General features: G+C 44.8%; 3 protein-coding genes across 3 annotated transcripts; all 3 read left to right on the forward strand.

The window, feature by feature from the left end:
• The first annotated feature begins 2,086 nt into the window (after positions 1-2,086).
• HSD17B12 (hydroxysteroid 17-beta dehydrogenase 12) lies at positions 2,087-97,243 on the forward strand. The gene is given in 13 exon segments (XM_042790983.1): positions 2,087-2,122; positions 2,124-2,195; positions 2,198-2,504; positions 34,896-34,942; positions 39,795-39,870; positions 58,021-58,131; positions 63,794-63,858; positions 64,934-64,978; positions 76,385-76,419; positions 81,876-81,957; positions 86,829-86,894; positions 95,193-95,342; positions 95,568-97,243. Coding segments are annotated over 13 exon segments (1,197 nt in total). The 3' UTR covers positions 95,673-97,243.
• Positions 97,244-98,403: 1,160 nt separating this feature from the next.
• Positions 98,404-121,613, forward strand: ALKBH3 (alkB homolog 3, alpha-ketoglutarate dependent dioxygenase). The gene is given in 10 exon segments (XM_042790859.1): positions 98,404-98,473; positions 100,014-100,126; positions 101,243-101,277; positions 102,227-102,274; positions 103,851-103,954; positions 105,159-105,247; positions 108,390-108,527; positions 108,529-108,600; positions 116,924-117,022; positions 117,572-121,613. Coding segments are annotated over 10 exon segments (861 nt in total). The 3' UTR covers positions 117,665-121,613.
• A 9,942-nt stretch (positions 121,614-131,555) lies between these two features.
• On the forward strand, positions 131,556-132,516 carry CUNH11orf96 (chromosome unknown C11orf96 homolog). The gene is made up of 2 exons (XM_042790860.1): positions 131,556-132,026; positions 132,157-132,516. Exon 1 carries the CDS (start codon positions 131,657-131,659, stop codon positions 132,020-132,022), a length of 366 nt encoding a protein of 121 aa, XP_042646794.1. The 5' UTR covers positions 131,556-131,656; the 3' UTR covers positions 132,023-132,026; positions 132,157-132,516.
• The last annotated feature ends 10,191 nt before the right edge of the window (positions 132,517-142,707 follow it).

Below are 142,707 nucleotides of genomic sequence, written 5' to 3' on the forward strand. Positions count from 1 at the left end.
CGCTGTTGAATAACCAGTATTATTTTTTTAACACACAAATCTTCAGGACTGCCTTGCTGTATCTGTATTTCTCTGTCAAGGGATTTCTCGGTTCCCTGAGAGAAAAGCTGGGCAGGTTCTGTCCTGGCCGGCACTGAGAAGGTTTTTCAGAGAGGAGCTCTCAGGAGCAGCACAACTGCAGCACTGTGGGCAGTAGCTGTTGTCACAAAAAACAGGTAGGCTCTGACAACGGCCAAGGAATCTTTCCTGTCACCCACGTGCTTCCTTCCCTATTTCTGCCCCCCGTGCACCTGGCAGCAGCCCCATGGCAACCGCAGCATGGCTCGTCCTGGCGGCCAGTTGGAAGTTGCCAGCTCCCTTCAGCAGGTTGCCCGACACCCGTCTCCTTGCCCCCGGCCCCTGTGTGCGCTGGGCAGCCCCCCCAGCCCGCCTCTGTTCCCGACCCTTGGTGACTCTGGTGACCGTGCCGGTACCTGCCGTTCCTCGCTTCAGATCTTCGTCTGTCTTTGACTTGTAGCCGGTCTCCTACTCGAGCCAAACCGGTTCCTTTTTTCTTTTCCAGATAACTTTCGCTGTATCCCGTCTCTCTGTTGCCCGGTCCTCTGGAAGGCGAAAGAGCGGGAAGCAGCGGTGTGTCCTTACCCTGCAAACAGTTTGGGAACCGCTTTGAGAGCCGATAGAAGAAAACGTGCTGTGGCCACAGCAAGTGCGCTCTCTTTCTAACAATTTACATTTGCACCGTGATCCCAGTGAGGAGTGGTGCCCGAACCTCCTTTTGATTACCCCCGTTCTCTTCTCTCAGTGTAACAGTGTTGTTTCTTTGCACGTGGTCATGTGAAAATGCCAAGACTCTCCATGCAGATTAAAGTAGGTTTACAAATTAAGGAAAGGCTGGTGTGGAACAAAAGGAAAATTCAATTGTCCTAAGCAATTTTGCGCTTCCTTTTCATCAAGTTCTGTCTGTGGCAGGTGGTGGGTAGGATAGGCACTTGTTGAGGCCTAGGAGAGTTTTCCTTGTGGAAAGACTGCAGGAGGCAACCCTAGCAGATCACACCCCTCTAGAAACGGTGGCCAGTAAGCGCCAGGTGGGCTCTTTTGGGAAAAAAGCAGGAAGAAAACTTGGTGGGAGCTTGATCCTCTACAGTGTCACCTTTCACAATTGAGTGACTGACAAGCAAAAAAAAAAAAAAAAGTTGAGCTAAATCACCGTGAGGATGAATGCCTCCTGCTGCGGAATAGAATGAAACCCGATGACGTGCTCCCTCCCATTTCATCTGATAAAACTGCAGTATGAGAAAAGTTAATTCCTAAAAACCAACCGTAAACCTGTAGGTCAGGCAGTGAGAGAGTGACACGGCAAATTCTTCGTTGCAAAGTGTGTGATAGTTTCATGTGTTTGGTCTGCATCACTGCAGAGAGTGGGTTGTTGAATCTGGTGAAGTTTGAATCCCACTATGAATTGGTTTTCCACGAGTAGATTATGAACAGAAACCTTTGATTCCTATTGATCACGTGTCTTTGAGTGAAAAGCTATTGTGTGTGGATGTATATATATATATATATATATATATATATAATAACAGGAAATGTAGCAAACATTTATTTTCATTGAATGAATAAACCAGATAAACCTATCAAAGCGTGTTTTCATTTAATGTCAGGGAGGGAGAGGAGGGCTGGAGGCGGCTGGTAGGTCCACTCGGTTTGCAGTAGGCTGCCCGCAGGAGCGGAAGCCCGGGGGCGGGGGGGGGGGGGGGGGGGGGGTGTGAACTGGGGCTTCGTGCCCTTCCCCGCCGCCACGGGGGTGGATTTCGGAGGTGTCCCCCGCGCTCCGCCCACGGCCGTCGGTCACGCGTGGGGCGGTGGGGAGCCGCGAGTGGGGTGCTGGGTGTGTGTGGGGGGGAACACGGGCCACCCGCGGGACGTTGGAAGCTGCGAGGCGGAGCCTCAGCGTTTTATGAATGGGCTCATCTGACGTCGGCGGGGGCGGGAAGAGAGGCCCCGTCTCCCACCAATCCGGCGAGAGCCCCGGGCGGCGGGGCCAATCGGAGCGCGGTCGCCGGCTGACGGCCACCCTCGGCGGCCAATGGCGGCGAGGGAGCGCTGCCGACCACGTGGGGCGGCGGGCCGCAAGTAGTACGGGGGCGTGTGGCCGCCGGCTGCCCTACCCCCCCCCCCCCGCCTCCAACCACCACCAGGGGGCGGGCGGGACCGCCCGCGTTGCCGGGTTACGCGTTGACTGAGCGTCCCCTCAGCCAATGGCGGCGGGGCGGAGGCGGGGGCCGCGGCGGCGGTGGCCGGGAGGGCTCAGTCGGGCCGCGGCCGCCTCCGCAGCATGGCGGCTCCCGCCACGCTCCCGGCCGCTGGCCTCCTCGCCTGGCTGGGCGCGCTGGGCCTCCTCTACGCGGCCGCGCTGGCCGCCTACCGCCTCCTGGCCGGCCTCCGCGTCTGGGTGCTGGGCAGCGGCGCCGCCGCCGTGGGGCCGGCGCTGGGCGCCTGGGCAGGTGAGTGACGGTGGGTGGGTGGGTGTGTGGGTGTGAGGGGGGGGTAGTTTAAAAGCCTGCAAAACGTGCGCCCCGCCCCGAAGGGGAGCAGGAGGGGGCTCCGCAGCGGCTTCTAGGAGGCAGCCCCGCAACACATCGGCGGGCTGCAGGGCTGGTACAAGCACAGGATGGTTCGGGTTGGAAGGGACCTTAAAGATCATCCAGTCCCACCCCCCCTGCCCCGGGCAGGGCCCCCTTCCCCCAGCCCAGGGGGCTCCCAGCCCCGTCCAACCTGGCCTTGAGCCCTTCCAGGGAGGGGGCAGCCACAGCTGCTCTGGGCACCCCGGGCCAGCGCCTCACCCCCCGCACAGGGAATAACTTAATTCTTCACGAATGTGGTTCCCCGTAACCTCCGCGGCAGCCGACCCAGCTCCCCCGCCAGCGTGTGGTTGGGTCACGGAGCGCGCGCTGGCGCGAGGCGCCGGCGGGCCGGCAGCGCTGCTGGCGGCGCGCGGGATGCCAGGGCGCGTCACGGGTCCCGCGTGCACGGGCTTGAAACGCAGCTGCAGCGCTTTGGGCAAGTTGTAGCCTTACACACAAGTGATTAAGGCCCGTGTCTTCCTTCCAGCTAGAGAAGTGGCGTGCCTGTCAAAGATATGGCTGGCACAGAAGACCCAAATGTCTCTGAGGTTGGTTTGGAATATATTACTGCATCATCAGTTGCCTGCTGGCCTGTGGTGCATCACCGAAATCTTGGTGGCCACTTTAGCTTGTTCTGCGTTTCCAGACGTGGACGTTTGTGGTGCTTGAGCCAAACACCAGCTTATCTGCTGGAGCCATGATCTGTAGACAACCAATCTTCCCTCAGTCCCATCCTTGAACGACCCATGAACAGCAAGCTGTGATGTGAATGTCCCCTGCCACTGTTTTGTACAAGCGCAGGCAGCGGCAGGCCATTGTATGTGGCCAGTGGCTGGGCACAATAATTTTTCTTTTCTCTTTGCCCTGATCCTGATCTTCAAGGCATGGAGAAAGCGGAGGGTTGTCAGTACAGCCAAATTCCCCGTGTTTATTACTCCTGCTCCGAGGTGGGAGCACTGCTGCGACGTCAGGGAGGTGGGAGCAGTGGGAAGATGGGGCCTGCCGACTTGGGCCTGAGCCGTCGCTGTGGGAAGACGTGTGGCCATCGTCACCCAGCTGGTGTCCGTCCTCTGCGCGCTGCTTTACTGGGGTAGTCGCCGTCGTCTCCAGCTGAAACAAGGAGAGATTTTCTCAGTCTGAACAAGCACTGGGCTGGTTTGCTCTGAAGTGCGCTGTGGCAATAGGCTGGGGAGGCTCTGTCCTCTCCTCCTGGAAGGGAGGGTGAAGGCACAGCCACTGCAGCTATGTTGGGTCACCTTGAGAATTAGCGAATTCCTAAGTCATACTGTAGGAAGAAATGCATTTCCTCTTCTCCTGGTCTTTTAAAAAACAATGGGTTTGATGCTAATTAGTTGCTGTGATTACTGTGACAATGCATTCTTTCTATTGCGCAACTAGAAAGCAACTTTACAAAAACTAGAAAGCCCTCACAAGCCCTTTTGTAAGGGCTCCTTACCCACCCTTTAACTCCTCTGCACAAATTGAGTTGCAAATTCTTTTCTTGTTTTCTTAGTGGGTTTTTAGTTGCACATATGCAATTGTTGCTGTCTGTGCTCCAATTTGCTGGCTGTGAGGAGGTGAAACTAACGGAACCGGTGATGTACTCTGAGAAAATTAGGTTTGCACTACTTTAAATAGCAGCTGTTTTGACAAAAAGTTAAATTTTTCTATGGTCACCCTTATGTGTGAGGGTCTGTATACAGCTTTTCTGATTTTTCTCTTCCCATAACTCACATCTGGCTTGGTTTTGGCTACTGTTCAGTGAGGGAGGTTGGGTGGATCTTGTTTCGCTGTGGGATTTCTGGGTGCATCTTGAGAGAGAATATAGTGAAAACTCCTGGGTCCAGTGCTCTGTACCTTTAATGTGCCTCATAAACTGGTACCAGAAGAGGAGAATAACAGCTCCCTTGCTTGGAAAACAGTTTAGCTAAATAAACCACCGACTCAACAGGAGCAGAGTGCCAAGGAGTCATTCTGAAATCACCAAGAATACAGCAAAGATGTAGACAGGCAGATTTGTTGGCAGCACGGGTAGTTGTGATCCATGCTGGTATTTCCTTAGGTCGGATGAGTGTCCCCTATTCTTCTCCCGTCGATGGTGGTGGCAGGCAGCCACCTCGCTTCTCTGCCATTGACAGTTGGGTGTATTCTGGAGTACAGAGTGTCTGGAGCAGGGAACCGTCCGCTGCTGTCATAGCTCCCGCTTGGAGGGCTGCCGTAGCTCTTATTTTAGGAAGCCGCCTCTTCTTCTGAAAAACATGAAATCTTTTTTTTTTTTTTTTTTTTGGTTTTTTCCCTGCCTCTTCCCTTCAGTAACTTGGTGAAGCGAAGTCAAAATCCTATGGTAATGCAGACTGGGCGGGATCTCGGGAGGCCTCTGGTCCAACCTCCTGCTCAGAGCAGGGTCAGCTGTGAGATCAGACTGGCTCCGTATATGCAAGTCATCAACTCTGTGTTTTCAAAATGCACTGGCGCTACAAGTCAGAGCGATCTCGTGCTCTAAAACTTCTAGCATCTTGGTCACGTCAGATACTTGAACTGTTCTTCCTTTTTTCCTGGCTGAAAGTCGCAAATATTTTAATGAGAATTTCCCCCTCCCCCCAATTTGCTGTAACCGAAGTGATGCGTTAACTGAAACCAAAGTTTATTTTAACTGTGTAGTTGGCCATATGACACTGAAAGCCCTGGCTTCTTTTAAACCTCACTGTGGCTTAGAAAAGCACCAGCTTCTTCCCCCAGTGCCTTTGGTAGAGGCATGGTTGAGTAATTGTACATTTAGTGATTGCAAAATGTCTGATAGTGATGATACTTTCTCATGTGGTGAATACAGCTGTACAGTTGTATCGGGGCCAACAAATGTTTGTGAAGATAAGTTTGCCTTAATTAAGCTTCTTGGAGTTTATTCACTAACATGCAAAAATAACTAAATGTGGGCAATTTGCTCTAGATTGCTTAAAAAAGAATCCGTAAGAGGTCATTAATCAGGATGGGGCTCTCAACTGCCTCTAACTTTCTGTAATTTGGTTTTAGACAAAACCCCCTTATTCAGTCTTAAACCTTTCTTTCCTGTGTAGATGTTTAACAATAAGTTCTTTCAACCGCAGCAGAACTGGGTGAAGCTCACTGCCTGTTCTTGTTGGCTTCTTTTACTTCACATGGGCTACATTTGACTATGCATGGTCCAGCATCTAAAAATAGTGTTTTCTATGCAAGGGCCACTAAAGGAGACACAGAAAAATGTATGTAACTGGGTACAGGAGCAGTGGAGTAGATACTTATTTGTGTCTTTATGGTCAGGTCTTTTAAGAATATGTGGGGTGATTCCCAAACCTTTATTGACTGGGAAGTTGGGGTAATAGCAAGCTCTAAATCAGACCTTAACAAGAATCTTATTAGATTAATAAGAAGTGATGCTTATGTGAAGAGGAAGTGACGAGCTGGATTTTGTGCTTCTTTGAGTTAGATTCTATTGATAGAGTTACGCTTCCTGTGGCCCCTGGAAACAGCATCTTATAAAACAGACCCTGATCATTATGAAGTTCTTGGGACAACGAAATAATAAGTTGGATGAGAAATTATTTTAATAACAATTTAAGAACTCCATACAAAGGACATTCACTTTAGTGCTGACCAGGTGGTAACTTGTTGATAAGGTTGAGCAGCTTTTCCAAGCAACGTCATTTTTTTTCAAGCTCTTTAGCATCAGGTGAAATACTTGTGTCACCTGAAGGCTTTTTTTGCTTTCTGCAGGTAGGTTTCAATCTGTGTTGCATAAATGAGTGCAATCTTGCTTTGCAGGTGTTTGGCAATGTGCAATGATAGTTGATAGACAATGTCACAAATCACTGTTGCCAATTAAAACAACTAGCCTAGTACGGTGTGTGGTGAGGGTGCAGTTGGGAAACAAAGGGAGTTTCAACCTCTCCTGGTGCTGCTCTTTCTGTGGGATGTGAGAGGAGAAGCTCTGCGTAACTCCGTTTTCCCGGCACCCGAGTGCTTGGCTGGGGTGTGCGGAGCTTTGGGGCGAGCTTTTGGTTCCCTCTTGTTCTTTAGCAGAATCACTTATTTAGGGATTTATCATCTTCAACACTTCAGATCTGTGGTGAGGGTTTTCTAGTCTTGTTCTCAATTCTGGGCGCTACTAAAACACTTCTACCTTTGTATGAACTAAAGCATGGCACTCCTCAGCCCAAAAAGTAGCGTTAAGAACCTGTGAAAACGTGCCAGCTTGCTTATAACTCTTGATCATGACAGCTCAAATCAAACTTGCAACCTGAAGTTGGCGCTTGTGTTGTTTTTTTTGCATGGCTCTTTGAAAAGTGCTTCTGAAGGGTTACTGCACTGAAATGTGGCTCTGGGAGCAATCTGGTGCAAGTGTCCCAGTCCTGTCTGAACTTCCCAGAAGTGCTGGGCTCCAGTGTGTGTGGCTTTTGCTTTTCCCGTTTCCCAGTACCCATCTTAAATTTTCTCTGGTAAAAAAAAAAAAAAAAAAAAATAGCTGTCTTCCTTCAGTCATCAGTCCTACTGATAGGTGGTAATTTAGAAGACTTCTGTCAGTGTCTCCCTCCAGGTTGCTCGTTGTTGCACTCAGCAAGCGCTGCTCTTCCAGAGCAACCCGGGAGAGGTGGGATCTCTGTCCCTGTTGCTCTAGGCTCAGCAGCTTGCACTGCGTGGTGGTACTTCAGTGGGCTGCCACTCCTTTTGGGACCTTGCAGCTCTTAGTGGGGCAGGGAAGTTCTCTAGTAGTTTTCATGTAGGCTACTGTTACTAACATATCCTAAAATCAGTTTTGCTTCCTGGACTATATAAAGGCATGAACCATGCTCTGCTCTAGTTTCTACAATTTTGCTGCCTTTCTGCTTCTTGGGTGCTTCTTTTAGTTTTCCTTTGCACATGACCTTACTGACTGTTTAAAACATCAGCTCAGCGGGATTGCTCAACACTTGGTGGTGAAGTGCTCCTTAGACTCGCTGGTCAGAAGAGGAGAGGGAGAGCAAATGCTTAGAGCCCAGAAGTCCAGAGTCCCATCTCAGGTTCTGCTGTGTCCCTGCTGAGGGGCTTCAGCGCTTTGCTTCTGGCTTGTGCCAGCACCACCAGCATCAGCCAGGCTCATAATCTCCAGCTCTAGAGTTGGATTTGGTTTGAACGCTTCCATTCTCCGGTTTTGTTGAGAGATGCTTTTCATTTTTCAAGTGAAATTCTGGGTGGAAGCCTTCAGTAACGCAGAGCTAATGTCACCGGGGAATTTGAATGAGAATATGAACAGGCTTTGCCAGGTTTAGCTGTAGGAACAGAGATGCATGTGAAGGAGAGTTAAATGCTGTAGTATGGTGTCTCTGCCTCTTAAAAAAAAAAAAGCTAATGGCGAGTGGAGAACAGATGCTGTTTACATTAAGGTGAAAGGAATACCCATCTCTGATAAACATCCTGAGAGGGAAATGCTTGAAAATTTATTAGCCTGGGGGATGAATAGCTGTGTTATTTTAAGCTAGCTCATTCTCTCAACCTTCTGTGTATTTTAAAATAGGAATACTTGTTACGGAAACTGGTTACTTAAAACTAGGGAATTTATGCAAGGATGTAATCTAGAGTAGTTTCTTGCTCCGGTTTCTCTATATTGCTTTTTTGGCCAGTGCACTTCCCTCCCCTTTGGGAAGGCTGCCTGTAGAGTGCCCAGGTGAAAGCAAGGAGAGGCCTTGCATAGGAGTGAGGAGTGCAGAAGTGTCTCCAGCAAAAAATTCCAGCTGGAACTGTGCCGGGTGTTAGAGCCAGTTGGCTAAGTGAGCTCACAGGAGGTCCCGAGGGTCTGAGGGCAGAACCGAGAGTGGGGTTTGGGGAAAACTGCAGTAGTTTACCACCTGGGAATTATTTTTTGATAGGTGGGTGAAGCACGTTATTGTTCTTGGTCTTATGAATATTTTCATTCTTAAACCATAGGGTTGGGACAACCATCTCTGCCGCAGGAGGGATGACAGAAGAATGAGGAAAGATATTTTCTTACCAATAGAAATGCCAAGTGTGATTCTTTAGGCTTGTATATGAACACAAATGTGGCATAAGCAGCATCGCTAGTGGATAAAGCATCTCGTGTTGTGTTGGGCTTGCATAGTTGAATCTCTTGCTGATTAGATTTAGGGTTGCTGCTTGTAACTTTAGATGACTTCTGTAGCTCACGTATTGATAGACTTTAGGAAACCTAGGTTCCTTTAGTAAAGCAAAATGCTTTTCAGATTGAGTATGTTAATATCTGAAAATGCTAGAATTACAGCTGTTTGACTTTCTTCCCCTGTACTAAATCTGCTGGTTTTTGACACCTGATTATTTAACCTTAATCTAGTAATTTTTTTTTCCAAATCTGTGCAATTTATCAGACTGTTGGAGTTGAAGTCTACAGCAGTACACCATCACCCACTGGGTGAGTCATTAGCAAAGATGAAATCCTGGTCCATGACATAAGCTTCTCCAGCTAACACTGGAAAAGAGATGCAAGATTTCCTACTGAGCTTTTAATTTACTCCCCTGTCCTCAACAACAGATGGTGACACCTAAAATCCTGGGGTTTGATTGTATGTTTTGAAAGTAAACTTCTTGGGTAGCAGATCTTAAAGCTGGAGATGAGACGTCCAGAAGCTGAGCCTCAGGGAGAACAGTGCCCGTCCCTGTTGTTCTTCTTTTTTCCATTTTTATGTCGCCCTCCCTGCTTCTTTCTCTCCTATGGGTTCTCTCTTGTGTTTCTCTCATGACTCGTTTGCTTGTCCCAAATTGGGTGGGAGACAGCTGTGTGGCTCGGGTTGAGGCATAGTCTGTGTGCGTGCAGCACTTACTGTCTAGCTGGCAACAGGATTTGGTTTTGGTTGCTTGGGGTTTTTTTCTTCTTCTCTTTTTTTTTTTTTTTTTTTTTTCCTCTACCTCCTTCCTATTTTCTCTTCGTAAGTAATGATGAGCCACGGTGTCCCAGGAGGGTGTATTCCATCGGTCGTGCCCGTGGCCGAGGTCCAGCTTCACTTCCATTTCTTGAGGAGCTCTGTACTTCCTGGACAAGGAGGAGCAGGAGTGTGGAGCTCCGCTCTAGGATGTTAATCACAAAGATTTTCCAGAGGATTTTCATGTATGTCAGAAGCCTACTGCTGAAGCAGAAGGGGAGAAAAACTGTAATGAGAAAAGGGGAGTGGGAGGTGTGGGGTAAGCTCAATGAGGCAAAGGCTTTTGTTGTTCAGGGGAAGAAACTCTCGTGTAGAGACTAAGGAGTCTGGTCTCCTTCCAAAGTCACTAGTCTCTGCTTTTAGATGCAGAGGCTTGCAGAAGTGTGCAAGGGTGTGCGTAGGTATGGAAAGCAGAAGGTGGAGAGCTATCTGCAGTGTGACTGCTGCTACCCAACCAACACTTGCTGATGCTGGCATGCATCTTCTCCATACTCTACTTCACCACTGGACCCTTGTTCCAAAAAGTTCCCGTTTCATGTTCCTTGCCTGTGTCCAGCCAATCTGTTCCTCCAAACCTCTTCCCTTGTAGCTCTTCTGAAGCCTCTGGCTGACCTGTTTCTCAGGGGCTTCAGCCTCTCTACTTCCTTCCCCAGGATTTCTATCCTGCCAGCAAAGGCATTTGATCTATAAACTTGTTGTTCATGAACAGTTTTCACAAATTTTTTTTTTTTTTTTCCCTGAAGAGGTGTATGTATATGCCCTGGTGTCTGAGTCCCATCTGCCGCAGGAACTTACCATCTCCAGAGTGTGACTGAGTAGAGGTGATTCAGCACAGCTCACGAGTCAGATCTCTTAACGTGAGGGAGAAGCAGCAACCAGCCAGGAGAAGGATACAGGGCACTAAAGGATCGCTGCGCTGCTGGAAGAAGCTGCTACCCTGTCAGTAGTTGAACAAGGGATTAGAGTTGGGGTTTCTTGGTGTTTGTTACTGCCCTCAGATGTCCTGCATGTCCAACCCAGTGTTTGTTGGGTGTGGCAGAAAGGGTTGTGTGTTCTGATCAATTTACAGTTGTGCTTAAAGGAAAGTTACCTGTCCTAATACAGACTCTGTACCTCAGGCTCCTTGTCCCAGTAGTCCCAGTTCTGTCTTCAGATCTATGTCAAAACTTCTGGTGCTCTGCAGCTCTGTGTTGGTTCCTAGGTTCTCATCGAAGATCCTCCATTTTCTGGACTGGTTCTTCACCTTTGCTATTTTTTGCCAAATCTAGTTGTGGTCTGGGTGTTCAGTCCAACCTTCAGGGCCTCACACTGGAATCAGTTCAATGCCTTTTCCAAGTGGTGTCAGTTGTCCTGGTTTTGGACTCTTTATCACTTAAACCATGACATCAGTTTATAAATGAGATATCACCAACAACAAGAAGACTGAGTGTGTGGTTTTACATCGCGGCTTTCTGATCTAGTTGTTTGGTGTGAGGAGAGAAGGTGATAGATGGAGAGCTCTTTTGCTTGTGCTCGCACTAGTGTTTGTCTTGTTCTGCGGTGATCTGGTGAAGGAGTCTGCCAAGTGGAAGGTTGATCACTTTTGGGTATTCGTACTCCTGAGTTGTGGGTCAAATGAGGTAAAGTGCTGGTGCAACAGAAGGGAAACTCGGCAGTATTGTGAAACTGTATGTGGAGGATACAGTTAAGCCCAGTGGTCAGCTTGAGTTGCTCTAAGTCCAAATTGCTGCTGGAAGAATTGCTTCTCCTCTAGTCGCTGGCTGGGAGCTCTTGCTGCTTCCCTGATGTGTGGTGGTGGGTGAGGTCTGCTCGCTAGTGTGGCTGACAGCTAACTCTGAGAAAGACTAGCTGCGGGGCTGGCTGGACCAGCTTGCTGATCTCCCTGAAAAGCAATTGGGGAACAGATGCTGGGGAAGCAGGTAGGAATGGATGGTTGGATGACATCCTGGAGTTCTGCATCAAGCTCGGGGGCCCCCAACAGCAGAAGGACACGGAGCTGCTCGAGCGGGGCCAGAGGAGGCCACGGAGATGCTGGGGGGGCTGGAGCAGCTCCCCTGGGGGGCCGGGCTGAGAGAGTTGGGGGGGTTCAGCCTGGAGAAGAGAAGGCTCCGGGGAGCCCTTCGAGCGGCCTCCCAGGGCTTAAAGGGGGGACAGGGAAGGTGGGGGGGAGACTCTGGATCAGGCGGTTTGGGGGATAGGATGAGGGGTAACGGTTTTAAACTGAAAGAGGGGAGATTTAGATGAGATGTAAGGCAGAAATTGTTCCCTGTGGGAGGGGTGAGGGGCTGGCCCAGGGTGCCCAGAGCAGCTGTGGCTGCCCCCTCCCTGGAAGGGTTCAAGGCCAGGTTGGACTGGGCTGGGAGCCCCCTGGGCTGGGGGAAGGGGGCCCTGCCCGGGGCAGGGGGGTGGGACTGGATTGTCTTTAAGGTCCCTTCCAACCCAAACCATTCTGTGATTGATCTTGGAGCTGTGCTGGCTTAAACTGAGCCTAAAACTATAGGAGAAGCCTGTTCTCACTTCTGTTGCTCGGCCCAACCTTGACAGGCTTTTCCAAAATCTTGTTTTGCTCAGTCTGTGTGGGTCAAGGTGGGTGGCATGTATGCAGTCTTCTTGTGGGTATGTTGGGAGGCTTGTTTGAGTTGCAGAGCACAGTTTTGGATGTCCTTGCTAACAAATTTTAACAAGCTTCTTTCCTTTCCAAAGACTAGGATAATTGTCTTGTATTGGTTTTCTAGTTAGAGAAGTAATTTTAAGGAATACAACTTTTCTCCATTCCTGACGCAGGAGTTTTAGTACTCGGACAGAAGTTTCTGCGGCCTTATCCTTGGGGACAGACCAGTTGTATTTGGCTATATTTAAAACTCTAATTCTGGTAACTAAAATCTTGATGTTTTACAATGTTTGAAAAAAGGGGGAGGGAAAGAGGGGCCAGAAATCTGTTAATCCGAAAGTAGTAATTTTTGACTAAAATTTCTTGGCTTACAAAGAAAGAGGTGGATTTTCAGGCTGCCAGCTATGCAGAATTTTGGTAGGATCTCATCCCAGCTGGATTTGTCACTTCTGTGCTGTCGCTGGTTGTGGTTAAAATCAAAGTGTAGAAGTTCTGATATGAAACATTGCCTTGCCAACATATGAAAATAATGCATTTGTTCAGAGAAATGTTAGCGTGACGTACCAGTACAGACTAGCTTGTTTCAGTTACTGTTAGTAAGCTTTGGATGGAAACCATCTCTCTTACGAACTAACCTAGAATTTGTCTCCTTGCAGCTTTGCTTTTTTAATTTTTCTTCTCAAACTTACTTTCAGCACAAATTCTTTACAAATAGAGAAAGTAAATTGAGTAAGAATATATCTTATTTTATAAATGTGTGTTGTTTTAAAATAGCCTTTACTGTAGAAGTTGGTTTATATTTTAATTTTTAAAGCCATATTTTTGTGGGAATCAGTAGTATGACTTGCATCTAAGCAAGAGATGCTGATCATAACTTTTAATGCTCAGTGCAGTCCTGCATATAGTCTTATTAGCTGTGGATTTTCTGCAGTCTGAACTTTTGCTCTTATTCCTAAATCGTGGAGCAGTGATCATGTTCTTAAAACAACTTTATTTATTTATTTTCCTTCCTTAAGGTGTCTTAGTTCCTTTGATGCAAGCTACTTCCTCAATCCATAGTGTTTTTTTTTTCAGCGTGAATTTTGTTCCTAAATTCAGTAGTGTGTTAGTTTGCTGGTGGGGTGGCCCCAGCCGCCCTGAATTCCGAGCGCTCGTGAGACAGCGGTGTTTTGGTGAGGTGGCACACTGGCTGGCTGACTGTGTGGAAGGAGAGGTTTACGGGACCCGAAGGAGAGCAGCGGAGTTGCTGGAATGGTCCCCGCTGGCAGGGGGGAGGAACTTTGTGCTGTTTTGAGGGGGACTCTTGAGGGGAGAGGCTGGAAGGACCTGGGGATAATAAAGCCGTTTTGGCCCGCTGGTTCTGCTGGGTGGGCTGGAGGTGCTGAGATCAGTCAATGCAGAGGTGGCAAGAACAACCTCCTTTGCTCTTCCTAGTGTCTGACTAATAACAGAGGGTGTTCTCGTGGACCGGAGCGAAGAATAGCACGTCCCCACTGCCCCTTGGGAGGTGTGGGGGGAGCACTACTGGAAACCTTTTTTTTTTTTTTTTTTTTCTTCTTCTGTAGTGGAAGCTGTAAACCCCTCTAAATGAAAAAAGCTCTGGAGGTTGGGATAGAGTTGCAAGGGTGGGGTGTCAGAAAGGGAGGAAAGAAGCAAATAGAAGAGAGATGGGGCAGGAGGTTCATGAAGTCAAACAGGGAGCCAGAGGGGTGCAACCTGTTGTGGGTGCCGCTTTCCAGAGCGCCCAGGCAGGTGAGTGCTGTCCCCCCCCCCCCCCCGGTACAGCATGACATTGATGGGCAGAGGGGGTTGCTGGAAATTCCTCTGAGCTGCATTTTTTTTTTTTTTTTTTTTCCCCCCTGAGCCATTGCCTGCCAGCTTGCTTGGGACGAGCTGAGGAGTCCTGTCACCACTTGTATGAGCGGAGGACTTTCCAAATGGAAAGAGCCTTGGGGAGATTGCGAGGAAGACCTTGGAAGGAGGGTTGGGGGGGGTGGATGGGGGGGGGGGGGGCGGAGGGCAGGGCTGGATTTTTGGTGTAAGTATCCGCAGAGCTTCTCCACCGTGCCGGGGAGGAGGTGGTGGGGTTGGGGTGGGTACGTGTTGAGGACACGGTGTGAGTAGTGCTGGATCAGTGCCAAGGGCTCGGTGGGACCCGAAATTCAGGTGGGGCGAGGGCGGGTCGGGGACGGGGAGCACGTTGGGGCTGTTGGCATCGAGTTAGGGGTTGGGGGGACACACACACGCGCACACACACACGCACGCTCGTAGGGCAGGCCGGTGGCGAGGGGTGCAGGCGGGGCTCTGGGCTCCCACGCCGAGATGCTGCTTCCACGCCCCCCCCCCCCCCAACCTCCCGTTCCCGCCCCGTCCCCGCCGCGGCGCCGCAGCGCCCCCTGCCGGTCACAGCCGGTGCCGCCTTCCCCCCCTCCCCCGGCTCCGGTGGGCGGTGTTTGTTTTTGGGGAAAGGGGGGGGGGGGGGGGGGGGGGGGTGGGGAAACCCGCCCCTCTCCCGGGGGATCCGCTCCCCGCGGGTAAAGGCCGCTCCCGCCCCCGCGAAGGGTTAACGCCGGCCTCACCTCAGCCGCCCCGGGAGGGGTGAGGAGGAGGAGGAGGAGGAGGAGGAGTGGTGCCGTCACTGCGGCGGCTCCCGCGCCCGTTACCTAACCGGTGACATAACGCGCTCCCTCCGCTCCGCTTACGAAACGCCCGGGGCAGGTTGACAGGGCCCTTTCCGAGCCCCGCCGTTGCCTTCCTCGCCCCCCCCCCCCCCCCCCCCGGGCTCGCCCTTTCCCCCCCAGCCCGTGGGCCGGCCGTGGGGAGGAGCTCCCCTCCCCGCGTGTCGTTAGGAGTGTCACAGCTCAGCCGTGCGGGTTGTGTGAATGGACGGGGATGAATGGGACGGGGGCACCCGGCAGCCCGAGCCCGGGGGGGGGGGGGTCTGTGTCTCTGTGTGTGTGTGTTGTGTGTGTCCGCAGCCGCCACGCGTGACAGGGACACTGGCTGCTCCACGGGGGGCCGTGCCAGCCCATGCAGTGCCCACGGGGCGCCTGCTCTGCCCCCCTGCTCAGCCAGGGAGAAGAAAGTGCATCGAATCGATTGTAGCTGCAATACCGAGGGAGGCTCGATGCGAGCCTGCTTCCCGTCGGGGAAATCTGGGGAGTTTTCCACCCGGGGCGGGAAATACTGCAAGTTTTGAAGGGTTTGCAGTGAAATATGGGAGGCATCAGCGGCTGTTTCTTTATTTAGAAATGGGAAGGGAACGGCGGTGTTGCCTGAGCTTTTCCTTCAGTCCTTACCTAGTGCAAAACAGTGCCGGTACGAATAAAACAGTCAAGGATTTCTCAGATCGCTCCAACGTAAGAGTCTCCCTGATGCTCGATGGTAATTTATCGAGGGCATTTCTCTTGAGACAGCTGTAACCTTCCAGATTGATTAACTTGGGTGTGTTAACATCATTCATCCCACCCCCCCCGACGGACAGAAATACTCAATTAAAGCAAATGTAATTAAGAGCATGGGATGAAAGGGACCTCTGTGGAACAATAATTACCAAATATTCTCACTTTAGGTAAAACATATGTATTTTAGGGCCGAAAAATACAGAATACCCTTCAGATTCGATCAGTTTCTATCACTGCATCCGTCGTCTTTCGGCTCTAAGCAATCCCCTTTTTATGAATGGTAGGTTTTGCTCAATTGAGAAGACTAGTCTGTTCTCTGTTCCTTCTTAAAGTCTGTGGGTAGAGGGTGCTGCTGAGCACTTGAGTAATCTTCCTGACAATGCAGAGAAGAAAGACTTTTGTGAAAGGTGTGGTTTGAGCTTGTTTAAGCATCTGTTCGAGAACTGCAGTGCACAAAAGCAAGGTAATCAGGTGACTTCTAATTTAAACAAAATTGCGCTTGTGTATCTGTTTCCAGTGCTTAGGCTAGAATGTAAAATGCAGACTTTAAACCGAGTATTGCAGGGTACCTCACACTTGTTGTAGGCAGGGTATCTTTTGAAGAGAAGTTTAATGGCTTTTCAACAACTTTAGACTTTGTCTTTTTCTCTATGAAACGTCTATTTGAATAGATTGCTCATTATCATAATTAGGTAACTTCCAAAGACTCTAGAAATCTAAGTTCTTCTTGTGCTACTTCTCTATGGTTTTGAGTTGCCCTTATAACATCTCAGCAGCTGAATAAAGACTTGCCAGCTACATCAGCTTTTATCTGTGCTCGTCTTTGCATCTTTTTAACAGCACATTATCTACTAAATATACTCCTGAAGCCCCCTTTGTCTCTGACGGCACATGAGAAGCTATTTCCAGTACGACTGAGAGGGCTCCGCTTTTAACAGAAATAACGGTCTTATTTAGAGTGAGAGGTTATAAAAGGTTTAGAGCCATTCCGAGCATAGCGTAAACGTGCCCACCAGCTTCTCGTGGGTCTTGGAGTGCGCGCAATCATGCTTGAACCAGCGAGAGGGGACACCCTGAGGGGTGTTTCCTTCTCTCCCCAGAAGTGCTACTTTAGCAGTTGGTTCCAGCAAGATTGCACAGATACTTCATTTCAAACTAGCGAGGGGGAATGAGGAAGAGTCATATTTGATGTTGTTTTGTGGCTTGGGTAGCAACAGGTAGCTTAAAGCTTCTTTTGTACTTGGGAATGGAAGATTTGGGTGACCTGAAATTTTGGATCTTTCCATTCGGTGGGAGCAGAAGCGTAACCTTTTACTGAAGGATACTATAATATCTCTAAACAAGAAGATATTGTTTCTCACTTAATGTATGCTGCTTTAAGAAGCCTTCTAGTATAATTAGTGTTCTAAACCCTTCAATTTTATGACCTAATTTAAGTGCTGGCTACTTTCACCTGCAGTGGTCACGGTAGTTTCAGTCCTCACTTACCCTGGAGAAGCTGCACACAGATGTAATAAGGGTGTGACATATTGACCTGCTCACCTAAAATTGTGACTGTCCTGCAGCCTCGTGGGAGGAGCGCTGGGCTGGATGGGTGGGAGCAGCTCTTTTGGGCTCTCATGACACTGGTAAATGTTCCTCACACGACGCATCTTACGTCGGTGCCGGGCTCTTCCTTCGCCTTGGCAGCAGCTGTGGGGATGGCCCGGTCCCCTGGCTTGTCGTGGCTCCCGTGGCGTGGGAGTGAAGCAGGCGTACACTGGCACTCTTGCTTCCTGCTGTATATACTTTAAAGGGCCTGAGCTTGCTTTCTGCTGTTGCTGTCATCCTGCCACCTTCACGAGGCCTTGTAAAATTCCCTGTGTGACGCTTCCCGTACCGCTGTTTTGGGGCTTCAGGTATGGAAGTCTCTGTGCTTCAACTTCCCTGCTTTTGGGCAGGTTACAGGGTTTGGGCATGAGTCTTGCTGCCACTTCAGCTGTTCTGCGGAATCCTTATTTTCATACCTCTTTGTCCCTAGAGCAAATGCTAACTTCTACAGCTTGTTTTAATGTTGCTTCTAGCCAAAATGAATAAAATATCACTGGGTGTCTTCCTGCCTCAATTTCTGTTCTACTTCTGAGCAGCTAGGATCTCCAAGAGAGTTTAATTCCCTGTTCTGTATATAGCTTCTGAATGAAATCTCTCCAAGTCTCGCTGCTTTGCAGCCAGATTCCTTTTTCCCCAGATAGCCTGCGGACGTTACAATTCTACTTACATTGGCTTCCCCATGCTTGTGTTGGAGGGGGTGGAAGTAAATATATTGTGTGGGTGGTGGGGAGGCAGAACTCAACTGCTCCAAACAGGTAGTAAAGAGCTGCCAAGCTTTTCTACTTCTCTTTCTTGCATGGTACATGACATAATGAGAACTCATGAAGAGGGGAAGATCTTGGAAATCTCCTAAAGCAGAGCAAATGCTTTTGATGTGCTCAGATCCATCTTTACACCTGCTCTCTCCCGATCTGTTACCCGCTGTAGGAGCTGAGGTGTAAAACTTGAAATAAGTGTTAATGCTACTCATGCTAACTGCAGGCCGTGCAAAATGGCCTGTGAAGTATGATGCAGATTAACTTGTGTTCAAGTTGGGTTTTGGTTTATGGCTGCTTAAAAAAAAAAAAAAAAAAAAAAAAGTAAATCTCAGCCTGCAACATAATCAGGATGTTAATGTAGAGTTTAAATAGATCATGAGAGCAAAGGTTTGGAAATACGGAAACAACAAAGCCCAAGCCAAATGTGAGTTGTTATACATACATGATACACGCAGGGGAATTCCTCCTGAGCCCTAAATGCTGGCCATGACAGATAAATGGATGGTCTGAAATAGCAGGCAAGAGCTGCTATATATACCCTGCAAGTGTTAAGCAAAGGAATCAAACTGCGTGGTGGCATATTGGGCTCATGGACTTAATATAGTGTGTCCGTGGTCACATACTCAAAATAGTTGTGTGGTTTGTGGTTTTTTTTTTTTTTTTTTTTTTTTTTTTTTTTATGGCCCTTGCAAGTCTTCCTTCCCTCATAGGCCCCTGGAGATCAGCGGTCAAATAAAAGTAGTTTCTTGGGTAGTTCTGACTTTGGGAATGCCTGTGTTATTTTGGGGGAGAGGGCAGGTGGAATTTGAATTTATAAGGGGTCAGTGGAAAACTTACCAGTATGCTTGAATCTGTTACATGGAGGTCCACGCGGCTATTGCAAAATCTAAACGATTCACAGATCCAAAGGGCTGAAAAAAATCCCTAGTCTATTTTTAAAATAATTTTTAAAAGCCCTAGCATTTCTGGAACTCTTCTCATTTTTAGAATTTATAGGTGTTGAAACAGTCACATAGCAGAAATGTGTCTTAACGGTTGTCAGTTAGACACAAGAACTTTTTTAAAAGATCTGTAAGAATGGAAATAGCTTTGGGAAGGATTAGATGTTGTATTAGCTCTGTGGGCTTTTCAAAGTCTTCACAAAAATTCAGCAAGGAAACGAAGCTGCTTCCCATCCCAGTAGAATATCAAGAGGTCAGAAAATACCTATACAGTGTTGTGTAACTTCCTTGTCATATAGAGTGCAGGGCAGGTGCAGTTGCTGATGGATGTATATACACACTTTTTCTCTTCACGTGTAAAATCTGTCTCTTTCTTGGAAGGTCCAACTTTTAAAAAGGGTGACTTGCGTAAGTAATAAGCTGGTGCAGAGAACGGGAAGGTGACAGTGTAGGGTTATTAGGTGTCTTGTAACACTGTTTTAATATGGCTTGGGCTCTTAAGTGAAAGATTCTGGGAGAGCCCTTGCAGCTATTGCATCACTTGCCAAAAATAGCATCTTTACTGCATAAGGCAGCCTGTCTGCAGTGTGGATAGGCTTGAGAAACTAGTGCTTCTTGTGAATGATGTTCAGTCATCCTTCCTTCTCAGCTAAGCAGGTTTTTAGTCTAAATTTTGAGGCAGAATGAAGTAAAAGGTTTTATTTTCTGTCTCTGGGGGTGGGGTGAGTTTGAAAATAGCAGTGTCCACATTTCTGGCTGCAGCATGATTCTAAAAATACATTTTTAAGCTTACTGAAATTACAGTTTAAAGACACTGATAAATATGTTCTTATATTGTAATTGTCTGGGGAAGGGAAGAAAAAAAAATGCTTTGTGCAGAATGAGGTAGTCTGCTTTCTCATCAATCACTTAAATTTTAAGAGTTGTTTTTTTGGTGTTTTTTTTTTTTTTTTAAATTGCAATTATACAATGCAAGTGAAGTATAATGCTAATCCAAATTCTTATTAAAAAGCCCACAAAACCTAAATCCTTTCCCTTGAAAACAGAAGGCACGTTCTACAGTGGTTTTTTTTCTCTTCTCTTATTCTGAAATCTTAGTCAAGATGTAGCAGCAAGGGAGTGTGTTTGTATTCCAGTGGTGTTGCTGAACCAGACAGGTCCGCAGCACAGCATTTTATTTTTAGACTCTAGGTTGCCATTTTTATCCTGTAAAAAATATTCATCAGCGTCTGGGTGACGGGCCATCAGTTTTTATAAATGTGTCAGACCACGTTTTTTCCACCTCTCTCTCTAGTTCTCCTTTTATGTCCTGCTCTATTCCTTTATTTTTTGGGGGGAAAGGGAGAGGGGGGAACGAGGGTGCGGGTTTTAATTCATGCATTAGATTTTTTTTCAATTCACAGATCTTTAGCGTCACACGGTTCATTCAACTTCTGTGCTCGGCTGCTTACGCAGCTTTGCTTATTGTCTGCAATGGGTGAGCTGTTCTGGTGCACGGAGCTGGAGGCATGGGCAGGGGTGGGACGGGTTTGCTGCTGGACCCCTTGCCTCGGCTGCCCCCTCGCTCTGCTCCCCCTCCCCGGCCCCCCCAAAATGCCCCGATGTGGCCGTGCCAGCTTCACGTAGGGCTTCAGGGTACTTGTCAGGTATCAAACGACTTCCTGGAGAAGCTATCGAAGATCTCTTTGCAATAAATTTATGTAGGTCAGCTGGCCTCTGAAACTAGAAGTGGGGAGATCTCTCCTGTTCTGGGGTGCCGAGGAGCGGCGGGTGCGCGGCGGTGGAGAGGCAGCGACTCTCCCGAAGCGTGAAGCTGCACAGCGCGAATTTCACGGCCAGGGTGCCACCCGTCGCAGTTGCTTCCGAAGGGGCGTTGGATTTCTGAACCTGCCTAGTACAGCTGCCCTGTACGTGTGTGGAAAGCCTGAGCTGAGTCGCCCCTTGAGTCCTCGAGGAGCCGCCGAGGTTGGCAGGGAACGCGGCGTGGGTTGCTGTTGGTGCTGCTGCTGGCCCCCTCCTCTTCCCTCTCGACCCAAACGGGGGGGGGTCTGGCCGTGGCAGCGATAGGAGCTTGCTTTGGAGTGGCTCTTAGGGCCCGAGGGGGCCCTGCCTCGGAGGGCGAGGGCTCCCGGAGTGGTCTCTCTGCCTACTTAGGTTTCACCCGAACGATGGCAGGCGGGGGACTGAGAGAAACAAGTGAAAATGGTGCGGATGCTCTATCAGTAGTTGAAGGTCTGAGTCAACTCTGCCCTGATTAGTTTTATTTATAATTTTAAAAGCTTTTGATGTCTTGGGAGCACGAGTACCCAAGACAACCTGTTGGGCCAGGGCCAAACTTGTGTGTTATGGTAAGGAATGGCAGGTATTCACAACTGTAAGAGCAATGAAGTGATCAGGATGTTTGGTTACTGATGCGTTTTGGGTTAGAAGTGGAGATTCAGTATGCTTAGATTGTATATACACATATACACATGTGTTAAGCCTTCTTTAAGGAGGAAAAATGGATTGGATTTTGATCTTATTTGAAGAGGCACTGTAGGTTGAGACCTTCCTCAGGAGGGTTCTCAGGTACAGTCGTGCACCTTTTGTGTATGGGAATATAATATACTGAGCATGTGGTGTGACTTAACTAGTAACCTCCTCAACTGTGTGTAATTAAAAAGTAGCTTATCAAAGATATGCTGTATCGATCTTATTTCTGCTGCATAAGATAATGTAACACTCTGCCTTTCTTGGGGTTAAAACTTGTTTTTCCTTCTGCATGGAGAGGTAGCTGTCCTGATTTATAACATTCCTTTCTGAAAACGGAACTTTTTCATTTTTACATATTAGGGTTTGTAAACCCTAGGAAAGTGGCCTTGTGGAAGAAAGTACAGTGGTAGGCGGTATTCTTATTATATATAATAAGAAATTAAGTAACCTATGCATTTCTTTTTTTTTTTAATCTGTTTTGACTATGATGAGTTTGAAACCACGTTGTAAATGAGAGGTCATGGGTTGGAGGCTGGACCTAAGATGGTTTACTGTCGTGAAGGGTAGCAGTATCCAGGTTGGATTAATGCTGCAGGAGAAAGCAGGTAAGGCAGAAACGTGCTAGTTTCCCAACTAGTCTCCTATTCAGGCCTGGCGTGGCTGGTCTGAGCCAGAGCGAAGAGGCTTGGGCTGCTCCTGTGCGGCAGGAGGGTGTAACAGTGGCCAGGTTCATCCATGCGGACCTGGCTTAGCTGGTAAGCCCTGTTCTGTCCAAAAAAATGCCGAGGAGCGCAGGGTGGGTACGTGGTTCCAACACAGCCAGCCTGTGCCTGGATGGGGTACGGGTACCGACTGGGCAGCCAGTTGGGTGACCCCAGCCTGGCTCCCACCTGGGACTGGGCTGGCCCTCGCTGTCCCTCCCGGGGGAGTGCTGCGGGGCGGCTCGTCGCTCGGGTATGGTGCCGGGCCACGGTGGTCCTCAGCGCTCTGTGGTGCTGAAAGGCACCCAGGGATTCTGTAGGAGACGACTTGGGTCGGGATGGGCTCATCGGCTGAAGGCTGGCAGGGTGTTAGGTGAGAATATACATGTGTTCTGTGCGCTCACAGCCCAGAAATCCACCCGTGCCCCGGGCTGCAGCCAGAGCAGGGGGGGCAGCAGGGCCAGGGAGGGGATTCTCCCCCTCTGCTCCGCTCTGGGGAGACCCCCCTGCAGTGCTGGGGCCAGCTCGGGGGCCCCCAACAGCAGAAGGACACGGAGCTGCTCGAGCGGGGCCAGAGGAGGCCACGGAGATGCTGGGGGGGCTGGAGCAGCTCCCCTGGGGGGCCGGGCTGAGAGAGTTGGGGGGGTTCAGCCTGGAGAAGAGAAGGCTCCGGGGAGCCCTTCGAGCGGCCTCCCAGGGCTTAAAGGGGGGGCAGGGAAGGTGGGGGGGGACTCTGGATCAGGGGGGTGGCGGTAGGACGAGGGGTAACAGGTTTTAAACTGAAAGAGGGTGGATTTAGCTGAGATGTAAGGCAGAAATTGTTCCCTGTGCGGGGGGTGAGACACTGGCCCAGGGTGCCCAGAGCAGCTGTGGCTGCCCCCTCCCTGGAAGGGTTCAAGGCCAGGTTGGACGGGGCTGGGAGCCCCCTGGGCTGGGGGAAGGGGGCTCTGCCCCGGGGCAGGGGGTGGCACTGGATTGTCTTTAAGATCTTTCAGGTCCCTTCCAACCCAAACCAGTCTGTGATTGATTCTGTGATCCACCCGAGACTGTCTGTAGCTCTTTCTTCTCAGAGACCATCTACCTGTCTTTTTCCCAGAGAATGTTTTATCTTGGGCACAGTGATCCTTGTTGCAGACTTAGATGCTGAAAATGTTTATTATCTTTGGCACAAGGCAGGGTGCTGATGAGGGTGGTGAAGAAATGTCCGAGCAGTTCTGCAGCTTGGGGTTCATTTGGTTCATTGAAGAAAAATCAATTTCTACAGTGTCAGTTTTCCTAGTCTTTCTGTGCTTCCCAGCTTTCCTATTTTTGGTGTATTGTTGACGCACTGAAATTCTACTCTAACTTACATTCAAAATGAAGATTTTAATTCAGGAGATAGAGGAAGGATCGTGATTTTTTGAATAGATGGAATATATTTAGATCATTTTGGTATTTTAAATGTACTTAATTTTTTAATTCACTTGTTATCTGCAAACCTGTAGTCCAAAGAGATTCTTATAGAGGCTCCCATCAAAGGGCTGCCTAAATGTCTAATCTTATAAATTTTGTTATATCCATTAGATTTACATGTTTAATAAATATATAAAATAATTCAATAATCCTCAACATAATTTTAAAGGACAGAGGTAAAGTTAAGCAATGTGATCAGCGTCGTTGCTTACATGATCAGGAGATGGTGGAGAAAACACCAAATCCCAAACACCAAATCCCAAACCAGCAATTCAGTTTCAAAGAGAACAGGAGGAGATGATACTGGTCCATGCAGGATGTAGCTCAGCTGTGCATCTTCCTGTTACAGTCTGTATTAGATGCTAAAGTTTTACCTGGATTACAAAAAAAAAACAAACAAAACAAAACAAAAAACCACCAACCTGTAAAAGATCTTGATAGTTTTTTCTTTTATGAATTTGTCCAAAATCACCAGCTGTTGTCCACCGAGTAGCAGAGCTGCAAGCTGGGGACAGGAGGAGTATCCTGGAGAGTATCTCGATGTGCTTGGCTGCTTGGTACCTATTGCTGACCACTGCCAGAGACCAAATCTTGGGTTATCTGGGTCTCTGTTCTGAGCTGGAAGGTCTATTCTTGTGATAAAACTGTTATACTATGAGAGAGCTTGTCTACATTGTGTTTTTTTCCCCTCTTTTCCAATATGGATAGTTGGATATGTGCAAATGGAGGGAACAAGTGAATGGTGACGGGGTGTTTTTATTAAATTACATGGGGTTTCTTCTAATGACCTGATGCATCAGGATGTGCCATGCCCATACTGAATGGTGCATTATGCTTGAAATGTACCCAAACCTTCATTTAGAGATTTCTTCAAGACTTTGTGTTTTGTATAATTATAAATAGTTCAGGTCCTAGTCATGAAGCTGTGAAAGGTCAACCGGTGTTTCAAAGGTGTAGAGAAAAGGTTGTATTTAGCACTGCATTCTGGGGTGTCTTGACATTTACAACAAAAAATTACAGAATTTCATGCCCACATAGTCTGATCTTAAAAAGTCTTTACAAGGTGCTGTTGCTTCTTTTCATGTCCCAAACATTTTTGGAGACTGGTGTCCTCACTGTGAATATGGAGTGAATATTCTTGAGTAAGATGATTTGAGTTATTGCCCGCACAGTAAAGGTTTCCAGAAGGAGATCTTTCCCCGTTCAGATCCTCTTCAGGAAACCAAAGTCTCTGTTCTCTTAGGACCCCTGCACATTTGTCTCTGCTATCATTTATCTCATACCTCTAGCTTCAACTAGCCTCTCTTTCATGAAGAGATGAGCAGTGACACTCTGGAACTCAATTTGTGTGTTGAGATGGGGAGGAGAAAAAAGGAGAATTTCTCTGATGCCCTCTGACAACCTGAGGAAGCCTGGAAGCGTGCAATTAATAGAATGTATCAAAAACAATCAACTAATTAGTCAGGCTTATTTTGTTTCCCATTTTCCTTCTGATCCCTTAAATGGATAGTAATGAACAGATTCTTGTAACAAGTTTGTAGTTCTATTTCCAGAGTTACGTCTGTCTTGTCCTGCACTGCTGTCTTGCATCTCAGAGCTCCTCCAGCAGGTCAGGTTCCTTACCTTCACTGTGCTTTTCAGTCAGAAACATTGGGTTTTCTCCTCCTTTGAGATACTCAAATTTCCAGTCTTAATTGTGACCAACTTGTATTTTCTTCCCAGTGTTAACCTACGCTTTTCCTTTTCTGGTGGCCACACTACAGGACCTTATGAAGAGCAAACAAAACCCTTTTAAATTCACCTCCTAGAACAGGTAACCCTTAATTATTTTCGCAGCCCTTTTTTTTGCAGCTGTTCCCATTTAAATTACCTAATGTATTTTTGCTTTCTATTGCTATGGGAAACACCTCGGTGGGTGCAATCAGGTTATGTAAGCTGTCTTTATAGCTGCATCAGAATGGCAGTTTATAGTCCATTTGATATTCAGCCACTGCACCCCCGGTACCTCTCTTCCATTGCTTACAACAGTCACCCGAACTCTAAGCAAAGTTAGTCTCAAGCTCCTGTCTTGACATCTGGTACCACCACGTCACCATGTAATTAATATCTGGCAATATTATGCTTTTATTGCTGTTGTTTATAAAACCATCTAATTCTTTGCGGTGTGATGCTGTGATCCTTTTCCAGTAGATAAGTTGTCCGTGAAGTTCACAGAGCGTTCCCTTGTGCGGTGGTCACTAGTAACAGTGCAGAAGAGGATTTGTGCTGAGCGTGGACCCTGAGGAGAGTAACTCGTAATTTGATTTTATCCTGATAAAGTTCCTTTTTTGGGGGGTCTGAGCCATTGTAGGCACCTCCCCAGATAGCTCCTGACGATACTCTAAGATTCTTCTTCTAGGTCTCAGACACCTTCACAGTCATAGTTTCTTATGGTCATCGTATAAAATGATTTGCTTTTGCCTTGTAGGTCTGGAGCACTATTCTTGTCTAAACTGATTATACTTTTAAAAAGTTTGGCACAGTTTGCCTTTTGATTAAAAATGGATTTAGCGCACTGCATTTTATCCCAATCTCCACCTTTTTTCTACACTTGTGATTATTCTGACACCTTGCATCGCTTTGACTTGAAATGAATATGCCCACAGCTTGCCAAGATCACTTGTTATCCTCTTCTATTTGCAGGTGTTGGTTTTTTGTTGCCATGTCACTGACTCGAATTTATTTTTCTGCCTGTTACAAATATGTAGTGAAAGAGGGGAAAAAAAAAAAAAAAGCTCAAATTTCTTCTAGTGACTTCTTATGTAGAGCCTCCTTTCAGCTGTACAGGCTCCAAACCCAGAGGCCCTTCTACCAGCTGCTTAGTTCCTTCTCAGAAAAGCAACTTACTGATGCCTCTTTCCAGTGGCAAACACACCGAAAGCCTTCAGCTGGTGCCGGTCCCAAGCTATCTGATCTTCAAAGTTTTCCTGTTGTATTCTCCCTCTCCTAGAGGCAGGAAGAACCAGAAACGGTAATTTGAGCATCGTCCGTGCGTGTGCTTTCTTGGCCTGGTCATGCTTGCATTGACAGTCAGCACCCATCACGTATTTCATAATGACGAACAAACGAGAGCTTGTTTTTGCCAAATATATTAATACTGTGCAGTAACCTATGATCGTGCCTCACTGAGCACAAGGCAGCTATAGCTTTTGCATATGCCTAACTTAAACAGACTCGAGCAGACGATTTGAACAACTTCCTCGCTGCTGCAGAAGCTCGACTCGGGGCACTCTTGGGTTCGCCTGGCATTTTCTGGATCAAAACCCTTGCAAGCAGCAAAGTTCCTAAATTTGTTACAGGATGGGGTGGGGGGTTCTGAGCGCAGGAGGCGGGATGAGAGTTCCCTCTCTCCTCCCAGACGCCCGTGTCCATAACACAGCAGCCCGTGGCGAAGGGGAGAAAAAGACCTTATGGCAAAGACTTGCCACCCTGGAACTGGGGGAGCTCACGTAGGGGCAATTGGAGCCGATCCTGCGTCAACGTTGCCTGTGACTTTCATGAACTCTTCTGTATTATTTTCTTGTTGGGATTTCTAGACTTCTTCTAGCTCTCAAGTCTAAAGGCATCTTGAGAGTGCACTGCCCCAAACCCTTTCTTGCTGTAGTTCTGGATGAAATGGGAACTTGTCAGTGCTGTGATATTTATAGAATATTTTTCTACCCACAATCCTAGCTCCTAGACACAAGCTGTTACCAAGTAAGTGTTTGGTTCTGGGAATTGAACCTTTTTCTGTAGCCTGTCTTTTCAAAGTCTGACCATTAGGTGTTAGCTCATTTGTGCAGAAAAAACCCTTTATATGGAAAAAAAAAACCCAAACCACTACCCAGATTTTCTAGGATTTCAGCTTGGGTACAGATGATCTTTCTGATGAAGCTTCCTATTTCAGCAAGTTAAATTGAGGATAGGAGTGAAGTTTGTCTTATTTTTGCACCGAGTTTTCTGGTTTTATTTAATAAAAATGCAGGGAGTTACTGCTGTCTTATTAACTTGCAGCCAGCATGCTTATCTTCTTTGTTCTTTGTTAAATATGAGCTGGCATGTGTTAGACTGCGTTAGCGTTCACTCTTTGGGACTTCAGTGGTTTCTAAATTTGGCATTGCTAAGCCGGTGCCCTGTTTGCTTGAATCAATTGGGGCTGCTATTTTTAGCAACAAAAGGGAATTGAAATAGCAATTTTCTTTCCATGTAATAGATCCCCAAGAGGAATACTGATGCAAGCTCTCTGTCATCCCATATTCTCCCCCTCCCCAAAAGCACTCAGACGAAAGGCAGCTGTCATGGTTTGCGGCTGTATTAATCTTTAATCAATCGAGTGTTTTCTGCATTCAGGTGTTCAGGGAAAAAGAGGGTCACGACAAGGATCTGCCTAGAATAACTAAGCACTCGTGCATGGTTTGTGCAGTCAGAATTTGTGGGTAACGGCAGGGATAGACAGAGCAGCTAAAATTAGTATTTGCTTCCAGTGTTTCTCCAGTCTATTTTTGATGCTTGATTTTGATAAGGTTGATTGGGCTCTTACTAAAAATAGCCATTCCTAGCAAGCTGAGGACAAAAAGTAGAATATTTTTAACCAGCACAGACTAAAGTACTTTTGTTGGCTGGAGATAATCTAGAAGCTTGGTATTGGTCAAATGCCAATGATTTATATAAATCTGTAATAAATGAAGCACTACTTGATGCCAAGCAGGGATAGTCTTTTCTCCCCTTGACAGCTTTTGTTTTCCCCAGGAGCTGTCATCTTAATATAGCCTCCGTGTTTCGTAGCAGAAGGATCTCGAGTCTTCAGTTATTTATGTGTTGTACTTTAAACCTGTGCTAAGGTTAGCTGTGCTGTGAAGTTTCTCTCAATTGCATGGCTTTAACAAGGCACACTAGACGCCTAGTTTATTCTTTCTGTTGGTGCCTGCTGCAGCTGGGTACCCTGCTGTGGCAGACCCTCGCTGGCATCTGGATTTGGTCTTGCAGGACAGGGATGGCTCTTCTGTGCGAATGGAGGATGTAGCTGAGAGACTGGCTCTGCAGTGGCCATTTTGACAACAAATCTGAATACCTCTCCGAGCATCGGGAATGTAGCTGAGCTGCCCTCCTTGAGATCTGCTTGTTAGCTTAATTTTTTGGCAGGAGCAACGTAGATGTTCCCAAATTGCTGGGCCCACATCTTTCTAGGGGGAATAACACTGTTAGTGGCTTGAGTTCTCCTTCCTAAGTAATGATGTACGTGAGTGCATCTGCAATACTTTGAAAGATTGCCTGAAAACTCACGCTTTTCTTAATGAAAACAGGAAAATGGCTGAACTGAAATGAATCTGTAGTTTGAAGAGGCTAGTAGAGAACATGCATGATGGTTGTTAGCTTCAGGGTGCAGGTAGTCAAAGCAGCATAAGGAGTATGCCTGGTGCTGTTTGCTAGCAGCAACGTGGATAAAAGTGTTCCATGCTTTATCACTATTAGGAGATATTTTGCTGTGGAAAACATGTGTTTGTATCTGAAGGCAGGCTTGATCTCTTTAAGCTTTGTCTTCAGTGTAGTCTAACCTTGAATTGGAGAGTCACGAATCTATAATCTTGTTTCAGCATGATTGCTCTGCAGAACTGCAGTAGAATTTTCTATGCTTGCTGTTGCTCCCTCTCCCTGTGTCAACACCGGTCCTTGCTCCCGTCATGAGACGAGATGATTTCTACATGCCTGCCTCATGCTTTACTGCACCATTCTTTGTTTTTGTTTTAAGATGTCCTGGATGCATAAGGAGAAGATAAAAATGTTCTTTCTGGGCCTCGAATATTCATTTTTTTCACAAAACAGCCTGCCACGGTCTGCTGGGTGCTGCTTTTGCCTGGCTATAGAGTGGTAGTCCCTTTTTAACAGCAGGGAATGTTGATCCAGTATAGGATCCTCTTAGGAGGTGGTGGATGTTTTCTCACTGACCTCTTATTTGGAAAGTCAGTGGCTGTTACTTCTTACAAGCAGGAAGACCATGTGAGCACCCTTCACCATTGGTGGTACCTTACCCTGTGCATGTTTAGCCACGGGCTGTGGGATTTCTGAAGGGTAACAGCACCTATAGCAAGGTACTGTAGGAAGCATTTGCATGTTCACCCCTCTGTAAGCTTTCTGGAGAAGAGTCTACATTTTTAGTCCCTAAAGTCATGTACCACTGGGTGTATTAATCATCTGAAGTCACTGGCTGGTTACACAGTGTGTTTCATAGGCTTGGTCTATGGCTTTTTTAATAACAGGAAAGCTGTTCCCTTTTAGTGCAAGACCACGCATCTCACGGACTGCTGAGTTCATTTAGCTTTGCCTGTGTTTGTCAGGGGTTGCTTTGAGTTTGGTACTGGACAAGAAATTATGCCAATGCTTATGAACGGCATCATATCTGTTGTACGTGTGACAAAAGCTGTGAAACACACTGTGAAAAGTTAGGAGGTGAAGTGGCTAGGTGGTGTTAGGGAATTAGTGAGTTCTGTCTGTCGATAACTGGTCTAGTAGTAGAGGTGATGGTAGATTCCATTGCAGCTGTATCGTAAATTGAAGAGGTCAACAACATACAAGTAAACTCAAAGCAGGAGTTGAGAAGGTTTGGGTTGTTTTTTTTAAGTTTTGTTTAAGTTGGTTGGTTGGCTGTTTTTTTTTTTTTTTTCCTTCTCTCCCCACACCATTTAGGAAACAAATTTCTGGCACGGTCTTTAGGGCAAAGATGCTATACTGTCCTAAGTGGAGATGTGGTTTATGGAAATGCTTGCATGATGTGTTAAGGATAATGCTGTAATTAAAAATTTAACTGCTGATCGGAATTCTTGTGCGAATGACTTGTACGTATGCAATGGCAGTTGAAAGATCTACAGCCTGCATATGGCATAACCTCCTCCAGCGGTACGAGCAGATGATGCCCCATACTGCTTTATTTATTCAGAGACCTTGATGCTACATTGGAAGTTTCTCTTTGCACACTTACACTTGAGTAAGGCCGTATCCAAAGCATTGGTGGGTTCAGTCACACCTCAGTGGCTAGCGTGAATGGTGATTTGTAGGTGTTTTACCAGCTTTCCCACTTCTTGTCTACCATTTTCAACTGTATAGGGACAGTTGGAATACAAGACTGTTTATGCACAACTGAAATGAAAGCTGGGACTAGGGGATAAAACCCTTGCGTGCATCTGTATGTAACCCATTATAACAATGATTACGCCAGTCTTACCCAGGCAAGAAATTGTCATTACAGAGAAGAGCAAGAGATGTTCCTTTCAGTGTGCTGGACTCACAACGGCCAGGCTGTGTGGCCTCTGACTCAGGACAGGAGCCTTTGGGCAGGTTTTTCAGAACTGAGAGAAGATGTTGTAGTCTTGCACGTGTCAGCTCTGTACTTATACATATCCCAGTTTCAAAAAAGCATGTCTTGAGGTGGGAATCTGTTCTGGATGCAGCCTAATTTATGTTGTGAAATACCTTGTGTCCAGCGCTGCTGAACTCTGGCTAGTGGTAACTTACTGGGGTAGAACATCTCCAGCCCAATATGAGTGCACACATTGATTTATTAAGAGTGAGCTGTTTTCATAGGATGTCGTGTTACTGGATACCTTTCCTTATTTTTCTTCCCCTTTTCTGCTACAGCCCCAAAAGTCAGGGGAAGATGGATGTTGACTTCTTTGTCTAAAATCAGCCAGTGCTTCAATGCAAACTTCCATTCAGGCAAACTTTTATTTGGTGGGCTCACACACGAGCTGCCTGGGCACTCTTCTCGCTTCTCTTCTGGAGACGGCAGATGGCTGAAGTGGGAAGCTACTACAGTTAGTCTGACTACTGAGTAAATGTGTATAATCACACTTACAAGCTGGTGCAGCTTTCTTGCACAGACAATAACTTATTCCTACCCTACTTGCTTTGCCTTCTTTAAGCTCTGCCAACTGCAGTCAATTTGTAACTTTTGTTGGAAGGCAGTCTGCAGAAGAAACAGAATTTAAAAGCTTGATCCACACTTGGAGTTAAACTAGCTTGGGCACATCAAGTTGATAGTAAAAATTTAGTTAACCACTTCAAAGCTGTGCCAATTTAAAACTGCAACACTTGGCTCCAGAGTGGAAACTAGAGATGAACGTCATCAATACAAAAATTAAGTGCCTTGCTAATGCACAAGGCTTACCAAAGCCTCTGTTTCATGGCTCTCCCCTTCCCCATACCGTATACACTTCAGGTAATCCAAAACGTGGAGGGAAATAAGGGCTGAATCTTGACTTGTGTGGCGTTGGTCCCATCAGCTGCCTTTACCTCACCTCTTTTCCTTGCTTTTACAAGATAGGGTCTAAGTATTGCTCTCAGCTCTGGCAGGTATCTGTCTGGGCAGCCTTTCTGCCCCCCCAAACTGCTCACTAGGATCCCATAAGTAGGCAGTAACTGCAGCTCCCTGGCTGAACTGGGTGCTGCTGGTCAGCAGGAGGACAGGTCTGCATTAGCACGTTTCCCATCCCAGTCCTCTGGTGCTGGCCTCTGCACCAGTGCAGCCACTGATGGGAAATCCGTTTGCTTAGAATGGGTGAGAGCTGAGGCAGGCAGCTTCTCTTGAAGGGCCTCAGGAAGAGAAGTGTGGCCTGAAGAAAAGGTGTTTTAGGTTATACACTGGAAGGAGCAGAAGCAAAACAAGAGTGTGTATCATCTGGGTGCCTGTTTATATAGCTGATGGCTCAAGCACTTTTCTTTTCCTGGAGGGACTCTGTAATGTTTTTCATCATTTATGTATATCAGATTTTTTTAAATGTCTCAAGTTCTGTTCTGGAGGGTACTTTAACCTCTGGACTACAGGTTATTTTAATTTGAAGTGGGGCTTAAAAATGGAAGAACTGTTCTGTTACTTGTAGTTCAATTAGAAATCCCTGATCTTCAGCTTCTTAAGTCTCATGCTCTAGCTGATTCTATTACAAGTTACCTAAGCAATGGATTCAATAAATGAGGTAAATATCCTTGACTGAAATTGTACTTGCACTTTACTAAGCCTTTAAAGTGCTACAGATACTTTTTGGAGTCCCTGCCTTATGGAGCATACACTCTCATCTGTAGTTGCTAGAAGCTGAACAACTCACGGTGTCAGAAAGCAGTATTTTAAAATGCTGAGCTTCTTATCTGGGAATAAAACCATTAAGTCCATGACTTTTGAGTTGGAAGGAGGAGAAACAATCTGTAAGTGTTATAGGGAATGGCTGTTCTTTAGGTACCTCACTAACTATACTGAAGGAAACAACCCCTTTCACCAAGTCACTGAAGTTGAATGTTTTCCAGATTGGGTCAGCTTAGAAAGTGTCCAGCTGCTGTTGTGAGAGTGGTACCGGTAGAGGTTTTCACTGTGCTCCTTATAATTTTGCTGAAGCAATAATATGAATAATTGTGTGATAAAGCATGAAGTGAAACCCAAGACCAGCAAGGCTGAAGCTTGTTAGTCCTTGAACTGAAGGGATAAGGGATGGTGCCATCCTGCAGGACTAATGCTGGCTGCCTAAATGAATAACAATATTGGTACAGGTTTGGTTGCAGATAAGTGGGCTCCTGGGAATGTATTCTTGATTTCTTCCCCAAGGTCTGCTTTTTTTTTTTTTTTTTTAAATCATTTGGACCCCTACTCAACCTTTCTATATGTGGATTTGTTTCTCTAACAAAACTGTTACTCACGCTTCCCTAATCGTGGCTGGATAGGAAGTAGTAAAATGGTGTGACACAGACACTTGGTCTTCTCAATAAAATTCCCTGGGCCTGACAGCACAGCAGCTAGAACTCCATTTACTAGCTGGAGCATCCTGTGTGTTCAGTATGTGTTAGTATGCTAACAGTATAGTCCTGCATCTCCTTATCACACTGGAGCTATGGCACCTTGCAAATAAACCTTGAAACCAGGAAAGGGATAAATGTATGTGTATGTACCTTCATCTGTGGTCATCTGTAAATCTAGCTGGAGTCAGGGACATGACTGGATCTTTTTTCTTAGCCTGTTACTGTACTGTTGGCTGGCCATTCAAACTTCCTTTGCTGGTGGCTTCATCACTGGTTATTATGTCCACTTATTTATAGCTAGCAGGCACAGAAACTGAAACGCTTACAGCATTTCCTAGCTGTTATTACTCAAACAGAAATATTCTGGCTGCTGTTTGCATGACAACTGTTATGGGTGATCTGCAAGCAGTGACTAATCAAATCATCTGCGAACACATCTCCTTGTGCTGCCCTGAAGGGAAGTTTTTGCAGAATCCCGGTGCCGGACAACACCTCTGTCTGCTGTGAGTTTCACTCAGGTAGAGATTGACCTGAGAGTTGAACCGGTGCTCTCCGTTCAGTTTTCTGAAGCGTTAAACAAGCCCAGTTATTTGGGCGTTCCTACCATACGTTCAGGGTTAAACAGTGGAAGCACAAACCAAACTGTTCTGGTCTGACAGGAGGACAAACAGAAAAACCTGGTATATCTGTAGCCTCTTGGAGAATGAGAGCAGACACAGATGAGTGGAGAACTAAATGGATAAGGGTGTTGGGTTGTAGGCATTGGGTTTGATGAGAAGGAAGAGCTGAGAGGAAAAGGAAGTGGTGCTGAATATGCTTGCTTAAAAAGCAGTTGGAAAAGCAAAGTCTGGATGGAGGAATTGCTATTTAGTGAGCAAACTGAGATGATCAGCTACTGGTGTGGTGAGAGCCCTGGAATAATCTGTCAAACTAATGGCGTGTTGAGTCACTCGGAGCTTCTCAGCATGTGGAAAAGAATCCTAGAAAGACTTGAGGCTTGACACAGATCCCAGTCACCCACGAGTGAAAAAATTTAAGCTCTAGAAGCCCAGCTTGCAAGGGATGGCTGCATCAGTCGCTCATGCTTGCTGCTAGTAAGCAGAATGGTCACAGGGATCTGAAATCTGTTGGAGAGTCACTAACAGAGACCTGTTGCCTGCGTCCTGAAATGTTTGTTTTATTGACTGCTTACAGGTTTTAAGACACTTTTTATTTTGCTCTGTACTTAAAACTAAGTTGAGACCTGATTTAGTAAGACATAAATGAGTTTTGGTTTGTTTGGTGGTTTTTTTTTTTTTTTTTTTCAGTTAAATGACTTTGAAATCTCTCATAGTCTACAAAGCTTCTGAAGAAACGCGGTGGACCAGAGGACTGGCCTGAGAAAGGGTGCTGAACCTGATGCTTGAAACAACTGTTAGGCTCCTGACTCCATCTATTCCTCTCCTTTCTTACATATGGAAAGGTTTTAGTGCAAGTTTTCCAAGACATTTAATAATAGTTGTACACCTATTCCGGAGACTTTGATGTGTCTCTTGGCTGGAATGAGTACTTTAACAGCCTACGAATGAACACCCATTGCAGTTATTTCTGTGAAGCAACTAATGTATATCTGTCTTTTTTCCAGTGGTCACAGGAGCTACTGATGGGATTGGAAAAGCCTACGCAGAAGAGGTAAGAATTCTTATCACTTGGAAGTGTATCTCGATCCTTGGGAAGATGTCATGCTGTCTCAACTCTGTCAAGCAGCGGGTCATATCTCCTCACCTTATCTTAACATAGACATCTGTGGAGAGGGCTCCTGCTGTGCTTCCCTCTGGTGACCAGCCAAAAGTTGTATCTCTTTTTGTTAGTTTCATTTATTTGTGAATTCTATTTTCAGCCCTTTCCTTGTCCTTCAGTTTTTATTTTTAACTTTTTTTATGGTTGTTACAATTATTTTAACTTTCTCTACCCTTGGTATTTTCCTTTTGGTATTTCCAGGCACTGACTAAATGGCATTTCTACCTGCCTGCAGTATGTTCCAATTATTCCCTGTAGTTCATGAAGTCTCTGAAGCTGGGTTTTACCTCTATCTCTTTTACTGTGCTTTTGTTCTTGATGGATATGTGGGCTCCAAAGATGGTACTGAATATATTGCGTAAGACAGAAAGTGCCTGTTAGTATGGGGCAATTTAGCCTATAAGCCCAGAGAACATCATGACAAATAGTGCTGACTACAACAATTTATAGCAAAAATGACTTTCAACTCCAGCATCAGTATCAAAGTGAGCCTGTCTGTACTCATTTTTGTGTTCTCTGGAACACCAGCATGACTTTGTCTGAGGACATCAGCTGTGTGAGATTACCTTTTTCTTGAATTTTTTGTTCTGCAGAGCCCACAGGGAAAGTAGCATTCCTCCTCATGGGTAGTCCTCATCCTTCAGATTTCCCTTCAGCCCTTTGTGCCCTGCCACCTGCACCCCCAGCCCCCAAATTCCTTTCTACTTTGTGGCAAGTAGCACCTCATCCTACTGGGTCAGGAGAGGGGAGCTGCCTGCAAAAGCCTGGTGCCAACAGCACCTGATTATGGCATAGAGCTGACAGCTCATCCTGGCCAAATATCCCAGTTACGTGGCAGAGAAGCAAATGATGCAACACTTAAATTTAAGTGCCTAGAGCAAGTGGAAGGAGGTCACTGTGCCCAGGGCGTAGCACTACCAGGAGGAAGTCTTCTGGTGTGGGTCACACGCCTTGAACATCACGGGAGAGATGAGTTTCAGGATCTGTACGTTAGGTTATGGAGTGAATGAAACTACAGCTTGCTCTGTGTTCCGCTGGTGTGTCTAAGAGCCAGGCTGCCTTTGGACACAAACGTGTGCTGCTAGCAGAACCCTGCATTCGAACCCCCGTGAGGAAAGCTGATTACAAGTATGAGATCCTGCTGGGAAACAAGGGCTGTTTCAGCTTCTCTGCTATAGTTGCTGCAGGGACAGAGCAACCCAAAAGCACCCCAAAGGGTACAAGTGTTCATTCTTGGGCTATAGAAGAAAACGTATTTATCATGAGTTGTATTTCTTATTGTTATTTATTTATTTACAATAAAACACAAATCTACCCTTTGACAGTTTAGGTGGATGAAGAATACTTTTTGAAGTCAAGTGTGAATGCAGGGTGAAACGTGGAATACCTGGAAAGACTTCTCAGTCTTTCAATTAACTCTAGAGATGTCTTCATAAGGCTGCCAGCAGGGTCTTGACTTGCTGCTAGAAATTCCCTTTGGGTTATTATAAAATGCCACGGGCACACAGCTGCTTGGGCACTGATGGCTGTGATTATAATCATGTAGATTACTTCCTTCCCTTTGGAGGAGTTTGAGAAACATAACGGTGTGTTGAGAATCTCCTCTTCAGAAGTCTGATGTGGTCACCAGTAAATGATGGAAGAATGTTATGAATTTGTGGATTCTCTGGTTATGCTCTGCTATGTTGGTTACTTTCCTTATTTTCCAAGCAAAGAGCAGTTTCACTTTTCACTCTTGCGGTATTATTCTTTGCTCAGCACTGATATCCTTTTTGTCACTAGACCATCTCTTTGTGAAAGGTAGTGCCACAGTAAATGCAAATTTTCTTCTCTGTCCAAGTCCTGCTTATTCAGTCTTTGATTCCAAAGCAGCACACCTTTTTTGCCTTTTTTTTTTTTTTTTAAAGGATTTCATCAGGAGTCGCTATTTGTTGCCCATCTCTTGCTGTTTGCTTTTTCAAATCATGAGTTTAAATTTAATCTTAGATGTATTTGTATGCTAGTGGTAAACTAGAGGTGATGATCCCATCATGTACCTTGCAGTACTATGCTACGTACATCTGCTCAGTACTGCTTTTTTAGATCCTCTTGCTATACCTACTCCAACAAGAGCTTTAATTCTGCTTTGGTGGGCTGTTAATGACATTCCTTTCCATCCTGGAGAGAAAGCTTTAACAGCAGCTGTGCTTTCCTACCAAAGTGGGAAATGTGGTAGTTACTAACGTGGCACTTAGGGAAATCAGACACCTACATCCACCAACTCGCTTAGAATGATGACTCTTGCTTGCATCAATCCTTAGGCTACAAGAGCATCTTCCCAATGTTTGTTACTCTGGGTGAGTTTTTGTGATTAGTTTTAAGGTCTTCTCATTCAGCCTTTTCAGGACCCTAGGGACCTTGGCCAAAGACCCAAGTATAATGTTAAGTCATTGACAAAGCAAGTGGGTGTTCCTTTTTTCTTACATAAAATATAGTTAGTGGGATCTCAGAGGATCATTATTGCTCTTCAGACTGTTGCGGTTCCTTCCAACCCACTAGGCCTTTACCAGTGAAGTCACAGTGCTCAGCAGAAACTGTGGCCCTTTTAGTGTGAATATAGCAGCAGTTTTTTTTTTTCAATCTTGCTCTTGTGGTAGAAGTTCTCTAAATGAGCTGAGGTTCCACTAACTGGGTGCACTGACAGAGCTTTACTTCCTCAACTTTTGAGACAAGGACATCTGGATACTTTCCATAAAGCTGAGGTACCTGCTTAAGCAATCTGAGAGCCCAAAGGTCATGACTGCTGAAAGAAAGCAAACTGCATGTCAACAGTCTGGAGCTTAAACCCATGAGGAGCATCCCTGGGGCTTTTTTGTCCCATGGGACCAGAGCTATTTCGGACTGTCCTGGTGTCAGAGGCTGAGATACTTAGAATCGCAAAATCATCACTGACATGCTGGAGAGGTGGGCCTGTGCAAACCTCCTGGAGTTCAGCAAGCCCAAGTGCAAGGTCCTGCCCGTGGGTTGGGGCAATCCCAAGCACAAACGTGGCTGGAGAGCAGCCCTGCGGGGAAGGACTTGGGGGTGTTGGTGGATGGAGAACTGCCTGTGAGCCAGCACCGTGTGCTGGCAGCCCAGAACCCACCTGTGCCCGGGGCTGCAGCCAGAGCAGGGGGGGCAGCAGGGCCAGGGGGGGATTCTCCCCCTCTGCTCCGCTCTGGGGAGACCCCCCTGCAGTGCTGGGGCCAGCTCGGGGGCCCCCAACAGCAGAAGGACACGGAGCTGCTCGAGCGGGGCCAGAGGAGGCCACGGAGATGCTGGGGGGGCTGGAGCAGCTCCCCTGGGGGGCCGGGCTGAGAGAGTTGGGGGGGTTCAGCCTGGAGAAGAGAAGGCTCCGGGGAGCCCTTTGAGCGGCCTCCCAGGGCTTAAAGGGGGGGCAGGAGAGGGGGGGGAGGGACTCTGGATCAGGGGGTGGTGGTGGGACGTGGGGTAGCAGGTTTTAAACAGAAAGAGGGGAGATTTAGATGAGATGTAAGGCAGAAATTGTTCCCTGTGGGGGGGGTGAGGCGCTGGCCCAGGGTGCCCAGAGCAGCTGTGGCTGCCCCCTCCCTGGAAGGGTTCAAGGCCAGGTTGGACGGGGCTGGGAGCCCCCTGGGCTGGGGGAAGGGGCCCTGCCCGGGGCAGGGGGGTGGAACTGGATGATCTTTCAGGTCCCTTCCAACCCAAACCATTCTGTGATTTTATGATACAGGTTCAGTACAGAGTTCACTGAGGTGCTTTGTCATACTTCTCTCTGAAAGATTCTTCTTGGCTTGCATACTTCTGGTAGAAAGGCACATGAGATTAAGTCACTTCAGGTTGTTGCTATACTTCACTGTCATGTGGTGGTGTGATTTGTTCGGGTTTTTTGTTTGTTTGTTTTGTTTTTTTGTCTAAGATTTCCTTCAACACCTATTCTTACCTGCTTCCTAAGGCAGTGAAGAAGTTTTACTGGAGCAATGAGAACTTAGCTGTTTTTTATATGTAGATGTTAAGTGTCTGAAAGACAGTGTCACTGTGATCTGCGGATATGTTGTTTTTACTTTTTGCTGGAAGAGGGACCTACAGTAGTCACAAACATTATTTGTTTTCATTGCAGAGTAATTCCGATATGTAGCTATCTTTCTTGAGATGATTTTAAATTGAGCTGCTAGATCACATTTCGAACTTGCAGCAGTAGGTCTGATTTGATGACCAGGATATGCTCTGGCCACAGCTTAAGTTACACAGATAGCTTCCCTAAAAGAACTGCATGGGTAAATTAACCTTTATACCTATGATTAGTACAAAGTAGGAGTGGAGCCTGGCTAAAGGAAGGAAGCATTGGGTGCTGGAGTAATTTTGAGTGCTCAAGCGGCCATGGATATCTTAACTTGGCTTGGTATTACCTGTAGTTAAGATTAACTCTTTGCTCTGACTTGCAGAGTTGTTGTGAAAGTTCTGTAAAATATCTGCTGTTGGTTTTCTGTTTTATAAATGTTCCTATACACCTGTATTGCATGACTGAGAAGATAATGAATTTGGCGTGAAGGGAATCAAGTATAAGAAGTAGCATGGAAATATTTGTCTTGGTTTTCCTTGTCTCTATTTAAAAGTGTAATTTTTTCAAACTTTCTGGTAATTTACTGTTGTGATGTTTGACCAATTATGCAATTCCTTTAAGTAGGATATGAACTTGGAAGGGATTTATGACTGTTCTTACGTCTCCTGTTTTGTTTTGTTGCAGTTAGCAAGACGTGGAATGAAGGTGGTTCTAATCAGCAGGTCGAAAGAAAGACTGGACCTGGTTGCTAGTGAAATAAGTGAGTTGAAAACTTCTTTCCTAAACTTCATGGGCATGCTTATAAATAAATGCAGTTGCACTTGAATTTCATACATGCTGACATAGAGCTCTAATTTTGAAAAAGGTTTGCTCTTGTGCACAGTGCAAATGTTACAGATCTAAGTGGTAAAGGCCTCACAGGTTAATTTTACAGGTGGTTAACTTCTGAGAACAATAGCGCTTAATTCTGGAATAAGTGCTTCTAAAACTGTTAGTCTTCTATAAGAACAGCTTACCAGGTCAGACCAAAATACCACCTACAGCCATACTACCTGTCTAAAATCATAGCAAGACAAAAAAACACGTAGCCATTATTCATCTCAATATTCCCTCGGTTTAAAGCAAGTTTGATTTCCTGGGCTGCAGCCGTAAGAGTGGTTTCTTTGTAACTCATGAAAACAGGGTCTGTATGTTGTTTGTTGTATTACTAAGTATACAAATTTATGGTGGGTAGCTTCCCCCTCCTCACTGCCCCCCTCTTTTTTTTTTTTTTGTTTGGATAAGCTACTCAAAGATCAGATGGGCTGTAATCTCTTTTGGGGTGACAAGTGTGCATAGTCATAGGAATATAGGGAATGAGTTAATGTCTTTAAGAACCTGTTTTAGGGATTGTTTCTTTAGTAAGTGTGCAGTAAATGACTGTAATGCAAAATAAGGGAGCAACTTGAGTATTCCAATCACGAACGTAAAATGGGTATTTGTACAGGATCAGTTAGGAGAAAGCTTCCTCAAGTCTCATGCTGACAAATGATTTTGCCATCGGAGCAAAGTATAACTGTAATACACAAGAATTCCTCTTGTAATCTATCTCTCTTTTAATAAGGCAAATTTCGTGCAAGGTTATTAGTTTATGCAGAGTATGTCAAGATAAAGTGAGAAATGTAGCCTTGTGTGTAGAGGTTTTTGATAAGCAGGACTGGGAACTGTGTACTATAAAGCAGGTTTCTCAGCATAATGATGTTGGGTAAAGAAACCTCTAAGATTATGTTTCTGTGTTACCTCTGTTTTGCTTTGACTTTCCTAAAATGGTTTATGTACATGATGCAGATAACTGTAACAGCTGCTCTTTCAGAGGTCATAAATGTATTATTTTGATTTGAGTTTGTTAAAACTTGTAATACATTTGTTAGTGGCACTGCTTTACTGTAAAGCATGATCTGTAAATTAAACTGTATGCCAAGTTGTCAGGGGCTGCTTAGTGAACGTAAGGATGACTAAAAGACTTTAAGGACTTCAACTTGCTTAATGATAACTGTTTTACTAGTTTACTGAAAGATTGAGGACATACAGTTCTGTAGAGATAAACGCTGGTTTCTGGGTTTTAGTGTCCAATGTAAGATGAAACTGTTTTCTAGCCAGAAAAGTTCCTTTCTCTGCGTATGCTTAGGTGGTAGAGAGCATTCCTCTTTAGAGCGAAGATGGCATCAAGACCCATCTTCTGCTGGTTTGGAAGTAATTGTCATCGTTCATTAGCATCCCGTGTTTAAGGATGTCACTGCAGTGCCATGCCTGCGATGCTCTAGTTGATCCTGTGGCAGTGTAAACGCAACAGTATGGGTGTCACTGCTGGGGTGACCTGCGCGAGGGCTGAAGTTTAACTGCAAATACAGCAAGAAGTTGCAGCAAAAGGCGGTGGTCTCGGTGGTTCACCGCAGTAGCTGGGTGGTGGTTTGCTGCTTAGGTGAGCGTAGGCAGTCCTGCTGCTTACCGTGCTGGATGGGGTTGTCTTGCTAAGTAAAAGTGTAACTGATAGAAGTACCTACAGATATCTCGTTTGATTCCAGAACGCTTCAGCACGAAGCGACAAGCTTCCTGAAAGTGGTCACAGCCCTTTCTGTAACAGTCTGGAAATCTCTTCCTCCTTGGGAATTAAGCATGATGCTGACAAGACAGATAAATCTACTGCTTTGAGCTCTCGGCACTTCCATGGTAGCTGCTGGGGGAACTTCTCAGATTAAAGAACTAGGTACCTGTGCCTATGTAGAGCAGCCTGTAATACATAATTACAGTTAGGCCTCACCCAAACATTTTTCTGCTTTCTTTCCTAAACCATTCTGAAATGAGATGACTCATGCTGGGTTTTTAGAACATTTCTTGTGACAACACTGAGCTACTGAAATGTATACCTTGTTCATTGTGGTATATGCTGAAGGATTAGGATAGTCTGCATAATTAAGCAAGCCTGAGTCGCACTTTCCGATCCTGCTCGGTTTTAGCCAGACAGAATTTTCTTGTATCCAGGCTCATGTGGTCTCTGCTGTCTGTTCAGATGTTGTCATATATTAGGTGGGTGACTTTTTTTAGAGCTAAGGCTGTAACTACTCGGGTGTTGCCCTTGCGGGCTCGCTCCTAAGGTACCTTTAAACTTCTTTATGGTGGTCTTGCAATTGTTCTTCAAATTGATGTGAGCTTGCTCCTCTCGAGTGATGACCTTTAATCACTTTAAGGAAGAATAGGTGTTTAGCTAATTCCAGTTCTTGGAATTGTGTGAGCTGGGCATGTTTTCTGTTCCTTGTTTTCACTAATCATAGTCCTGCTCATCCTCGTGAATGGATAGATGCCCTCTGCCACAAATAGCAAGAGGGCTTTTGAGGTTCAGGTGTGTTCATTCTATTTCAGAAGAATCCTTTCTTGCGCTCTTAAGATATAATTATATTAAGAGTGATATCTATGTATAAACTGCAGGTTGCATAACCACCATCATAAAGGAAGTAGTGATAGGTCTTTCTGAATGTTAAATGCCAGCTGACCCGGATCTGATATTTTTGTGTGTGTGTGCACACATTAAACTGGCTGTACCGATGTTACAGGAAGGCCAGATGTTCTGAACTTGCGGTTCAGTTTGAGCAATGCAAATTAGTGGATTAATTACAAGTAGTTAAAGACTTTGGAAGACTTTTCAATGTGTTTTCAAGCATGTTGTAAAGCTGTTTGTTTTGGTTTGTGTTTTTTTTTTTTTTTTTTGAGGGGGGGTGGGGGAGGGTGTCTTTTTTTTTCTTTTTTTTTTTTTGCAGAATATTTAGCTGCTGTAGGATTTCCTGCAAAAGGGAAATTCTGCTTTGTGTTCCCTAAGAAATAGAGCATAGGCCACAGACTGAAGAACAAAAAATTTGTAATTTCCCCTTCAGTGGTCATGGACTACCTTTGCATGGAATTACCTAGGTTTTATGGAAACATGTTTGATCTTTTAATCAAGTTTTCACACACAGACACAAACTACTAGGGTCACTATACAAAATGCTTGGTCTAGTTTAGTTCATGCTACATCACTGTTCCAGCACCTTTTTGAAGCGTCTGTTGTACAACATTGTTAAACACATTTTAAAGGTTGGGGAGGGGCAGGAAGAAAGCTCCTCTGTGCCCGGAGATGATTATGTGAATGCCATGTTACAAGGCTGTTCCCTGATTTGCTGTATTTAGTCATGAGGATGGCCCAAGACATCTCAGGTGCTTTGTGCCAGCGGTTGGTTCCAGAGCCGTGGGTTTGCAAGCAGGAAAGCTTCGGTTACTGCGCTGCTGCCAGCAGGTATGTTCTGAGCAGACTCGAGAAGAACTTTTGCTGTAGAAACTCATCACCTAGGGGCTGTAGTAGGAAGACTGTAGTGAAAACCAGTCAGGCAGGGAAAACACTTTAAAGAGAGCTTCCCTGTAGGGAAATTGTTGACGGCAGAATTTGGTATTGATGTATGTTATTAGCTGATGGCTTCACAGGACAGGTGGTGGAGTTGTGCAGGAGCTGCGAGAGACAAGAAAAAACAGTTGTAGCTAGGTAGTGTTCCTACTTGCAAGTGTAAATATCTACTTACATGTAGGCAAGTGCATATAAAAGCAACATGGGATAACTTGAGTTTATCATCAGTTACTATGTAATTCAAAACTTTTTAAAAAAGTAAATTCCTATTTGCTGCTTTAAAGTTGATGGTTGTTAGTGTTGCAGACACCCAGGTGATAATATTAGCTCCTAAGAAATTGTTCGAACTGGAAAAAAAAATTTTTTTTTCCCATGTAGTCTCACAAGTGATCATTTAACTGGAATATATTCTCTCTTAAGCCCTTAATACTGTTTAAGAACCAGTGTCCAAAACTTTAATTTGATTCTGCTACATGTCTGTCTTTAAAAAAGTACAGGTTTTTGCAATTAAAATCTGTGTAGCTGACTATTTACTTCCAACAAGTTTCCTGAGCTCAGCGTGTGGTGTTCCTGAAGTTGCTTGGTTGTGGGAGTTTCATCTCGAGCTACTCTCTAACCCTAAGATTTCAGGCGCATTGTAAACTGATAGCTGTCGTGTTTAGGCTTGGGATCTACCGTGTTTTCACTACTCTGGGGTGACTTGCAAGTACGAGAAAGGAACAGGGTGTGGTGCCAAAACCAGAAACGTTCCTTCTCCAATTCCTAAGCAGGTGGGTTTTAAAGTTTTCTCCCGCTTTCTTGGTGAGAAGAGAGCGGGGAGCATTCTGAAGCAGACGTGACGCTGACCGCCCTGCAAAGGGCCGGTGCCCCCGCGGCACATCCACCCCCCCTGCAGATGCTCGGCTGCGCCCACCTGGGAGCGCTTTGCCCCTTCATCTCTGCCCTGTCATTAGCATTTCCAACCCCCCCGCGCCCCGGTAAATCCTCCTTGCATCGTGGAGTTGGCAGGTAAGAATACTTGCATTTAATAGAGGAGGTTGAAATGCAGACAAACTCGGTGAGATAGGGGACATCATCATCTTTTCTTGCACAGAAATGACAAGGTTCGCTTTCCTGGGCTTAACTTGAAGACTGACTGAATCCGGCAGTTATTTTGACCTTTTGTGATCTATTTCAAGGTAAATTAATGTATTTGCAGCCTTCCATCATCTGAGCCAGGTTCAGCTTGACATACTTGAAATCCTCCTATATTTCTTGGACTTGACAAAATGGCTCCAAATACTTTGGACTTGTTTTGATGCACTGAAGTCACCTTTCACATAAAGTTACAGCATAAGGATCTGTGATTCAAAATGAGCTCTCCGTTTTCATGTCTGAAGAAAGTTTCCCTTGGATGAAGTGAAGAAAGTTCCCGTGGTTTTGCCTTGAATGGTGTCAGCCACTTACTAAAGGAACAGTTGTCAGACACTCTTGAGAGCTGATGAAGGATCCAAGCTGAATTAATTTTTATTAATTTGTCAATAAATGAAATAGATAAACCCCGAATAGAATCAGCAGAACATGTAAAAGACACAGAGCAATTGGGAGGGGAGCTTATTTTTAAATTTCTTTCTTTAGGGACCATCCTGCTCCTGTGGTTTGTTTTTTTTTTTTTTTTTTTTTTTTTTCCCCCTGTCAGTCCATCTTTATCATCTTCTCTTGCATTTTCTCAAAGAAAATTTGCCCGGATTAATTCAAAGACACTGGTCAAGAATGCTTAGAGAGAAACACTTGATGGATGTCTGGCAAGGTACAGGATGCTGTCCTACTTCACCCTTTAGGAGAATTTTGAGGCAGCAACAAGGTAGGACGAGCCACGAGTAAAATGCTCTGCAGGTGACTAGTGACATCTTTTGCCAAAGGACTTTGCTTCCACATCAGCCATCAGCAATACGGAGTAATGGTCCACGTTGTCATAGTTGCTTTTAAGGATGAAAACCAGTTTAAGCGAGTTTAGCGGTCAGCACCACAGGTTACACATAGCAGCAAGTACTCTGGCAAGTTCTAGCAGACGGTGCTTCTTCACCCCTGGCAAGGCTGAGTTAGCCCCTTCCAGAAAGAAGGATTGGAAGTGTGCTTGCCATGCTGCTTCTCTGCAGGATTTGTTGTCTTGGGTTGATAGCTTGTAAACACATAAAGTCCAGGAGAAGAAATGTGTAGAGGTTCTTTAAGTGTGAATGAGGTGCTTTGGGTTTCCCTTTCTGAGTTTATACTACAGCAGAAGTAGCCTCTTCCGCACCTCAGGTACTCTGAATATTGTGTCTGTAGGTTCAGGGCTAACTCTGGGACCGAATGGTGTCTTGAATCTTAATGTTTTACACCCTAGGCAATTGGATCGGGGGGCAGATGACTCGGTGCTATTGAAACCCAGACAGAAGACCGAGGAACTGGTCATCCCTGCAGACGTTCGGGGTCGCTGCCACCTCTGCCTGGCAGTAGTTGGGTGGGGGAACAGGTTGCGTTTCCTTTAACACGCAGAAACTTCATGCCTGTTTGTGCAAACAACTGACTTGCAACGTAAGCTTTTGTGGATGCCAAAACCAAGAGCCCCCTGTGCTAGTCTCTGGGCTGTTAAACACCTTCTGTTAGCACAAAAGCTGCAATATATTGCTTATCACTTTCAGTGTAAAAGAAACTGAATATTCCATGAAAAATGAGTATTGGATTGTTTTCACGGAGTGAAATTCTGTTTTGCAAATCTGATTTAAGGCAGTTAGTGGAAGCTCTATCGCCGAGAGACTTTAAAATTAGGCCTTTTAAGAGGCTGTACAGGGAACTGGCACGAGGAAAGGACTGGATGCTGCAAACAGTGCTGTCTTCCTTCTACAACTTTGTTCTGTGAATGTGTATTTTAGTCTCTTGTCACTTCTTTAGCAGGTTGAGTTCCATTACACCGAGCCCTTTTTATCTGTCAGAGCTATAAAAATTCCCAATAGACTTCTTTGCTGAGGAAATGGTGATAATCGCTTTTATGTTTTTTCCAGGAATATGTTGTGGTGAGGAAAATAATTAATGCTAGTTAGTAGTGCTTCAGAGAGAAAGGAAACTCAGTTGATCTGTTTTTCACAACAAGTTCTTTAGGGAAAAAAAAAATCCATGAATACGAAAAATATACAATTATTAAAATGGTGTAACTAATGGGTACAAGTACGCTTGCTGTGTAACTCCTTAAGCAGGTGCAACACTTCCAGTGCTGAGCTGGGTACTATATTACTTTCTGCATTAGATGTGGCCTAATTAACAAAGTATTTTCCCTTATGAATGACACTTTGGAGAACCCTGAAAACTGTGCTTTTAAGTGTCCATCTTTTGACTACAGTAAACGCTTTCCTGTGGGTGCTGAATGCAGATGAAACTATCAGGGACATAAAAAAATAATGCTGAATTAGCCTAGAAGCTTGTTTCACGTTTTAATTTTTTTTTTTTTTTTTTTTAAATTCATGTAGAGTGACTAACTTCAGTGTCTGGAAAATGACTTGAGAGTAAGGGCACAATTTTTTTGTTAATCCATATATTTCAGCCTCTGTAAGTGACTCTTAAATTCTTCTTATGAAGTAATTCTCCTAGTCATTCTGGAATTCATTATGTTGAACTTAAATCTGGAAAATTGTTTTTAAAAAATCTTTACTGTTCTAGCAATTATAGAGCTGGAGAATTTAGACTTTTATTTGGAAAAAGTAATGAAAAATGTTTACGTGTACACACATATCAAGTGTATACATTGTCACAGTTGGGTGATGAGAATATTAAGGAAAGCTAAATGTTATAGGATGTACTGGAAATAGTCCATATGCTTTTCCTGAAATGAGTGAGTAAATTAAAAATGGCTTTCTTCATGCTGTGTAAAAACCAGTACCACCAATGAATATGGGGGGGGGGGGGGGGGGGGAAGCCTTGGAGGGGGTTGAAATTATCATTGGTGAAAGAGGAGAGAAGGAAGGGGAGTTTGGGATGCTGGCTGTCACAGGGTGCTACCCTTCCCACGCTGCACGTCGTGCCTGGCTCCGAAAGAGCTGGGGACCGCGTCCGAGCCCGCTTCGGGGGGGATGTTGGGAGGTGGCGATGCGGAAAACGGCGGCCCACGGGCAAAGCACTGCCAGCCTGGGTGAGCGGGGCTGCCAGCCTGGGTGAGCGGGGCTGCCAGCCTGGGTGAGCGGGGCTCCCCGCCTGCACTCGGGGTCCCTCGCCCCGGTGTGGCGGCGTGGAGCAAGGGGGTGTGCGTGGCGAGCACCAGAGGATACCGACGTAACACCACCGACGTCGGGGAAGGGGGCAATGGCTTGTCTGTGCAGCCCCCCCGGCTGCCAGCCGCTGCAGCTGTTCTTACAGGCTGCCTGATTTTGTGTGTTTTTGTTTTTGTTTTTTTTTTTTTTAGTTAGCTTTGTAATTAGGACAGGCTTGATTTAGGAAAGCTTACAAAGTTGAGCATAATATTTGGGTGAATGGGCTTATTGATTGATCCTGTGTGTGCTAACAATGTTTTTCCGGCTTGGTAAGCGTTTCTTAGAAGCTGTAACACATTGTGAAGCAATGGGAGGCAGAGAGGAGCGAATGGAGGCGAGTATTAGTAAAGCGTGTTTTCTTCCCATGTTTTGCAGTAACGATACTGCTTCTACACGTTACAAACTTAAACGTTCTCCGTGGCTCAAGGGTTTGTGGACTTTGGCTGAGGGATCCATCTTCTGCTGTGTTGTCTTTGAAATCTGGGAAGTGAGGAGTTGACTTGTGTATATTGAAACTTAATTGTGTGTGTATATTGAAACTTAAAGCTGTTTAAGAGAACTGTAACTTTTTAAATAAGGTCTGGCAGCTTTTTACCCACTCTCTACTTCTATGCGATTAGATTTAAAAAATATTCACTATTTTTAAGGAAGGTGCCATCTAAGAAATTACCCAGGCAACTAGTGTGGTATGTGAGGAGTTCCCTGGCAATGTTGCATGTGTAGTTGAATGAGAGGAACCCGAACCTATTCATTAGTGCTTTAAAAGCATACACATGTGCTTTTTAAAAATCTGTTGAAACATAGCAAGTTCTGTTAAATTGTAGTCAGGCATCTTACTATGCTATACAGAAACTGCTACAGGATAACATTGCTACCTGGAGACTTCTTCTGCAGACTGGGTGCAAACAGAGCTTTCTTTTTAGCTACAGCGTCAACTTTTGTTATTCCTTAGATTACCAGTACTCTTCCTCAGAGTTTGAGAGAAAAATCTGTAACTTACATATTGTAATAAAAACCCTACTGTATCTGTTGCTGCGTCTCTGAGCGCTCGTGTTCCCAGGAGGGGGCCTGTGCTGCTCAGCATCCCTCTGGATGAGGGGCAGCCCTAACCCTCCTCATCCTCCGTGCTGCTCTCCAGGCCCTGCTCTCTCCTGTCTCCTCTCTCGCAGAAACGAGAAGCGTGATCTGTCGTTTGGGACAAGGACTGATGCAGCTGCACATAGTGGGAGCTCTCGTCCCTCCAGAACGGCTGGTCTGCTAGGTACTCAGTTTGTCTGTGGCCTTGGTAGTTGAAACACAAATAAAATGCATGTGGCAAAAGAGTCCAGAGGTTTTGCTCTAGGTTGGCTTTTCTCCATCTGTTACCTGTGCTACTGGGATCGGACTCCTGCAGAATATTGCAGGTTCTCCAGGGTTTCTGCTCTTTTTGCTCACAAGTATCCATATGCTTCTCTGGTAATTCTGTATTTCACTGTGACTGATAGGATGATGTTTGTATCTCATCCAACATGTCTTTCTCTGTCTTGGACTTCACTGAGTAACTTAGAACTGTAATTAACAGCTGGTTTCTGTTCTGCTGAAAGGCAAAGTTCATTCCTTGCATTCTTTATGTCTCTACAAAATGATCAGAATAAGCTAGTCCATTGTATACCCGTCTGATTTTAACATGCTTCTGTATGGTGAATAATACCAGTGTGTAATAACAATCTATCACCAGTCTGAAAGTTACTGGTCTTTCTGCTAAACAGATTCTACCCATACATGTCGCTCAGTGTGCTACTTCTGTGAATTCTGAAAGTCCCAAATTGGATATATTCTTCCCCAAAGGGATCGTTCTCCCTTACAGAGACTGAAAGACTTGTAGAACTATCTGCAGCCGCTCTTAAATGTCTAAAAAAAAAAAAAAAAAAAAAAGTCTTAAATCCTTCATTTCTGCCCTGCATAGATACGGTACTAAAAAGCAGGAGGTTTTCATGTTTTGCTTTCATCGTTCAGCTTCTTACCCTGTACTGAAAGGTTATAAACTTACTTTTTGGAGGCTGAGTACCAGATTAGGGTGAGTTTTGCTGCTGCAGTGATACGGGAAAGATGACATCTTTATTTGTGGATGTAGTTGAATCTCCTTACTTAAAAAAAAATTTCCCCCTCCTGTATGATGAAGAATGGAGAACTATTTTTCTACCTTTTCGCTTGCATCTCTGGCCATCCTGAAGCTGAAGAGCAAGTGAGACTTCTTTCATGGTTTTGCAAGCAGTTGCCTTATACCACATCACTGAGATGGCAATATTTATATGAGGCTTTGAATGTAAAGTCGTGAGATGCTTCAGTTGAAGCAAGATGTTTTTAATGTACTTTCCCTGAGCTTGAAGTAACCGTTCCCAGTACCTGTTTGTGATGTGAGCCTCCTATCCTGAAGCTCTCTTTTGCAAAGTTGACTGGATTTGTTTCGACATATTCCGTGCAAATTCAAGCTGCTGTAGCTGACTGTTTTGAAACAGGTGGTGCAAGTATTAATGTTATTTTATTAGAGGTCGTGATCTTCTACTTCCCCTGTTCCTCAGCAAGACTTTGTGCCACAGACCCCTTGAACACTGACACTGCTTCTGTCAGGTAAACTGGTCTGCTTCTCCTGACCACCAGGCTACTGTCTGTTTGCTTTCTTCGCATCAGAGTACACAAGGTTACTCCTCTGGGGAACCTTCTTTCAAGCCCAGTTTATCTGTGTCTGAAAATTTCACTTCCTTATCACTTTCTCAGCCTGTCAGCCAAGATTTCAGTTTGGGGGGACTGCTGCTTTGAATTATTTGCAAGCTTCCAAAAGAACATTTGATGATACTTACCTCCTAGCCGCTTTCCAGTTCTTTCAGTCTTTATTTAGGATGTAGCTCACTGCAGTTTCTAACACCTGGCCTCACACCCCACCCTCCTTTTTTTTTTTTTTTTTTTCCAATTCCAGTATCATCCTTTTTTTTGCTGTTCTAGGTAATGCAGTGCTATTTTGCACATGAATCCTTTCAGGAGCAAAAGTGTGTCCTAGCTTGCCTGATCTTTTAGATGAGTGTTTTCCTTGCGTAGCAAGACGCTGGTTATGTTTCCCAAGTCACACATCTCTGGCCTTTGGAGCAAGTTAAGCTTTTGCTTCGCCTCCTGAGGTTATAACTAACCATCTTATAGATGAGAAATAAGGTGAGTGTTGTGTCTTCTCAGCTGCTGCTCAGGCCAGTGCTGGTATGCTTTCTACCACTGAGTTGTCCTTCCTCTGCCTTTGTCTTCAGTTCTCTGCAGCCTCAGTTGTGCCTGCTTGCCGAAGTGCACGGCTGCCAGCCCCACCAGTCTGTCTTCCTTGAGTATTATTACTCCTTTCCACCCTCCAGTGCTGCAGCATCTTTCATTTACGATCTTACTGGCTACAATCTAACTTCATTTGGCATCTGAAGGTACTATTTCATCCTAAGGTAGAATTGGGGGTCTCCTCTGGGCCTCTTGGGCTTAATCTACTCTTCAGCAGCTTTCATTCTTGCATCTGTAAGTAAACACTGATGTCACAGCTGTATAAGAGTAGATATTATTTCTCTGTGAACTATTGATGACTTGTGTATTCATACATTATTTATCCTTTTAATAAACATCCTGATTTCTGATTTTTAAAATGTCAAACTGAGTTTCTAATAAAATTTGTTTGCAAGAACTTACATGAACATAGGTTTGTAATTTTTATACAGACATTGTCTAGAGTTTAGGAAGACTATTGAGATCTGGACATACAGAATAATAGAGTGGTTTGGGTTGGACAGGACCTTAAAGCCCAACCATTCTCACTCCTCTGACCCGGGCAGGGCCCCCTTCCCCCAGCCCAGGGTTCTCCCAGCCCCGTCCAACCTGGCCTTGAACCCTCCCAGGGAGGGGGCACCCACAGCTGCTCTGGGCACCCTGGGCCAGAGCCTCACCCCCCCCCACAGGGAACAATTTCTGCATTAGATCTAGTCTGAATCTACCCTTGTTCAGTTTTGTCCTGGGTTGAGTGAGTGGTGGAGTTTTTTGGTGGCAGGGGAGGGGGCTATCGGGGCAGCCCCCTGTGAGAAGCTTCTCGAAGCTCCCCCAGCTCCACGTCAGCTCCACTTCTGTTTGGGAAATTGAGCCAATCGGCTGCGCCTCTGCGATAACGTATTTAAGAAGGGACGTGGTGACAGGCAGTGGGACTGGTGAGGAGGAGTTGCTGCAGCTGCGTGAACACCAAGGTCAGTGGAGGAACGGAGGAAGAAAGGAGGGGGGAGGTGTGCAGGAACAGAGACCCCCCTGTATCCTGTGGGGAGACGGCAGGGCGCCCCCCCCCCCCCCGCCACCCATGGAGATCTGTGGTGGAGCAGAAATTGATTTATGGCCTGTGGCTCCTGCTCAGCTGATCAAGGTTCTGTGCCCGAAGAAGGCCGGGGTCTCGTGGGAAAAGGCAGCCCCGCTGCTGTAATTCAGAGCTGGGAGGATTGCAGCATGCGGGGGAGTCCCACGCCGGAGCAGCTCGGGAAGGGCTGCAGCCGTGGGAGGGAATCCAGTCAGAGGAAGTTGGTGACCCATGACGGAGCAGTGTGGGGAACGCTGCGGCCTGTGGAATTCATGTCAGAGAAAGTTTGTGGAGGACTGTCTCCTGTGAGAGGGGGACCACGATGGAGCAGGAGGAACAAGTTTCGGACACTCCCCTAGCAGAGCTGAGCCTGGAAAGAAGGGAGGGGTGAGGGGAAGGTGTTCTCAAGATGTGACAATGCTTCTCACTGTCTTACTCTGTTATGTGTTGTTAGTGTCTGTAATAAATGTATGTTCCTTTTTTTCTTCCCCTAACGAGTCTGACTTTTGCTCGTGATCATAAAAGGGGGATTTTCCCCCATCCCAGTCCTATCTTGAACCCCAAGCCTGGCTCTCTGTCCCTTCTCATTGCCGGAGGGGAAGGGAGAGAGAGCTGCTGCATTGTGGTTGGCTGCCGACCAGGCCTAAACCACGACAAGTTTAAAACCGTCACCCCTTGCCTTATCCCTACACCCCCGCCAGAGTCCCTCTCCATCCTTCCTGTAGGCCCCTGTATAATACCATGCATCATTTCTTTTCAAAGTGTGAGTGTATTTAAAAGTTGATCGTAATGGAGATCCCTTAGAAGGAAGGCATAGGGTAGATGTGGCTTTTGGTTTTGCTCTGTCTATCCTTCTGCTTGTGAAATTCAATAAGGTAAGACTTGTAAAAGCTGAAAGGGGCAGGTTCAAATTCTGAAAAATCCAGAAGATTCCTAGGAGAAGTCTGATGTTCATAGGAAACTGAAAAGATGGACATGAAAACAAATGTGTGAGCTGACACAAGCAGGACGCAGGAACAACCACAAAACCATGGATAAAGTAGAAAGAGTAAATTTAAAGAGTAAATTTATTCTTGTTATCTCCTGACCTGGGGGATCTCTGCAGCAGCACCCAGGCAGAGGCACGCAAGAGGGGATGCAGGCACCACGAGGCTCAATCCTTGCTAGCCAGAAAGAGAAGAAGAAAGAAAAGGTTTCGAACCTGCTGCTTTTGCCTGGATATATTAGGGTTTTTTGCAGGTTTATTTTTTCACTGTGCTTTGATCTTTCCCCCAACAGGGCAGGAATCTCAAGGCTGTTCAATAAGGTGCCTCTGAGTCTATCACAGGCCTATGTTACCTAAACACAGACGTTCTACCCATCAAGCACACAAAGCTAAACAACAATTAGTATGATATACATGTTTTTTTTGACACCCCAGCTGCATGTCACTTGAGCGTGTTTACAGTCCTCCTTGCCAATCTTCTGTTGTATTCCCACAAGTAAATGTTAACATCTTAATGACCTCCGGCTCAAAATTGAGAAGTAGTGAAAGTAAGTTACCTCTTCGATATTAGCAACTAAATGTCAGTGCAGTATCAACCATTGCACAGTGACAGGAATGGGAAAGAAAACAACATTGAGGTATGACTGAGGAAGAGAAGGCGGCATTTCAAAAGCCTAATATCAGTTGGAGCAATCAGAATGGATCCAGGACCACCAGTTTGAAATTTGGACAGTTCTGCTCTTGGCAGGCTAAAAGCAAAATCTGTGGCAGCGGTGAGGTGGTGTGGGTGCTGAAAACATGTAAGGATTTGTAGTGATTGGACAAAGAGCTGTAGGAAGAATTGACTGAAGGCCGTTAGGGTGGGTGTATCCAGCTCAGGAAGTTTGTGAGCAATAACCTGTTACAGCTAGGGATAATAAATTGAGGAAACACCACTATGTACTTTCCATATTCTTTTTACCATTTTCCTCTTTATCTGCTGCAGAATACCAAATACTTGTATAGATGGATCTCTGGACAGACTTGGAATGACTGCTTAAATGTCTTTATGCTTATTCTGAATAGCGTCACCTTAACCGAATTTGAGACGCTATTTGGAGTCCTCTTCTGAGGATACCAAAGGCAGTGTTTTCTTCATGGGATTATCCATAAAAGTGTTTGTATTTCTGAGGGTGTGTATGTGAAGAACATGGTTAAATAGCCTATTTGTTTCTAGACCCATCTCATCCCGTATTGTGCAGGGACCTGGAGAATGGGAACATGCCTCAGGTGGTCAGTTCTTTACCACCTGTGCAAAAAGTGGCATTTCTTTTAGTTATATTATGTTCTCCTGCTAATGTGTCGGTTTTTTAATACTGCCTTTGTATGACAACTGTTTTTTCTACAGGTATTGATTTGGGACATGCCTATGCCTCTGCAGCCTAATTGTGTCCTTGGGTTGCTATCTGAATCTTCGAAAGAGCCTGTCCCAGTATCTTCTACAAAAGTTCACTTTGCCTTTTTTGTCTTGTACAACATTTGTACCATCCTGCTCTATCACCATTAAGGCTGTTGGTTTGTTCAGCCTTCCCACAGCTGTGAAGACGTTTTGTCGAGGCTTTGTTTGTGGTCAACAACTTATTTTTCAAATGATGGTGTGGCTGCAGGAGATCACATCTGCTTTTATTAGATTACCAGGATACTGTTGTGCATAGTTGGTCTCTTGTTAAGTTACCAGAAGTCTTGAGTAAAGACATAACAGGCCCTGTATATTAACTGGACATGTGCAAGTTTAGGTTAAAAACTTACTTGTAGGGTCAATACTGATCTCACCTGAGATTTTTAGTAAATGAGATGATTAAAACATGAGTGTGTCAGAGTTGAGAAGCGTGAAGAGGGTCTGCTGAACTTCCTTTCCCATCTTTAAGACCAGATGTGTAGGTGATGACTGACTGCTGCACAGCTACTGATAATGCGGTGCTGTGATACTCGGTCCCCACAACTGTTGATAACGCGGTGGTGTAATATCCAGTCTCCCCACTAAGAAGCATTTGAAGTACCAGTTCCAAAGACGAAACATCAGATCCACTTTTCAGTACATCATCAGGAATGCAGGACATGCTGGCAGATAATACCAGCTCTTTCAGATCCTCTAGCTGCTGACTTGCAAATACTGGCTCGATACCCTTCTTTCACTCCATGTAGCTTCCACATACCTCATGGTCTTCGAGCTCAACGCTCTGTTAAGGAGTTTCAGGTTTTCTTTTCTTGGACAGCAAGAGCCCAGTCACTGCTAGATGTTCTGGATTAGGACGTAGCCTGCTTGCTTCTTTCTCTCTTACACTACGTCTTGGAGGCTTTTTGGCAGATAAAACAAGGATGTGCACTACTCTCTCCTCTAGCCCATCTGTTTGGGAACGTCTTAATCCTTAAGATCAAAGAAATTCCCTTTTCTGTTGTTCATACAGAGCAGAGCACATCTGTTCTCTTCTTCACCTTGTGGTCTGACTACTAGGACGAGCTTACGAAGTGACTTAATGCTATTTGCATCATCATTTGACATGGAACCATTTTATCGGGTCTATCTACTGGTCTTTTATCTGATGTAGTGGAACATCCCACCTATCGCAGGTTCTGGGACAGAGGACGGGGGTACGCAGGAGTTACAGGATACCCGGAACGCTGGTGTTTTCGTTCCTGCTGAGCAGCGCTCACCCAGAGCCAAGGCCTGTTCTGCCCCTCACCCCACCCCACCAGCGAGTGGCTGGGGGGGCACAGCCGGGACAGTGACCCCAGCTGACCCAGGGACATCCCAGACCGTAGGGTGTCCTGCTCAGCACAGAGAGCTGGGGGAGGAAGGAGGGAGGGGGGGACGCTGGGGGTGACGGCGTTTGTCTGCCCAAGCCACTGTTAGGCGGGATGGAGCCCGGCTGGGCTGGGGGTGGCTGAGCCCCCGCCTGCCCGTGGGAAGGGGGGAATGAATCCCTTGGTTTGCTCTGCTTGTGTGTGCGGCATATGCTTTACCTCTTAAACTGTCTGTATCTCAACCCAGGAATTTTCTCACTTTTCCCATTCTCTGCCCCATCCCGCCAGGGGGGAGTGAGCAATCTTGGCTGCCTCCCGGGGTTAACCCCCCGACAGCCCTTTTTGGCACCCGTTGTGGGGCGGGAAGGGTTCGAGATAACAACAGGTTTGATTAGAATGTGCTAGGTGGAATTTATAGCTGTTATGGCTGTTTAGCTATAGCAATAGGAAGCTGTTTATAGTATTAAGTCTTTCCCCTACTTTGTCCTTTCAGTGTCCCTGTAGTGATTTCAACAGGCTTCAAAGATAGATCAGTAAGTCCTAATACTAGGTCAGTAACAATCCTAATGAAGGGTATTTAGTATAAAAGGGCCAATACCAACTGAACAGATTTGTGAGGATGGTGTTTGGGTCTTTTAAACAATTCGCATTTTGTGAGGCATCTGAGTGGCAACGAAGACACCTGCAGATACTAGAAAACAGTTAAAAAATGGCATTTGTGTAAAGTGTGCAGTATGGGCTTTGCTCACCCAGACCGCTTGCACATATTAGATGCGCTTCTGGTACTGCCTTTAATTCAGTGTCCTGTAAGAACTCAAATGTGTATGCTAAATATTAGAAGAGCTATGTTCAAAAATAGACCGTTTCTAGCCCCCCCCCCCCCGGTGTTGAACTTGATTTTCTTCTGATGCGATCACAAGGCTGCTGCTGCAGTAGGGGCTTAATGCTATTTACGTCGTCATTTGACATAGCAACATCTCTCAGGGGATTTTTAAACAATGCAGCTGTTCAGGAGAGATGAAGAGGTTGAGGGTGGGGGAGAGGGAAAAGGAGGGGAAATAATTTCATCTGCCATTAGGGCTGTTGTGGGGGGGAGGGGAGGCAGCCAGCAAAGCAGCGAGTTCAGTAGATTCATGATTCTGCATGAATGGACGGCAGGATGATGGGAGTCGCGGCTTTCCCTTGAATGGGAAGGAGCATCATGGGAATCTGGCTGCTTCTAATCTTTTTTGTGAATGATTCTTTTCCTTTAACATGGCACTGCTTTTATGAATGGCTCTGGGGGCAAAGTGCTGCAAAATCCCTCTCGAGCTGTACGCAGGTGCCTTAAGGAACGCGAGGGCGGGAGCCAGGTGCAGCAAAACACGGAGATGCTGCGATGTTAAGCTGCTCTTCTGCTCTCTTGAAGTCTGAGGACATTGTGCTCGTTTTAATTCAGTGTAATTAATTTAGCTTGATGGAAGCAGAATTGCTTTTTATATGAAGTATTTTTAATACTGGCTTTCTCCTATTTCCAATGTAGTTGGTTACGTGCATTTTCCCCGTTCTGTTAAGGATGGAGATGACAACATATCAAAACAGTTTTGGAATGATTAAACTTGAAGTTCTGCTCTTCTTGTTCACCCACATATTCCCTTTTTGATTTATGTTCAAAATACTAAATATTCAAAAAGTTTTATGGCCTCAGAAGTAAGAATGGAAGTGGAGGGCAATAAACCGTTGTTTTCCTTGGTCTTAAACACATCGTTTACCATTTGGCTTAAGTTGGAAAAAAGTGCTTTAGTCAAGTTGTGCTTGAACACTCCTGTGTACGTGCTTTTCCAATTTCTGCATTTTTTTTTTTTGATTCTGTGCAAACCTGTATAATTTGTTTCCTTGCCATCTTTGTTGTCCCTTACAAATAAAATGTGCTGAATCACCTGAGAATTTATGTTCTCACCAGTAGTAGTGTGATGTCACAAACTTCTTGTGCAGGTTATGTGAAAATTCAAGTCTTTCTATTGCAGAAGTAAAAATGCTGATGTGTAATATTAGCTACCTAAAATAATGTTTTGTGAAACCATAATAACTGATATATTCTTAATATCTGAATGTTGGTTTTGTTTTTGTTTTTGTTTTTTTTCTTCTAGAGGAGAAGTACAACGTGGAAACAAAAGTCATTGTGGCAGACTTTGGAGAGAGAGAAGATATTTACAGCAGAATCGAAGCGGGATTGGAAGGCCTTGAGATTGGTGTTCTAGGTTTGTATTCGAACTTTCCAAATCTGTCACAGTGGTGTTTCGTCCTGACATGCCTACTGACTTTTTCCCATATTGAAGTTTATTGAAACCAATTCACAAAACCTAATATTCGCCTGGCTAAAACTATGTTGCTGCATGCTCGAGATGGTTTTTTAGCTTCCTGTTGATACATTACACAAGATGGTGCTCACATGTGTGCCTACGCTGTAGGAACTGTGATGCTTATTAAATGTTCTCGATGTGTTATTCTGTGATTGTTACAGGCTGTAGAGGGTGTGACTGCGTGCACAGTGACTTGACCTAATGCCATCTTAGAACCTAAGCAAGCTCCAGATACTTAGACTCAGTTTAGCAGTAGAGCCCCGCGGGAGAACCATTAACTTTTAGTTACAGAGCTGTCGAAATGTAATCATTACAATATAGCATCAAGCAACTGTCTCCCACTGCAGAAGCTGTGCATGTGTTCTGGCCGTGTTGGTCAGCTGCGGTTCTTCAGCCAGCAGCAACGCGCCTGAGTCTGGTTTGTGGTGTGGCAGGAGCGTAGGTGGCGCAGCAGTCCCTGACAAGACGAGGCGATCCATCCAGTTACTTTGTCGGGTGTAGAACTGAGGTGATTTCAAGGTGTATCACAAGCTAAGAAGGGTTTAAACATAATAGCAGTTTACCTGAATCTTCTCTGAACAGTGGGGTAAAGGCAGTGGCTTACCAGTTTTCTGGTTCTTCCCTTAGAAGTGCATATTCCCGTGCACATCCTGTATTTCCACGGTTACTCAGTATGGGGATGAGAACCTGAGGCAGTTAAACGTGAGGCAGGAAATTTGATATAGTCCCATGGCTTAGGCATCTACTGCTATATGTCATCTGATAAAGTACTTCTCGCTACAGAACTCATTTTACTAACCTGAAGTGCAGTAATTTGAACTAGGAACAGTTTTTAAAAAAACACACTTCAAAATAAATTCGTTCTACACATGATGATATGGTGTATGAACTTTGTTGCTGATAGCTGTCTTGTTGTGCGATGTCTGCAAATAATGCCCAAGAAAATAGTGTATAGACAAACTCAATTAAAAAATAACATTAAAGGATAAAGTCCAGAATGTTCCCTAATACTGACAGATTTGAGTACATACAACTCATGATATCCAGTATTTAATTGCTATAAAAATTCAAATCCACTGGAGTAACTGCAACTGCCAATAATTTGTTTTCCGTAAAGAGTAGATGTGACAAAGCTGTGGATGCCCTGTTTCTTGTTTGTGAAGGAAGTAAGTTCCAAAGAAACTTTGAAGATTAAAATTAACATCTCTTCTCATCTGTCCTGTCAAAATCAACTCAGGGAATGTAAGGCTTGCGAGCTGCCTGTCACGTAGCAATTGCTGTGGAACAGTGTATTGCTTAAATGTCTCAAAACACCAGCAAACCTTTTAATCTGTGAGGTACGTATCCACACTGGAAGGGTTTTTATTATTTCTTGGGCTGTGATAAGCTTATGGTGATGCACAAAATCATGAAAATCTGACTCTTTAGTCTTGCTCAAAGCGGGTACTAAAGCAGTGAATGTGTCTCAAATTTTGTGTAAGCTTATTACAGGAAAACAAGCACGTTCCTCAGACAGAGCCTGGTTCTTGCTTTTATTTGCGTGAGCACCTTGACTAAAACATGGTAAAAATAGCAACTAAATGCTCTAGAGTTGTATATTCTCTAGCTGAGTTCCTCCGCTTTTTTTCTTCCAGCCATTGCCAATGCAGGTTTATAGAAATGTCTCTTCTAACTAATCACTAGCAGTTTTAGTAGATCTCATGCTTGAGATCATCAGATTACATGATACGTAGGTTTTTTCTTTTCCCCAGATATAGCTGTATTAATAGAAACTACTTGCCAATGTAATTTTTCAACACAGATGATGGCTACTCCAGAAAGGCTGTATCTTATTTTCTTTAATGGCAATTAATTTCATGCTGTAGTGCCTTATATTTAAAAATCTGTAGCATTTGTCGTAATCCAGAATACAGCTTTTGCTGAGCTGCATCTTTCATGTCTCTGTGAGGGGAAACGTGGGTTTAAATGAGAACAGCCACAAGGGGTGAGTTCTCAGGTTCTAGAATATTTTCTTCTCTCAGGTCTCATCTGGAGCAGTAGGTATGAGAAGCGTTGGTAGCACAGCATAGTTGCCAGTGATCGATGCTGATTTTTTTTTTTAACCTTCTACTTAGAGACACGGGAGTCTCCATGTATACTGCTCAAGATCGAGCTTCTGATTATGTAGTTGCACAGAGTCTAACTAAAGTACTTACAGATTGAAATCCTTGTAAACTTCTTATTTGGAAGCTGCTTCTCACCCACGTACGAAGGCTAAAAGAGTTTGCATAATGTTTTGCTGTGTGTTCAAAACAGCGTCTGTCAGTGACTTCGAACATGTGCTAGCTACAGCAATATGTTAAACAAGCAGAGGTGGGAAATCTTCCTTTTGCTGTTCTTAAATCCCTGTGATTCTCAAAAGGAGTTTGAGCTGGACACTGTCTTACCCTGTTGTTATCCAGATTTCTCTAGGTAAAATATGCCTGTACATACTAAAGACTAATTTTTTTAATGTTCTGTTCCAAATGGCAGCAAAGTGTGATCTGATAGAAAATGATTGCTGAAAGTGGAAGGGTACATATCTGGGACCCAGTCTACAGTAAGGGGTGTGAATTTTGTGTGACTATCTCTGTAGCATGAATCATATAAATATTCTAAATTGGGAGAGAATAACCAAGGTTAGTCCCAAAACCCTGACACAGTTCGTAGCCAAAATCCTTTCCAGAGAGATGAACTGAAAAATGGTTTATTTTAGGATGAAGGAAAAAACCTGGCTCACTCTGGCGATAGCAAGATTGGACCTTTTCTTTTCTAAAACTTTTCTCTCCTAAATATAGCAAATGTCTGCTGTGAATGTGCCCTCTCCGTGTTCCCCTCAATTCCTGTATTTTTTTTAAAGGTTATCTAAAAGTTAAAATCTTGAAACATACAACATGACTAATGAACTAAGAGTTTCCATAAATACACTAATATCTGGACTAAAAGAGCTGTTATTCGAGGGAATCTCTGAATGAAGTTTGTGTGCTTTGCCAGAATCTCTCCTGCATGTTTCCTGCATCTCTATTGATATTTAAATATCTTTCAGGTTGGATGTTAAAATGATAGCTTTTCGCACTGGTGTAGGAGCTAATTTTTTTTAATTAAAAGAAAAAAAAAAAAAAAAAAGACATCAGTACCTTCTGACAGTGTTTCTTACCCCTGTGTAGACACCTGCCCTGGAGGTGTGCAGTGCAGATGAGCATCCATAGCGCTCTGGGATTCTCTGGGGTGTGAGGCACTATATAAATGTAAAATGTTGCCACAGCAACCAAATGTCACACGATTCACTTGCGTAAGATGAACAACAGATACTTAGAAAACGGAGATCCCATTTTGCTTGCTTTTTTTTTTTTTTTTTTTTTTTTTGGCTCTCCATCTCAATATTCTTTATTAAGTTTGAGGCACCCAAGGCTGCAGAGCAACACAGTTTTCTAACTGTATTAGAAGTTTCCCCTACTCGTGTGGGGACCTGAGAAGGGACATTGGTTCCATGTCTGCGTGTTGGGGAAGGAAAAAAAAAAAAAAAAAACGAACAAAACCAACAAAAACCAAAACGCAACAAAATATCAGGTTCAAGTAGTTAATATGCTCTCTGGGTTAATTTTAAATGCTGCCACCGGGGAGAGATTTTGCAGGTGTGGGGGTGATGGGGAGAAGCTCCCTGTAACCCCCTGTCCCTGCCAGCGCAGCGAAGGCCGCCCTGACCCCTGCCCGGGGCAGCTCCGCTCCGCCGGAGCCGCAGGCCGCTGGCTGCCGGCGGGGCGCCTCCGGCCTTCCCTCCTTCCCTCCTTCCCTCCTTCTCTCCTTTCCTCCTTCTCTCCTTTCCTCCTTCTCTCCTTTCCTCCTTCTCTCCTTTCTCTTTCCCTCCTTCCCTCCTTCTCTCCTTCCCTCCTTCTCTCCTTCCCTCCTTCTCTCCTTCCCTCCTTCTCTCCTTTCCTCCTTCCCTCCTTCTCTCCCTTTCCTCCTTCTCTCCTTTCCTCTTTCCCTCCTTCCCTCCTTTCTCTCCTTTCCTCCTTCTCTCCTTTCCTCCTTCCCTCCTTCTCTCCTTTCCTCCTTCTCTCCTTCCCCTCCTTCTCTCCTTTCCTCCTTCTCTCCTTTCCTCCTTCTCTCCTTCCCTCCTTCTCTCCTTTCCTCCTTCTCTCCTTCCCTCCTTCTCTCCTTCCCTCCTTCTCTCCTTTCCTCCTTTCCTCATTCTCTCCTTTCCTCCTTCTCTCCTTTCCTCCTTCTCTCCTTTCCTCCTTCTCTCCTTTCCTCCTTCTCTCCTTTCCTCCTTCTCTCCTCTTCCCTCCTTCCCTCCTTCTCTCCTTCCCTCCTTCTCTCCTTCCCTCCTTCTCTCCTTTCCTCCTCCTTCCCTCCTTCTCCTCTCTCCTTCCTCCTTCTCTCCTTCCTCCTCCTCTCCTTTCCTCCTCTTGTCCTTTCCTCCTGCTCTCCTTTCCTCCTTCCCTCCTTCTCTCCTTCCCGCCCTCCCGCCCCGGGCCGGTCGAGCGCTGCGGCCGCCGCCCGGGCTCCTGCTGCCACCTACCGCCCGCCCGCCGCGCCGCTCCGCCGGGCCGGGCCCGCTCGATCCCCTCAGCTCCCCCGGGCCGGGCCCGCTCGATCCCCTCAGCTCCCCCGGGCCGGGCCCGCTCGATCCCCTCAGCTCCGCCGGGCCGGGCCCGCTCGATCCCCTCAGCTCCGCCGGGCCGGGCCCGCTCGATCCCCTCAGCTCCCCCGGGCCGGGCCCGCTCGATCCCCTCAGCTCCGCCGGGTCGGGCCCGCTCGATCCCCTCTGCTCCCCCGGGCCGGGCCCGCTCGATCCCCTCAGCTCCGCCGGGTCGGGCCCGCTCGATCCCCTCAGCTCCCCCGGGCCGGGCCCGCTCGATCCCCTCATCTTCCCCCCTCAGCACCCCCCAGGCCCGGCCCGGTCCCTCCCCTCAGCAAGCGGTGTGCCCGTCGCTTTCCTCCGCGACAGTCCGGGGCTGAGAGGGTGCTGGTACATGTCCCAAAGCAGTCACCAACCCGCAGCCCTCGGGGCAGCCAGCGGAGTGACTGGCTGGAGAAGTACTAGGGTGACTTGCCAGATTTTGGTTTTTTTTTTTTTTTTAAATATCTGACTTCAGTAATCAAAAAAAAAAAAAAAAGAAAAGCTAAACAATTCCATTTAACATCCTACCAGGCAATGAGACCTTTTCTCTGTCTTGAAAGTCCACCCCTGCCGCGTTGCCAAGCTCCGTGTTGCAGCGATACCGCCCGTGCGCTTGCAGGGTGCGCGCTGAGAGAGGAGCAGGCGTTGGGAGGTGGGTACGGCGTGCTGAACGTGCCAGCTTTTGAACAACTGGGAGAATTAACATTTGCACATTTAAAATGGCCCGAGTGTCCACCCTCACATTCCGCTTCTGTGTGTGTACAAGTGTATTTACAGCTAAGGAATCTGGGCGGCAGGAGTTAGAATATTTTAAATGCAACATTTTAAGAGTATTGCTTGAAAACTGTCATTAACCGGAGCTTGAGAAATCAGACGGCATCCAAGCAATCTAATTAAAACTTCATGGTTTTGTTTCAGTCAACAACGTGGGAATTTCATATGTTTATCCTGAATATTTTCTTGATATTCCAGACCTGGATGAGGTAAGTGCTTTTGTGGTACCTTGTGGTGTTCTCATTGTTAGCACTAAATGCTCAATGGATATGGCAAAAATGTTTTGGTTTGGTTAAGGTACCCATGTAGCAAGGTTTTCTGATTAGAATTAAGGGTTTAAAAAGCTGAAAGATTCACGTAAGCAACACAGCACAACTCAGATGATGGGAGTCTCTAGGTTTTGTGTTGTGTTTTTTTACATACTCTTCCCTTCTTCTTCATTTTATATTTCTATTTCAGACAGATGTGCTGGGGTCAATACCTGAATTCCACTCCTGTCTGTGGTCTCATCTGGCTGCTGTCCATGAGCTGCTTTAGCTTGTAGGGTTGTTTCTTAAGTGACTGAAGGGAAGGGAAGCAAGAGACTTCATGATTCGAAGCTGCATGTTCCATAATGTTGTTCTGCTTGATTTTAAGTTTTAGATTTTAAGATATTAACTGCTTTAGACAGTTTGTAATGTAGGGACAATCTTGGCTGCATTAGGTACACTGAAAACTCTGATTATGAACAATTTCACTGGTGCATGACTTTGTTTCCAAAACCACTGTAGCTCACTGTATTCACTATGGTTTTGTTGTTTTCTGCCTAAGGATTGGTAAGTGTATCTGGGTTTTGATTCACCTTAAAATAAGGTTCATAATATTTAGTGAAAATACCTCATTTGTTTTACCTGGTGAATAAACTTTAAGTCACTAAAACAGTCTTACGAAATGATGAAGAGAAAAATATAGACATTAGTTTATGAACATGTCTAAAATATCAGAATTTATTAAAGTTCATAAATATTGCAAATAATGCTAGTAAGTACACCGTCAATATGATAAATCTGTGTTGTTCTTTATTAGTATGAGTCCATAATCAGAGATAAAACTTGAACAAAAGCAATTCTCTAACTTCGCTTTGAAAGTCTGTTGTTCCTGATGCTTAAGCAGGAAGGCAAAGAGGAAAGGTGAATGTATAAATGTAAGGTTTCATTTATCCTGCCACTTAAACTCAGAGGGTGTGTAAATACTGATCAGATAACTTAAAACTGAAAAAAAACCCAAAAACTTTGTTTCTTGCAGACAATCGACAAAATGGTCAACATTAACATCATGTCTGTTTGTAAGGTAAGTACCCTGTTACCAGCACTTGTTCTTGATGTCTTAATTCAAAACCAGTAAACAGTTAAAATTCAGTTGTCTGAGGCAGTTACTTTCACCTGTTGGACCACAGGTTCATTTTTCATCTTAGAGTAACCCACAGGTTACGATTGTCGTATGAGACTGTACTGATTGTTGTGTGAAATATAATTTGTTGAAAAGATACCTGTTAGCTATTTGGAAGAGCAAGGTATGTATACAAAACAACACTTAAGGCTTCTTCGTGTTTGTTGTTCTAGTTCTTCTTGTAAATTGTTTATTCTTCTCCCCCTCTATCTGTGTTTCTTGGGGTGGGCAACCCTTATCTCTGCACACCTAAGGTTTTTGTACACTGTGGTGAGAAGGCACTTAAATATTTAATGCAAAATTTATGAGCAAGAAGGAAAACCAAATTCACAGAAGTGTACACTAGCTTTTGAAGTAAAATTTTTGATATTTAAGCTGAAGTTTTAATTGAGAAGAAATCAACCTGACTTCAGGCCAAAACATGTGACTGTTCCCTTGCTTATTAACATGAGGCCCATTCAAAAATCAGATTTTCATCTCGGTATTTCAAAGGGGCAGAGGGAATAGCAGCTGCTTACATGACATAGGGAGTCAGTGTATTACCAGCCAGTGCTGAAGAAACTCCTCATGATTATTCACTGATAAACCTTAACTTTCTTTTCTTATGCATAACAAAACTTGCATCTCCATTAGCTGAAGGTTAACGTTTTGCTTCAAAGCCAAAACACTAGATGTTTCAAGGCTGGCTTAAAAGATTTGACTTTCTTGCAGCTGTTCTGATCAGGTCAAGTATTAAATTCATCTAGTACCGTGCTCTTGGGGAATCTAAACTGTGTTTTGTTTCCATATGAGGAGGCACAAGACCTCTTAAAACAAGGCTTCGGTAAGATTTTAACACCTTATTAAAACATAGGCAAGCAGTGAAAATGCAACCCTTGCATGACTGAATGGGATTGTTCGTGTCAGCATGCTGCTGCTAACTCACTTTCATGTGTGTTTTATTCAGCATCTTACAACTACTTGTTGCAAAGTTAGAACTGCTACAACAGTGAGTCTTCAGAAGCCTTTCACCTTGAAAATGACTGCTAGCCTGATGAGTACAGATTTTGAGTTGACTGAGGATTGTGGCCCGTGGTGTCTTGTTGCACTCCTGCAAGATTTCATCAGAGAAGTCAGTTATTAACAGGCACCTTTGAAAGTTTTCTCTTAAGGGAGTAATTTAGCAGACTTTTAAAAACGTTAATAGAGCTACCCCAGGTATAAATCTGAGGAAGTGTTGTCATGCATAGACCTCTTAGAGATTAGTGTAATCAGATGAATGCCTCTGCTAAGGTGTGACATCTGTGCTGTGCCAGCAGAGGGAGTGCACTATTCAGTGATTAAAGAATTTGGGGTGTCAGTCTTCCTAGGAGCATTTTGTTAGAATAGAGAAGTTACAGATTAACTATTTTAATATGTATTTCTGAAGATAGTAGGGTAGAATAATAGGTGAGGTCTACTTTAACGCTGTATACACCTAAAATTCCAGAGATGCAGCCAGGTTATATTGGTCTCCAGAATGAACTAGCGCTGTTTTGTGGCTTGAGTCATCATGTTTATGATCAGTGGTGGTCAACAATTTAGCGAAATTGCTATACAGTTTCTTGTAAAATTTGCATCCTGTCAGCCTCTTCACATTGTAACGTGATTGTCTTCACACATATAAACACTTACTGAAGCTCTGCTTGCTGTGTGTTAATAGTATTTTTCCTGCTGTTTGAAAACTTTTTTTTCTTGACCGTGAACAGCTCGTGCTACTGGGTATATAATCAGAGCTTGAGCATAAGCTTCCAGGCTTGAAAATGTTTCCTCCTGCATGAGCCTGTTGTGTAATTAAACAGTAGGCATGCCAGATGCTTACTGTTTTGGGGAAGAGGAGCACATTAGAGATATGTACCATCTGTAAGTTATTTTTTTTCAGGAGAACCCATAGAACTAGAGAATCATGGTAGGAAAAAAACAATTTTAGGAAAAGTCTGTATGTTCTTTCACTTAGATTTTGGGGATGTAATCCTGTGAATGTTTAGTTCAGTATTTTAGGCTGATACCATCTCTTATCCAGGGGCATAAGTGTGTTTTTCAAAAAAATAAATAATATTCTCACTTCTTGCATGATTAAAAAACATGAAGTTTGGGATGGAGGAGAGCACCGAGTTCAGAAGCAAGGAGATGAAGGCCTGCTGAAAAGGTGAAGGTAGAGGAGAGGCAGAGCAGGTTTTGATAGTGCCCGTTCAGGCTCTGCTCACAGTATCTCCAGATCCTCATCAGAGGCATCGCATAGCCTGTCTACTGTTATATTCTGGAGCATTGCCATCCACTTCCTTGTCTTTTGGACCAAACTTCCTCAGTGCTTAAAAGGTAACGATACCTCCTGTCCTCTCAGTAACCTGTGCCACGTGCCATCAGCCACATGTCTGTTGGACAGCATAACTCTTCTGGCACACATGTCAAATACCTCCAGTTCTGGCTGAAACACTCTTGAGGCTTGAAGTGGGAAAGGCGAGATAGTCAGCACAGTCTGATTCTGCAGAAACACGAAGTTTTGTTGCCCCAAGTGTAGGCATTTTTGAAGGGTAATGTTCATCTCTTACCTTTTGACCCATCTTTTTCATTGTTGGGCAGCACACTGGATTTTCTAGGGGATATGCAGCATGTAAGGAGGGGTGCACTGAGAGATAAGACCCCATCTTCACCTCACAGGATAAATTATCAGCCTAGCTGGTCCTGCTGTTTAATACTTCTCATAACTGTAAAGGATCTAGTACTATTAATTTTTACCTAATGTTTGAAAACTTGTTTCCCCTCAGAACTTTTAAACATGTGAATTTCCCAAATCCTATTCCATGCTGCCTACCCCCACCATGTCCTGAGAGCACTCTTGGGTTAGGTCACCCATGAACCCCACTGTTACCCAGTTTTGGGGGTCAGTCAATCTGGCATGAAGTGTTGTGTTTACTGTGATCTGCCTTCAGAGCACCCTGTATACCACTGAAGACAAGCTACGTAAAACTATGTAAAACACATTGGAAATGTCACATCTTGTAAAATACTGGTTAAGAAACCTGACCAAACACCACCTGGCCCCCCCAACCACAGTAGATTCTGTTTAAACCCTCCAAGAAATGTCACAGTTTTATGGTGACATGTAGTGCAGGACTTACTCTGTTCTTCATATAATATACAAAACAAGAAGTGCCTTGGGTCTTGATGATGCCATAAATAGAATTAAGAAATTTTTTTTGTCATATTTTCTCAGAAAAGCTTGAGACGTAATGTAGCCATATACAAGGCTTGAGTTGACAGATAAATGAGGAAAAAGATGGGGTAGTATGCGAAGTTTCATGGTTCCTGTCATAATCTCATCTCAAGCTTCTGAAGGGATTTAAAAAGTGGAACTTTATTTTGATGATTGTTGGTGGCAGTTCAGGTGACATGGGTTTGTATTACGATTTTTTGATATCACATTTTGAGACACAAACTTAAACATGTTTCTGACACTGAATAAAGTATCAGGTCAGAAGCCCTCTGTTTTTTCACTTGTCGTGGTTTGAGCTCAGAGGACAACTGAGCACCACACAGCTGCTCACTCCTCCCTTCTTTCCCAATGATGAGAAGGGAAAAATAAGCCAGGCTTGAGATTCGAGATAGGGCTGGGAGGGGCAAATCACCCATTATGGTCATGGCCAAAAGGCAGACTTGTTAGGGGAAGAAAAAAAAGAACATAGATTTATTACAGACACTAATAACAACACTTAACAGAGCAGGACAGTGAGAAGCATTGCCACATCTTGAGAACACCTTCCCCCCACCCCTCCCTTCTTCCCGGGCTCAGCTCTGCTCCCGATATCTCTACCTCCTCCCCCAGTGGCGCAGGGGCAGGGGATGGGGGGTGCAGTCAGTGCTGCCACTTCCTTCATCTTCGGTGAGGGGAGTGTCCAAAACTTGTTCCCCCCTGCTCCAGCGTGGTCCCCCTCTCACAGGAGACAGTCCTCCACAAACTTTCTCTGACTGGAGTCTATCCCACGGGCTGCAGCCCTTCCCGAGCTGCTCTGTCGTGGGACACCCCCGCATGCTGCAATCCTCCCAGCACTGATCTACAACAGTGGGGGCTGCTTCTTCCCCCAAGACCCCGGCCTCCTTCAGGCACAGCACCTTGATCATCCATGCGAAAAAACACAGGCCATAAATCAGTGTCTGCTCCACTGTAGATCTCCATGGGTGGCAGGGGGGGGCCGCCCTGCCGTCTCCCCACAGTATACAGGGGGGTCTCTGCTCCGGCACACCTCCCCCCTCCTTTCTTCCTCCGTTCCTCCACTGACCTTGGTGTTCAGGCAGCTGCAGCAACTCCTCCTCACCAGTCCCACTGCTCCTCACCATGTCCCTTCTTAAATACGTTATCGCAGAGGCGCAGCTGATGGGCTCAGTTTTGGTGCAGAGGTGGAGCTGACGTGGAGCTGGGGGAGCTTCTCACAGGGGCCACCACTGTAGTCCCCTCCCCTGCTACCAAAAAAAAAACCTCCACAACTCACTCAAACCTGGGACATCACTAACCAGCAAGTGTAGAAGAGCCAAGTTTATAGTTGCTCTGTATAGTTTTCATCTATAGTTCCTCTGTATCAACTGCACCTTCGTGTGTCAGTTCACATTTGTATGCTACAGCCTTTGATTTCACCTGGAAAAACAATTATACTTGATTTGACTGTTGGATGTCCTGAAAGCCAAGGGTGCTAGACTTGCTGTCCAGTGGAAAAAATGGGTAGGTAATGAGCATGGAGAAAAGTTTCACATACTTCAGGGATCCCTTCTTTTTCCTCTGGAAGCTGCAAGAGCTATTTTGTGTGTAAGGAACAGCAAGTATGTTATTTCTGTTTGCAGCATGGTAGTATGCTAACTGAGTTGGGAGTGAAACATAAACTTACGTTCTCTTGAAAAATGAGTAGGACTAAATAGTTGAGGGAGTGTTGGTTTAGCGGTTGATTAAGCAAGGAGCTGAATTGGTTTGCAAGCTATTATGTTGGGGGGGATTGTAAATTTTAGGTTTGCAGGCCAGGCTTTGGTTGGAAAGGCATTAACAGAAAAAGGGAGAGACTAAATTGCATATGTACATGGCTTGGTGTCTGTGCTAACCTTTGTCTTGACCACCTTATGGTTTATGTTGAGTGTCAAATACAAAGGAATAACAGGCCTGCAAGATCAAGGATTTTTCTCATCACCATATTTGAAAAGCTTATAATTTGCTTAAGACTTCAAAATACATAAATACTTTGTGTTGAACTGAGAGATCTGATATAAGCTGCTCTCTTAACGGAGGAGGAGCAAGAGGTGAATTATACCAGGCTGTGAATCCCAGGCATGGGAGCAACTCTGCCTACAAAGTCTGAAACTGTGAGTTCAGGAAAAAAAAAACAACAAAAAAAATAACAACAAACCCCGGATCTGATATAAAATTGAAAGGGGGAGAAGAAGGTAGTGTATCTGAGAAAAAGGGGGAATATTATTCTTGCAGACCTGTGCTTAGAAAGAAGAAAAGCATGGGGAGCAATAATCCTGAAAGACAGTAGGAGATGACATCTCTCCCTCCCATGAATGTTCAGATGGGCTGTGCCTGTAAAAGTACCTTACCAGAAATCAGATGCTAGTTGCTTGTGCCCTGCTCAAACCCCATGTGAATTTTTGTATTTGCTGTGTATTGGGGAGGATCACAGTGTAAAGGGAACTTAATTCTGAGGGATGTTGCAACTCTGACTTGAGATCACTCTGTGTGTCTGTGTATTCCAGTCTAGTCAAGAGGCTTCTTTCCAGTTATATTCAAAGTCATAAAGTGGGGATGATGATTTAGCCAAGTCTATGATATAACTTTATAAGAGAGGGATGGTTGCCAACACTTGCAAGAGGAGCAAGTGTTCTGTGAAGGTGGTCATGAATATCAGTCAGGTGGTCCAGAGGGAGAAATTAAATGCTGTGGTTTCCCACCTTGCTGACTTTGAACCTGAGAACATGATACAGGAAGCTGGAACAAGGGAGATGTAGCTGTTTCGGCAATAGTCCGGGAAGCAGTGGGAATTTTTCTTGAAAGTACAAGTAATTTGGGGAAATTTAGGAAATCCTAGAGTTCTGTGGCTTTTTGTAGATTTGGGGTTGGGACTAATAGCTATTCCACATCTGGAAAAGAGAAAGTTCAGCCTTATTATTTGAGTAGTCTTTTTCGTACATAGAGGGCACGGAGGGGAAAGATGCTTGTTTTGAGAGCTTCCCCTTGTGAACTGGACTCCAAAAGTTTGTGGCTTTAAATAGGGAAAACTTTCTCTCCTAAAACTGTTGTGCAAAGGAAAGTCAGTGACAATGAACAGGGCTTGCAGCATGTTATGTTTGTCGTTCCCTTTGCATGTCCCCTGCCCCTTTCTGGTTACTGACCTTGCCACATGGTTTACTGTGGGGGTTTTTGCGTTGAATTTACATCAGGTTTACTTGCCAGTTTTTACAAATATAAATCAGCTTGGGGTATGAGCTGCATTAAAAAGTTATTGCTTCAAAAGAGGTACATTAAAAAAACTTAATAGTAGATGCTGAGAATAGTTTCATGATCAATTTAAGTACCAGTGCATGAGTACAGTTCTTTAGTTCTTTCAGTCTGCAGGTGAGTGTTGCACAGGCACAGTGTCAGTTAACTAATTGTTAAACAGCTGGTGCATTTGTGAACTTGAGTGAATCCTCTGCCCAGACACCATGCATTATCTTATGGTAGCAGTGATGTTTTTGTACAGGAATGGGTGCACCACAGGGAACTGCTGATCTTGAAAAAGTTATGTTGCTTTGAGTTGTTATCATTTCACCCCAGATCCGTGAATGAGATCTGAAGGAAGCAAGGAAGCTTCTCAGCTGCATAACAAAGTAGAAAACTTGTCCGAGTTCTCTAGCTTCATCTTTTCTTGTACTTGCATAGGCTTAATTAAAGATCATTGTACCTTTTGGAAGTGGAAAGAGTGACTTGCATAACATCATACCATAAAATGATTTGTCTATAAATATGCAACTGTGGTATTAGATTTCTGGCTTTGTATAACAATTGTGTGGCCCGTAAGAAGCGAAGGATGACGGAATATTTACCTCAGCTTTTCCTACTGTATTTTATCAGTCTGAGTGAATATCACTTCAAAGGTATTCAAAACTTTACAAATTATTGTTCTTTCCCTAAGTTCTGCTCCTGAGCTATTGCTTGGATTGGGGTGAGAAAAGACTACAGCTCGGCGATCACTAAGAATGGGAGATTATTTTTTTTTTTTCTGAAGAAAAACCACTGGAAATACACAGTTATAACTTCTAACTATTTGTTAGTCCTCTAATAGGAGCTTTTAAGTGTAGCACCTGTTTTAGAACATAAATCTATCCATATGGCTGTGTATTTTTGTATCTGCAAGTAGAATCTCTGCTTCTTTAGACCAAATGTGGTGTTCCCTTTTCCAAAATTAGAAGGTAGAAGATGGGTCTGATGCAGAAGAGGGGACAATACAACCAGTGCTTGCCAGACATGTAATAAATGCAGTTGCAGATAAATGGACCTCAAGAAATTATAGCTGCGTGTAAAAGATCAGCGAAATGGTCTATAATGAATCTTTACCTTAAGTTAACCATTTGCTGTGAGCATCCTGGAACTTAGGAGCTTGAGGGTTAGGTGTGAAAGAAGTTGACTTAAAAATGATGCAGCTGTCCAAACCAAAGGAACTGTGCCCCAAATTCTATGGTAGCGTTATGTGTATTTATGAAATCATTGAAAAACAAACAAGCAAAAAAACCTTAACAACTACTGCTTCATGGTTGTGTGTTTAAAGATAGCTTTTTGCCAGACTGTATAAAATATAAAAAATGAATGGCTTCTGATGTCAAGGAGACTGCCCTGAGCAAATTTCACCGACACACGTGCTCACACGTACACTCTTGTTCTGCTCCAATGCAAACTTTCAGAAAGAAAAACCACTTTGCTTTGGATGGGTTGGCAGTTTTCATGTAGCCTCGTGTCTGGCTACTTGTCTGAAATGACCTGAGCCTTCAGCGTCTTCTTGGGAACATTCACATTTTCAACTGCAGTGCTGGTATTTCTGTGGAAAGTAGTATTTGTTCATCAAAATGGTTATGTGAGGGAAGCCTAAGTGAGTTCAGCAACCACCAGCTGCCGGCACGCTTCTGTAGGTTGGTTCACAGCCTCTACTTTAGGTTTCCTGCCACTTTCTTCTTCCTTTATCAGGTTGCCTTCAGAGGAACAAACACTACTTTAGAGTTCTCTGGCATCTTACATGCTAATTCCTGTAGACTCAGACTTGCAATCCTTTGGCATTTATGAAATACACCCCATTACAGAACTGGTTGCCTCTAAATAAGACCTAGCTAAAATTGGGATTTTTTTTAATCTGGGAGCTGTTTATTAAATTCTAGATGTTTGTTGTTGAACTGCCTATTTCATAATGGCATGTCTGAGATTAGAGCTGTTGAAGATGAGAGTGTTAACCAGTTTGGCTATTTTGGGTAAAGAACATGCAAGCATGTATGGACACTTATTAGTGGCAAAACTACATTTCTGCTATAGATTGTTTTATTTGAATTAAAGCTGGGAATATTTTACGTGTGTGTACAATGTATAAATTTGCCAGACCTGAATACGGCTGCAGAAGGCTCTGCCAGCATTTTGCCAATAGTGCTCTTGCACTGCAGGAACAGTCTGAGTGTGGACTTGGCTGGGTAAGGTGAGACTGACTCAGAGAGCTGACTTCTGTTATTTTATTCTTTAAAAGACCCGGTATTTTTTCTGTACAAAAAGATACTGAATATTCATGTGTCTCTCCTCACACATCACAAGATGTAAAAATACAGATAGGAAAAACAGTTTTGCCCTATTTCAAAGATTTTTTAAAATTCCCTCAAAATATTAATTTTAATGGAAACAAATGGAAGTGATTTTGAGTGTGAAATCCAGTTTTGCCATCAGTGTTTTTCTGTGGAGGGGGAAAAAAAAAATGATTGCCTGTCCAGCTGAATGTTAGAAACAGACTGTTTAACACAGCTGGTGGTGAGAGACTTCTTGATTTCTACCTGAATTGTGTACCTATTGTTATATCTCTGCTGTCAATGGCTTCATGGTTTAATTTATGTAAGTCAGACAATTATTGTAGCATGTTTTTCTGTGCTCTTGCTCGGCTATCGGTAGTAACTAGCATGTTTGTGACACGCTGTTAGAGCTGCTTGGTGGGCAGCAACTTGTATTTAGACCACATTTGTGTGGATTTATGACAAAGTTTCAAGCATGGGGTCCCCCGTGCATTACAGTGGGAGATCTTGTACTGTTTTTTCAGACCATTTCTGAGCTGCTTAAGGGAAGGCAATTTCAGTCCATGTCCGTGTGTCAATCTGCAGAGATGATGTGCAGCATTACACTGCCCTGAGAGGCAAGATACAGTATGCTGCTTTTTGCCAAGGGGTCTGTGGGAGAGATCATAAGCTTGCACCAGAGAAAAGGTCTGCCAGTCTTGACTTAGTCTTAAAAAATCAGCTCAAAATAATGTTATCCTTTAACATTAAAATAATTAGTTGTTGCCACATCTCTTTTGAAGTGTTAGTGTATGAAAAAGCTCCTCTATACTTAGACTTAATGTCAGAGGTTTTTTTGAAGTTGCATCAGATCTGCTTAGCTTGGTGATGTTTACCAACTGTGAATACTTAGTTTGACTTCTGGGGCAGTGCTGAGTTAAATATGTCAACAGCTGACTTCATGAAAGTAGGGTCTGTTCAACTCCTGCCTGTGCAATCCCTTATCAAAGCTGTCATGCAGCATGGCTGATGGCAGAATCTATTCTAAGTGAGAAATGCCAGTAAAATACAAAACACAGCTCTTCTCTACCATCTTCTTTGTGCCAGCTGCAATCAACTGAAATTTTGTTTTCTTTTGTGATTTTTCTCCTTTATTTCTGAAAGGGTATGCTTTATAATTTAAAAATAAAAACAAACAAAAAACTCCAAACCCAGATTCACTCATATATAAGGGCTAATGCAGTGGTGATAGTAATATGAATAGCTCACTACAGTAAGATTTGTCTATTTGTAATAAGAGTGCTTGCAGGTGTTTTGTGCTCCTGTATATGCTGATTTCTTTTTGTGTGTGTGTGTGTGTGTGTTTTTCCTCCCATACTACTCAAATGTTTCATGTTTAAAGCTATCAAGGTAATTTGGTATCCGTGTGAGTACCATTACATTTTGGTGCCATCAGTATTTTATTACCCCCTCCTTACTGTGTCCTCAAGAACTTCGTTGGAATACCTTTTAAAGATGTGAAAAGTGGTAACAATTTCTATTTCTTGTCTGATCTGTCTTTGTTGTCAGTGACATGACATTTATTAACAGGGTTGCTTGGCAGGGGAGTATTTGGCACAAGCTGTACTTTGATGACGTTATTTCTTAAAGGTAGAAATTTTGGATTTAAATAGTATTTTAAGATGGTAGTAGTTAGTAGTAGGAAAACTAACTATTTCACATTAGTTAAAAATTTGTCAAAGTTTGGATCAATGCTTGATTTGTTTCCCTTGTCAGAACTGCTCTGTCCACAACCAGGAAGCTTGTTTTAGGATTACTGCTCTGGAGAATCCTTCAGCCAGGTTGTAAATAGATTGCTTAGAGGCCTAACGTAGGCAGGAACTTCAGAGCAGTGAGGAGGTTTGCCAGGCTGCTTTTCTTGTGGGTGTGTAGGTTCTTCACTGTGAAAACATCTGTGTAATCAGCAAAAAATGTTTTGAAATATGAAATGTTTTCTGTAGGTAATGTAATATAGGAAACTTGTCTTCAGTAGTTCTGTCCATTGCTCTTGCTGCTCCACAATTTATTTTTAACTTGAAATCAGCAGTTCAGTAAGTCTAGCTAAAATACTTTGGATATTATCTTGAGTATTGGCATAGGTGGTAAATTTAGTCAGTCCTGAGGAAGACAGATGCTTTTTGTAGGGGGAGAAAAATCATACATGTACCATAGTACTCTGGTGTTTTCATGTTCTTTAGAGGCCATGGATGCTGCAGAGCAGTAAAGACATTTTTTTTTATTTACTGTTATTGTATTTATGCTACTAGCTGGATGGGTTCACCAGATTCAGTGCACACGCTGCTTGACAGAGCCAAATTATCCAGGTAGAATAAAAATAAACTGCCTATGCAAAGTATGGTCTCTGCTTCCCTGAACTTTGGTTGGGGTGGAGGGGGTGGCAGCTGCTTCTGAGAGGAAGGGAGGCTTCCCTCGGTCTCTGGCTGTCTGGTGTCTGCATTCTCAGCCATCACGAATGTTTTCTTTTTGCAGATGACACGATTGGTGCTGCCCGGCATGCTGGAAAGGTGAGTCACACTAACACTATCCAGACAAAGTCATCATTATTTATAGGGGAGAATCCTTTCTTGAAAAATTCATTACTGTGACTAATCAGCCCGGTCTCCATGTTTTAATGGCAAAGTAATGCTGGGTGAGTCACGCTGATGGTGCATGAATCATCAGACGGTGGAAGCCTTTTCCACTCGATTCCCTTTTTATTTTTCCTCTCCCTTCTCCACTGTTGTGGTGATTCCTTTTAGAACAGAATTAAAAAGCCCGTCTGACTCATCAGCACTAACTCAACAACCTGCTATTCTGAGGGGGTGGTTACAGTTCCTGGGAATAACCTTCTTAAGGCTATTTCTCTAAGTCATTGTAAGTAAAATGGATGCAAAGAATATGTTCTCATTATACAGTAGGAGGTATATTGAGGAAAATCTGTGATCACTGGGAAAACTAGAACTGCAGACCCGCTCTTTAAAATAAGAGTTAATGCACACACCACTGTCGCCATGGCAGACGTGCACCGACTTCCTAGCTCGCTCCCAGGTGAAACGAAAAGGTGCACAGTCTCCATGTAGTCCCTCCAGGCTGTTTTCTTGCTGATGTTGACTGTCCCAGGCTGTTCCCGTCGCTGTGCTAACCCTGGCTGGCTGGGGATTGCCCTCGGTCAGGTCTGAGCTGCGCTTGCAATGCTGAGGAAAGCTGTGTGGAACCATGTGCGACAGTCACTGTGGTATTGCCTCCCAACAAATCCTGTGGGAGCATATATATGGGGCAAACCTCCACACCCGACGATGATTAAGAAAAAAAAATTGGTGTTTCTTGTATCATCCCATTATCTGGGAGTCTTCATTGCAGATGGGGATTCAGTTATTCAAGCGTTGCAGGGATTCAGAGCAAGTATTTCCCACTAAAACAAAGTTTCTTTGGGGACACAAACTGTCAGAGCTAGTATGGGAGTCAATGTCTAGCACATCAGGGTGATGATGAGCTTAGATTTTTGGTTAAACAATCAGGAGCTAAGAAAGAGTTTATTTCATGTAAAGAAACTCAAATTAGAAAAGAAGACCCAAGACAGCTCTGGGGCGGGAGTGTAATATTTCTCAATAAAGCTGGAGTAGAGGATGAGGATTATAGTACAGTGGTGGTAGCTACTCAGGGTTTATAAGCCCAAAGTTAATCCTTGCCCGTGTTCTATTATGGATAGATAAAGGGATCTGTCTTTTATGAAATCACCGCCCTCTGAAGATGCCAACATGACCAAAGCCATTCTGCTTTTGAAGGGTTTAATATTGTGTTACCAGTTTTTGGAACTTTGAAGCTCTAACAGTTTCTTGACTTGGTGTCTTCTTTGTCCAAAGAAATGTCATAATTATCCATTTGACAGAGTTGATCTCTTAAGCTTCTCAGGACAGAATGATGTATACTCTACTTACAGAATATCCTGTGTATGTTTTTCTGTTGCATATTAACCTGGGCAAGGTGATCTGAATGAAAGGCAGCGAACCAGGATCCTGCTGAGTTCTGGGTTTGACTATCCTTGAGCACACCATGTCATGTTTCTTCTTACTTTTTCTAGCTGCATGATTACCTTGAGAATCTCAAGGATAGATGTTCAAGAAGCTTGGAAAGAAAAGGTTAATAGTGATTTAAATAAAAAAAAAGTACACATCTTGAACTTTTTCCGGCTTTAAATGTCTGCTCCATTTGAATGAAGGCCTTGGTTTCTGTCCCAGGGAAAAATATTTGAAAAGGCTTCCATTTCTGTTTGGTTTTGTGAAGTCAGTTGGGTTTGCAGTTCACACAAGCAATGTCTGCAGCTGCCAACTCCTGCATAGTCATAGCTCACAGGCCATTAACACTGCTAAGGGCCTGTAACCACAGGAGGACATGGATGTCCAGCGAATCCAAGGGCATGAATGAATGGTAGCTGTGCTCAGCTACTCTTTGGGCCAAGCAGAAGTTTCTCTCACGGGACTGCAGGCTAGGAAAAAGGGCTCCAGGCTCTAAAAATAAAACCAGACTAGGAATCCCATCATTATTCCTCACTTGTTCAAGGAGGAGAGCGTGTTAAGTAGATAGATGTGACGTAGCACACTGTAGCATCTTGCAGCTATCTACAGTGCATACTCTTACATATTTGAATGTTAGTTTTATGGCAATATATTACAAGACAAATACCGAAATAAAGCAGACTTTATATGCTTTGCATCCAGGTCTGTAAGGAGAAAACAGAACTGCATCTTGGTGTGTCTGTTACCTTTTATTGATAATAAACATAGCAGCATTAGATGAATGCCACTTCTGGTAATGGCGTTTAGATTCTCTGCTGTGGCTCCTCTCCTGTGCTCTGAACACTTAAAGTGACAATTTATAATCTGCAGCTTCCTATTACACTTAAATGAGCAGTTCCTCTGTAAATTTTCAGGCTACTGTCGTAAGGTGGGAGGCTCGTAGAACTGAAAATCGAGGCTTGATGTCTTTGGGAACAAAAAAAAACCCCAACAACAACAACAAAAATCAGTTGACTGTTTCTAGACAAATATCAAACTATGGTATTTATTGCCAGGGAAGTAGCAAGTGCATAATTACATTACAGAGGAAGCTTGCTCTTTCCACTTGGTGTGCAGCTGGAGCAGGCGCTGGTTGCCACAGCAACAGGGAGATGGCTAAATATAGCCTCCGCGGCGCTGGACCACTTAAGGTAGAATGATGGGGAGGTGTGAGGGTGTGGACCTGGTGCTCTTCATCTTAGCCAACTTTTTTTTTTTTTTTTTTTTTTTTTCATTAACTGCACAGTTGAGTTGGATGGAGCCAAAATTTCTTTTTGCTGCACTGGTGCTCGGGTAGTTCTTCAGATCCCCCCCTAAAAACATTTCTTCTGCAGTTCCTCTAAGAAGCAAAATTGTAATTAGAGTAATAAGAAGTATTCCTCCTACAGGCACACTTCTGTTTTCTTTTATCTGGACATTTAAAGTTATGAGCTTTTAAGGCTAGGACTGTTTTCTTTATAAAGAAAAAATACAAACCACAAAACCCACAGTGGCATTGACTCCTTCAAAGGGACCAATACATGGAGCTTCTGCAAGAGGCTGCTGTTAATTTGTTATGTTTCCAAGAGGGGGAACACATGGTGGTCTTCACTGGGTCAGACCATTAACTCACTGCACCTGGATGATGGTCACTGCTCCTGCTGGGAAGCTGTAATCTAGCCAGATGCTGTGAGACCTGTGCTTTACAGCCTGGATGCCAGCCTCTCCTCTCAAGCTTCAGTTTGTTTCATAACCATGAGGCTTGTGTTTATCTATATAAATGCTTACGCTTTTTTGAATCCTGTTAAGCTTTTTGTCCTCAATTAAGTTTTGTGGCAAGTACTCCTGTAGTCTGAATATGAGAAGAGCACTTCCTTTTATCAGATCTAAATTTCAGTCTTTCATTTAAATAAATGCCATCTTTCTTTTGTATACTGAGAGGATAAATCAAGGTCTTGATCTTTGTCTTTCATTAGTTTGTATACTTTTGTCATGGCTGCTCCTAATAGTCTCTTAAATAGCTAAGTTGAACCAATCTTTCCACCTCATCAATGTATCGGGGTTTTTTTCTTCTTTTCTCCTTTCTTTAAATCATCAGGTTCTTAATATTTCTGTCCTGTATTTGGAGAGATACAAGTGTTCCATAAACTAATACAAGATTTCAGTGGTGGTGGATCTGTCCCTGTGGTTCCCACCATCTTGTTATTTGTCTGGTTTTGGTGACTGCTGCACAAAAGAGAACTCCTTTTTGACTTTGTTTAGGTTTTCCAGGGAGCAGATAGTTGATTTAGAGTCCTGCAAGGTTTGTGATTAATCCACATTATTGTCTTTAGTATGCATTGTTGGTTTTGTTAATATTGATTTTTTTTTTTCCATCTGCCATTCTGCAGTCTGTTCACATAGCACTCTGAGTTCTTTAAAAAGTTCCTTATAGTATTCTCCAATCTGGTAATCTCTTAAAAACTGTATGCATACTCATTTCACTGCTAATCCCCATTTGAGCTCATGAATAAATATCACAAGCACCACCTGTCTTGATACGAAAAACTTCTGGCATCCACTATTAACCTTTTGCCGTCGTGAAAATGAATGATTAATTTCTGCTCTTATTTTCTCCTTACTACATATTTTGATCCATGTTACTACTTTATTTCACCAACCAAGCCTTGCAAATAATTCCTGAAAAATACAGTGAACTTTGGCAAAGATGTTTGAAATCCTGAATGACTGGAATGATTCTTTTCTGTCACATTAGCTACCTCATTTCTAGAGGTGAATCAATCACAGATCTAATTCACACTTCTATCATGGCAGAAGCCATGTTGTTTTGAATCTATTGCCAAGATTTTCAAAGAGTTGTATTGTTCTAATTTTTAACGGTCACTTAAACTCAGCTGTTTTTAAGATGGCTACTTGAATCATTGTGGCAGCAGCTGCATAGGGTGTACCTAGATGAACAAATATAATGAGAAACTCATGTGTGGGTCTGCAGGAGTTGAGCTGCACGATGCCTACCTGCGTGAATGTTCTCACTCTGCACTAACCATGGCTTGTCTAGTATCTTCAGGTAAACTGGCTTGAAGTTACTACAGGGTAAGAAGCAGTAGAAATGCATTTTTCACTGGGTTGGACTGTCTGGTAGCACCTTCTACCAGCGTACTTGCCCTAATTTGCCTGAAGCATTTAAAACTAATCCTTTCTACCTAGCACTAAATAATACGTCTGTTTTTGTAGGTAAAAGTAGTCTCAGAAATAGACATGCTCAAAATCAGTCAGTGGGTTGGGAAATCCAGGACTCTTACTTTCTGTCCTACCTACATGTGCTTTAGAAGTGGTTGGCAGAGCAGGTGGTAGGTAATTCCAGGCTGGTACCCTTTCTGAAATACTGCTGTGGAATACCTTCAGTGTTACTGTAATGCAGCTGTAAAACAACTCATATTTTCTGTAGTCATCCAGTGAATATCTTCCATACTGTATTAACATACTTCCGTATTTGAGCAGTAGATTCAGATACTTCCTATGTTGAAGATCCATCATGAAGATCCATTTAGAAGATGAAAGGGGTTATCAAAGTGTAAACTATACAAAAAACTTGTGTTGCCATTTCTGCCACATTAGCCCAGAAGTCACTTTTTGGACTTGTACCAGCCTCACTCAGTCGGTTTTGCATAGTTTAGCTCAGTGTGTGTGTGTGTGTATATACGTATGGAGCTTGATTTTCTTGCTGTATTGACGTTGGAGTTGTTCCTGATATATACCAGCTGCTTGAATACTTATATTGTGCTTAAAGTCAAATTAGTACGTTTCAGTTTAGGATTTGGTTGGGTTTTTAAACATATCTTAATCTCAGTTGCATCCTAAAGGCTTTCTTTAGGCTTGCAGTAATTTTCTGAAACATGAAAGATGTTTCCTGTATTTCATGACAATCTGTCTTCACTGCCTTTCAGATCAAAAGGGGCAGTCCTGAATATCTCCTCAGCTGCTGGGATGTATCCAACTGCACTGCTGACTCTTTACTCCGCGACCAAGGTAAGTGTTCTTTTACACACTGAAATCAGGTGTCAAACATAAGCCAACACTACAGGACTAAGTGTTTTGGTGTCCATCTAGTGGTGCTTTCATGAACTAAAAGTACTGAGTTTCTAACGTATTTTTCCAATAGTGGGAGCTGGAAGGTCGTTAGAAAAATGAGTGCAGGGGTTTACTGGCATGGAAACTACTATTTTACATATTTCATCATGCATGCTACTTTTACATGGAAAAAAATGCTAGTGTACCAAGCAAGCTTAGTGAGAGGTTGAGAAAGGACATTGACTAAGTTTAACACACTTTCTTATTTTGACTTTGAAACTTTTTTTCCCTAATCTTACTGAAGATGTGTATCTTCAATATCTATGCATATATATTTGTTTAAGTAGGACTCTTCTGGTGCTTGCTAGAAGCAAACATTTGTCCTCCTTTTTTATTAGTTGTGTAAAGTTTAGCATTTCAAGTAAGAGAAAGGATAGAGCTCTAGGGCCTTGCCATTACCAAATAGTTAACTTCCCTTGATCTGCTGACGTAGCCCAGTATGTCATTTGATGTTCTTGCAGTGAGTGGATTATTGGCTTATCTTCAACCTGGCAGCCACCATAAATTCCAAGTTCTTTGCAGCAGGGCTGCTACTCGACCAAAATTAAGGCATGGCATTATCCCACTCTGTATGCAGATCTTTGCACTTTACTCTGTGCCAGTTGAGAAATCTCATGATGTTTAACAATAATCAAGTTTATCAGGGTCTCTCTGGACTGAAGCTATGTCGTGTCAGCCACTTCATCTTAATGCTGTCATCTGTGAATTTGCTGAGGGTGTACTCTGTGTCATCAGCTAGGTTGCTGATAGATGCTGAAGAATACGGGCCTAGGTATTGATCTGTAGGGTTCTCTGCTTGTTGTCAGCCAGATGTCAAGCTATTAATCATGGCTCTTTGAGCCTGGTGGTCCAGCCAATTTTTAGTCTGGCCAGCAGTTTGTTGTTTCAGCACATATCTGCTTCACTTCCAAATGAGAATGCTGCAGAAGATGGTGTCAAAAGCTTTACTGAAGTGAAAATACATCTATATATACAGACACACACACACATACCTTATATATATTAAAAATCTGTTTCCCTCATCTACAAAGCTAGTTCACTCCATTGTAGGAAACAGTTTGCTGTTGGTAAATCTCTGTTGACTGTTTCTGATGTATCTTCTTGTCCTTTATGTGCTTGGAAATGAATTCCAAGAGGAGGGCTCCATGATCTTTCCACAAACTGAGTTAAAGCTGACAGGACCATTCTTACCTTTTCGAGGAGGGATATGTTAGCCCTCTCCCAGTTGTCAGAGACCTCCCCTAGTTTCCATAGTTTTTCATATATTGTAGGCAGCAGACTTGTATACATACGGACTAGTTCTTTCAGCACTCTTGAGTGAATCCATGGTGCTGCCTCTGCCTGTCCCTTTCATTAAACAAAACTGGTGCATGCAGAAGCATGTGAGCAGGCTTTGGCTATGCAAAGGCAAGAGAAGTCAAGAATACCATAACCATTTTCTGTTCTTTATCTCTAGTTTGTTTCCCTTGTCCATCAACAGACCCCTTTTTCTCTGAAATTCCTCTTGAAGCTAGTGTACCTGTAGGATCTCTTAGTGTTACCCTTCATGCCCTTTGCTAGTCTTTTCCTAGCTTGGATTTTATTCCTAAGTATCTGATAATGTTTTATGTTTCTCCTTTGTTACTTCTCCTTGTTTCTGTCTCTCACGTACTCATTTTTTAGTTCATCAAGAAGCTCTCCATTTAGCCAAAGACTCCTTTTACTGAAATTTCCAGTCTTCCTCCACAACAGGCTGGTTTATTTTACCGGTTTATAAGTGACTACTCTAGATCTACATTTCATGTTCAGTTTATCTGCTCTGGTTTCTCTTTTTGTCATTGGGACAGTTTGTCTTTCTGCAGCTGGTCTTTTGGTCTTTTTTTTTTTTTTTTTTTTTTTTTTACAAAAATACCTATAGGGATTTCTAAAATGTCCCCCTAAAAGGTGTCCAGTTAACACTGTAAAGACAGACTATAGGTACACAGTATGAGCCTGAAGTGTATGAGATAAAACTAAATGCAAGAGATACTTACACTGGTATTAAAGCAGTATGGCCCTACAGCTTTTTCCAGGCACATCTGATAATTACCTTAAATACTTCAAGGATTTCAGAGTCTAAGCAGAACCTTGACACTATGAAGAAACCTTCAGTAGTGTAATTCATGTCAGAACAGACCTATGTTTCCTCTCAGAGTCTCAGGAACATCTTCATACTTTCAAAAAGGATTTGATGCACACTATTTTATTCATACTAAAGGAGGGAATATTTAAGTTTAGAAATCATGAAAGCCTGAATTAGTCTTAGCTGATAAAATTTGCTCTTGAAATAGCTGTTTCCTGAGAGCACAGTTCTTTGTTTTAATACAAAAGGTCACTTTCATTGTGACAGTGCCTTCAGCTTTATGGAATGAATTGAGCTTCTGATTTTAGTGATAATATGCCTTACACTGCTTTGGTTAGTCTTTTTTCAATGAGAACCTCAAATATTTCTTCCCTTCCCCCTAAGAAACTCAATTACAGGTTAAGTAATCTGCCTGTTCTCAGCACTGCTCATCTTCTACCACAGCAAGATTAGTAAGCATGAAAGTGACTCCCCTAATGTAGCTATAGAAAGACTGTAGCTGCAATTTCTAGGGTTTTTTTCCTCATCTATATAAAGGGGGTTTAAAGCGTAGTATCCTTCAGGTCTAAGTCAATGGCTTTGGCTAATTATCAGGAACAGGCACAGTCCAACTCTTTAACCTTCCAGTAGAGAATTCTCTATTTCACAATGAAATGAGACACTTTTAAAGGAATCCTAGTCCTATTTTTTGACAGGTTTACTGATCTACCATACTAATGAGAAGTGAAGTATGTTTATTCCTGCCACCACCATTTTTTTTGGTATTCGGGTTTGTTACTGGATATTCAAGGAGAAGAAATTTTCTTGCATGAAATGCTTATCTGCTTATTCAGGGCATGTTTACTTTAGAGACTGCTCTTAAGACTGTTTTAAGTTAAAGGTTGTTGGTGGGCTTGAGCATCTGGAGGTAGAAAACCCAGCTTGTCTTGAAATAAATTCAAGAAGAAAAACTCCAAAGCTTATCTGGATACTGGAAGTTGCTTTTTCACCTCATGTGAACTGAACATTCCCTTTATTTCAAGCTCTCTGCAATAAAGTAGAGATGACAGTCTTTTTAGTCTCTATATTTGGAGCAGTAACTGATTTCAGGACTCTTGTCATGTAGAAAATAGTTAGAAATTTGAATGATCAAAGCACTTTAATTAACACAAAATAAGTTTTTAAAATTTATTTTTAATAAATTATTGATACACTCTATGCAGTTACCACACGTACATCTGGCAGCTGTCTTCAGGGACTGGACCGAACCATTCGCGTGTCTGTGCAAGCGCCTTATTGCAGTAGAATGTCTAGCTCACTTGAGTCATTGCTGCTAGACCAGACTTTCAGAGTCTCGCTGCTGTTGAGTACTGAATTTCATTAAGAACTTGTACTTGGGAGAAAAGGGAGAAGGAAGAACAGCTGGACAGAAGATAAGCTTTTTTGGTTTAATGAGTCTCCTTCTAACTTGTACACGCAACTTGAAGATGAGGAATAAAAGGACCTATCTGCTACACAGCAAAATCTAGTTTTCTTTCAGATCTCCTGTATGCTTAGAAAAACGTGTATAGAAATAGCCCAGTAGCATGGATGTGTTTCTATTGCTGCTTGTACAGGCTGAGTTGGGTGGGATGACCTTGATAAGAAGAACACTGGGCACTGCAAACTTGTAAGTGCTGGTTTCAGTTAGGACTTGTGTTAATCCACTGGTGACATGGTGACCATGGGAAGACTGTAAAGCAGGCGCAATACTAGAGCTTTGCTGTCTGTTTTGAAACTGGTCTGAAGCAACCACTTCTTAAATACTTGAGTTAATGTATTTAGTATTTATTTTAGCTTCAAGCATGGATAGGATAGTTTAGTTCCTTCAGTTGAAGGTGCTCCATTCATCCTACTTGGTTGTATTTTTTCACTAAAAGAAGAAACCATAGCAGAACCTGATACTTTGTCTCACTAGACTGCATAAGGCAAAAGCAGTAAGGTGGTTTAGAAGAACTCTGGAAGGGTTTGAACTGCTGAGTAGCCTTGGGTTGTTAGGACAAGGCTTTCTTGGCATGATTATGGAGATGGCCGTATCAGATGTGAGGGCATCTTAAAGGCAGGTACTAGCATCCATCTTTTAAGCCCTTTCACTGCCTTCTTTAAACTTTTAGTCTTGTAACCTCTAAGACTTCCAGAAGTTTGGAAGAGAGTCTGTGGAGGTGGACTTCAGGACTAGGAAGAAGTATCACCGTAGAGTAGCATTTCTGAAAAGTGTAGAGGCAGAATACAAAGTATTTAAATGCTATGTTTTAAAAACCATGCACAAGAGAAACCTACTTAAATCACTCTTTAAAAAAAAAAAAGTCTAAGGAGATGACATAAGTAGTGAACAATGTGAACGTGCAAAGTCTTATTTTCCTTTTTTTTTGAGGCTTTATGTAAGAAATCTAGTTCCTTTTCCTTCTAAATTAAAGAGAATTTTATTTGTTTAGACTGAGCCTCACTTCTGTAAAAATACTTTGTAAGCATAGGGTTTCTATTCAGATGGCGTTGCTCTAATATGCAAAGTTTCTTTGAAAACATAAAGTTTTTCACTTTGAAGACAGGAACTCTAAATAGTGATTCAGATATGCTTACAAAAACCTGCAAACTATAGTTTCCATTTTAATGTGTAGCATGCTGCATGCTTCTCTTCTTTTCTCTCCAGGCTTTTGTGGATTACTTCTCCCGAGGCCTCCATGCAGAATACAAGAGCAAGGGCATCATTGTGCAGGTGAGTAAAGTTTGTTTCATGTAAGTGTGGTTACCACAGCAACATTAGTGTTTGGGTAACAAAAGGGAATCAGCGTGGTCTCTTATTCAGGAATAGGTGACACAGATTAAGGATAAGGATTTCCTTTGGTCCAATTAGCAGCTTTCGTCAGTTACTCTGAAACAAACCACCTTGAAGCAACAAAAACCATTGTTTGTTTTAGTGTGTTTGTTTTGAGGTTTTTTTAGCTGATGGTGGTAATTGAACCTTTATGTATAAAATATTACATAAAACTGTGTGCAACTCAACATCTTTATACAACTTCATCTACTGGAATGTAGTTTTGGAGCACATTTGTACAGAGATTCCATGGGTAACTGCTCAAAAGACTAGAATAGTAGCAGTCCCTGCAGTGTCATTGAGTCAACTGCTAGTGTAGGCATAGTAGCAAGAACAAAAGCAAGCCTCAAAGACCCTTTGTATGTAATGGACTGATTTAATTTTCTTTAGTACTGGGTTTCCACTTTACTAATGAGTCTTGCTTTTTCCCCTCATTTGTTTACCTTCCATGGTTTTAATTATTTTTCACGGGGCATAAAAGCAAACCAAGCCAGTCTCTCACAGCTTGATGGGATTTTGCTTTAATATGACTTCTCGCATACTCTTAGTGTTTGCTTCCAAAACGTAGCTGGAATTTACAGCTTTGGTCACAAAAACTGAGTTTTTCATTACTTATGACACCTGTTGCTCTCTAGAGCAATAGTCCATTTGGTATAAGATCTTACCTGTACTGTGAAGACAGTGGTATAAAATTTTTAAATTCCACTAGAGATCTTCTTGCCAACAGGATTAGCCTGTGTCCATGCCTGTCATTCCCCTATTCTGTACGGTGGTTCTCAAAACCATCTGAGCTCTGAAGGTCCCATGAGGAGTAAGGCGCAAAGTTGCCTGCCCTATTTGTGTATTTTTGTGAGAGCACAACATTTGTTACTGGCTGAAACCATAGAGAAGTTGTTGCCAACTTAATGCTATGTTATGACATGCTAGATTTTGGGGTTTTTTTTCCCCTTTAAGCATACTTAGCAAAACAAGAACTTGCCGACAGGAAATGTCCTTCAGTTTAGTGTCCAAATGTTTAGTCCCAGATATTTAGTATAGTGTCCTGTCCCAGCTCCTCAGAGAGGATTGTGTTAAGAAAAAAGATAATTGCTGGGTGAGCTATTCCCATGCAGTCTCTGACCCTTTAATGGGAACCTCATTTAAACCTTATACTAAACATCTTAAGGGATTCTGTTTATTTTGGAGTGTATTGGTGGTGAGGAGGAAGCTAGTAAAGGAGGTCTCTGAAAGAATTCTGACTATTGTTGTTATGGACCTACTTGAGGACAGACTAGATTACAGTAGTTTTATGCTGGTAACAGATTACAGAGCTCCCAGAGCATAACTTCTCCTCAGAGTGCCTCCTGTTGTGCCCTTGCGCCCTGGGATGTACCTTCAGCTAAACCCATGTGCAGCACTGAAGGATGTGTAAAAAGGGAGTGCTCTGAACAGGTACAGGCTCAGCATACAGGCTGGTTTGTGTGCACTCTCCATTCTTGAAGTGGATTAAGCTGGAGCGACTTTTAGTGTTTTATGTCTCCTTGTTACTGTCTCTTCTCACAGGGTTTCCAAGTCTTTTCCTGGCTTCAGCCCCAAACTGTCCTGCAATTGGTCAGTTTTTACCATACTGCAAGTTCCTTACAGCTTTCTTTTTGCATTTACCCTTCTATATTACTTCTATCTCCCCAGTGTGGTTCAAATTGTATTACTTGCAGGTTTAGCTTCATCATCAGACAGCTGTTCTTCCAATCTGTTTCATCTCCATTCAGTGTGGCCCTCTCTTAATCTGTGGCCACAGTCTCCAAATGAGACTAAAGGAACTGGTAGAGTATTTCTTTTCTACATCAATAATACAAAGTGTTCTGGGAGGATTTCTTTCCTGCTTAAGCCTACCTGCAAACTGTGTGGCATGGGCTCCTTCAACACTCAGCTTCACTGGCAACAGAGCTGGGTGTGATTTTTCTGTTTGTGTGTTGGTGTGTGTGTTGCGGTACAATGTCTAAGGTCTTTCTCTGTTTTCTGGTATTTTCTCAGGTGAAGCTGCTGATAGTTACCTTGAGAGTATTTAAAGGTAGATGCTTGCAGGCTAAAGAAGTGCTACATCTTTGAAGATGTGCATTTGTCTTCTCCCCAAATTTTGTCCAAACAGTGGTCTGTCATTTTGAGGGGAGAACAAAGAAGGAGCAGGTACTGGTCATTTATGACTATGCAGTACCTATTGAAACTGAAAAGGTAAATAACCCTGTAACTCATGTTTGGCTAAAGGCATTAAACACAGTAAGAATGTACAAAATATGGGAAAGGTTTTCTAGCTTTTAGGTATGGCAAAGCTAGAATAAAAGTTTTCAGTGTCTTACATTTTTAACATTATAAACAAATGAAGAATTCAATCTGTATCAACAGTTTTCCTGTACAAAACTTCACAGCTTGTGGTAAGCTGTCTTTTTGTAACTCCCATGTTGGCTAAGGGCACCGAATTGCTTTTTTGCCCCTAAATGTAGAGAGTGAATTGCCATTCTGAGTTATGTGGGCCTGATGACCAATAGGTGTCACAGCTTCAATTTGTTATGCAAATTTTATTGCAGTCCATGTCCTTGTCGTCTTGTTCCAGCCTAAGTCACTATAAACCACTAATGAATATTACAAGTACCTTCCTGTGAAGACTAGCTGACATATCTCCTTCAAGGCCTCAGGAAGTCTGCATCCCCCTTAGATACTTTGAAGTTCATCTCTGTGACCTTCAGAAGTATAAGGGCTTTTAATTTCAGGCTTGCACTTTCGGCTGAAAGGACCATTTAAAACAGTTAACTTCTACCACGCCAAAATACCTGAAGAGTACCAGTGGATGAAAAGCAGAAACAAAGTGCAGGTGGGATTTTACTGATTTCTGGAGTTCAACCTGAAGTGTATCAGTTCTGCTCACGTGGATTGCCTTCTCTGGGGAAGCTTAGTTTTGATAGTATATAGTGCTTTTATTGCAATGTAGACATATTTAAATTAAAAATACACTCCTCCTGTCTGACGGGCTACAGAAGCAGCACAATAATAGAAAAGGTTAAAATTCTGTATGTGTTTACCTGGAGAGAAGGAGATAGGCAAAAAGAAAAGGAATGAGGAAGAAGACAACAAGGACTTCTCTCAAGACTTTTTTGGAAAAATCTCTCCCCAGAAGGATTCTCTAGATTCTTCTGAAACTTTTGCTCTTTGAATATGTCTAAAAATATTGCTTAGTTCTTTACCCCTTTCTTTCACTCCTTTTTTTAACTTCAGTTAGTTATTGGCATTTTCCCTCTGTGCTTTGTTACTATGCATAGCAAAAGCGTAACAGTAAAAACTTTTATTACTTGTTTTCTTCATATCCACTATATAAAATATTAGATCACAGAAAAGTGGATGAATACCTGTTGAGAACTACAAGGACATTTCCAGGGCATGCAGAGATGCAGTTAGAAAAGCAAAAGCTCAAGTCAAGTTGAAATTGTCCAAAGATGTCAAAAACAACAAGAAAGGGTTCTTCAGGTACGTGAACAACAAGCAGAAACAGGAGGAGAATATTGGTCCATTGTTAAACAGGAGAGGTGAATTAGTCACCAACAATGCTGAAAAGGCAGAGGTTCTCATCAGTTCCTTCACCTCTGTCTTTACCAGCACTGTTGGGCCTCAGGAACAAAAATCCAGGTTGGTGCAAACACTGACCCACCACCAGCAAAGGAAGAGTTGGTATGCGAGCTATGACAGGAGCTTGACCCCTACAAATCGATGGGCCCTGACATTCTCCACCCGAGGGTGTTAAGGGAGCTGGCTGACGTTGTTGTGAGGCTGCTCTCCATAATCTTTAAGAAGCTGTGGAGACCTGGGGATGTTCCAGAAGACTGGAAGAAGGCTAATGTCACCCCATCTACAAGAAAGGCTTGAAGGATGATCCAGGAAATGATGTGCCCATCAGCCTTACTTCATTCCCTGGGAAAGTTATGGAACGAATCCTGCTGGGGGCTGTCACGAGTCAGATGAAGCCTGTGACTGGGAAAAGCCAACACGGATTCTCCAGGGACAAATCGTGCTTGATAAACCTGATCACCTTCTGTGACAAAGTAACCTGCTCAGTTGATGTGGGTCAGCAGTGGACATTGTCTACCTGGATTCCTCCAAGGCTTTTGTTACGGTTCCCCACAGCCTCCTCCCAGGGAAACTGGTGTGTTATGGCCTAGACAAGGGGTCTGTGGGTGGGTGGGGAACTGGCTGACCGGCCGCACCCAGAGAGTGGGGGGAAACGGCTCCTTTTCAAACTGGCAACCTGTCACAAGTGGGGTCCCCCAGGGATCGATACCAGGCCCAACACTTTAATATCTTTGTAAGTGATCTGGATGATGGGATCAAGTGACCCTGATGAAGTTTGCTGATGATACCAAAGCGAGTGGGGAAGTGGACACTTTGAAAGGGAGAGCCACCCTGCAGGAAGACCTGGCTAGGCTGGAAGAGTGGGCTAACAGGAACCTTATGAGGTTCAACAGGGACAAGTGTACGGTCTTGCAGCTGGGAAAACATAACCCTGGGGTGCAGCACAGGCTGGGATCTGCCTGGCTGGGAGCAGCTCTGGGGAAAGGGACCCGGGGTCCTGGGGGACAGCGGGCTCCATAGGAGTGACCAGTGTGCTGCTGCAGCAAAGCAAACCAACGGGGTGCTGGGCTGCATCACCCAGGGCATCACCAGCAGAGTTAGAGAAGTCGTTGTCCCGCTCTGCTCAGCGCTCGTCAGGCCACACCTGGAATATTGTGTTTGGTTTTGGTCCCCGCTATGCAAAAAAGCTGTGGGCAGGCGGGAGAGGGTCCAGAGGAGGGTCACAAAGGTGATCAGGGGACTGGGCAGCCTGCCACGTGAGGAAAGGCTGAGAGAACTGGGTTTGTTCAGCCCAGAGAAGAGAAGGCTTAGGGGAGACCTTATCACCATGTTCCAGTATTTAAAGGGGGGCTACAAAAAAGGCAGAGACTCCCTTTTTACAAGGAGCCACATGGAAAAGACGAGGGGTGATGGGTACAAGTTACTCCTGGGGAGATGCCAACTGGACACAAGAGGAGAATTTTTCACAATGTGAACAATCAGCCACAGGAATAATCTCCCCAGGGAAGTGGTGGATTCCCCAACATCGGGCACTTTGAAGATTCGGCTGGACAGGGTGCTGGGCCAGCTTGTCTAGACTGTGCTTTTGCCAGAAGGGTTGGACCAGATGATCCTTGAGGTCCCTTTCAACCTGCTATTCTATGAAAAACACGCAAGTGTTCATTTGATGGGAACTCTGTATTTTTGTAGTCTAACCTCCTGCTCTCCTAGCAGGAGGAGTAACTAGAAGTAAGCACTGGGATTGCTGCCAACACTGGATCACGGGCTAGTCATGGCTTTATCCAGCCAAACCTTGAAAACCTTCAAGGGCAGGGATGCTGTGATCTCTCTGGACAACCTGTCTGAGTGTTGTACTGCTCTCCTAGCAAAACGTTTTCTCCCTAGTGTCCAGTCTGACAGTCTACAGCCAAAACTGACAGTTTTGCCTCTTGTTATTCTATCTGGCACCACAAAGAAGTGTTTGGATCTCATAACTGCCCTTGAAATAACTTTAGGCAGCTATTGGGTTGCCACCAGCCACCTTTTCACCACACTGAAGAGGCCCAGCTCTCCCTTCAGCTATTCACAAAAGTGTGCTGTCACCAGACTAACGGCTAATGGCACTGCCTGCCTTCCTCCAAAGCTTTTTAGCTGTCTGTACAAGTCAGCTTTGGTTTCTGCAATTCCTCCATTTCTCCTTTATGTCCTCCACCCTCCTCTTCTCCACAGAGAAATGGAAAGAAACTTCTTTGGAAACACCTGAGAGTTCAGGCCTTTTTTTAAAACTAAGGTCAAATAGGTGATAAAGTTGTGTAAACAAGCGATTCTGACTTTTGGGGGCTTATTTTCATGTGACTGTAGCATAATTAGTAGAGGCTTCTGTTCAGGACTTGAGATCTGACTTCTTGGATCCATACAACGTTCAAGACCCCAATTCTGAGTGCCAGCCAATTTTAATAAGCATCAGAGCGGTCAGCAGTAGTAAATGTTTTAAGTGAGCAAGAGACATTGTATTGACATAAGCTACTTTTCAGGCATGTTTTGAAACTGGAGAGCAGGTTGTGCTTTCCCTGGATAAAGACAAGGAGTTTTCTATAGTTACTTGCCCAGGTTGTGTGGGTTCTACCTGCCTGAATGCAGAATGCTGAAAAGCATTAGGCAGTGAAATTTTTTTTAACCTGTCCTGTCAATTTTCGATACGGTTCATGAATGTCTGAGCCTCCTTGTAGGGAGGAAGAAGAGGGGGAAATAAACTTAATGGATTCAGCGGGTTTCTTCACAGCTGTTAAAATATGGCACAGTTAATAGGAAGATGGTAGATCTATTGTCTCTGAAATTAAACATCCAACTCTGTTTTCTGGAGAGCATTTGGGAGGGAAAAAAAAATGTTGGAGTGTAATCCCTGCTTCTGTGTGCCTTGAAGTCTGTGGATCAGTAGCTAACCACTAGTGCTACTGTATGCTTGCTTTTTCAAGCATCCTCATGCACAATTGTTTGCCCCTTCGTGCTATCCAGTGGCTTAACTGGGTAGTGCAGTTCACTTAGAAAGTCTGTTTTGAGCAGAGGAAGATAGAAAATAAATCATAACTGTAACTATCATGCCACTCTGGGGATGTTGCAGATATAATTTGGTAGAAAATAAGAAGCATAGAATTGTTTTATTTTTTTAAAACACCAAACTAGAGATTCAGTTTAGAAATGTAATCTGAAAAATGGATGAAGTTCACATTCTGGACTTGAAACTAGATACCTATGCTGGTAGGATAACAGAATGAGTAGTTTTCTTATCCAGGCATTGGTAGCTTTTGATGACTTTGAAGACGATGGTAACTGCTTAAATTTCTGAAATTCAGGTCTCCATGTTTTTCCTCTCTACTTGAAAGTGGACTCATGCAGTATATTATTGAAAATCCTGTTTATAGAGAGAAGTGCAAGGTTTTAATATTCTAAAGTTGGGGAATAAGCAGACATAGCAATGCTTCCTGTTTGTGGTGTTTGAATTCCTGTTGAAATGTGCACAGGTATGGCATGGCTAAATAGTCGATGAGAGTGTATGGAATAGTACAGCCACAGACAGTGTCTTGGGAGGCCCTGGTCAAAGTGTTGGTAAGATTCCAGCCTTTCTAAGCTTGTGAGATCTGGTATGTTTAATATCTGATTAAGTGGCTGATAGACCGGGGCTTTTTTGATTACTTTTTTAGAGGCCTCGATCAAGGAGAAGTTGAAAGCCGTGACTATGAGGAAACAGGGTTGCTTCCTAGCATACAAGTATACACACACTTCCCTTTCTTTCTCCAGTAGCATGAGCTGGGGATAGGTATAATGTGGTTTTGGACCCCCAGGTCTATCTTGCCCCACCTTTGTGGTACCAGTGTCCCTTTGTCAACAAATATACCCGTGCTGCTTCCTCTCGTGTTTCCATTATGTCAGGGCTGGGTAGTTCTGAGACTCCACCACCACTTTTTCTGTTTCTTCTAAACACTTCTATAAAAGCCCATTAACTGTGCTCCATTTTTTCATCCTTTCTTCTGTCCTTGAGGTCTTCCACTCTGGTAATGACATCTCCTTCCTCTGAGCTCTCCTGTGGAGTTAAAAGCTCCACGTTCCACGTTTCCTGGTGTTTCCCTTCCTCTTCCTTCCTCCCGCCTTTGTGTTTCTCTCTGTACAGGTGCCAGACTGAGGAGCTGTTACTCAAGTATAAAATCCCTGTTTGGGTTCTGCACCTCCTTCCCAAGTAAACCTTGCAGGTTTACTACAGAGAAGCAACACTACAGCATTTTCTGTTAAACAGCTTGAATGAAGTTTTGTACTTAGAAGACAAATTGTAAGAAAGGCTTTTCAACCATACGCTTGTAACAGTGGTGTTTCTAGGGCCCCAGGTGGGGATGCTGTCTGTCAACAGACCACTGAACTACCCTTCCTGTTCCAAACATGACCCGCAAGATATCTGATTAAAAATGGTTTGATATTGTACGTTGTGATCTTTGAATTGAGAAGAAGGCTGGCTTAAGCCAGAATTCGGTATACGAGTTATCTAATTCCAATGATTTTTGGTTCCCGGATGGATCTGCAAGTTAATCTGAAAGCATTCTCTGCTTAACATGATCTTTCTTACCTGTGCAGAGCGTCCTCCCGTATTATGTGGCAACAAAAATGTCCAAAATCCGCAAGCCGACCTTTGATAAGCCCAGTCCTGAAACCTATGTCAGAGCTGCCTTAGGCACGGTGGGCCTGCAGTCCCAGACCAACGGGTGCCTGCCCCATGCACTCATGGTAAGTCCCCTTGGGAAGTGTAAGGATCTGGAGTGTCCTTTGTGTGGGTTTATTATGGAAGAAGAGCAAAGAATAATTTGGAATGTTAAATATTTTTGTTCTTTAACGTCTAAACATAACTTGGTATTATTTGTGTGTTGCTGGTAATTGTTAGATTTCACTTAGTACAGGCTATAAAAAGTTGAGCTTTTTTTTCCTCCCCTTCCCCCCTTTTTTTTTTTTCAGGGATGGATCTCCTCTCTTCTACCTACATCCACTGTCATTAACTTAATCATGAAAACCAACAAACAGATACGGGCTCGTTATTTGAAAAAAATGAAGGAGAAGTAAATTGGACGCAACTTCATCTCAGAAGCCTGGGATTCCTGCAGGTTCCACGCTGCAGCACCAAGTAGAACTAATGTTTTAAAAAATCTTCAATCGTAGGTGTAACTTTCTAATGAGCAACCCAGTCTTGTTTTGAGGATACGGATGAAACAAGACTGTTGACTTCTAATACTGATTTTAAAATAGGCTTTATTTGTTTATAGATATTATGAGGGGGGAAGTGCTTCTGACTAAAATTGCACCATGCTTTAAGAAATACTTACATGGACTTGATCAGACATTGTGCTGTTGAGGAACAGCTTGGTTATGTAGTGTCCATCACATCTATGTATTGTGCACGTGGGTGAAGGGCAGAAAAATCGTAGTTCTCGCGTGTTCCTGGACAGGTGGGCAGGAGTGGGAAGGGAGCATATTTATTTAAAAAGGTGACGGAGCGTAGCTTTTTCCCAGCTCAGGTTTTGGGTACTTGAAAGGATTCTGCATTGTCAGCCAGCTCGTGGGTGCTCCCCTGCTTTACACGGTCCAGTGGGATTTTTGGTTATGAACTTTAGGGAAATGAGCCAAAAACCAAAATAAGTGTAATTGCTCATCTATAAATATATACATGAAATAACATTGCGACAAGTATTTAAATTCTTGGTTCTTAAATATGGATTCTAACTTTTCAGTAATATGTAATCTTTACGATTTGTAATAACATTTTTAAAAGTTCAGTGCCTGCTCTTTGTAATAGGTGGTGATAACACAATGTAGATAAATGTCACAAGTTATGTGTTACGTGCTGGTTGCTATGTAAAAGATTATGGGCACTTTAAATGCAGAGCTTGAGATTAGTTACTCCCCTTGGTAGCAATGACGGTTAAATTCTCTTCCACGTATGGATCAGTCTGTCTTTTTGGTGAGGCCCTTTGAAATGTGAATCCTGAATATTTGAGACTGCTTTAAAAATGAGAACCAGTAAACTTCCTTAAATGTAGAACATTTTTAATTTAAATTAACTGATTTGTTTCATGGTTCTATTCCAAAATGGAGTGCTCTGGTGAGGCTGAAGTTACCCAACTCCAGGAGACAGGGATCAGAGTATATGTGAAGTCTGCACTGCTGTTGTCTGTGTTTACCTACTCTTTAAGTAAAGATTTTGGTGTCAGACATTCCTTTTTGTAAACCTAAAATGTACTGAACCTTACAAGGCAAATCAAATTACAAGCAGCTACCAGTGTTTTCTGTGGTGTCTTCCTAGGGTTGAAGAGGGGAGGTTGCTTTCTGTCCTTGAAAAAATAATTTCAAGCTCTGATTTTGAAGTAAACTGTGTTGTACTGAGACGTGATTTGGGGCTAACATTTCTGTACATTGAAAAATCCTGAATACCGATGCAATGGTGCTGATCAAATCTGAGACGCAGATCCTATCCCATAGTTTTCTTAATTTTTTGGAACAGGGATGGTGAAGTCAGTGGTATTAGTTCTATAAGAGCACATGACCTGGTTTGCTCTGGATCTGATGTGGAAGCATTGGACTAAACAAGCTGTATGGTTTTGACTTTGTAAAACAAATAAAATGGAATTTACTCTGCATTTTTAATGTGTTGGTTTTTTCCCTTAAAATGTTTGCCTGTACATTCAAATGCCTGATCGTTGTTTATCATATGTAATAATGCAGTGAAATTTGCTATACTTTTACATGCCAAAACCAAAGCTTTTATTAATCTGTTTTCCTGGCTGTTACCTGTTTCACAGTGCTGATCTTCTAAAATCGCTGGAACACAAAATAAACTGTTAATTAGAACAATTAGTTAAGCTATTAATAAGAAACAGTTATTTCCAAATAACAGTTTTCTAACCACTGAAGGTGTTTAGAAGGATGCATCTGAGGGGAAGAGCGTGCGTATCTGATTGGCGCTGGAGCAGGGGTGCCCCGGCGAGGCTGGGGGAGCCTCCAGTCGCAGTTTGGGTTCCCACACTTGTGCTTTCTTCTATTTTCCACGCTGCAGCAAGGAGCCCCTTGTTAACCTCGATTGCCTTGACTTTGGTTTTGAACGTCTGCTTCCCTCAGCGACTGACGTAACGTGCGTTCAACAGCGTCCTGATGTACTTGGAAATATCCCGGGCGTGCGACAGAAAACAGGAGGGGTTTTCTTGCGGTGCTATGACTCTGCGCCCGCTCCCGGGGGTGGGTTTTTTTTTCACGGGTGCAAGAGCCGGAGTGGGTTTTCACTCCTTTGCCTGGGTGGGAGGTGAGTAGCGTGTCTGCCCCGCTCTCGCGGGGAGCCGTCCTGCACCCCTTCCCGAAAAGCCGCCTGGCACCGGGCCGTAACGTCCGCTGGGATGCGGCACCACCGGGCCGGGCGCGTTGTGGTTTCCCTCGTTATTTGTAAACGTTCCGGATCTGTACTGCTGCTTCCCACGCGCGTGGAAGTAGGTGTGCCACTGGCACGGCTTCCCCCGCCGCAGCGAGCCCAACGTTTTGACAGAAAAAAAAACTTTGCCGTTTTGGCCGTTCGCCGACACCCGCGCGCGCGGGCCCGCGGCCGGGCGGCGGGGCCTGCCCGCCGGCTGAGCGCCCTGCCCCGCGGGGGAACGACACGACACCCGCCCCGGGTGGGAACGACACGACACCCGCCCCCGCGGGGAACGACACGACACCCGCCCCCGCGGAACGCGCAGCCGCCCTGCGGGCCGGCCTCCGGGGGCCGGGGCGGGGCGGGCGGGCCGGGCCCCGGCGCTGAGGCGGCGTCATGGCGGAGCGGCGGCGGCGGGCCCGCGTGCAGGGCGGCTGGGCCGGCGGGGCGGCGGGGCGGCTCGCAGGCAAGGCCCGGCCCGCCGGGGAGGGAGCAAGGGCGCTGGGGAGCCCCATCCCCGGCCGCGGGAGGGAACCGCCGGGGCCGCGGGGCTGCCTCGGCCTCGCCCTTCCCGCCATAGAGACGGGGAGGGCGAAATGCTCGGGGGAAGCTTCGACGAGCCCTTGGGAAAGCGGTTGGGAGTTGGGGGTCCCTTTCGTCGCCGAGCAGCGCAGCTGGTAGGCGTCAGGGTGGGTCGGTAGTTATCCTGATCCGTCACTAAAAGTTCTGCTGCTCCAGTTATTTTAAGTAAAATTTGTGCGTACGTCACAGATCCGTTGTAGTCGTTTGGAACGCAGAACACCGGGTCAGCAGCATATGTATGTATATAGATGTGTTAGCTGTGTGTGTATATAGATATGTTAGCTGTGTGTGTATATAGATATGTTAGCTGTGTGTGTATATAGATGTGTTAGCTGTGTGTGTATATGGATGTGTTAGCTGTGTGTGTATATAGATGTGTTTCTAACACACACACTTATGCAGGTGTACTGTGCCTACCTTTGGGCAAGTTGAATGAGACAAATGGAATTCGGTGGAGCTAACTTCTATAATAACTGTTAGTCACTTTTTATTGATAAAACTTACTACGTGTCTTCCTTTCACAGTGAAAACACTGCAGAATGAAGAACGCTAGTTGAGGGCTGGAGTTAACATTGGTGTTTTCTATCAGACATTTAAAGCAAAGAGCGCAAAGGCAGGAGAGCGCTGCGCAGGTTTCCAGTCTTCCAAAAAGGACTGGTCTGTTTCCTGAATGTGATCAAAACACCACGTTCCACTCGCCTGATTACAATACCCAGGAAAGCCCCCATTTCTCTGCAGACTGAGCACCCTAGGCAAGCTGATTTTTTTTTAATCCTGAAAAAAATTAGCCAGTTATTTCGACTTGTGTGTGTAGCCTGTGAGTTTTTTGTCTTAAGTCTGTTTCATTCCACCTACTCCTAAGGGTATTTTTAAAAAATTGCTTTTACCAGAGTGAAAACTTTATGCAGAGTGAAGACTTTTACTTTGTCTCTGTTTCAGGCCCATTTTTAAGCCTGCTTGCCTATGTAAATAAAACACATGGAAGTGGTATGCCTGAGTTGCTCTTCCATACTTTTTCCCTTGTTTCAAAATCTTGTTTTCATAAAAGTATTTTTTTCTCAGAGAAATATATTTTTGTTTCCTAAAAGTAATTGTAGAGGGAAACAGTTTAGCTGCTTGGGAAGATTTCTGCTGGCATGTGATAGGTGTTTGTAGTAGAATTGAAAGGTTCTAGATGTCATCTTTTCTCATAAAAGGATGTTTTTATTTCTGTTTGTCTACGAATAGCAAACATATAAAAAAATTTCAGTGTCTGCAGTTTTAACTTTTACTTAATGTAGGTTTGGCTGTTCCCTGAAGTTTCCGCCAAGCGGAGGAGAATACCTCAAAAAATGGTTCTTTTAAATTCTTCCAAACTGTATTTTTTTGTTCAGTGAAATTTAATTTCATGTGATTTTTTTTTTTTTTTCTGATCTTTACTTCAGCACCTAAGGCACCTGTGGCCAGCAGCCTTGCCCCTGCAGGCACTAAACCAGTGTGGATCAGGAAGGATCAGCCTCACACTCAAAAGCAATTTGTCTTTGAAAAGCCACCAGAGGTAAAAGTTACATGGTAACTAGTAGAATCTCATCTTTTATTAAACTTAAAATGATAAAAATTATTGGACATTGAGAAAGTTATGGTTCCTTTGTTTAGCCTCAGACTTTGTGTATTCATTATGAACCTGTTCATAACTACTTTTTTTTCAGAAAGCCATAAGAGTATGTCCTCCTAAATACTTGGAATGATGCAGTATCCTAAGCATGATTTGAGCTCTGTTTCTTCCCTCGGTTGGGATATCTGTCTTATTTGTTACAGGGGAAGAGTGTGGGATTTGTTTTATAGATTTTGCTTTATGTCCCAGTAACAGATGAAGGATATTGTGCTCTGCGCAGTGGGAGGGCAGTTCCTTGCTTGGGGAAAAAAAAAAAACCTTGAACACTTCTTTCTAAGCCAGAAGTGTTTGAAAGGCTGTCTTCTTGGCATGGAAGGATTTGAGATGGTGTGAGAATACTCTCTTTTCTCTGTGGAAGAGCCCTGGTATCTATATAGTACTATATTTTGATCCTCTTGCTCGTTCTACTCAGTACATCGTTGCATCTCAGCACTTCTCTGAGCTCAGAGAAGAGAAGCATAAATCCCTGAGACAACCAGAATGATAATCCACGCTGGATTAAACTGCTGTGTTTGGGTTGTATTTTAACAGAAACCAGCTACCTCAAGCTGTGCAGACAGTTTTAAAGTGCCAGCTCCTGCAACGTCTGGTCTGTCTCATGTTTTGCTCATTGTCTGGGGCCTGGGATTTCTTCATCCCTCCTATAGTTGCTGTAGATTTTCGCTTCCAAATGTAAGGACAAGAACTTTTTTTGGTTGCAGTTGATAAATAGCAAGTATTGTAGTAATCCAAATAATTTAGAAATTAATGTCCTTTAGGGGGCAGTTGATTGTTAAAAACCACCTGCAGCGGTAGCTGCATTTGAGAGTTGCTGAGACATGGAGAGAGTGGGTGGGTTGTTACTGCTTGCCAATTGTCCAGAGGTATGTTTTTCCCAGTGACACGTCCTTATGCAGCTAGTCAGGGCTGCTGGAGATGACAATCAGTTCTGTTTGACTAGAGCATGCCAGGTACTTAAATGTGTTAATATTCGCTGTGCATTGTCCTGTTACCTTTCAGGTGGAGCGCAAAGTTCCCGAGGCAGGTGTGATAGAGTGAGTACACTGCTGACTTAACTGTCCTTCATGCGGTTTTTCTGCCTTGCTGGTCAGTGGGAATCTGCTGAAAAAGAGTTCCTTCTCCTCTTGCAACTGCCATGCCTTTGGAAGAAATCCCAGTAGAAAGCGTGGCCTGAAAGCCCTTTTATCCTGAACTGAATGTATAATCCGGAGAGTCCATGTCTGTGTTAACTAGTTTTTATAGCTTTGGTGTAGCTGTATAAGCCAGGAGGAATTAATAGTTTGGACATTCTGGATCAACAGAACTGCAAATATGTCTCCTTTGGTTAGCCATGTACATTTTCCTAGAACAGTCCCTGTGTGAACTGTGCTGGAAATTACTTATCCAGGAATATAGCTGGTATGACAACTCAAGCAGTGCTTCCTTGGAAAAGTAGCTGATAGTAGGTGTCATAGTGAAGCTAGATATTTGTAGGTCGCTTACCCTTTGTGTTGAAATGGGGATCGTCTCAGATAACTTCGGCACGAAATGTGACAAGGTGTGGTGGTGTATGGTGAAGTTACAGACACTGAAAATGAAATTGGCTTCAGTTTGGTTATTTTGGTAGAATTTTCTTACTCACTGTGCCTATAAATGCAAACATAGTGGTGAAGGTGCAGCCTTGTATGATTGTCTCCTTTAGATTCCCTGTGACATCCCTTGTTTACTTCTCTCTAGAGCCCTAAAATTGTATATTGAGCCTTTGGTGAAATGAGTAGTGAAGTACACACAAACTGATCTGCTTCTGCAACACCCCTTGCTGCCTTACTCTGACCGCTGACTATCTCTGGAACATTACTGCTTTCCTTTTTTTGATTTTCTTTTCTCTTTTAAAGAAAACTGTCCCTAGTCCAGGTTTAGGGAAATTCTAGTCCATGCTGCTCAGTTTAAGATAATTTCTTGTTGTTTGTCTATCTGATGGCTCTTTCCTTTCTACATCCTCAGCAAGCCCGGTGTGTATGAGCTCAGCAGAGTACCGACGGGCATTTCTAGGTAAGTGGATGAAACTTGTTACTTGCTATTTCAGAATGACACGGTGATACGCAGCCTTCTGCAGGTGAGTCCCTGTAGGGTGTTTTGACTCTAGCAAGTGCACGTTGCCCTTCCTGTGTACCTTCTGCTCAGAGTCATTCTGGAAGTACTTTGAATATCAGGTAGCAGAGCCTTACGCAGGTCTGAGCAGCACTGAAGAGAAGAAAAATGAACGTCTTAACGTCTCGTGCATACTGAATCTAGTGTTCCTGTCGGGAATAAGGAGGAGGGGCCATGTCCATTTGTTTCACGATCCAGAGTAGGTTGCTGCTGGAAGTTGGGAGGGGTATTCCTGTGCTAGCAAGTGTGTGATGTCTGAGTTACAGAGTTAAGAGCTACCAAAAACTTTTAGCTATAAACTGGACTTGTTTTAAAATAATAAAAGCATTTAGCTTTAGGCAGATTTGGTAACTTTAGGGCTGTACCATTTGCTTACTTGCTATGCCTTAATTATTTTGGCTTCAGGACACTTCAAAACAAAGCCTACTTGTTCTGTCATTCCTGCTAACTGAAATGCATTTTACTGTACCTTGCTGACTGAGCTGCAATATCAGTATTAATCCTTTTCTTTGAATTTGATAGATTTTATTAATAGTGGAAAAAATACCAAGGACATAGTAACTTTTTGTGCATTTATTTCAAAGCTTTCACCTTGGTTTCTTCTAAAGCTGCAAGGAAATTTTTATACCAATTTGAAAAGTAAAAGTATTGACCGGCAGGAAAGAGAAAAGATACACAGCCAGCTGGGTTATTCTGTCACTTTCTGGACTTTGTTTTCATAATATATTGCTGGAATATATACATTTCTGAAAAGTCAGTAATTGTTTTGTGCATCTCTTTTAGTACCTTTACTATATGTTCTTACTGTGATGTCTTTGGAGCACTGAATACTTGTGAGAGTAAACTCTTGTGAACAGCATTCCTACTCAGCAGCCCACCACAGGGGCTGGAATTTTTGAAGGCTACTGTTAATACAGTCGAAATCTAAAATGTACATATGAAAATAGAAAAACAGGAGAGGTTAAATACTCCAGGGTTCTTGTGCTTGGAAAAGAGAGGATAGAATGGCAGTAGTGATAAAGGGCTATCAAATTGTGAGTGGCATAGAGATGGTGAATAAAGGGCAATTATTTACTTATGGTGATTGTAGTACCATAATCAGGGAGTAATCTAATAATGTAATTTATCGGATGTGAAGTTAATAACAAGCAGAAGGATGCCATTTTTCACACAGTATATGGCTGAGTGTGGGGCTCATAGCGTATTGTTGGTGTCATACGTTTTTAAAGGTTTTAAAAAGCAATTAGACAGGTTTGTCAAGGGGAAGACTCATCAGGAGCTCCTGCTGCCTCCTGTTCTTTCATTCCCACCTGCTTTTTGCTGTGGCCAGAAGTAGGATGCTGGGCTTTGACTTTTCATCTGGTGCATTACAGCCATTCTTAGCTCCTTTGAGAATCCTGGAAATTAGAGTATTTTATCAAAGCATGTATAGAAGTGTATATTCCTTCCATCTTTTCTTTATCTTTTTCTTCCTTAGGATTAATTTGATTCCTGGTTTTATTGACTCGGAACAAGCAGACTGGATGTTTGAACAACTCCTCCAAGACATACCCTGGGGTCAGCGAACTCACGTCAGACAGGGTAAGACCAACTTTTCAGGTCGTTCCCAGGTCATTTCCATACCCAAATCCATGCATTGTTTATCACTCTTTTTCGTTTTACATATTACCACTCCTTTCCGTTTCTTTCCGGGCTTTTCATGCATATCTGAAGAGTACTGCTGCTTATTCTTTCAATCTCAACCACCATGTTCCTTTTGCCAATTAAACAAGATCTTTCCAAATTAAAATTGCCTGTCTTAAAAATACTTGCATTTAACTGTCTCCCCTGTCATGTCCAGTTCTTTTCCCACTCTTTTTTTTTTCGATTAAGTCTGTGCTCCATCCCTTCATACTGCCTCCCAGTGATGCTGCAGAAACTGTGTTCTTCGAGGTTTCTGTCACCAGGAATATTTTTTTACCTCTCACTTCAAATCCCAGCAGACCATGTTTCTTTACCCTTGTCTTTGCTTGTTAGTTCCAGTATGCTGTAAGTGAAGAGACTGCTATTCCGGGTTTGTTCGCTAAGGGGCACCTTTTGTAGCTAAATTTCTCTTTCAGCCAGGAGCGGTTGTAAGATAATATATCAGAGTAGTTACTGAACAGGGCTGGAAAATGTCTTCGACATCTGTGTTTATTGGCTCGCAATAAAGGTACCATATAATGGAGAAAGTTCTCTGTCAAGCATGAGAAATAGCTGCCAAGATAGTCTTTTCAGAAGTTGAAAGTACTTTTAACTTGATCTTTGTATTTCAACACAGAGCACACACATATTTGACAAATATTGTTTGTCCAGCCTTGCTGTGTTCTGCTTCTGTATGTCCCGTTGATGCTGCCATCCCTTCCACTTCATTCTTTCTGTTAGATACATCTTGCAACTTATGCCAGCATAATGGGCACTGGACCCAGGAGAATAGAAAAGAAGCTAGCATTATAAATAAAATCTCAGTTTCATTTTTCTGCCTTTAACTTGTCCAGTCCCTGCCCTGTCTGGCATAGGGATGAGAAAACTGATGTGGTTCCAAGATTTTGGCAAAATAATTCCTTTTGCAGAGACAGGCCTGCTTTTGAATAATCGTGTTCCTTCACTTGAGTTCATTAGGTAAGGCTGAGGGACTGCTTTTTAACTTTAGGTGAGTGTACAGTCCCTTTTCGATCAAGTTTCCTGGCAGATTTGCATCATCTTTCCGTTTTCAAGCCCTTTGAAAAAGCAACTGAGAAAGTCTTCCTGTTTTTCTTTTTTTCAGAAGTATCTTTTGAGGAACCAAGGCTTACCTCCTGGTTTGGGGAACTTCCGTACACGTACTCCAGGATAACAATGCAGCCAAACCCAAATGTATGTACGCGTTTACAGTTTTATTATCATCTACAGCAAAATCCTTTGCAGATATTGAAAGACAAAAATTCCCTCTGCCCTTTATTTTTATTTAGAGTACCTATCGGCATTTCATTTGTGATCAGCAACGGATTCTAGTGGAATATAGACAACTCCAGAGAGCAAGCATTATGAGTGGATTGACTGAGAGGAGCATGATTTAGTTGCTAAACATTGGCAAAAGGAAACAATCACTCCAGATTTCAAAGTTCTGCTTTTGGGTCACTGCAGCTTTGGACAAAACTCTGAATTGTTCTGTGTGACTCACTCTATGCATCTTTATATGGGGGACTGTAGTGTGCACAGGAATACTGAGTTTTTTGTTGTAAAGGTACAGTAATACCAATTTCTGAAATAGTTACTTTCAGAAACACTTGGGTTCAATACTGATTCAATTCAGTTTAGGCATACTGTTGATTCCTATGTGAATGCGATGAAATTCACACACACAACCTGCCTGTCCAGCAACTCAAGATTATATGATGCAATTTCCCACGCTATTTTGGAAGGGTTAAAAAAGCCCTTCTGAGTGCCCTGTTGGCATTTTGTGCTTGTTCACTCTCTCTCTCTCTGTCTTCCAGCCTGTTGTCCCATTGGCTTGTCTCTTGGCATTGTTTTGTTAGAGATTTCCATCGCAGTAGGCTGCAGTGTTCTGAACCATAAATTGTGCCTGTTGAAGGCTGGATAGCATGAGGGAGAAGTGTCCCAGGTCCCAGAACTGCTGCCAAAGGGGGATACCTCCTAGCAAAGCTCAGTTTGGGGAAAGTGGAAAGGTGTTATTTAACAAGATGAGTTGTGAAGATTTTGTAGTCTCAAATATGCCATAGTTCAAAATTTCCATAACCTATGGAATTTGTGGTGGAAAAATAGGCATTTTGTGTGGGTTTATGTGGGTGTGTACTCACTTGTGAAATATTATTTTAAATGGACTTTTCTGGAAGCCGAATGGCTTTAGGGATTGGAAATGCCCCGGCCCAAATCATTCAGCTGTACACTAATAATTTAAATACAGTTCAGAATTCCCTGTTGTGGAAGCCGTTGCTGCTCAGAGGTTGGGTAGAGCCCAAGTTCGTGGTTTCAGCTCAGTTTGCATGAAGTTCAGAGTTAGCTCTCTTAGGGCCACTGGCTTGTTTTTCTCATCCACAAGGTACAAGGCCTTAAGCAGTCAGGCATGCTGATCCTGTCTTTTATCCCTGAATAATTCTCCTTTTTCCTGAGAGAAAGAAAGTCCAGCAGAAAGCGAGATGCACTGGCAAACTTGCGTAACTGGGAGCCAGCCCTGGCACTGGCTGGAAACTGCCCGTCGGCAGATAATAAGGGCAGCCTGCACGCAGGCACTCACAACATCTCACTCAGCTTTGTAGGTGGGAATTCCTGCAGCCTAGATGGTGTAAAGAGCACAGTCCTTACCTGTAAAATAGGGTATATATCACAAAAATATCCCGAGTAAAGTGCAATTTAGTGCGCAGCTTGGCCAAAACTGATTACATGCCTTGAATGCTTGATCTCTAGGAATAATTAGCTTTGTGCCCCTCCTCTTCTGTTTGGTAAGCCTGGGTGTGATTGCAGCACTGCTGGGTATAATCCAGTGCTCATGCCTAAATGAATGCTGATATTAGAAAAATGGTTCTTTGTAAGTAGTGATGTAGTTGGTGACATAGTAACGGTTCAACAAAGTTACTTCCACTCCTGCAGGTTTGTAGCAGGGTTTCCACTGAATCATGAAATTCACCGTGTGGTGACATTTTTAGTAATAAATACTTCTGTGATAGGAATTGAAGGAAGCCAGTCCTAGCTGGTTGCTGAAAAGTGCTTTCAGTTGGACCCTTCTGTCATTGCATTGTGTGTCCTGCACATACTGCACATTCAGGCAGCCCAGTTACAAGCTATAGCTTTTTTGGAGTGGTATTACTGATTTCCCTACATGTCCCATAGCTGCAAGCTATGTTTATATATAATTAATTATTCACATGATGCTTAGTCATTGAAGGGGTGACCTAGCTAGAAATACCCTTACTAGAGAAAGATGGTGTGTTAAGGCTCCTGCAGTCTAGCCAGTAGGTTAAAAAGCCTTTAAATATGGGTAAGCATGGAAAGAAGGTGGTGCAGACTCAACTATTAGAGGTAGATAGTAGGAAATAATTCCTCCTATCTGTTCCTTCTGCCAGTGATGCCCTGGGAGATTTGGAATCAATTCTTTGTCCTCTCTTGATCTGTGTCTCTGCTTACGTAACGGGCAAAAATTCTGGCCTACATTGTTTTGACTTTTTTGGGTTTTTTTTTTTTTTTTTTAGATACTTACGTAGTGCTTAAAAGCACTGACAGATGAAAGTCATGATGTAAGTTTGTAACATGAAATAATGATTCACTGGGCTGAGTTGTAACGGCGTGTGCGGAGCTGCCGGGGGCTGTGGGCTCAGCAAGCTGTGAGCACGGGGAGGGACGGGACTCGGGGCCTGTGGTGTCGAGGTCCAAACCCCGAGAGGTGGAAGCAGCTGTCCTAGGGGAGCGGGGACAGATTCAGGCCGACCGTTGGCTCTTGTCCTGGGCCAACAGCTGCCGGCAGCCGAGAGCTTGTCCTTTAGTCACCGACTGCAACTCCGTGGGTACGCTGTGCCCACGGCAATGGCCGAGTAACTCAGATGCTACCAGAGTTTAACACCTCCGTGTTAAACTCCTCTAGCTCTGCCAGGAGCTTAAAAACCCCAGGTATGTGTGGGAGGAGTTGCACGCTTTTTGTCTTGGTTAAGAACTCCCAGTGTTTATCCGTGGTCAGTTCAAGCAGGTTTTCCTCTGTTAGTTTACTTCCAGTTAATTGAGGTGGCTGACTGCATTAGTATGAAAGGCACGCTGGCTTCATAGTTTTAAGAGATGATTTAGTACTGAGCGATAGGTAACACACACATATTTCCCATAAAGCCCATTCCTCACCTTTACTAAAAGTACAATCAGAATTGTTCAGAGGCATTTGTTTGATGTCAGGTTTATTGTGATTAAAGTGCTGTATATTTTGTTTCTGAGTAGCTTTCCCCTGGTGTCTTACGTTATCTGCTGCTGGCCTGCTTTTGCTGTACTTACCCTGCTCCTGCTGTGCTGATTGCAGTGGCATCCTCTGCTGACCACGCTGAAGGAGCGCATCGAAGAGTTCACAGGCTTTACCTTCAACTCTCTTCTCTGCAACCTCTACCGAAATGAGAAGGATAGCGTCGACTGGCACAGTGACGATGAACCATCACTGGGAAAAAAATCCTGTCATTGCCTCGCTCAGCCTTGGTGCTACCCGGACCTTTGAGATGAGGAAGAAGCCCTCCCCTGTGAGTGTTCCTATCACATTGACAGAGTCCTGTGGTTACTAATGTGTTTAGTATTTTCCCTCTGTTTAGAGAACTTAATTATAAAAAACGTTTAATGGTTGTTAATGAAAGCACAACTCAAAGTTGTGTGCAGTAAGTGTAGGGATCAAGAAATCTGTTGCATGCAATGTGACATCTTGAGGGTGAGAATGGGACCACCCTAATAATGTGCAGCAGTGTAGCGCTGCAGTGAAATTGCAACCTGGGCGCTCTTCTGCCCAAATAAGGGCATTTCCTCTTACTTAAGATGAAACCCATGACGGTGGAAGGGGACTTCCACTGTGTAAATGAACCAAAGAGTTAATACCGTTTTCTTAAACTCTGGCAAACCTTGGGAACACATCATGTATGTGGGACGAAGAGTTGCTCTGACTGCTCTTGTAAGTAAAAATCCTCTTAATGTTTGCAGTTTGACTTGCGTGTGTTACGATTGAGGGGCAGTGAACAGAGGGACAGAGCAAATTTCTTTTCCATAAAATACCGTGTTGCGGCATCATACCAAACAGACTAAATAGAGATCTTTAATAAGAAGCTGGGTGTGGAACATCCGTTCAGGAATTAGTTGATGATTCAGTAGTGAATACTTTTTCTAGATAGCATTCCTGAGCACAGCATTTTGTGTTTACAAGCCAACTTAAAACTTAAATTTTGCAGTTTGTATTTATCCAAGTAAAGGAATCACATGTTCCTGTGTTGAGAATACAGACCTCGTTTCTGGGTATCCTGCTTCAGATTCCTTTTCTGCATGTGCAGTCTTTGCGAACTTTGGGAAGTTGTTTACTGTCTGTTTATGTTGCTATTTATTCTAAATTAGTAATGCAGAAAGCAAAGGTGATGATTATCAATCTATTAAAAATCTGTATGCTGACGTACTGATGTCTGCCCATCAGGAGGCAGCTTGGCTCACCTAGTCATGAACAGCAAAGGTCAGAATTTGAATTAGAAAAAAACCCCAGAATTTATATTTTTCACCAGCTCTCCAATTTGTAAGTTCTCTGTTGTCTGAAGTTAATTTAATCCTGGTCCCTGAGCATGAGATCACATAACCAGCGCATTATATCAGTGCGCATAGCATGAATACATATCTTTGATGTTGTGGTGATTACAGAATGGCAGCTGGAAAGTTCATTCCTCTGGGCAACTGTAAATGGTTCTTGGATTCATTTCTAGAAGTGCATGTGTTCCCCTTCCATGGATCAGACTCAAAGCCACTTAGATTTCAGTATAAACTTCGCAGTTTCCCTCTTAAAAATCAAGCCCAGTTCTTGAGTAAGATGTCTTTTTGTTGTGTTCTCTATTTTCTGTAAGACAGTCAGTAAGAGCAAAGGGGGAAATGCAGTCTCTGCCATTCATAATTGGCCACCTTCTTTGATCTCTACTGCATGATTCCTTCTCTTTTCTTCCTGAGATGGATGATTTTCTATATATGTATTCCTCAAGCTCTCCTCATTTTTTTCCTCTGTGCCTCTGACCTGATATTTCTGACTAGCTGAGTCTTGCTACCTATGAAGTGTATTCCTTTTGCAAGCGTGACATACCTGTTTCTAAGGTATGAGCCCCCTGTGCAGAGTGATCTTTGAGTAAGTTGCAGTTAACTGCATCCTGGGCCTAAGGGAACTCAATAATTATATGGCAGACATTGCGTATTCTTTGCACATTCCCAAAGCCTGCAGTTTTTCTGAGAGCATCCTGTGACACTAGATGCTTTGCCAAGTGGGAGTTACAAGAGGCTCTGATGGAAATTACCACCTTTCAGGCTGCACCACCAAAGAGGTAATTTTCATACTCTATTGCAATGTAGCATTCTCTCTTTCATTAAGAGAAAGTTAAAGTTGATTGTAGATATTTCAAGTTTCATCATTACTTTGTTCAGAAGCAAGTTACGGGAAGAGGAATGTAGTCTAGGGAAAAGGGATTCAGATTAACAGTCATCACAGGCATTCAGGCTCTCCCTGGTTTGTAATCTGCCAGTATCAGTACATAGGGTTTTCCAGAGTTAGTCTTCACTGAGGAGGGGAAAGAGAAAGTAAATCCTTTTCCTCCCCAAATTAAACCTCTTTGAGGGCCAACATTCGAGTATTTCAGATGCTAGAGTTTGAGACCTTCGTTTCCCTCTGCTCTTCTAAGTGCTTTTAAGTATTTTGAGATGAAAGATGGGAAGATGTAATGAAAATGCAAGATGAGGAATACTATGGTAGAAGCTCTCTGTGGATAAACGGTACTGGGGAGAAAAAAACCTAAAGCGGTTGCCTGTGTGTGATCAGGTACTGGGTACAATATGTACTACAGATCAGGTAACACCTTGTAGTGCTGTTGCAGAATACTAGATCAGAACCTTCACAGACTTCAGTTCATGTTCTGTACAAATATTTTCCATGTTATATCTTGAAATGTGGATGAACTTGTTACAGAATAAAATCCTATTGCGCTAACTGCAAAGAAGACCAGTAATGTTGGTGGGTTGTTTTTTTTTGTGCATGTTTGTGTGAATTTTGACATTTGTCTGGTAGGAATTTGGTGACATTTATATAAGCTACTCTGTCACAAAAGGAAATCTTTTTATCCTTTCTCTGCATTTTCCCTGGCAAAAAAATGAAGAAAAAAATAATTATTTAGGTGCAAGTGATACTTTATTTTTTTTTTCCTGAAAATTGTTCTAGGGTGAGGGGAAGGAAAGGTTCAGTCCCCTGTTTTTCTTTTTGGTGAGTACTGTATTGGATGAGTAAGTGTTCATCATGTAGTAGATGGTGAAGGAGTGTAAAGACATGCATAGCCTGTTTGAATCTGCATCAACAAGCATCCCTTGTGGATAAGTAGAAATCATTCTTACTCAGATTTCAGCCCAGTGCATGTAAAAAAGCTACAAATACATTTCAGGAGTAAATTCTCCACTGGAATTAAGGAGACTTTTCATGGAAATTAACATGACGCCAGAAATTGTTTTCCTTTACCCACTTGCATTTTTCTTTTTAAGCATGCATTCTTCTAAATACTGCATTTTTCTGTTTATTTGGACCAGTTGTGTGGCCGTAGCTGATATTTTGCCTTTGCTTTAAACGGTTTCTGGGGTTTTTCTGGATGCCTGCTTGGTAGTTCAAAGCCTGCAGTGGAATGATCTGGTTTCTTTTATTTTCTACTTCCAGTTCAAGTAAATTACTTTTTCTTGCCTCCTTGCCCCCCCCGCACCGTTGCAGCTCCTGCCTACACCGACACCACGAGGCGAATGCTTTGGTTTAGAGCTGTGATTCACACCCAGTTCGCACACAAGCCGTTGGTTTAGTCAGCGAGCCCTCTCGTGCTTGCCCACGGCAGAGCTGGCACCGCCGCGGCCTCCTCCTGTTCTCCACACAGCCTCACGGCCCCGCGCCCACTCCCGTGGCACTTCATTGTCCTGCTCTGGAGGAATTAATTCCCTGTAATTAGACGGGCCCTTTCTGGTACAATCTCGCCAGCGTTTTTACCGTTGCTTATCACTGCTCGACTCAGTGAGACGATGCCAGGTCACCCGATTAAGTGTTTCTGGAAGCTGAGTGTGAACCCCTAGCTGAGGGGTGATATTTAATGTCCCCCCTCGGCACCCACGTCCACGGCACACCACGGCACACGGCCTGGGTGCCCTAGGGACCGGCTGGGCGCCGTTGCCTGAGGAGGAGCGGTGGAAGGAGTTGGGAAGCCGGCTGCCAGGTTGCTGTTCTTCCCTCTGTAACCAGGGAAACTGGGGGGTGCTGGGCGAGGGGGGAGCTTCCCGCGCCTCTCGGATAATAGCAGGATGTTCGTGGTGTTCTCAGAATCAGCCTTCAGGAGGGGTCTGTCCTTCAAACAAAACAGTAAAACGCAGTCCTTTCCTTCTGTCCTTGAGTAGGTGTTCTAGCAGAAGTTAAAAGATCTCCTAGTACTTTTGAAAACAAGCAGAAAAATAACCCTTTGTGCCCTAAGGGTCCTAGCTGAAGACAAACGTGGGAATATATGGAGCACGGTGGAAACGAAAAGTTGGATCGAGATGAGGGGGACTGAGCTTTTAGGCTGGCAGGAAGGAGACTCGCAGCCAGCAGTGGCTGCAGAGGAGATGTTGTCCACCGGCGCGGGCAGGACTTGAGCAGCTGTAGGCGGGCAGAGGGGAAGAGGCCAGTGCTTCAGAGCTGCCTCGCTTGCAGCCTGCTAGGTGAGCTGCAGGAGGGCTGAGGGAGTTTAATGTAGGCAGGCAAGCGGACCAGGTGAGGAAAGGGCAGTATAGCTGATACTCATTCTTACTGAACCGGTAAAGAAAGGAGCCGCAGTGAGGAGATTTCATCAGAGATAGTGAGAATAAACAGGTAAAAATGCAGAAGTATTGATAGATGAGCCTGCTTTGTTGCGGAGGAGGGTGATTCTACAGCTGGTGGTAGAGGAGTAAACTGGAAAAGAGGGATACAAGCAAGGTGGAAGTCTGAAAAATAAGATGCTAGAAGATTTGTAAGGATAATTCGCTTGGTAATAGGGAGATAGGTAAAGCAGAAGACTAGAAGCCAGCATTCTCCATGAAGGCTGCTGACTTTAGCCTTTGAAAACAATTTTGCATCATTTGCATGTATAATTGCACTATTATTTATACATTCTTCGACAGGATGTTTCCATTTACTTTTCCTTATGATACAAGATGCTTCCACACTGTCCAGAACCTATCTAACTTGCCTGAGACTTCAGAACCAAACTTAAGCGATTTACATAGATTTATACTGGATTTTTTCTCTTTCTTACCTTTTTGATTTTGATACCATTTTAAGAAAAAAAACCTTGATGGAGTCCAGAGATACTTACAGATTTTATATTCACAGCCTCCCATCAACTCATGCTGAACTCATTTATTAACTGTAGTTACGTGAATGAAAGATAAAAAAAAAAAAGTTTGGGCCAGTGTACGTGGCCAGTGTAAAGCTTGGATTGTATTAAATGTGCAACTCAAGATTATAAAAATTATAATATACTAAGAAGCAAAACATTTGCTTCACTAGACCTGGTCTTGGAAGCAGCTGGTTTTGTAATACATATATAGCATTATGAAGTGACCACAAAGAAGATACCTGATGCATTTCTTTCCATGTTTGTTATCAGTATTTTAAAAACGTCTTTTCCTCCTTAGATGTCAGGAGTAAATTTCTTTCATAAACTTCTTCACCTCTGAAACTCAACTGAGTTTTCTGTATGCCTAACATCAGCTCTAGAGATGAAAGTTCTGAAACTAGATTTGGTGGACAGTGTTAGTAATGACATGTAAGACAGTAAAAACTTTTTGTCTAACTTTGCTGGCTCTGCAAAACCAGTTGACATAACAATCTCTTTTTCTAAGGAAAACTAAACTCAGAGGTGTCCTGTTTAAAAAGTAACTGCTGCCTTTACATACTGACTTTTCTAAGCCAAAAGGATGTTTCCTCCTGAATCATTTATCTTAGAAGAATTCCTCTTTAATCAAGATGAGCCAGAGATAAAAATAAGTCCACTGTTGTCCATCTGCAAAGTGAAATGATGTAATCCTGTGAAATAGAAAACAGCCATGCAATGGTATTTCTCTGCTTTTCATCAGCAGTCATGTTTATAATACCTATTTTTGAAATTCTTTTCCTCATTTCCTCTGAAGTTTAAGAGAACGTTTTTGGCATTACACTGTACTTTTAATAGAGCAAGATAAATGGCTAATAATTCTAGAAGCTTAAAAATATGCTTTGCATTGTCCTTACAAAGAATACATATTACAGGTGATTCTGAGTGCCTTCAGCACTCCCTGATTCCAGAGGTTCAGTGAGTTTAATTAATCACTGGCACAGCCTCAAGCCCTGAGGGTATCCCCAAGAAACACACAAATCCAGAATTGCCAGCACTGAAGACCCTTCTTCTGTCACACTGTGACTTGTAGTCCCAGATGTGAACAGAAAGTGGTAATCACTGAATAAATAGTCAGTTACATCAAGGGATACTTTTTATTATTGGGGATTGATTTGATCCCAAACAAGCGTTTTTGCATTTTAGAGGGTTTGCAGTCTTCTTTATGTCTGCATCTTTTTTAGACACAAACACACTCCCAGTTGTTCTTTGGAAAATTGAACTTTGTTTTAAGTACAGGACATAATTTTCTCAGTAGTTGATACTTTACCTCGTTATTTTGAGTTTTTAAACAATCCGTGAACTTTTAAAAAGACAAACCTGCATCAAGTTGGGTCGCTGCACAGCTAGGCTTCAAGGAAGTTGGCTAAGAATTTTGAAAATGTGAGGTTTTGTAAAAGCATTAAAATGTGTTGGGTGAGAGCTGTTGGGTCTTTTTAATAGCTCTCAAAAGACTATGTCTGCCTTTTTATGACTCATTAATGTTTTCTTCTAACTGTGGGGTCTTTGCAGAGTCCTGTTAGTTTTCCTGAATAACTCAACATAAGCTGGAGCCTGGAGATCTTGTAACATTTGTTTCTGTTTCAGAAATGTGGGACTTTTGTCAGTGGGAGGTAACTATACCTGCACCTCAAGCGCATTGCCTCCTCCTAAACACTCCACAAGTGTGATTTTAGAAGTCCACCAGCCATTATAAGAAACTAGCAGAGAAGATGCTGCCTAGCTAATTGAAAAAATAGAAAGTCTGAAGCAGTTGTTCAGCAACTGTTTTAAGATGTATGGTCCCTTACAAGAACACCCTCATGCTTTAGAGCAGCGGGAGTAACATAGTTACTCCCGTGCTTTAGAAGACTGCTCTAGACCTGGCCTAATTATTTTTTTCTAATCTCTTTGTAGAAATTGTATATTTCTGGCTTCTCTTTCAAGAACAAATAACTGATAAGGTGATCTCTTTGAATAAAAGCCAGTATCTCTGCTTCTAGAGGCAGTAGTACAGTAACTAATATGCATTCAGCCTATCTGCTTGCTATATGCAGTACCCTCAGAACAAGGTTAACCCTGTACTTGTACAATGTAGAGACTGAGAACCTGGCACACTCTTTTTTCAGTGGAGGACATTCCTTATTCTCTTTACACTTCCAAACTATCTGTGGCTTTCTGTAACCTAAAAAATCTCTTAAATCCCCTTCCTTTCAACACCAATTAAAATATTTCTCCAACTCCCCCTCTCTTTAAAATAATCCCTGTATTTTGCAGATGATTTCCTATCTGAAACTTCCCTGAATTCCTCATTTCAGACAGCTGCTTCCCACTCTTCTAAGACAGCTTGCAAAGTTGGCAACAGAGATCTCTAACAGGCAAAATATACACTGCCGTTCTGTATTTGGGGGACATCCTGGTTTTCCTACTCACATTTCTAAATTAATGAAATAATCCAAGTGCCATCATTGAGTAGACAAGATGTTAGATGGAAATTGTTGAAGGTTTGCAGCAATTTTTCCTGCAGCTGTTGAAGGCTAAAATCAGAAAATATTAAAGGAATACATAGAGCATTAGAATGCCTGCCCACATGGCATTCTAGAAGATAGTTCATGTCACGCATAGTGTGATTTCATGAAGAGGTGACTGTCAGGGCTGACAAAGAGAACTGCGCTGGTGTAATAGACTTCCCTGAGCAATTTGGTTTCGCAGTGTATTAGTCTGATTTAAAATCGGAAGGGATAGTGCAAAGCAACGGAGAGTTGCTATTCCCACTGATGCAGCATGTGTGAGACTAATACTGCAGGGTTGCTATGTCCAGTTGTATTAGTGCTTTAAAAAAGCTGTATGTAATCTGAAGGCTTAACACAAGTTTGCAAATTATTTGTCCTCTGGTTTAGCAGTCTGTTTTACTTAGGGATAATAAAGTTTAAGACAACTTGTTTTACAAGGTGCTATAGGAAAAGGTGAATTTTTTTGGATAGGAAAAGTTCTTCATCTAGCAGATAATACTATACCAGCATGTAACGTCCAAAACAAGACAAAATTCAGAATAGAAGGGAGATGTGTATTTTTGATGAAGTAGTTAATTGTTGGAATTGGGGTGGCTATTGCAGAATGCCTCCACCCAGAAGTGTTTATTTCAAGACTGGATGGTTCCAAAAGGTTCATAGCCTCGCTCTAGAATTTTGCACTAGATGCAGGAGCTTGTTGTTGAATCTTACCTGTGTTGTACAGGCAGTGAGGTGCAGTGGCTTCTATCATCCTTAAAATGCTTGCCTCCTGAACTCTTTATGAAATATGGTATCAGAGAGGTTTAATTAGGCTTCTTGATCTTGTAAGCTTCCTTTCCTCCTCTTCTCTCACAGCTTTGTAAGCTCTGCTGTAGAGGACTGTTTTTCTACCAAATGGCATGCCCACTTCTTCAGTGCCTAATGTTTCTTTTTAGGAAGAGAATGGTGACTATACTTACGTGGAAAGACTAAGGATCCCGCTTGATCACGGGACTCTGCTGCTGATGGAAGGAGCCACCCAGGAGGATTGGCAGGTAGGAACTCCTTGACACCATTTGTGTGCTTCCCTTGCAATGCAGTTTTCTAAATAAGCACGAGTCACTCCCGTGAAGGTATGGGACATTCTGCTTGCAGTGACATGATTGTCTCCCAGCATATTAATATTGCTTTCTGCCTCAGAAATTCAAAGCAGCCACAGAAACAATGGGTTTTCTTTTGAGTGCTAAGTCACGTGATAGGAATCAGCTCATATGTTCCAGCATTAAAGTTCATCAGTGAAGGCTGCAGCCTGCAGCTGAAAGAGCAAAATCAATTTAGGAACTTGGAATATAAAAAATTTGCAACTTAATTTAACAAGTCTGCAGTAATCTACAAAAGCTCTTCTGTTTTCAGTGGCCCTGAGCAGTCAGAACATTATTTTTTTGCCTTACCTTAGTGTTTAGAAATGTTAATAAAAAGCCATCACAGGAAATGAAGTAATTTTACATTGTTTGATTACCTATATTTTAAATATACAAGCTCATGTGCTTTTTTTTGCCTTTTTTTTTTTTCTTTTTTTTTTTTCCTTCTAATGCCACTTACAGCATCGAGTACCTAAGGAATATCATTCTAGAGATGCACGGATAAACTTGACCTTTAGGATCATTTATCCAGAACCTGATGGAGTTTGGAAGTAAAGAGGCACTTCGGCATTGTTGGATGTAAACCTACAGCAGATCGAGAGCCAGAGGTTGCTACAGATTTAAAGGATGCCTTACAGGAGCAGAGTTCTGTGAAATATCTGATGGGGAAAAGAATCGATATTCTGACGACCTTTGACAATCAGAAGCTGCCTGTGTTATGTGGACAGTGCCGTTTTGTTTTCTGAAATGATACACTATTAGACGATACTAAATCACAGTCTTTAAGTTTGTGAAAAAAACAGTGATCATGCTTAAAAGAACACAAAGCACATGGAAGGTCTGAGAGGTGCCGACTGGAGCAGAAAGATTCCGTGAGCAGTTGTTTTTCCCCCTTCTGTTGTCTCTGCTTTCTGCCCAGGTAGTGATCTGTGTTGTAAGTAATGACAAGACAGGGTTCTTTTGTGTACATATGCTGCGTGTGCAGAAATGAGAAGGCTGCACTTCACCATGATCTCCAACTATTACTCATTTCACCAAGGAGTAGTGTGTTGCTTTTTATTAGTAGGTTGCAAAGTCTTTTCCAATGAAGCAATCAGTTTCATTATTTATATAACTGCTTGAATTGCGTTGTTGCCTAGCAGAACAGAGGGTCAAGCCTCCCTCTTGCTGCGCACTCTGTGGTCAGACTTTATCCTAACTGTTTATCTGTGTAGACAAGACAGATGAAGGCGAGCAACAGCGACCCGTTCACCACGAGCCTTATCAGCCAGATCGAAGCTGCCCATTGCTTGAGTATCAACAGTCTTCCATCCCTGCTGGCTTCACACTGTTACCTCTGTGTCATGGGCAGGAAAATAGACACAAAGAGATTAAAAGCATTGCTTTCAGAATTAGCTAATAAATTCTTGGTTTCTTTTTTTTGGTTTTAGCACAACTAAGTTGTGGGTTTCAGGTGGGGCAGGAGATGTCAGCATCTCTAAAAATGAGGCTCGTGCTGCCAAATTTGATACCCCAAAGAACTGGTCCGAAGATTTGGACCGAAATTATGATAATCACAATGTAAGTCGGTTGCAAAGTTACACCAAGTAGAGTGTAGTAGCACCAGTGCAGCACTCACTGTGACACTACTGCTCCTAGGTCTGTGCATATTGCGTTAAAGAATATTATTTGGAGGGCTGTCACTCGAAACTGCTGTTACAGAGGAGCAGCTCAGACCTGATTCTAGGTCGACTTGCTGGAATTCTTCAGGTTTGCCAGCCCCAGGTACATCTCACCCGTTGGAGGAACCAGCGAGCTGGTGGCTGCTGTCTGAGTGTTCAGTCAGGTGTGCTGCCTGCGTGGTCACCTTCTTGCTGTGGCTAAACAGCATCCCCTGTACCAGATCCGAACAGGCGTTTGGCATGTCTTCGCTGCCTGCCTGAGGTAGGATTTAAGTGTGGATAAATGCTGTCTGCCTTGTAACACATTAACATTGTTAAGCAAGCTAGCGTCCCTCTTCAGTGCAAGGATAAGTTGGTGTTTAGAAAATGTTTATCTTTACCTAGCCAGCATTTGCTGTAGTTTAAAATTCTTACTTGATGAGAGCCATCAAGTTATTAATACTCAATTATGCCTCTGTTTTAATGTTACTGATGACCTAAAGGACAGACTGTTGAGCCATTTCAGTCCCTGCGCTCTTAAATTGGGCAGAATCATTTTCTTTGTAGATCAGACAACTCCAGAAACAGCTTCTCTACCTAAAGCAGCATACAGCTTTTGAAATATTCTTCTAAAGTGAATGAATATCGTTAGAAAACTTACTTTGTTATCTATTAATGTCTTCACTTTCATCCCAGTTTGTATAGAAATGCCCTTTTGGAGTATATTTGATGTTAATTCCTTGCATTTGAATCTAAGATCTGGGCTCTGTGATGTATCTCCTGGGAATTAGTGTTGAAGGAGGCAGATGCTTACCTTCACGTTTACTTTCTTTGGGTAGCTGGAGCTCTGTGCATGTCCCTGTGTGTGCCCAGGTTTGGCAGTCCTGACAGAGAGTGCTTTCCCTTAACCAAGGGGCAGTCCTAATTTCTCCAGGTATTCTGTAGCCTTTTATGAGTTCATACAAGCGAAATTTATTTACACTGTGTTAAGAGCAGTCATGCTGCGAGAGAGAGGAGGAGATGGGGGCCTAAGACAGAAACTTTTAAACCCCCAAACTTCAGCCTGTGGAAATTGCAACTCATTGGAATTCAGTGAAGCTGTGGCACATAACTGGTGGTAGGGCCCTGGAGGCTGATACTGTTCCGGAAGAACAGTTTTTCACTTACTTTCTCGGCTTCAATTTATAATGTTAGCAAATTGGGTTTTAGTTTCTCTACTTCCTTTGATCTGGGAGAAGACCAGTGTTTCCTCCCCAACAATAAAATGGTTTATAGGAGAAATGCTGTATCCCACGGAGCAATCTTGGGGTGACACCCTTTTGCTGCTGGTGTCTGCTATGTTCTGCTCTCTCTCATGTGTCGACCGTGCTGCTGCTTATATCCAAATCTGGTTGACAGTGGGGAGGAGGCACGTGGCATCATTCCTCCCCCTGTCCCGAGTGTCCTGGCTGCAAGGGGAACAGTTGGCATAGAGGTCAAGTTTCTTTGTCAGCTGGGAACTTGTGGGTCCTTCCTTCCTCCCCCCACCTCCTCCCAAAAAAGTCACCTAGCCAGGTGGCAGCGGATTGCAGCCTCCCGCCTGCCGGGACAGCAGGAAGCGGCTTAGGGCAGAGGAGATTCCAGCCCACATCTCCTCAGGAGATCTTTCTGCAGGAACATTTTCCCTCTAGGTAGAAATTTGTTCCTGAATGCAGCAGGGACTCTTGCAGTTCTCAAAATGGATGTGTGCAAAAGTGAGATTTGAGAAGTCTTGAGCCTGGTGGTCTCATGGCACCTAAAGATTTTTCACCGGAGGCCAGGGCAACTGGAAAATTTTTAGTGCTGCTGTTCAGCTGTTCCTGCTGTTAGAGTTCAGTGCAGAGGGTAACTAATGTACTTAGAATGGTAAATATGTAGTTAGGTTCCGTTCTTTAACTTAAACATTAGCTGGAGGAACCTTTCCCCTAGCTATATGGATTTAAAACCAGTATTTCTAAAAATGCTACCCAAAACATTTCTTTTCCAGTTACACGGCTTTTTTCCTTCCCAGGATTGTTTTGACAGTATGAGATTACAATATTCGCAGCCAAAAAGCTTTCGGAAAAAAGGTTAAAACTCAGAATACACTACATTAATGTAAAGTAAAATATCTTTATCTGAAAACAAAGGTTTGTACGTACACAGGGGCTTCAGGAGTGGGGTGGGTTGCCTAGAGTTTTTGGGTTTGCTGTTACCACCAGACTCACTAATCTAAGTGTGGAGTAGTCTGTCCATGTGAGGTAGTGGAGCAGGTGCTAAGAGCTGCTTTGCCTAGAGAGCACCTCTGAATTTTATTTTCCATATTCCCTGTGTTCTTCCTGTCTCCCAAACTGCCTCTCGTAGCCTTTTCCTTTCCCCTCTCACCTCCCACTGTCATTTGTTCATATTTGTCTCTCATTACCTCTCATATGCTCCCTGCTGCAGGTGTGATGGTATTTTTTTACATAGCAGATATAAACTGTGGGTTTACTTTTTTCCTGTTTCTTCATTGCGAAATGTTATTTTTCAGCAGAGTAGGTGTGTCTCTTCCAAGAACAGCTGAAAAATTGCATTCCTCAAAACCGTTCACTGTCTCTGGCTTTCAAACAGATTGAATCTACTAGTTACCTCAGTTAAGATTCCCTTTTCCAAAATAGCCATCACATTTTCCAAAATATAATGGCCCTCAGGCCTGATGATAAGGAACAGATGAATGGCAGCTGGTTTTGGTAAGGATGGGTGGTGGGCTGCCACCCTGAGGGAACGTGCAGGATGGAGCTGTTCTGAAAAAAAGGGCGACTGGTTCCATCAACAATATGTAACCATTCATTTATTTAACACCTATATAAACAATAATGTTAACTGACCACAGTGGTGTCAGCAATTGCTCTGTCTCCTTGCTACTTGCAATAATCATTCAGTCACAGAGTACTTGAGTATTCAAGCACAAACTCTTGATGAAGTTGGAGTATATCTGATTGAACACTGTGCTGCTGGGCCACACCAGGTTGACCTGAGCACACGCCATCTAAAACCAATAGCAAAGTTCCATCATTTCTCTGCTGTATTTCTATTTTTTTTTTTTTTTTTTTTTTAGTGGGGAAAAAAGACTAGGATTTTCAGTTCAGTTTTTACTAGCTTTAAAGCCATAGATAATTTTATTCCTCCTGCATCAGATTAATTCTAGCTATGCATTTTCCACTTGTCGTGACTTGATGGGCTTAATATAGCTACATATAGTAATTTGTAGTTACAATAGTGATGTAGAAGGAGACGGGGTGCCAGGAAGGGGTTAAGAAACCAGAATTTTCATACCCTGGTACTGGCAAAGTACTGAGGACTGTTCTCCTGGGGTTTGGGAGAGAAGAGGTGTGATGGGGGCTGCGAATCCATAATGCCTCCTTTTCAAGTGCTGTTCCTATTGACTTAGCTAAAAAGCATTTAACACCCACTTTGCCTTTTCTGGTCATAAACCGTTTCAGAGTGGATATGAAATCTGCTTCACTACGTTTTGTTTTCAAAGTGCTTCTTTTCCATCCTTGAGGTTTCCATAGCAACTGGGGCTATTTGTTTAAATTGGAGCTCACTGACCTGTCCTCCCCGCGCCTAACTTCTGCTGAGATCTTGCAGGTATCATCTCTTCTTGGCGTGCCGGAGAGTGACTTGTGAGGGTCATATAGGGGCTCAGCGGTGGTTGCCTGTAGGAGCACTGGCCCTTCCCAGAGGGCCATCCCCTTGGTACGATAACAGGCGTGTGTTTTCTCCCCTCTTGTCCTATTTGCTTTACCTCATCCTTCTTCTGCGTAACGTTGAGTATGGCTTTGCAGGGTCATTACAAGCTCCCTCGAAGAACAGCTTGGGTGGCAGGTCTTTGGCGGCTCACGCTGGGAAGGCACGTCCTAGGAGAGCTGGGAGGCCTTGTTTTAGGTAAAGAAAGCAGGGACCCTACTGAAGAATTTTAAGCAGAACAAGGAGCGAGGTGGTCTGTTGTGTGGTCCCCATCGTTTGATAAGTTCTTAGAGCAGAGTCTTCACAGGGGATCATCCAGACACACAATGCTCATTGGGTCCAGAATGATGCTTGACTGAAAGTTGTTTCTGCCTATAGCTGCGTGTGCGGCTGCTTCGCCGTTCAGAGGAGGGTGTTATTCATTCTGTCTCACTAGTCCCACGGTGGAGACACCACAGAGATCCACGCTGAGGAGTGGGTTGGCGTTACAGCTGATCTTCGAGTTACTGGGGCAGTCCTCTGCCCCTGGGCACGTGTTCCCAGCAATGCCCTTCATGCCAGGGCACGCTGCCGTGCAGCCCTGCCGTGGCTCACCTTGGCAGGTAAGCTGCCCGAGCATCATCCCTTCGAGCAAAAAAGAGCAGAAAACAGGCCACTTGGAAGAACCCACAGGCTAGAAAGAGCCCCAGCATTGGGTGGGACAGGGGACTTGTGGCTGTGACTTGTCACTGCCCGTCGTGTCCTTGTCATCGTTAGGGAGGGCTGCAGGAGGACTTCTTGCACTGAAGAGCAAAAGATGAAGTGGGAGCGAACAGAGACATGACTTTCTGTTGGGCGTGCTGGCCTGGGCATACGACCCGGAGTCCCAGCTTGGTGCCCGGTTTGCTAGGCTGCAGAACTTCCATGGTTCCCAGTATCCCTCCCTCCCCGCGTCCTGCTTTCTGGAGGCAGATCCGCGATGGGTTTCTGTGTGTGCCGAGGAGGAGGCAGCCTGCCCAGCTGGTGTGGCATGCCTTTAGCTTGAAATAGCTGGCGGGGCTTGGAAATGAGGGGGGCGACAAGATTCAGGCTCCTCAATTCTTTGGGGGGAAACAAGTGGGGGTGATGGAAGAGGGATTTAAAATTGCCTGGTGGCGTTTTCTGTTGGGAAGGGGTGGGTGGCTGCGGGCTCCCTGGGTTACATGGCCGGGATGCAGCACCGGTACCCACCCGCCCACCGCTGCACAGGGAAGGGCAGGCAGCGGGCACGTCGGGAGGAAGGTGTCTGGCACTGTGTAAAGGCAAAATTTGCCAATATCTGCGCTTCCCCAGCGGCCATGAAGCTGTCGCAGCTCGTGCCAGAGAAGAGGTTGCTTCCCTGAGATGGGCTGACAAACCAGCCTGAAGAAATCCTCACAGGCCCCCAGGCAAGGAGAGCGATGGAGCAAGGCACCGCGGGCTGGACACAGGACACAGCGTGTTGGGGCTGCAGCAGCCACGGGTAGGATAAAATGGCCTGAGCATCGGCTGCTTCTCTGTAACATCCCTGTATTTTGCACTGATCAGTCTTTTGGTCACCTCATCAATTAACTCCTGGCTTCACTTCCCTTGCAGAGACCAAAGTGGCTCTATTTTATCTTAGAAAAACTTCTACCCGGAGTTACAAAAATCGTTCCTCGGCTTTAGGCGGTAGGGGCTTTCATCTGACAGGGATGGGGTTACGCTTCTCTTTCTGCTTGTCAGCATTAGTGCCATGCTGGATCCCCTCCAAAAGGCAGGGCTTCAGTTGCTGGAAACACTGTCACATATTTACTGAGGTGGCTGTAGTAATTTTTGTCTAAAGTCCCCAAAAAGGTTTAGAGACTGAGTAAAAAACAGCCTGCAAGATTTGGTTACTTGAAGTGTGATAGTTCATTGTCAAGAAACTTCTGTTTTAACCTCTAGACTACAGTTAATTTCTTTGTGATTACTTACAAATAGGCTTAAAAAGAGAGGAAAAAAGGAAATTTATTCTGCTGAAATACTTGGATGTTCTTCAGTGGTTTTAGATGCAGAAGAAAGTGGAAGATTAAATCCTTCAGAAGCGCTAAGATGCTATTTGTGGCACCAATTTAAGATTTTTAGTCTCGACCCACATAGGTTTTCCTTTTGCCCAAACTCCAAAGCAGCCAGAGCCTTTGTGGCCATGCTGTCTGCTGATCTGCCCTCCCTTGCTCATTTTGAGGTTCGTGGTCAGTTTTGTCCAAATCCGAGAGAGGATAGGAAGAGTCTCAGCAATAATTCTTCAGCTCTTGCAAAAATCAGCAGTTGGGTACAGACGGGCATCCTGTGCTCAGAGCTACGGGTTCCATGGGGGAGGAGCGGGGCAATCCTCCTCGCCTCGCTCCCCTGCCCACAGCATTTCTGCTCCTGGGGCTGGCACATCAGGTTCTGGTATTTTTTTTTTTAATTTATTTGGTTGGGCAAAACATTTTTTTCAAGGTTTTGAACCTGAGGCAGGATGTGTTTTATTAATTGCAAAAGGTATTGTTGAAGTAGAAATCCTAATTTCTGCGCTGCTTAATTGATAGGATCACAGTAACAACTAGACATAGTAACACTTATAGCCATGGGAGGTTAGAGGTTAATTGTACTCCAAGTGGCAGCAACTTGTACCAGCAGGAATTGTCAAAGCAGTCAGTCTCTTTAATTTGTTAAAAGCACAGTTTCATTCTTTAGGCAGCTGGGTTTTCTGCAATCACTGGTCGGCAGTTGTCTAAGCAGCACTTTTATTTCATATCCTCCCATCGCCGTGTCCTGATACGTCAGTAACAGTGCTGGGAAAAGCTGCCATTCCTTCTGACGCCCGTCAGGCCAAACAAGGGAAATTTAATGTAGCGGTTTCTGTCAGGGAACATTTTGCAGCACTCTCTGAAAACAACGAGTTTTGTTACTACATTTATTATTAGTTGTGCGGTGACAGCCAAATGCTGTTATCCTGTGACGTGCTCCTGAAACGCTGTCTTCTCACTTCAGCTATCATTTTACAATTAAAACCATTCAGTATAGAGACTAACGTATTTCTGTGAGGAGCATTAAAGCGTTCATACATTTGAGTCAGTACTCTGTCCTAATGGCAGCAGGCTGAAGCTTTACGGGATTTATTGCAGCTCCTAAGAAGTCAGGCAAGAGTGGAGGTGAGATATGTGAGGAGGTAGGAGCTTTGTCTGCACGTACTTTGTATTCACTATGTTGTATCACGAGCCCCTCACAAGTGGTGCCGGGTGTCTGTCACTGGGCGTTTGTCCTGCCGCAGGGATGTCCTCACCTCGCAGCGCTGGCTGCTGCGTGGGAAGGGGGACGGGCCGGCTCCCAGGGCTCCATGCCGAGAAGCGAGGTCGGGAGGGAGCTGAGGCCGTGCACCCTGTAGGCAGCGTGCCCCGTGGCCCCATGCTGGGTTTTCCATCCTTGCCACCGACCCCAGACTGCCCCTCGCTCTCGTTCCTCCAGCTTTGGCTCTGCTCTTGGCCAGCCTGCGCGGCCCCGCTCTTCCTCCTGGCTCCTCTGCTGCTGAGGGTTCCTTGTTTCCACTCATCCTCCCTACCAAACCTGACTCTGGTTTTTACAGTCTTCATTTTTCACTGGCTGCCCTTGGCCAAGTTACAACTGTGCTGCTCACGCCGGGAAGCTGAAACGTGGGCTTCGGTGACTCACGTCGCAGTGAAAACCCGCGGCAGGTTTACATCTCCCGCACGCTGGGCCTGAAATGACCCGCTGGGCCTGAAATGACCCGCTAGGCCTGAAATGACCCGCTAGGCCTGAAATGACTCGCTAGGCCTGAAATGACTCGCTAGGCCTGAAATGACTGACACAGCATGGCGCCAATTTACATCGTGTAACTACACGTATAGATTACCCAGATAATGGAAGTAACGATACTCAGGCTTTGTTTGGCTAATGCTGTGTAGCGATCTTCTCTTGCAGGTCGATGCCCAGGTAGCGGGAGGTGCCGTCGGGGACGGGGAGCACTGCTGGGCCTGGGCCCACACCCGTCTTGCTTGAACTGCAGCGGCCGTGACTGAGGAAGAGGGAGGAGGAGCCGCAGGTTGGGGGGTGAGGAAGAGGAGGAGACAGGTTTCAGGGGTGGGCTGAGGAAGGGAGGATCGTGGGATGATGTTCTCTGTAAAAAAAAAAAACAAAAACAAAACAAAAGGTCAGGAATCAACAACTCGGCTGAGTTTCCCATACTCATTACTTTAGGTTGACCTGGAGAGAAATTTTTCAGCTAAAACGGCCAACTTACCCATAAAATTGAGACATATGAAAATGAGACAAAGTTCTTCTCTTAAGAAGTTATTTTGTCTCAGGAAGTATCTTAAAACCTCAGTAAGTGGCAAGGTGGCACCATTTCTGCAGCAGGTTGCCTGTGTAGATGTAAAAATCCTTCCATGCACTTACAATTAATGCACTGAACACATCCAGTTTGAAGCATCCCTCAGAGAACTTGCCCATCCTAGCAACTCCCTGGTACATCAGCAAGAGCTTCCTCGTGGGACGGGCACATAGAAATAATTTTTCATAAGCTGTCTGCAAACACCCCAGCATGGACCTGAGCCTCCCAGTGCTGCTTACTGGTGCCTTGATGAATGTATCTGCCCTCCAAGGTATGGTAAGTGCCATAGGGGAGTTTCCTCATGCCTTAATGCCTGAGGCTTCTCCCTTTGGCTCATGTGAGGGATGAGGGAGGATGATTGCTGGGGACAAAAATTGCAGGGCTTGGGGCATGGAGAGCCCTGGCCTGCATAGGTTGGCGTGTGCTGCAGAACAAGCCCAATTTTCTCTTGCCTACAGAGATTTCCAGTCCTGCAGCTAAATCTTTCCCAATACCTGCCTGCTGCAGAGGGGAGAAGTGCTTATTCTGCAGCTGCCCCCCAAGTGCTGCCAGGTGGGATGCCCCTCGGCATGGTCCAGGGAACGTGAGGGATCTGTCTTTAGGAAAATATTTCCAGGGACACGTCAGGCATTTAAAATGCTGGCTGCGCGTTGCTCTGTTGGCTGCCCGACTGTGAGCATGCGGGTGTGTGATCCTTACTGTACGATTACCCTCAGGCTGTCCGCTGCTGGGGCTGGCTTTGCTTTTATTTTTTCTTTTTAAACAGAAGAAAATGTTAAAAGGCTGCTGAAGTCCTGGCTAGAAACACTGGAAAGGAAGATAAAGGATATCCAGTCAAATACGGAAGGAAAGGGATATGGCAACCTTGAGTGCCTAGCCCTTGCAGGGAATTAGTCAAACAGTTCCCTGGTGTAAATGCATTGACATGCGCTTGAGAGTGGCTTGGCCGCTGAGTTAAGCTGCACTTGGTGGTGCTGCTGTTTTGTTCTGATAGCTAGAAAGAAACAACAGTTTGCTTTTCTCCAGGCAGCAGACTCAGAGTGGGTTTCGGTTGGGCCTTGTTGAGTAACTTAGGTTCCCCCGTCAGAAAGGTACAATTTCAAGTTTAAATCAAATGTGCATGTGTGCATCTTTATATAAAGATGAGAAGACTTACCTTCTGCTTCCAGAAGTAGTTTGTATCGACTGCCTGTTTGTTTATTTTGTCCTTTCCTATTTCTAAGCCTGTGTCTGTTAGGTTGCAGTTAGCGGAATGTTTTTATTACTCATTTTAAAAATTCAGGGTGTGAACTACAGTGGAGAAGGAACCACAACTCCTTCCCATTTCCTCACGGCAAGTATTTCGCGGAGCAGGCGTAGGGATGTGCACACCGAGGCGCTGTGTGGTGGCTGCCCCAGGACAGAAGCGTGACTGGAAATGCCACCTGGCAGGACGGCAAGAGGCAGGTTTACTCTCGAGCATGTTTTGAGGGGAGATTTGAAACCCACCTGCTGGGGATGGGTTGAGGCATCCTGCTGGGAAGCAGCTTATCCCACACTGCTCCGTTTCGGGGCACGGTGCTCAGGGTACCTGCGCTGGGATTGCCTAACTACAGGTGGTTTCTGTGGAAGCCCTGGCCTTTCCAGAGTTTCTTCAGGAAGAGGCAGATATTTCCTCTCCTCCTCTTACTGTTTCCTTCTTTCTGTGGCATTCAATCTGGTAGCCAGCAAGAGGAAAAATAATTACGGGGCTATGTGTGTATTTCCTGTAACCGCACTGTTAAACAAGTGACCTGATGACATAACTAATTTCCGTGGTGCTGTCTCAGCAGTGTTAGTCGTTCCTTCTCCTACAAAACCGGTGTTCTTAACTTCCCAAGGCCCCACAGCTGTCGAGTGGATATTTTTATGTAAAACCTGCAGCATTTGAAACGTTCCCAGCCCTGGGCACGGGTTCCCCCAGCCTCTCTGCAGCACCCTGGCCGTACGATGTGACTTCAGCCCGGTACTATGCAGGAAAGAAATCTGCTCTGATGATCCACACGGCAGAGAGTTTTTGTAATCTATACCATGAGGTCACATTTCAATACCGGGAGCAACCGAGATTAAAGCGATGATTTAAACCACTGGAGTAAATATAGTTTTTACATTAGCGCATTGCAGACCTAACTTGGGGGATTATGTCACAGGATATTTTTTCTGAATTGTCTCAAATAAAATCTTAAGGCCTCCCGGTTATTACCATGGTGATGTTGCTCCAACTCAGCACTGAAATCTCCCAGAGCATGTTATCATCAGAATCGTGAGGGGATTAAAAGTTTGCTCTACCTGAAGCGAAACTAGTTTGCCCTCATACCGAACTTTCTGTACGAAACCAGTTTGGGCTGGGGATGCATGTGTTGCATTTCAGATATCAAGTCAACCGGCCTTTTTTTGGTAGAACCTTGGACGCTGTTAGGCTGGAGCGGATTAAATTTACCTCGCTTCGTATGAATGTGAGATGCTTTTCTGCCCTGCCAGAACAAGGCTCCCGTGTCACCCCACAGCTTGTTTCTGCAGCCAAGCTCAGCCCTCCAAACTCCTCTGCAGGCTCATCTTCTTGGCGGGCTGTGCTGAGGAAACAGTACGGCCCTCACCATGCTGCAGAATCAAGTTGTCAGCAATAAAAACTGTTGTAAATGGAGCTCTCGGAGAGAAAGTCGTCGTACTGCATGAAGAGCTGTATGGGCTAAATTTAGCCATTAAAATCAACAGTAAAGAACACAGCCTTCTCCAGGCTGGAATGATTCAATTTGACCAAACAGAAAATTGTTCCCTTATTAAGCTAATTGTATCTCCCAATAAAAAGGCTTCAAACTGAACCTGGCCCTAAAGCTGCCCTAGGGATCCAGGGAGCCACGAGATTGCAGCCAGGTGCTTCATAAAACCAAGGCTCTTAATGTTTCTTTTATGCTGGCAAGAAGCAAAGCAGCCAGCCTTCTGGAAACAGGCGAGCAAGTGCCTCTGGTCCCCTCTCTCCCAAAGCTGGGTTCTTGGTTTGCTTTATCCCGTTTGAGACAGGGCTGTAATTACAATGGTTTGTTTCCAGCGCCGGTCCTGAAACATCGCCACTGCTGAGGCAGCTTGAAAGGAGGAGGGAGCCGTCCCAAGTCTGACCCAGAGACAAAACTGAGACTTTTTGGCGGTGCACCCGCAAAACCGAGTCCCTTTCTGTGTGCTGGGCTGTGGCACCAGACGCGCGTGCTGCATGTAAGCTGCTGGGGTTTTTTTTTCAGAGCAAGTTTTACGGCTAAATGCGATAAACTCAAGCTAGCTGCAGAGGTGCTCGCTCGGGCACAGGATGCCGGGGGAAGCGCAGGTCCCTGCGGGCACCTCTGTGCACACCGATGGCTTAGCAAACCTCGAGGCCCTGTGTCCCCCCCCCCCCCCCCCCAGCACAGCCCAGGATCCCCGAAGCCGCTGCTAAACCTCTGCTTCCTTCCCGGTCCCTAACCAAGCTTCAAAAATATCCTCGAGCGGGTGAAGCTGTACGGGAGAACATCTATGGGAATAGTCTAACATTAGCCCTGAAGAGGGGACAGACTAACCATTTCAGGCTCTTCCTCCCTCCTGCTTTTTTACTCCGCTTCCTTCTAGCTCCTTTCCTATTCCTATCGTATGTTTTTCTTACGCTGTGGGGTTTTTCCATCACTGCAGCTCCTTGGCCCGCACAGCTTCAAAGCGTGGTCCCAGCCATCAGTAACGCACAAGCTTTTGTTTCAGCTCAGTAATATTTGTACGCCGTTTTTTGTCCAAGGATCGGAGCATCCTATCAAAGAAGTATGGGGAATGGAAAATTTTAGGATCCCTTCTAAAAGGATGAACAAAGGGAGTCACAGTGAAGCAGGTGTTTACGTTAGAGGTGGTGGAATTGGGAATGAGATCCCAGAGCCTTGAGTCCAGCTTAACCCTCTGTTGCTGACGGTTTCTTGTCAGGGGCCACCCATGGGGTGATGGCTGTGGTTTAAATCTGGGTCACTAGTGTCGTGGTGTGTTCAGATTGGGGCTTACCTCGGGGGGGGGGGGGATGTTCCTTGAGCCATGCGTGTGTTGCTCTGAACGGCGGCGATCCCTGCCGAAAGCTTGACGTGACCAGCCCGATCGTGCGCTCCGACAGCCACAGAAATGATGGCACCGATAAATAAACAAACAAATAAATAAATAAGAGGGGAAATGTAGAAAGCTGGACGACTGCTGCGATTCCCCCCGGGGATGGAGCGAGGCCGAATCACACACACACACACACACACACACACACCACCCCCCCCCCCACGGGGGTGGGCTCGTGGTGCTGGGAAGGGGCGAAGCGTCTCAGGGAGAAGACTCCACGGAGAGTGTCTCGGTTGCGGGGGGGGGGGGGGGGGGGGCCTCCCACGCACCGGGCCCTGCCCCCCTCTCCCCCCACACCCCCCACAGCTCCCCGCGGTGGGGGGGGCCGCCGGGCGGAAGGGGAGCGCCCGGCAAGTGGGCTCCGCGGCTGTCTGAGCATGCTCCCGCGGCGGCCGCGCCGGGGATATAAGGGCGCGGAGGAGCCGGCGGCGAGCGGCAGAGCTCCGCGCCTCTCCGCGCCTCTCCGCGCCTCTCCGCGCCTCTCCGCGCCTCTCCGCTCCCCGCCCGGCACGGCCGAAGCTGCGCGCCCCGCTCCGCCGGCGCCGCTCTCCGCGCCTCTCCGCGCCTCTCCGCGCCTCTCCGCGCCTCTCCGCGCCCCTCCGCGCCCCTCCGCGCCTCTCCGCGCCTCTCCGCGCCCCGCCCGGCACGGCCGAAGCTGCGCGCCCCGCTCCGCCGGCGCCGAGCGGCCCCGCGGGCGGCGGGATGGCGGCCAAGGCGGCCGAGCTGCCGGGCGTCTGCTCCAGCTACCAGGCGGTGATGCCCCACTTCGTCTGCGTGGCCGAGGAGTTTCCCCCGCCGCCCGCCCGCCCCGCCAAACCCCCCAAGGGCAAGCTGCGGCGGCCGCGGCAGTCCCGCTTCAAGACGCAGCCGGTGACTTTCGACGAGATCCAGGAGGTGGAGGAGGAGGGGGTGTCCCCCATGGAGGAGGAGAAGGCCAGGAAATCCTTCCTGCAGTCGCTGGAGTGCCTGCGGCGGAGCACCCAGAACCTCAGCCTCCAGCGGGACCGCCTGGGCAGCTGCCGCCTCCGCAACAGCCTCGACTCCAGCGACTCGGACTCGGCCCTCTGAGGGCTCCCGGCCCCCGGCCCGGCTCCCGCCCGGCCCGGCTCCCGCCCGGCCCGGCTCCCGGCCCCCGGCTCCCGGCCCCCGGCTCCCGGCCCCCGGCTCCCGGCCCCCGGCCCGGCTCCCGCCCGGCTCCCGGCCCCCGGCCCGGCTCCCGGCTCCCGGCCCGGCTCCCGGCTCCCGCCCGGCTCCGGCCCGGACTGGGCAGCAGGGAGCCGCCCCGCCGCTGGCCGAGGAGCGCCCGGGGTGGGATGTTTTCTAAGAAAGCGCTTGTACCTTCGTTTCTATTCGATTGTATGAAACTCTCCGTTTAAAAGACAAAAAAAAAAAAATCTTTTCTATTCGTTAGAAGAAATGAGCTGTTTTAGATGCATTGAGCTGCTGGACTTTATATTTATTTTTGCATTTAAACCGTTGACTGCATTAATTTAATATGTTTCTACCTGAATGTCTTATTATTTCCATAAAAGAGTAATAAAATCTGATATATTTGCACAGTACATATCAGACTGACCTTATTTCAGGGATCTGACTGTCCTCTTTCAGCTTCTTTTACCCCTTTGAGGGCTAAAGGGATTTAAAAGCTGTCGGTAGCTAGTGCAGAAGCAGCTGATGCTTTCCTTGGGGAGGTTTTGCAGCCTGTACTGTCGGGTACAAGCTGAAGAGACAAGAGCCAGGTCAGGCTGATTTTAGACTTTATTTACCTCTTTGAGATCTTTGCGTTAACCTGAATTGATGTTTACGGAGTGTTTGTCACTGGTTGTGTCAGAGAACCTTAATGCAACTGGGCAAGCCTCGTGCATTTGCAAAAGTGCGTATATCCTTTCTGTGCTCATCCAAGTTGGTTTTGTCCCTTCTCCCTTTCCCCTTCTGACCTGTAAATTGTTTAGTGCTACAGATGCGTTCGGTAACTGGAAACAATACAGTTTTATTTACCAGAGCAAGGGGTAGTATGTGGACATGCTTTTCTTGGAGCTGAAAAGCGAGGGTGTTTTGATGTGTTCTAGGAGTGAAGTTACATGGGGCTTCTGTGCGGGTACAGGGCACACGTAAGATTTTGTATGATTTTCCCTCTCTGCAGTGTGTGTGCCGAGGAGCATCCAAGGCTCTCTGCAGAATGAAAAGCAAATTCCTGGACTGGGAATCTTCTTCCCGTATTTTCTCCATTCTCTTGAAATATTCCTGTGCTAATAGTGTAATCCCATGGCAGCATCTTCCTTCCAGGCAAGCCCCTGGCAGTTAAAACTTCCCGGTTATTATGTATTAGCTGGTAGTGAGCCGCAGCCTCGAACAGACATTTCTGTGGGCAAGGTTTTCTGGGGAGTTACAGCTTTTCTTGGAGTGCAATCATACTGATAACCAGGGACAAACAGCATGCTGTGTGCTTATCGGGGCAGAGGGGAAGGCTGGACGTGGTGCAGATGGGGAAGGGGGTGCCCGGTCAGGGCTGGCAACCAGGGGCTCGTGCCCTTGGGCACTGAAGCACAGCGGGTGACGCGCCTGAGGAGTGCCCAGCACGACTGGAGCCTGTTCTCTCTCTATAACTTAAAGCTGTGGAAAAACAGGAGCGGGAAGTCGGGGGGGGGGGGGGGGGGGGGGCTTGTTTTTGGACGGGTCCTTCACCAACTTTTGTAAGTACAGGAAGTTTTAAAAACTCCCTTGTGGTAGGAGAGCCAGCTGACTTCCAGCGCCAGGGGTGGGTCGTGTGCGTAATTCAGCAGGTAAAGAAACGGGTCCAGGCTCTGGCCTGACCTCCTTGTAAAAAAAGCATTTAAACCACCCCCCGCCCAGTCCCCCCACGTGCAGTCTGTGAAAGAGCTTGTCTCCTTTTGCCGTTAGACCCTGAAGGCTGCTTTCTGCATAGATGCAGTACATAAACACACACAACATCTACGTACAAAGCAACTTGACCTCCAGAACAGCTTTCAGCCAGGCAAACCAGACTGGGTAAGAAATAATCAGTTACTAGCAGCTGGGATCATTTTCCTCAACAAATTCCTAATGCTGTTACAGTTCTGGGAGTTTTGGGTCGGTGAAAGGGTTTGAAACATCTGTGGGAACTCTATAGCCGTGTGCCTAAATGTTCACAAGGTACACAGCGGGTTAATGAGCCCCGTAAGGTTTCCAGGGGTTTGTAGAGGATCCTCCCCACGCCGCGGGTTTCAGACGACTTTTCAGTCGTTGCGTTCAGCCCTGCTACGAATCCCCGTGACGATACCCAAAGCGCGTGGCAGCTTCCAGAGGCTGCGAGTGCGCGGTCCTCTTCCCCGCTCCTGGTTTCTGGGTAGCAGCTGGGATTAATAACCGGCCATTCACCGTCGCCCTTCCCATCCCCGCGCCGGCGTGCAGCTGCGCTGCCACCGCGCAGGAGGCACGGGAGGCTGTGCCAGCAGCACAGCACTGGGCCCTCGCCTCCTCGGAGCGGGGAAATAGCCGCCTTCCTTTCCCCCCTTTTGAGAGACGACTGTGGATGTGAACACGAAGAAGGCTCGAGAATCCATTGTAGCATAATATTTGAGAAAAAAAAAAAGCCATATTCTAGTGGTTAGGCAGAATAAGTAAGCCTTCGACTGTTCTTTGTTAACATTTTTCTGCTCCATCTCCAAGATGATAACATCAGAGATGCCAGTGCTAAAGATAGGCTAGCATTTATCTTCCAAACAGTTATGATCAAGGCAAAAGGGTGAAAAGCCAGGGTGTTTTAGCTTTGTCCTGGAGAGGCCCTCCCAAATGCAGCTGGAAAAATATACCTCCCTTCCAGTCTTCCTGCACTGCTAATTTTGAAGGTTTCTCTTTCAATGGTTTTTAACATAGCGGATATCTGTCCTGTGAGGATTGCAGGAAGACCTATTAAATTCACTTTGCGGGGGGTAATGACTATGTCAAAGGGTTTTGAGTCTGTCACCCACTACCCAGGCTTGAGATGTGGGTTGTGCGTTTCCCTTCAGCGATTCCCAGCTTAAGAGCATCCAACAGGTGCCACTTACGGCGATGCTCAGCATGGCAGTGAGTAGGCACGAGCATTTTACACAGGAAGGAACTGGGAGCCAGATGCTCACGGTACAGGAGGACGGGCCTCGGGGCAGAGTTGGAGGGGGCTCCCGCAGCACCCCAGGGCTGCCTTCAGCCCTATTTCTCCAAATCTCAGGAAAGCACACAGCAGAATTTGTCTTTAACAGGTCCTGTGTTTTATTCTCGTACTGCTTCACGTGTAAATCTTCCTGTCCTCTGCAGCGCGAGGAGCACCTGGTGGGGTGAGTAGAAGCTTGAACTTGAAAGCAATTCTTCTATTCTCTTCTTGGTTTGTGTCCAGTCCCCTTCAAGCCTGTCAGCATTTCCCCCCTGTGCTCGTGCTGAAATGCTGCGTTAGCGTAAAGCTACTCATGCTGGTGTGGTGGATCCGTACCCCCGCACCTTGCGTTGGCCTGGCAAGTGTAGAGGGGGTCTGTACGGTGCAGCATCATTGCTCTCCTAGTTTCAGGGGAAAAAAATAAAAATACTCTCTGTGCATCTTAGGGACAAGCTTTTTCTGCTTTTTTTTTTTTTTTTTTCCTCCAAAAAACACTTTAGTTAAATTTGACTCAGTAATTCACAGAGGATTTCTGGTTGCAATTGGGTGTCCACCCCAAGGGGTGGAGGACGGTCTCCTCTCCTAGCTGTGTGTGCTCCAGTTCTGCTGTTGGGTGACTTCTTTTATCACCAGGTTTCCAGTGACTCGCCGGGAACACTTCAGAGCAGAGCTGTTATCAGGACCAAATACGAGATTCCTGCGGGCAATTCCTGCAGGTTTCTGTGCCGGGATCCCAAAACCACTTTTGCTTTAGGAGCTGGGTAATGATGACATGTCTCCTGACCCTTACCAGCGCTCTGGGTGTGATCCTGCCAAGTGGAGAGATTGCAGGACACTGCCCTGGGTAAGAAACACCACAGGGCCATCATCATCTAACCTCCAAAGCAACAGCGGGGCCGTGGGGCACCACAAACCGAGGCAGCTATTTAATTATCAGGCGTACAGTGAACAAATCACCGTGTAACAGGGGCCAACAGGCGAGCTCTAGCAAATCTGGTTGCTGTGGTTTTTCACGTTAGCCGTGCCCTCCATGGGGTTGTAACTGCCCGGCAGCATGCGCGGACCTCAGCCTCCGTGGTCCCCAGTCTTAGGTGTGAGCTTTTGAAGCCACCACGGGAGAAATCACCGTGGTTCTCCAGGCTGCACACAGCCTTCTTCAAACCCCAGCGCCCGTGGCATGTCTCAGCCTGAGCTGGCTCGCATTTCTTGGGGGGGGGGGGAAACCCTGGGGAGGGTGCAGATAGCCTGAAATCCCTGAGCAGAGCTCAGGCTGCCCGTGCAGTGATGCACCAGTGCCCTGGATTTGCCGTTTAGCTTCTCACACCCGTCTTAAATAGAGCGTGAAAGCTGTGCACAGTGCTTCAGCAAGCCTGGCTCCTAACTTGAGGGGTACTTTTTAAGCTGTGAAGATGCAAGATTACGCCCCAAGCAGAAAATAATCAGGTGTCCAGTGATAACATCGGCAAGAGGAGCTCACCTTCTCCTGAAGTCGGAGGCCACTGCAAGGTATGGGGAGGTTGCCAGCTCGACTCGGCAGGCTTTACCAAGAAGTAGGACGTGGTCTTTCACTTTCACTCGAGTAGCCACCTGAAGTCAGGTGGCTGAACTTGGGGGAATTAATTAATTGTGGGAATGAATTAATTCCCAAACAGCATCTCATCTCATGTACGTGCACGTATGTCCCTGTGGCTGGTATGTCCTGTCTAGAGTGAGTGCTGCTCACAGAGTGTCCCGGCTCTTGACTGTAGAGCAAAGAACCTCCAGATATTTAATTGACAGTGCAATTAGTTTAACTGGTACCAGGGGAGAAGGAAATATTTCCTGCATAACGAGTAACTGAGGTGTCAGTGTCATGTAAGCATTTCTTGTGCCAGAGCATCCGCTTTAAGGCTCTTAAATGTGTGAACTTGGTAACTATGCACTTATGACTACTGTGTTAGCAAATGTGGTATGTTATAAAAAGCGTAAGGGCAGATCCTGATTTTGGCTGCACTGGTGTCAGACCAGCTTTGGTCCAGCCGCACTCCAGAGTCGATCTGGATTTGTTCCTTGAGCATCCATGCTATTTCTTGATGTTGCTGAGCAAGTTTCTGGACTGGCCTGGAAAGTCCAAGCTGTTGGCTCCCCTGCCCCATCAAAGGCAGGGCACTCTGAGGCTTCGCACAACCTCGCACAAGCGTTACCCACCCCTGTGCTTTGGCAGCGGCGGGGGTGACGTGCGCCTTCCCGGCTGGGACGTCCATTCCCTGGGAGCTGCCAGCGGTGATGGGGAGAGGCCGGGGGAGCAGGAGCGAGAGGGGACGGGGGCTTTCCTCCGGCTCCTCCGCGAGCCCGTGCTGATATGAGACTGCAGAAGACTCTTTGAAACCAAACCGAGGTTCTCCTGGGTCCGATTTCAAACAAACCAAGATCTACCATGATAATTTACGACTCTGTCTTGAACAGAGATTCTTTGTTTGGAAATATTTGCATTGAAGAGGTTGAAGTTATTTATTAGGAACTGGTGAAAGGGAAGTTTTCTTCCTTGGCCTGATTTAAAACCCTGTTGTGGAAGATTTTTTTTTTTTTTTTTAACTTCCCTGTGAAGAAAATGACCTTTCTTGGGCAGGAGGGAAGGGGACTGGCAAGTAGGGAGAGAGGGAGGGAGAGAACACAGCTCGCTTGTGAAATGGCTCTTGGCTAATACAAAACCATGTGAAGGATGTTTATGTGCTTGTTACTTTTAATCTCGGGTTCTGGCAAGTCAGTGTTTTCCCTTTGAGAAGTATTTGGAGGTCCTGACCGTGATCATTAAAAGATCCATTTCAGGCTCTTTTCACAACAACCTCTAATGTCTGAGGGAGCCTGCGCTCTGCTGACTTGAATCTTTCAGGGGAAATCCAGCAAGCTAACAAGGTTTTTCCACTGTTCCTTATGCGAAAGCAAACAGAAGGAAAGCAGCGGTGGAAACATAGGTTATTGCTCGTGCTTACTGTTAAACATTTGCTGTTAAGCTGAATTGGATGTGTTTCAACCGTGTGTGGCTAGCATTTGTCAGCCAGAGATGCACGGAGGGGGTTTCACGGGGGCGCGGATGTGGTGTCGCGGTGACCTGCACAGCTCCAAGGCACTCGGTGCTCTGGAGGCAGGCTGGGCGGTCGGGGCTTGAAGGGGTGGAAAGCTGCAGAAGAGCTGAAACCTGGAAGGACAGAGCTCTGTCGCTTCGCGGAGAGGCAGCTAAAGTAGAGTTGTTTGGGAATGGAGCTGCTGGAGCAGAACCAAATGGTGCAGGGAGAGAGGAGAGGCAGAAGGAAAGAAAGAAGACAAAAATACCCAACCTCAGAGCAAAACTGGATGTGGCCTGCCTGCCTAAGGCAGCAAACAAGAGAGCCTGTTTTTAATCAACTTCCATTAGTAGCACCCCTGAGTTTATGCACCCTTGGGATCCAATGAAATAAAGTTTTGCCTGCTTTTTCTAGTTCTGAAGCACATCAACATCTTTATGTGACATTTTTGTTTGTTTCCCAAAATAAATGTGAGACTTATCAACCAACTCCTCCTTTTTCCAGAAAATTCAACGCAAAATAACCAATCCACTGGCTTTAGGAGCTTAGTTATTAATATTATTATTGTCTTTATGTGTGTGTTTACTCCCGGATAAAGTGCTCCTATGCATTTTTTACCATACAGATGAAGCAGGCAAAGCAGGAGAGGTGGCAGGATCGCTGAGATTTCTGCTTAGCTTTAGATGCAAAGGTGCTCAGGGGCTCAGAGCAGGGGTGCTGGCAGTTGGGGCTCCCAGGGTTTACTGTTTGTGTGGGGACAAAAAAATGGTCTCGTGCTTGCAGGGAGAGGTGGGGAGTTGAGGGGGAGAGTGCTGTTCCTCCTGTTGGTGCATTGCATGGCCCTGAGCAAGCTGCTCCTCTCTGGACCTCCATTTCCCCGCAGGAGAATTGATGAAGTTTGGTTCATTAACCCCTGCAGATGCAGATCTGTGGCTTTGCAGCCACAGGAGATGCATTTGGTTGGTGAATGGAGAAGACTTGGATTTATTCAGAGGACAAATGCCCAGCAATGTGGTGTCGTGGGATTTTAAAGCTCACAGCCGCGTGGTGAGAGCACCTGTGCCAGAGAAGGAGGCTTGGCTTTGCCAGCGAGCCCCGCGCAGAGCCCGAACCCCTTGGGTCCGGGCTTTTGGGAACTGGGGAGAAAAAAGTGTCCTGCCACTTGCTGGCAAACTGTGCTAAGATTTCAGGCTGAGAAAGCTGATGAATGGTATTTACACATTACCGGGCTTGCATGTGGCCTTCTCAGGTGTCCCACCCCTTCCTCGGGGACCTGAGCCTGGTGGCTCTCCTCCTTCTGCTACAAGGCCATCCTACGGGGTTTCTACGTTAGAAAAGGGCATATTTTGCCAGCATGAATGTGAGTCTGGAGGAGGGAGGAAGGAGGGTTTCGTATGAACATCTGAGAGAAGAGGGCGGCACTGTGCCTGAGCCAAAATGTGGTGGCTTCAGGGGCTCGGTGGAAAGGAGCTCACCAGTAGGACATCCGAGTATGTGATGGCTGAGTAGGTCAACCAGGAGAGGAGCAATGCCTGATGTGAAAGAAAACATAGCTTTATGTGAAAGAAAGCTACGTAAACAGTGCCAGCAGGTACTGCAGAGTCCTTCCAGGCAGAGATGTCGTGCCTCCATAGGATCAGTATATGACTAGGGTGGCAAAACTGAGCACCCAGAGTGGATGCTGCAATGGACGAACTATTCTGATGGAAAGAGAGTGCACAAAGGTAGCCAATAAAGCTGTAACGGGAAATTTCACCTAACCTCATACCGACCAGGTAAATATTACAAAAGGGCATAGTGCTGATGCTACGTTTTGGTACAATAAGCCGTGCTCCCTAGAGCAATGAGTCTGAGCACCTACAAGCCTTGGGGAGCATCTGATTTAGCTCAAGCAGTATTCAGATGCAACGAGGAGGCACTTTGCAATAGAGATAATCAAGCATTCAAATTTCATGTCTCTGTAGGGTGAAACTTCCTCCCCCCCATCCTTTACAGTAAAGCCTTAGCTTCAAGGCTGAAAATTAAAAAGTCAAAAGAGTAAAAAAGGCTTGCAGATATCTGGGCTCTGCTCTGGATATTAAGAGTCCGTGATAAATTTAACTACCAGAAAGACTTTTCAAAAAGAATAAAAATAGCTAGCATAGTTAAATAGTAGATTAAAGAGTATTATTAGAAGTAAAAAGATATCCTGCAAAAAGCATAAGTCATGTCCAAAGGGGGAAAACAGAAAGGATCATAAATACTGGAATGTTAAATGTGAAATCATAATAAGACATGCTTAAAAAAAGATTTTGAAGAATGGCTTGTGAAAGACTAGAAGCTTCTGCTATATACTTTTGCAAACACATTGGAAGAAGGAAGCTTGCTAGAAATTCTTGGATCCTCTGGCGGAACAGAGACTAAAGTGAACACTCGAGGATAAGGCAGTATCAGAAAAGCTAAATCTATTCCCTGCAACACTGTAAACTACGTATACTTGACTATATATTCAATACAAATTACTTTAAAGCAGCAATTATTGATGGTGGAAGGGATGCTGGAATCATTGGGAATAGTCTTAAGTCAACTTGCTACTCAGCAACAATTGTGATAAGAACGTTGGCAATTACTAGGAAAGAAATCAAGAACAAACCAAAAATCCTAATCTGGCAACTGTCTAAAATGACAGTGCTCTGATTATCTTGAATATTCTGTTTAGGTATAGTTATTTAAAAAAAAAAAAAAAAATCAAAAAAGATATTTATATTTTCCGCTGTTGAACAGAAATTTAATAGAGTAGGACCTTTTGGTTCAGGAAAAAGAAAAAAAAAAAAAAAAAAGAAAAAATAGGAGGGAGATGCAGGAATCCATGCATAGTTTGTGAAGATCAGTGAAGAGACTTTCTTAATTATTTCTGACAAGAAAAAATTCTGACAAGAGCTGGAGCAGTGTGTAAGCTATTGGACAGCAGGTTTGGGACAACCGAAAGGAAATACTTTTCTTGCGCAATGAATAACAGGATCACACAATTCACTGTCAAAGGATGTTGTGGATGCCAAAAGGACTAGCCTGCTCAAAATACAATTAGGCAGGTTCCTAGGAGGCAGGTGTGTGCAGAGCTGGTAATGATCGCGTGGGGAGGGGGGACAGTGGCTCCCCAAACCACTGGTGTCCAGACCACTGGTCTCCAGCAAGCACTGGTGTGGGCCCTCCGAGAGCGTCGTCGATATCTGCCACGGCAGGAGGTGCTCAGGGCCATGGTGTTTGCTGCACAAATGCCGTGTAAAGCCCAAGATGGTGAGGGGGGGGGAAAGTTTTGTTAGGAGCTAAGGCTTGTTTTGCCCAGCCACCCAGGTGGCCGGGCACCATCCGAGGCAAGAGGCTGTGTGTCCCCATGCGGCCCCTCGGCCCCGTGCCCAGCGCGTGCATTTGTGTGCGCTGACTGGTTCGGTTGCTTTCAAGAGGTTGGAAATTCAGCTTTATAAGCAGAAAGCAAAAAATTCTGTCCTTGTCCTCCCGTGTTCCGATGGATGTGAGCTTTATCTCCGACCCTGTGCTTCATTCCTGCGTAGGCACTTGGAGACTGATCTTAAAGTGAGCATCAGCACCACCTCCAGAACATGTCTAAATAAAGCAGAATTCGAGTGCCAGCGTATGGTTCCTTTCCAAATGCCGTGTTGGTCCTGCTAGAGACAGTGGTTATTTTCATAGGCTGCAGGGTTAACGTGTCAGGGGGCATGATTAGAAAAAGAAAATAAATGTCCAAATAAAAAGAATTGCGCCAAATTTTGCAGTGACTAAGTAACTCCACTCAATAAATGGAATTATACTGAGCAGGGAATAAATCACCCCAGAATTTGGCTCAGGGTTTGTCGCTGGAACCCAGACAATAATAACAGGTAGATTGGGATTGTATGCGAAAAGCTGGGATTGTGCTTTTCCCTGCTGTTACCAAATGTGCAGTGCCTATTTTTACCGAGTATGTTCCTAGCTCACGTACAATGGTCTGAAAGCTCTTGTTGCCGTGTGATGCCCCTGCTTCCTACACAAACAAACTCATACACGTGTGCAAGGTCTTGGCTGATCCTCGTAGCTCGGCTTGACGCGTTTCCTGCTGCTTATCTGCTGGCCTTGACCCGGACAGTGAAACTCTGGAGAGGGCTCTGGTGTTGCTTGGGCCTGTTGGACCCTCCTGCTCTGAGCTTTCCGAGTCCCCTCCTCGCTCAGAGACCCGTGTCTGCACTTTCCTCTCGTGTTGGCAGAGACCCGCAGTCTCGGGGGAGCGGAAGGCAGGCTGAAGAGGAAGGCTGCTGCCGTCGCAGCAGTCCCTGCTGCACCATGGGCAGGGGCAGGAACAGGATTCCTGATGGAAACCACTGGGGCCGGGAGGTCTCTCTGGCTTTCCTTCAAAAAAACTCCAAACGCTCTTAAAGCAAAGAAATGTCAGGGGCCCCTTGCCCGTCCGCTGGCTCCGGGAAGGGAAGCGCTCTGGAGGTGCCCATCCTTAAGGACGCTGCCACATCCTCTGTGAACATCTTAAGACCATACTGGACCTGAGGGGCAGAAGGAAAACCCACCAGGCCAGACTGCAGTGAGCT

The sequence above is a fragment of the Tyto alba genome, unplaced genomic scaffold (genome assembly GCF_018691265.1).
Source record: "Tyto alba isolate M040663 unplaced genomic scaffold, T.alba_DEE_v4.0 Super-Scaffold_18, whole genome shotgun sequence".
Taxonomy (NCBI): domain Eukaryota; kingdom Metazoa; phylum Chordata; class Aves; order Strigiformes; family Tytonidae; genus Tyto; species Tyto alba.

Excerpts from the sequence above, each read along its gene's own strand:
- CUNH11orf96 (XM_042790860.1), top strand. The coding sequence starts at position 131,657 with ATGGCGGCCAAGGCGGCCGAGCTGCCGGGCGTCTGCTCCAGCTACCAG.